Raw genomic sequence first — 121,896 nt, forward strand, 5'->3', positions numbered from 1 at the left:
TTGACCAGAATCGAACCCGGGACCTTTCAGTCCGCAGGCCGACGCTCTATCCACTGAGCCAAACTGGTTTCGGCTAATAACCTACTCTTGACCAAAACCCCTATCAATAACACAATCACATATTTTGTATGTATTATATACTGCTTTTTTTTTTTTACAATAAAGTGAGCTAAAGAAAAAACATGTTTCAACTAAAGGCTTTAAAAGTTTAAATTTAATTTAAACCTTTACCTTCCTCCCCATGCTTCAAATCTCTTCCAACTCTAGTTTTTTTTATATATTATTTTTGTCTAGTATTTCTTTAAAACCTCTTATACAAACATGCTGTTTATCTACAAGCTACATATTAGTCAGAGTCAGCACTTACAGAAACAATGTCAAATGAATGGTGGGGTGGATTCCAATTCCCGCTGTGACACTTTGAAGTAATTATTCCATTTTGTTCCAGCCTCTACCATTACTGTTGTTTCCTTGTAAATAGTCTATCTTTCCAACCCAACTAACTTAAAGAATTTACTTTTAGTTTGGGGCTCTAATATTTCACTCTAGGAATAACCCACATGACTAGGGGATGACTCAACAAAATGAAACAGTCCTGTACCCGGGATACTGTGTTTGGGATAGCTCCTTCACACTAACAACTCGTGTGTTAAAAAACACCCACAAATTTAACCAATTGAATTCAAATATCTAATCGGTCTCATGAAGTGGTTTATGAATTGGGCAGCATCCGGCAATTGTTGTCAGCAACTAGAAGGGTGCTCTGAGGGGTCGTACAAAAGTGGAAGGCTTTCCCGGCCAGTGTGGCTCAGTGGTTGAGCGTGGACCTATGAACCAAGAGGTCGCAGTTGGATTCCCGGTTGGGGCACATGCCCGGGTTGTGGGCTCAATCCCCAGTGTGGGGAGTGCAGGAGGCAGCCAATCCATGATTCTCTCTCATTATTGATATTTCTCTCTCTCTCCTCCCTCCCTTCCTCTCTCTCTAAAAATCAAGGGGGAAAAATGTCCTCAGGTGAGGATTAAAAAAGAAAAGTGGAAGGTTTTTATAGAAAGAAGGGGTGTGTGTGTGTGTGTGTGTGTGTGTGTGTGCAGGGGGGGGGATGCGGGGGTGGGGGGGACAAGGTGGTTATTTAGCAAAGGAAAAGAAAGGATTGCTTAGTCCAGGATGCCTTCTTTGGGGGTTAGAGAGCCACAGGGGTTTTTTCACGGAGACCGCCTCACGAATGCTAATCAGGAAATTTCAGATTCAGTGTTTAAAGGTCACATTCTTGGAAGAGGTTGAATCCTGCAAAAAAAATTTTTTTTTAAACACATGTCTTTCATCAAGTCGGGAAAATTCTGAGCCGTTGCCTCTTCAGTCACTGCCTTTTCCTTGGTCTTATTTTATGCCTCTGGAACCCTTGTTCTATATGGCACATCTCCCACCATCTTTTTTCACATCGGAGGGGCCTGATTCTCTCTCTTGTTGGATATGCCACCTCTACCTCTTGGCTGGGTGTTTCCTCTGTGGCCTGTGTGATGATGGTTAGCCTTCCTCAGGGACTGTCTTATTCCGTGAGGCCTTCATGCTCTCAGGACACGCGAGTAAGAGTTAGGTGCTTGCTTCTACCCCTTGCTAGGTGTCCCCGGTATGAGAACAGGTTTCACATCAATTTGGGGACCTTGGGGAAATAGTGTGAGCTCATACCCCACAGGAGAATGTGACAAGGCCGGGGAGTTTGAGTTTCTTAGAGGAAACTTTTCCCCTCAGAGGCTAGGACACAAGCGGATGGATGGAGATGTTTTCCTACCCATGGCTTCCTGAGTAGGGCAGAGATTTCCATACCAAAGTCCCGCTGGTAACAGGCCCTAATATTAGGGGCAGAAATAGAATATTGGGGACTAGCTACAATTATAGGAAATATTAATCATGGTCTGTTAACCATGATTGTTCTGTTCTTTTTTTTTAAATTTAATATATTTTTATTGATTTTTTTTTTTTTTTTTTTAGAGAAAGACAGGAAGGGAGAGGGAGATACTTCAATGATAGGAGAGAATCATTGATTGGCTGCCTCCTGCACGCCCCCTACTGGGGATCGAGCCCACAACCCGGGTATGTGTCCTTGACCAGAATCAAACCCGGGACCCTTCAGTCCGGAGGCCGACGCTCTATCCACTGAGCAAAACCAGCCAGGGCAATTGTTCTGATCTGATTAGAGAAAACACATTCCAACCTGGCTGAGAGTTGTACGCCTGGGGACAAGGGCGCCAACATTGGAATGCAGTCCATCCTCCTGCCCCGAGAACTGCCTACCATGATGGAAAGATTTACAACCTCGTGGCTGGAACAGTCTAGTCCCGCGTTGCCTGTAACCTGTAACAATTATACCTTGCCTACTTTCCCATGCCTGCAATTCTTACTCTCTCACGTAATCGTTGCCTCCTGCCCAGTATAAGCAGCTGGCTCATGGGTAGGGGCAGAGCAGATTCTTGCGGATGACCTGTTGCTCTCCCACGCTGCTGGCATTATTGGAGTAAATGCTAATATGTGATTCAACCCTGTCTCTGCTTCATTGGCTCAAGTAGTGACAGGCAGCCCAGACCCATTGGTTGTGCAGTTACACTAAGATCAGTCCCCTCACCCACCTGGGTGTTACACTGCTCCTAGTCCTGGGACGCCCCCCCCCCCCCCCTTCTCTTCACCTTAATATGGCTTGAGTTTGCAAGCCTGCTATCTGGCTTTAAATTTCTTCCTTGGGTCTGTCACCTGGGAATGTCTTCCCCGTTTCAAGCCCAATACGCATTTAATTGTTGTTATGTTTTATTCAGGACGTCCCTGTGCGCTGCTGTCTACAGTGGCTCCTTCTGTGAGTGACTGAACCCTGAGGTGTAATTGTTCCCCACCCTACCCCCGTTTCTCCCACCGGACTGTGGAATCTTTGAAGACAGAAATTGTGCCCACATTGTCTCTGGTCCCTAGCTCAGTACTAGACACAAAACAGTATACTGTGTGCTACATGGATGCTTAACGGATGGAGGGTGGCAACGTTTATACAGTTATTTCTGCATCTGTAGGGAAAAGGCTTCCTCCATCATTCTAAGCACATAGATAGTGTGCTTAGAAGGAGACATTGTTCTAAGGGGTTCAGTAACATAGGTCATTGCAACACCTATGTGACTGTGTTTTTCCTAACATTCTTCTTATTTATTTATATATTTTTTAGGGAGAGTGGGAGAGGGAAAGACAGAGAGAAACATCGATGTGAGAGAAGCACATCGATTGGTTGCCTCCTGCATGTGCCTAGACGAGGGCCTGGGCCGGGGAGGAGCCTGCAGCCGAAGTCCATGCCCTCAACCAGAATTGAACCCGGGACTCATTGGTCCACAGGCCGATGCTCTATCCACTGAACCAAACTGGCTACGGCCTGTTTTTCTCAACATTCTAACATGTTTATTAAGCAACTACTACGTAGATTCGGGCCCCCAACAAGAAAGATTCATGTGATGTGAACCCTGAGAAGGAATTTAGCTGCTGAGAGGAACTCCCCATGGTCAACGGAGGATCCCAATTTTATGAATAGTAAGAGCCTCATGGCCATTGCTGACAGGGGGCTCCACACATGCTCTGTGCACCGGGGAGAACCGCAGACTGAGCTCTTGGCTTCCTGAACACGTCCTGCTTTTCATCTGCCTTCTGAGTTTTTTTTAATACTTTTTGAGTCACCCAGTGCAGGTGAGCCCTGGTTTCACCTGCCTACCAATGGACTGAGACCTACCATGGCCAATCAGAACCACAGAAACTGTATCCTTATTTGCATCTACACCGACCAACCAGAGTGTCAGGATTTGGACCAATCAGAACTGTATAATTTGGAAACCCCGTCGGCATAAAATTGGGAATTTAGGCAGAAACGTTCTCTGTAGAAGATGGCCTCTGTTGTATCTTGGTAGAGCACAATGAAGGTGGCTACCCAAAATGATTTCTGCTGGGCTGCAGCTCCGTCTGCTCAGATAAATGCTCTTTGCTCTTTATGACAGCCTAAAGTTAACGTTGGTTTACAGAGTAGGGCCTCAGAAGAACAAATGTAGAGACGGACACAAGCCCTGCCCCCTGGTCCTCCAGCTGGAGGATGTGATAGGGAGAGCCTGGCTGCCTGGAGATGCAACAGAGGATCTCGTGTTTGCCATGATTTCATCGTGGAGAGGACTGTGTTTGGAGGAAAATGTTTAACAGGCCAGTGTGGGAGAGCAGCTATGTCTCCAGGGAACTTGAGAATGGAAGTGAGGCAAGGGTTGCATTCTTCTGGTTAAGCTGAGGGGGGCAGGGGGAGAGAGAGAGAGAGGAAGAGAGAGAGAGAGAGAGAGAGAGAGAGAGAGAGAGAGAGAGAGAGGAGTGGAGGCAATGGGAGGGTCAAAGCTACATGCATGCTTCATGATGTCACCAGAGCAGTACCACGCTCCTGCCATGGGGTTAAAAATTAAAAGCATTTGGACAGGATTAGAATGAGATCATGAGAAACTCAGAATCATTGTGGTATTTTTACGAAACTTTTTCAGAAATTGATAGCTAAGGTTCATAAAAAAGCAAAGAAGCACAATGGATATTTTTAGAGCTCTATATCCAGTCATCAGAAAATAAACATCACCACGATGAAAGGTCAAGCAGAAATAAAAGAAATTAGGAAGTATCTGGAAGCGAGTGACAATGAAGACAATATGTAGCACAACTTGCAGGATGCAGCTCATGGAGCACTTAGAGAGGAATGACCGTCTTGAGGGCATACACTAGAAAAGAAAACAGGGTGAAAGCGGTCTTGAACTCTAGAAGTCTGGGGAGGACTACAGAGGAAAGATGGCATTGCCATACAATGTGGTAAAGTGTAAGATAGATGCACATGCAATGCAGTGTATTGTGGCAGGACAGAAGGGGGCCACTGAGTCATCTTGGAGGGAACAGTGGGGTCAGAAAATTCTTCCATGAGGAGGACACGATAGGAGCTTCGAGTGGCTCCCAGAGGACACGTTAGAGCTAGAAAACTGACGGGGCTTAGGGGGAGGGCAATGCAGGCAACAGGGACCACTTGGGTAACTTCAGAGACTTGAGAGAGCCGGACATGGTATAAAAGTTCAAATTACTCAGGGTGTCTAGATTCACAGGTCTAGCTGAGGATGTCCTAATGACATGTCATGCCATAATGTTTGTGACAAAATGGCTTCTTTTTTCCAGCCACAACTTTTTCAGGGAATTGATCTGCAGGCTGAAGGTCAGAAGGAGTCGCTGAAGAATGGAGCAGAATGGCCTGAGCTGATGTTAGTTCTGCAGGACACAGGAGTCTTGCGTTCATTCATTCCACAGATATGTATTGAGCACCTGCTATTGTTCCATAGCCTGTCCTGCTCGCCATTTTGAAAAGAAAGCGCTCTCTAAGTGCTCCATGAGCTGCATCCTGCAAGTTGTACTACATATTTCTTCATTGTCACTCGCTTCCAAATACTTCCTAATTTCTTTTATTTCGGCTTGACCTTTCATCGTGGTGATGTTTATTTTCTGATGACTGGATATAGAGCTGTAAGTTAGATTCAGAAGTTACGTGCAGGTTCCTGGAGACCAGGGGAACACCCCAAATGAAAAAGGATGAAGCTTGCACTAAGCTGGTGGCAGTCGGGTGGCCACCCCATGGGGGTGCACAACGAGTATTTAATGCTTAGCGGAGCTCCTTGTCCCTCCTGGGGTCTATGTTGGGCAGGAGCTAGTGCTAGGCCTGGAGGGCACTGGCCAGTGCAACTCTAGAGAACAGTGACCGGCCAGAAAATAAAGCCCAGCTTGGAAAAACGACTGGGAAAAGGCGAGACATCAGCGTGTAAGGGTGTGGAGTCTTGGAGGTATTCAGGCCCTCTGTGCTCTGTTGGCTGGGGGTGGCCATCCCCACTGGATACGTCTGCTGCGCTCTTGAGCGCTATGAGGATCAGACATCACCCTGGAGGACCAAACCTAGCCGCTCCTCCCAATCCCACATTTTGTGGGAATTTAATTCCACCGGACGAAGGAGAAACTCGAGAGGCTTACCTAGAGCATTATTTGATTGCTTAAGAGGCATGGTATTGCCCTGGCTGGTTTGGCTCCGAGGATAGAGCGTTGGCCTGCGGACCGAAGGGTCCCGGGGTCGATTCCGGTCAAGGACACATACCCTGGTTGCAGGCTCCTCCCTGCCCTGAGCCCTGGGGGCTCATGCAGGAGGCAACCAATCAATGTGTTTCTCACACATCGATGTTTCTGTCTTTCCCTCTCTCTACTCTCCCCTCCCCCCCCAAAAAAAAAATCAATGGAAAATTATCCTTAGTTGAGAATTAACAACCACAACAAAAAGAAGCATGATATTGAATAATCTCTGGGGGAGGGGGCGCTTCTCTAGTATAATCCTCGTCCTGCTAGACATCTGGAAGTGGAATCAGACGCCCCTATTTCCTGTCCTGAAACAGTTTCTCCGCATCGGCAGCCAGAAAAGATCGCCTTCCCTCCTGGGAAGGAGCGGCACAGTCACCGCACCAGGCCCCTGGGCCCATAGCGCAAACCCCGTGGGAGGGGTTGACCTTGCAAGGGGCTCTGAGGGGGGTGCAAGGCCCCGGTCTCTCGCTGGTGCCCCCGGAAGGAACACCGGATGGTAAAATCTGTGTGAAGGGAAAATGACCTCTGATGGGAAGGTTAGGAGGAAAATACCCCCAATCTGTAAGCAGAGTAGTCGAAGTGTCCTGGAGGCACACCCCACCCCTAATCTCCTCACCCTGAGCTTGGCTTTAAGACAATTCAGATAATGTGCGTGCATGTCTGGAACCTTTTCCTGCGGCCTCAGCGGAAGCACTGATTAGGAAAAGTTTCCCACCTTTGCCCCAGGCCAGTGGAAATATTCTTTAGGTCAAATACAGAGAGAGAGAGAGAGAGAGAGAAAGGCCTGGTCTGTTTTATCTCACCCCGTGTCCTTCCTGAAGGTCTGTAGACTGTTGTTTACTAGCTGTCCCTGTCACCTTCCCCTGGCTTTGGGACGGGCACCCAGCCAATCCCTGCTTCTTCACTTCCTCAAAGAAACAACTTCGGCCCTAGCAGGCTTGGCTCAGTGGATAGAGCATCGGCCTGCGGACTGAAGGTTCCTGGGTTCGATTCTGGTCAAGAGCACACGCCCGGGTTTGCGAACTCCATCCCCAGTGTGGGGCGTGCAGGAGGCAGCCGACCAATGATTCTCTCTCATCATAGATGTTGCTAAACTCTCTCTCCCCCTCCCTTCCTTTCTGAAATCAATTGAGGGGTGGGGCGGGGGGGGAGGGGAAGACTCTCCAGGAATATTATAACCATTTTGCCCGATCTGAACTAAAATAGTAGGAAAGGGAAGGGACATGGGCAATAAACATAGATTGAGAACCCAATATGTTCCAGACCTTTATCTCAGATGATTCTCACACGGACCGTTTGAGGTGGGTATTGTTCTCCCTGTTTTACAGACAAGGAATCCAAGGCTTAGAGGAAGTAGGTAACTGCCCCAAATTTATAAAAACTAAGAATTTGAATCAGGGTCCGTCAGACTCCAGAGCCCACGTTCCCCTTCCCGTGACTGCTGCCTCCCGTGACTTCTCCAGTCCGTTCAGAGGCGAGTCCCACGGGAAACCCCCCTCTCCGTTTGCCACATAAGATTTGCACTTTATGTTGCCACCGAAACGGATTGCAAAATGCTCTTGCTCAAGTTTAGCACAAGCATAGGTAGTTCACTGAGCTCTTTTAAGAAACGTATGTCTCCTGAGTAAGCCACACATGAGAAAGAAGCACATTCAGTTGGATAATGTGATGATGGAAACACAGACTCCACAACCCTGCTCACTAGCAGAGGTGGCGAACCTATGACACGCGTGGCGGAGGTGACACGCGCACTCGTTTTTCTGGTTGATTTTTCTTTGTTAAATGGCATTTAAATATATACAACAAATATCAAAAACAGAAGTCTTTGTTTTACTGTGGTTGCAAATATCAAAAAATTTCTATAGGTGACACGGCACCAGAGTTAAGTTAGGGTTTTTCAAAATGCTGACACGGCGAGCTCAGAAGGTTCGCCATCACTGCACCAGATGCATCCAAAGCTCGGCTTCCCTTCTGAACAACGCACTCCTAAGGAGGAGCAGACCACCTGACAGCCAAGGGCGTCCGTCCCTGTCCTGGTGCATCGCTAATTGGGCTCCATTGCAGGACCCTGTCTCTCAGCCACAGGTCAGAGCTCGCAGACTCCATCTGGGGAGGATTATCAATGTTTTACAATGAAGTACCTGCATCCCCTCTCGGAGGAATCTCTGCTCCTGATAGAAAATTCATGGCGCCTCTCTGTGATCTTGTTCTGACTTTCAAAAGATCTCCTAGGAGAGAAGACCATTTAATTAACAGAGCCATTTCACCGTGCGAGTGCAGGCAATCCGGCAGGAGAAAAGGGGCATTGATTTCTGAAAACTGTCCTCTGTCCACAGTCAGACACCATCTCACATTTCCCAGGTAACCAAAATGGTTCCTTCAGTTAGGCAAGGATGCTGGCGGTATAACCGGGAGTGACAGGAAGTACTAGAGGAAAGAGAGAGCAGAAGGAAAAATAGTCCGTGGGCCGAAGATTAATTTTTCTCTCTTAATTTCTCTATTATGTGTTTGATGAAGGGAGAGAGACCACCACCACAAAATAATTTTTACATGTTTGCCCCAGGCCAGTGGAAATAGTCTTTAGTGATGTATTCATTTAACTTGTGACTTTGGAACTGGATCAAAACGAAGCTTTGGGAAATGAATGACAAATGGAATCATAGTAGGTGATTGAGTTGTTTTTTTTAAATTTTTATTCTGTCTTCATGAGATTTGGAGGAATGTAATTACTTCATACTCACAAAGGTTTGAGCCATTATAAAGCATTTGGAACATAAACTGGGCAACAACCTCAATCTATATCATGTTTTTTTGATATTTGCATATATTATAAATTTTAAAATATATATCATTTAGTACATATGTAAATTATACACACATACTGTTCTATGTTGTAAAAACTAAAAACACTAAAATAAATTTAGGATGGCTCTATGAAAAATTGAAGCCCTTAAGTTATACATGAAAATGTATTAGTTGTTGGAAATTAACATATTTTACTAATCACTAAACTCAACATTAGGTTTTAATCATTTCCTGGAACATTAAAATGTACTTTCTATATTAGATATAATACATGCTATTTCAAAATTTTCCATAGTATTAAATGACATTCAAAACCACCTGCATCCTTAGGTCCAGTGTCCAGGATATTTTATCCTTCTCTTCCTTCATCTTATCACTTGTCCTCATAAGATTTTGCTCCATTTTTGCTCCCTAGCCTTACCATGTCCCAATATTCAGAAACCAGAGCAAATAATTAGTCTGAATTCCTGCAGAAAAAAAAATTGGGTATACCATCATTCTTTCATCTACCACAGAAACAAATTATGCTTATTTTATTTTTATCATTATTATTTTTTTAATATATTTTATTGATTTTTTACAGGGAGGAAGGGAGAAGGATAGAGAGTTAGAAACATCGATGAGAGAGAAACATTGATCAGCCGCCTCTTGCACACCTCCTACTGGGAATATGCCCGCAACCAAGGTACATGCCCTTGACTGGAATCGAACCTGGGACCCTTCAGTCCGCAGGCCGACGTTCTATCCACTGAGCCAAACCGGTCAGGGCTTTATCATTATTTTTAATCTTCACCTGAGGATATTTTTTCCATTGACTTCTTGAGAGAGTGGAAGGGAGGGAGAAGGGAGCAGAGAGAGAAAAACCTCGATGGATGCCAGAGAGAGATAGAGAGAGAGAGATTGGTTGCCTCCTGCGAGTGCCCCTACCAGGGCTGGGGAACCTGCAACCCAGGCACTTGCCCTTAACCAGAAATCAAACCCGTGACCCTTCAATCCTCAGGCCGAGGCTCTAACCACTGAGCACCCGGCCAGGGCTATGCTTATTTGAGGATGTCATTTTCATGTACCGTAAAATATACGTGTTGGTTATGTTTTATATAGATTTCTGAGCTTTTTCCTTTCATCAGATTTGAAGTTGGGCAATAATGCTTCCAAGATAACTGGGCTGCATCCTTTTTTGTAAAATCAGAAGCTCTTAACTTTTCCAAGTTTTAATTGAGCGCTCCCGCTCCGACCTGTAGTGATGTCTTCATCTTATAGCTGTGGAAATTCAGCCCACCTCATTCTTGAACATCCTTCTTTACTTTTCCTCCCACCCAATTCATTGAAACAGACCCTGTGGGCCCAGGTCCAGGGCATCCCTGCATCCATAGTAACCAGACTTCAGCTTTCTTTGTCACCATGGTGACGGCTCGGCCGGCCCGTTGGTCGCCATGGTAACTGGGGGCGGGTAGCAGGGTCCGGCGGGCTGGGCGCATGCGCGCGCGCGGGGAAGCCTGGCCGCGCCGCACGCTCGCGACCCCTCGGCTTCTCTCGACATGGCGCTGCGGCGGCGGCGTCGGGGGCTCCTGCTCCGCGCGCGGCTGCCCGACTTCTTCCTCCTGCTGCTCTTCAGGGGTGAGTGTGCTGCTGCCCGTGGGAGGGGGGGCCCGGGGGCGATGGGAGCCGAGCGGGCCGAGCGGCTGGAGCCCATCCAGGCGGGAATAGCGGTCCCGGCCCGGGCTCCGCGGCGGAGAGGACCCGGGTCCCGGGGAGAGGATTCGGGTCCGGGCCTCGAGGCGGGGTCCGGGCGGGAGGCCGGGCTGCTGTGGCGGGGCTGGGCCCGACGCAGGCGCGGGACCCTGCGGGGCACCCTGCGGGAGACCCCGGCGCGGGCGATGCGCGGAGAGGCGGGTGGGCGGCCTGCGGGGTCCCCCGGCGCCCGCCCGGCAACCCACCCGGCTCCTGGCCCCGCTCCCTCGGGCTCCCTCGGGTCGCGCTGTAAACAAAGGGACTCCGCCGGGGCGAACGCAACTTTCGTGCGAAGAAAACGGCGCGGGTCTCACTCCAGGACTCGCCCGTCTCCCGCCCGAGCGAGGAGCGCGCGCAGACCCCGACCCGGCGCCCGGGGGGCCTCTCGGATCGGGGCGCAGCGAGGCGCCGGGGAGCCCGGCGCGCCCTTCCCACTGTCGGGAATTCCCACCAGAGTCGCGTGTCCCGGGACAGCTGGACAGAAGGACCGAAATAGCTTCCGAGGAGCGAGGGCGCGTCCTGGGCCCGGGGCACTTGGGAACTAGCGTGTTCTTGGTCTTTTTACAACTTGGGGAGCTGGGTTTCCCTAAGCCACTGGCTAGATAAGAAAGCGAAGACCGAAGGCCAGTCTCTATTCCAGGTCAGGGGGGCAGACACCACCCCATTCCCACCACGGACTGTACCCCACTCTTCTTCCCCGGTTCTGCGGTCGTTTCATTGTCTGGCTTCCCTACCATTGTCCTCCCGTGGTGTTTTGCGGAATATGCAAGTGAACACGCGAAGGGACTGTCTCAGAATTGGGGGGGGGGGGCGGGGGGTGGGTAGGGGAGGAGAACAAAGCATTCCTGTGTGTGATGCGCATTCACGTGCAAGTGCCCACAACGGTGGCAGTGAAGGGGGGGGGGGGTCCCTGGGACAGAAGCTGGGAAAACGGGGCTCTGTGATGGATAGCGTTTCAGGGGGGAACTATCCACCGTAGACTTTGCCTGGAAGTAATTTCCAGGAAGGTATGTGGCCGAGTGATCCGAGTGGCCGGAGGCTAGCCGGGGGACAAGGGTGTCAGGAATGCCCGGCTCCCGGCTTCGTCGGTCACACGGACACTGTCCTATTCACAGAGGGAACAACTCCCTATTGTTGCAGAGGGTCCGCGCACATGAAAGCTGGCAGTTTCTATTGCAGGAGCAATTGGCAGTTTCGTTCAGGAATGAGTTTCAACGCGTGTTTTGTTTTTTAAATAAAACTGGAAGATTCGAGGGACTTCACAGACCCGTAACCTCCTAGTTAGCCCTCCTGGAGGAGCTCATTGGTGACTTTCTTGATTTAAAGGGCTGAGATTTACCTGGAGAGCAGGGGAGAAAGGATCACATGTTGCAAAATAGGACCAGTGACAAAGAATCAAGGTGGTAGGATGTGTTAATTCTCTTTGAAGGGACATACGTATTTATTCAGGAGGGAGCTCTTTTTCCATTAATTTTTTAAAAAAAATATATTTTATTGATTTTTTTACAGAGAGGAAGGGAGAGGGCTAGAGAGTTAGAAACATCGGTGAGAGAGAAACATCGATCAGCTGCCTCCTGCACACCCCCCACTGAGGATGTGCCTGCAACCAAGGTACATGCCCATGACCGGAATCGAACCTGGGACCCTTGAGTCCTCAGGCTGACGCTCTATCCACTGAGCCAAACTGGTCAGGGCTCTTTTTCCACTAATTTATGTTCTAAATATATTTCTAGGAGCTTGAAAACCGTATTCTTCCACAAGTCATGATAGCTGTGTCTTTTTTTAAAATTTACTCTTTAATTGCTATTGCTTTTTTGTATTCTCATTTAAAAAAACAACATGCTGGGTTCCCAGTATAATACAAACATTCTGTATTCGCTTCCTTTAGTCAGGCTGGATTATAAGAATTTAACATGTATTAATTCATTTAATACTAATAACCACTCTAAGATGGTTGCTATTATTTTTTCCCATTTTGTGAATGGAAAAAAACACAGAAGCACAGAAAAATTCAGTAACGTGCTAAGGGAGATTTAATTTGGAAATCTTCAACAGTTGGTGTTAATCCAGTTTTTGGTTTCTTGTATTATTCCATTTGATAGTGGCGTTCTTATTATGGATCAGTTTAACCGAATTATCAAATGTTCAGAGCTTTGTGGTTTGTATATAAAATATTTCTTTTGTCGAATGGGTGACAGGTGCAATTCAGGTTTACAAATGTTCTGCCATATGTCTTTTTAAAAAAAGATTATTACTGTCAGGCTCCCAAATCTTGGATGTCCTAGAGCAGCGGTTCTCAACCTGTGGGTTGCCAACCTGTGGGTCGCCAACCTGTGGGTCGCCAACCCTTTCACAGGGGTCGCCTAAGACCATCGGAAAACACATATATAATTACTTATTGTTTTTGTGGTTAATCACTTTGCTTTAATTATGTTCAATTTGTAACAATGAAAATACATCCTGCATATCAGATATTTACATGACGATTCATAACAGTAGCAAAATTACAGTTATGAAGTAGCAACGAAAATAATTTTATGGTTGGGGGTCACCACAACATGAGGAACTGTATTAAAGGGTCGCAGCATTAGGAAGGTTGAGAACCACTGTCCTAGAGGGAAGTGCTCCATTTAGCATTAAAACAGTAACAGTTTGCATTCTTGGGACAAGACTGTGCTGAAGCCGAACAAAATTTGAAAATCAAAACTTCCAGGATGTTTTTGAAAAAGAAAACAAAGGAAAAAAAAGTTCTCAACTTTCTATTTGCATGTGTTTGAACTCTTGAAACATTTTTTAAAAAATAACCCATTTTTAATGCTATTTTAATTCTTTTAAATCGTCTGCTAGGTGTGATCATGATTGGAAGGTGCGTGTATTTTCAGAAAAACAAGGAACACTTGCCTGATGCAAGCAGCGCCTCACGTCAGCTGATGACGCTGATGACTGTTTGCTAGGCATTTGTTCTTGGTGCTTCAGGCTAGGGAGCCCGATGGATAGCTGTTAGAAACACATAATCGTAAGAAATTGCGGTTACATCCCGGAGGAATGATCCTACACCCAACTCCTATGCTCTCTGCAGCTTGCTCTGAAGGCGGCCCCGTAGGGTAGGCTTAAATCAGTTCTTTTGAAGGGAACCAGATTTGTATTAAGCACACTTTCTGAAAGGACCAGATAGTGTAACTGAAGAAGCGGTGGATTTAGTACATCCAACTAGCAGCTGTTAGAGATGTGATATTAGCAAATTCCTTCTCTATACATTCTCTGGATTTTTTCAGAGCACAAGTGGAGTAAAAGAAAGGGAAACACGTGTGAAGGAAGTTAGGATGTATGGCGTCTGCTGAATGATACCCTAGTCATGAAGTTGCATTCTTTCTCTCTTCAATTTATTCTATTGGTGAGAGTTACTGATGTGTCCCCCACCCCCCCTCCCTTTGCATACCTCCACCAGGCTCCTGATTCACCCCAGGCCTTCACTTGTCTATTGTCTGCATCCGTATATGCATATAAGTTCTTTGATTAATCTCTTCCCACCAGCTTTTCTTTTTTAAGCTGTGTTTGCAATCAGGTGGTGTGAATATGATGCTGTTAGAGCTGCATGCAGATTTCAGATCTTCTGTATCTACCCTCTGAAAGCTAACAGTGTGTGCACATCGCCTCGCTGGAGTAGAGATCGGAAAGCTTGGGCAAGCAGACTCTGGAAGTCGACAGTGATATCTAAAGCCTTCATTTACTGCTTCTGCCACTTGCCTTTTCACACAGAAAGCGTCCTGAGAATGAGTCCTGGTCTCCATGATAAGGAATGCTGCCCTATTTTGTGTGGTGTGTTTTCTTTGTTTTTAAGGAGTATCGATGATGGGTTATATATTTCCTATGAGTAGTTAATACGTACAGCAGTGGTTTCAATGCTGGTTGTGTAGAAACATCAAACTTTAAAGTAGATATAGATATAGATATATAGATATAGATATAGATGTATGTGTGTGTAATTGATTTCAGAGAGGAAGGGAGAGGGAGGGAGAGAGAAATATCAATGATGAGAGGGAATCATCGATGGGCTACCTCCTGCTCGAATGGAGCCTGCAACCCGGGCTTGTGCCCCGACCAAGAATCGAACCATGATCTCCTGATTCATAGACTGATGCTCAACCACTCAGCCACGCTGGTCGGGACAAAACATCAAACTTTTTAATAAATTAGGAGCATGCGGTCTTTTTCAACATCACCTTTCGTTTTCAGAGAATCCCAAGGCTCCTTTGGCTCAGCCTTCTTCCTGCACATTGTTGCCAAAACCCAAATCTGCCATATCCGTGCTGTGTGCTCTAGTCCAGTTCAGGGCAGCAGGTACTTCCTGAGTATCTGTAGTGTGCTACCTGCTGCACCGTTCTTCATGCTGGGGGTGCAGAATGAAGACAGCACCCCCAGCCCTCGGGGGGAGCCAGGATGCGTGCATTGTCAGCTATATCGGGCTTCAGTTGTTGGGTGCAAATGCATTTTATCTTGTCAGCGATAGAAAAAGTTTGTTGAGAACAGAGGCTGAATTGAATTTCTCTTGTCTCTTTTCAGAGATGATTAGAGTAACTATTCTCTTTGTCACTTGAAAGTCAGTTAACATTTCTTAAACACTGCCTATGTGTCCAGGCCTTTTGAATGCTTCTTATCTTAGTTCCAGTGGCCCAGAAACTTTGGGAAATTCTTAGTTTTTACCACAGTAGTGTCTGTGGAAGAAAAAGAAAGGCAAGTGTTGCTTGACTTGGTTTAGTTTAAAAATCTTTCTACCATTTACTCTGTGCAGTTATACAAGGTTAAGAAGAAGAACATGGGAAATGCTTATGTTATAATTTAAGTGGCACAAGCTGCAAGTATGATTAGTATATACCAAGTGGTTACAATTACACGAAACATCTAATGCTTAGGGGGCGGGAACCTGGAAAAAGTGAGTCAGAATATTGCTAGGTGCTGTGTTTGAGTGGTACATCTCATGGCCCATGGTTTTCTACTCTTCCCTTTTCCTAGCCGATGCTTTCATCTTTTTTTTTTTTTGAAGTTTTCTTTAATGAGGATGCTTTTATATAATGGAAAGAAGTGCGTTTTGTCTTGGCCTCGAATGGATAAATAGTGGGTTTTTAAATTTGACACTAGTAAGGATTTTATTTTAAAATGCGGGAACTTAGTTTCACGTGGTAGCATGTGGATGGTGCCTTTTGCTAGCCCCTTGGTGTCAGTCACAGTGGATGAAGGAGGGGCCGCCTTGAAGTCAGTTTGCATTCTTCGTGACTCATCTGAGAGATTTGCTGTCATTGCTTTTGGGTGGGGAAACCAGCTGTGTCTTCCTCAGCAAATGGTTAACTGGAAAACTAAAAGAGCTGACGAGAGCACTTGTCTCCCCCCTTCTCCTGCCCCCCCCCCCACCCCCCCTGAACTAACAAAATCATCTGAATGGTGGCGTCGGTCTGCCTGTTGAGAGTCAGCCCACGTTTATCGAACGCCTGCTTTGTGCTGGCCCGGCCAGTCCTGGAGGGCCTGCCTCTCAGTCGTGGGCGAGGGGAATACCAGACAAATGGACTTCCTTGCAAAGTCGGCGCCGAAAGATGTGTCCTGAAGTAGCCTTAGCCGATGGCCCTTATCAATTCTTCCTGCCCACCACAGACTTCCTTGCTGGATATCTTCTCTAAGAACATGGTTAATGTCCGCAGAATGAAGTGCAGCTGTCGGGAGGAGTACAAAACGAAGAGTGCACAAACCCTCAAACAGCTGCCTTTTTTTCCCCTTTTTTCTTTCCCCCTCTAAGGTATCTCGACCGGGGTGCTGGAACTTAATCCGTGAATTCCTGTTTACCTGGGAATCTCCATTTTCATGGCAATAAAGCTTTCCTTGGGCAAAACAGGGAAATGTAAGATGAACTCTTTTCCATTCCAGAAGGAACGTGCAATTTAGATAATTAGCTAACCGTAGCATTTAGGGCAGTGATGGTGAACCTATGACACGCGTGTCAGAGGTGACACGCAAACTCATTTTTTTGGTTGATTTTTCTTTGTTAAATGGCATTTAAATATATCAAATAAATATCAAAAATGTAAGTCTTTGTTTTACTATGGTTGCAAATATCAAAAACTTTCTATATGTGACACGGCACCAGAGTTAAGTTAGGGTTTTTCAAAATGCTGACATGCCGAGCTCAAAAGGTTCGCCATCACTGATTTAGGGTAAAAGGTTTCTGTATGGAGATGTGTAAGCACTTGCTCTGGACTGGCCTTGGGGAGGAGAATTTCAAGACTGAGTGGACTTGCAGGGATAATTTTGATTTACAAAGTGCAGATTTGGGAGGATGGAGGTGTTGAGAGCCAATTAAGTGGGGCGGGGGGGGGGATAGTATTCGCAAAGGTGGAGTTGGCAATCCAAATGTTGTATTTTGGGATCAATGAGTTATAATGATAAAAATTTTAACCGCTACCATTTATTGAAGATGGTGTGTCAGGCATTGTGCTGATAGCTTTACCTGGGCTGTCTCGATTGATCTCAGCAGTCAGTTTTTGGAGATTTCATTTTGCAGCTGATGCAGAGGTTAATTACCTAGCCCAGGCCATAGCTAATAAATTGAGGAGCCAAATTGTCCATTGGAGAGGACATTAAAGAGTAACTAGATTGTAAAGCGCTTTCAATGCCAGGCTAAGAAACTGGGGCCTTCTCATGTAGGTTGTAGAACTTTATTGGCAGTTTGAAGCAGGGGAGTGTTCTGATCAAAGTGATTTTAGAAGTATCGATCTGATATTCAAGAAGACTGGAGAGGGAAGGTCAGTTAGGAAGCTACTAGAGTAGTCAAGGTCACTTCATTTAGGAGAGCTCTCTTGGTGTTGAATTCACTTTTATTTATATTTGGAAATATGTTTGTTTCAATCTTGTTCTTGACATATAGATTTACTGGATGCATAATTTTAGGTTGACAGTTTTGTCTTACAAACTAATGTTACACGGATGTATCCTGGTTTCCATCATTTCTGTTGCAAAGCCTTGTCATCTTGCAGTCATGGCATCAATCTTTCCCCTCAGCTACTTTAAAAATTTTGTCTTTGGCATCTGAAATGTTACTACAGTGTGATTAGGGTGGATTTATTTTCTTTTAATTTCTTTTAAAATTTTTATTGCTTTCAGAGAGAAAGGGAGAGGGAGATAGAAACATCAGTGGTGGGAGAGGATCATTTATCGACTGCCTCCTGCACGCCCCCCACTGGGAATAGAGCCTGTAACCTGGGCATGTGCCCTTGACCAGAATCAAACACAGGACTCTTCAGTCCGCAGGCCGATGCTCTATCCACTAAGCCAAACCAGCTAGAGCTGGGTTTCTTTTTAATGATTCTACTTGTTAATATGTTGTACTTTGTGTATCTGTGAGTTTATATCTTTCCCAAGAATTCTCAAGTATTACCTGTACACATATTGCCTAGCTTCTCTTGTCTTAGTTCTTTTCTTCTGGGATTCTGCTAAGATCTGTTCAGTCATTCTGTCTCCTAAGACAGGTAATGGTTTGGTCATAATTTCATATTCTTCTCTCTTTGTGCTGTTCTGGGTTATTTATTTACCTTTGCTTTATAGTTATTTCTTTTTCCAGCTGTATGTAATCTGTCATTTAATCAATGCATAGAGGTTTTTTTTTAACCAATTATATTACTCATTTCTAAAATTTTACTTTGTTCTTTTTATAATCTGGTTTCTTTTGCTTGGTCATTTTTTTATTCCTTTTTAAAAACTTTCATGTACAAATGTTTTATATTATTCATCCGATTCTTCAAGTATGTGAACTTCTTGCGGATCTAAATCTAATGTTTATTGTTTCTTATGACTTGCTGGTGGTGGTTTGTTTTTCTTTACTTGTAAACTGATATTTGGTTGATCTCAATCTGTACAAATCTGAGCCTGGCCCCAGGAAGCTTTGTGTGGGAGAGTATCCTTCTACTGGGCGGCATTATTGAAACTCTCAGGCTCAGCTTCTCTGCCTTCCTGCTGAGCCATGGGCGTAGTCTCCCCCCTGAAGTACTGCCCTTGGGGTCACACGCCACTCATCTTATTACTTTCTGGTTTCAGCCCACAGATATTTTATTCGTTCTTTTAAGGATTCTACTTCCTGTGAGCCCAGAGATACATTAAAGACTCTGATGTATGAAGACCCTTGTTGCTGGGGTATACAGACCTTTCAGAGTGTCAAATCCACTACACTGCTGGAAGCAGGAAATGCAGCTTTACTTAACCCCCACTCCCTTTTCAAATTTGTTATTTATTGATTTTTTTCTTTAGAGAGAGATAGATCTTTGTTGTTCTATTTATTTATGCATTCATTGGTGGTTTCTTGTATGTGCCCTAACCGAGAACCGAACCCCCAATCTTGGCATATACGGACAACGCTCTAACCCAGGGGTCCTCAAACTTTTTAAACAGGGGGCCAGTTCACTGTCCCTCATACCGTTGGAAGGCCGGACTATAGTTAAAAAAAAAAAACTATGAACAAATTCCTATGCACACTGCACATATCTTATTTTGAAGTAAAAAAACAAAACGGGAACAAATACAATATTTGTATTTGCATGTGGCCCGCGGGCCGTAGTTTGAGGACCCCTGCTCTAACCAATAGAGTTAGCTGGCCAGAGCAACCTTTTACCCGTTTGATTAACATAAGAGTCACATCCCTTTCTTTGCCGTGTTTTCTTTTCCAATTGTATTTGACATTCATTATTCTTTTATATTAATGTCAGGTGTACAGCATGGCAGTTAGACATAATGGACGAAGTGATCCCCGGCATCATGCATAGTTATTAGAGTACAAGTGAGGATTAAAAACAAACAAAACTGATTAGTTGGATGTAGACCCATTTTTAAAATTTGTGTTTTTCCCTTGCCCTAGGAGATATATCTGGAAAAAAATATTACTAAGAGCAATGTCAGAGAGTTTACTACATCTGTTTTCTTCTAGGAATTTTATGGTTTCAAGTCTTACATTTAGGTCTTTAATCCACTTTCAGTTTATTCTTGTATATGGTGTGTGAAGGTGGTCTAGTTTTATTTTCTTTGCATGCATCTGCCCAATTTTCCCAGGACCATGTTTGAATAGACTGTCTTTATCTCATTACATTAGCTTAATTGATCATATAGGCATGGGTTTATTTCTGGGCTCTGTATTCTATTCCATTGGTCTATGTGTCTTTTTAAAAATTAATATGTTTTTATTGATTTTAGAGACAGAGGAAGGGAGAGGGAGAGAGAGAAACATTAGTTGGCTGCCTCCTGCATGCCCCCTACGGGGGATGGAGCCCGAAACCCGGGCTTGGGCCCCAACTGGGAATTGAACCAGTGATCCATTGGTGTATGGGACGATGCTCAACCAACGGAGCCACACTGGCCAGGGTCACACAGATCTGTGTGTCTTTTTTTATTCCAGTGCCTTGTAGTGGGTGAGATATGAAGTAGTGTGATAGTTCCCACTTTGTTCTTTCTCAAGAATGCTGTGGCTATTTGGGGTCTTTGGTAGTTCCACATACATTTTTTGATTATTTGTTCTACTTCCATGGAAAATGCCATTGGATAGGGATTTCACTGAATCAGTTGATTTTTTGGGTAGCGTGAATATTTTAATGAAGTTAATTCTTCCTCTCTATGAGCACAGTCTATGCTTTCCTTTATTTGTATTTTCTTCAACTTCTTTCTCCAGTGTCTTATATTTTTCTGAGTATAATTAATTGTTAAATTAATTCCTAGATACCTTATTATTTTTTGATGCGATTGTAAATTGGATTGTTTTCTTAGTTTTTTTTCTGGTAAGTCATTATTGGTCTATAAAAAGCAACCGGCCCAGCTGGTGTGGCTCAATGGTTGAGCATCGACCCATGCACAAAGATGTCACTGGTTCAGTTCCCAGTCAGGGCACATGCCCGGTGCGGGGCTCGATCCCCAGTTGGGGACCCTGCAGGAGGCAGCCGATCGATGTTTCTCTCTCATCGCTGTTTCTGTCTCTCCCTCTCCCTTTCTCTCTCTCTCTCTCTCAAATCAATAAAAACATATATTTTTTTAAAAAAGCAACTGATTTCTGAATGTTTATTTTATATCCTGCTACTTTACTGAATTTATTTATCAGTTCTAGTAATTTTTTTGGTGCAATCCTTAGTGTTTTCTTTTCTTTCTTCCTTCCTTTCTTTTTTTTTTTTTTTTATAACATCCGGGACTAATCTTTTTTTAAAGGTTTTCTATAATTATATATTTCTATATATCATGCTATCTGCAAATAATGACACTTTTTTCTTTTCCAAGTTGGATGCCTTTTACTTCTTTTTCTTGTCTGATTTGCTTGGCTAGGACTTTGAAAATGGACATTCTTGCCGAAACCGGTTTGGCTCAGTGGATAGAGCGTCGGCCTGCGGACTGAAAGGTCCCAGGTTCGATTCCGGTCAAGGGCATGTACCTTGGTTGCGGGCACATCCCCAGTAGGAGGTGTGCAGGAGGCAGCTGATCGATGTTTCTCTCCCATCGATGTTTCTAACTCTCTATCTCTCTCCCTTCCACTCTGTAAAAAATCAATAAAATATATTTAAAAAAATTATAAAAAAAAGAAAATGGACATTCTTGTTTGGTTCCTGATCTTAAGGAAAATGTTCTAGTTTTCCCACATTGAGCAGGATGTTAGCCGTGGGTTTGGTATATATGGCCCTTCTTATGTGGAGGTCTGTTCCCACTATGCCCGCGTTGCTGAGAGTTTGTATCATAAATGGTTGCGGAATTTTGTCAAATGCTTTTTTTCTGCATCTGTTGATATGACCATATGGTTTTTGTTTTTCATTTTGTGTATATGGTGTGTCATGTTAATTGATTGGCGGATATTAAACCAGCCTTGCATCCCAGGATTTTTGTCTATAATGTTATTGTTTTGTAATGTCTTTGTCTGGTTTTGGAATCGGTGATGCTGGCCTCACAAAATGAGCCTGAGGGGCCTCTCCTCCTCGTGGATTTTTTGGAATACTTTGATAAAGACAGGTACTAATTCTTCTCTGAATGTTTGGTAAAATTCAGCTGTGAAGCCATCTGGTCTGGGAGTTTTGTTTGGTGGAAGTTTTTTTGTTTTGTTTTTTACTGAGTTAATTTTGTCGCTGTGCTGACCCTTTAAAAGAATGCCTGGGTTTCCGGGAGCCGCCTGCCTCCCGCGGACGGACAGAACCCTTGTTCATTTTCACAGCCCGGTGTGTGGCTCCTCTCTCTGGCACTGGTGTTCAGGACTGGGGAGCCCGGCATGTTGCCGAGACCCCTCCCTCCTCAGGGGGAACCTCTGCAGCTGAGACGTGGGTGTGGGGCCAGCCCATTGGCCTCCACTGGATGTGGCTCCTCCTTTGTATCCTTAGTTATAGGGCTTCTGTTCGGCTCGTCTTCAGATGGTTATCCAGGTCGATTGTTCTAGAATCTAGTTGAAATTTTGATGTGGTCAAGGGAGGAAGTGAATTCCACCTACTCCACCAACTTGACTGGAACCTGCCAAGATGTTGCCTTTTTACAAACTGAAGGCAAGACCCTCAACCCGCAAAAGGTATGACTGACTCACTTTATTGTGGTTTGACTCACTTCATTGCTGTCCTCGCTGTAGTGCCGTGGTCTGTAATGGAAACCACAGTATCTCTGAGGCATGCCTGTACCCCACACATCACATCGAATTTAAAATGACTTAAAATGCAGATCGAGGCTTTCCAGAGTATCCATTTCAGTTGCACTTAAGAAGTGTGGCTCAAGCATTTTTTTAAAAGAAGTATTTTTATCGATTTCAGAGAGGAGAGGAAGAGAGTGAGAGAGAGAAACATCAATGATGAGAGAGAATCAGTGATTGGCTGCCTTCTGCATGCCCCCTACCAGGGATTGAGCCCACAACCCGAGCATGTGCCCTTGACTGGAATTGAACCCGGGACCCTTCAGTCTGCAGGTCGACGCTCTTTCCACTGAGCCAAACCGACTAGGGCTCAAGCATGTTTAAAGGCCAATGAAAGCAAGGGTTCTTTAGGTTCTCTGGTGAGAGCTTGGAGGGGTAGTGTGGAAGCAAGTGGGCAGTACCTCATTGGTAAATGTAGAGGACTTGTCAATTTTTGTTTTGGTGTCAACATTTTAAATGTCTGCCACTACTTTTGATATGAAATGAAACTCAGAATTAATTTAAGGGGGAGACTGGAGGATTAGATTGGGAGTGTAGAAGTGTCATCTCTACCACTTAATATGGATGTGCTCTAACGCGGTTATTGAACCTCAGCTGCCTCTTTGTGAATCATCTCTTACAGCGGTGGCTCTCTGCTGGGAAAGATCTCGCCACACAGGACAGTTGGAAAGTTCTGGGGGCATGTTTGGTTGTCATGATTTGAGGTGCAGCTACTAGCATTTAGAGGCCTGAGATGTTCCTAAACATCCTACGATGCATCAGGTAGCCCCCAGACCAAGGATTATGTAGCCCCACATGCCAACAGTGTCCAGGCTGGGAAACCTTCCTTCTGGGGTCCTTCAGCCCTAAATCGATATGTCTGTGTGAGCTGAGAGGAGTAAATATTACCTTTTTGGGTAGAAAACTTAACAGAAGGATGAAATGACTTGCTAAAATTAAATCGTCAATCCGTGGCAAAACCCTTGTCTCCTGGTAAGGAGTCCAGTTATTGAGAAATGAGACTCGGCTTATAAGATAGTGCCTTCTTCCAGAGAAGTCCAGCATCAACAGCTTCCCAGGAAGAAGCCTTTCTTAAAGTCTCTTATCGAGCTGGGTCTGTAATAAGACAGATTCCAAGTTTTTGTTCTCCAATGGGAGCCTCAAACGTTTCAACAGCAGTGAATATTTCCAGACTCTCAAGATTTCAACTAACACTTTGAAGTGAATATGAGTATAATCTATGCGAGAGAGAGCTGGGAGGCCCGGATTTAATACCCATAATGCTGTAGTTGAATGCCCAACGTTTGGTTTACTTCGCATTTTTTGAAAGATGCTCTTTGTTCTTACACAGGGGCATTTGTTTGTTGAGCTATGGGGTGCTTTCCTTTTCTTCCCTACTCTCCCCTGCTTTCCCTTCACATGTAAAAGAAAAAACATGCCCTGCTCTGAAGGGCTCCTAACATTACATGGCACATTGACTCAGCCTACGAAACGCCCGTCATGTCATTTCACTGGGTGTTTGGGAAAAGGTAACACTAAACTTTCAGGTGGAAACACCCAGTGGAACTCGGAGGCCTGTTTATTCATTCATATGGCACTTTCTTGTCCTGGACTCATCCATTCTTAATAGCTAGTTATCTACTAAGACGTTTATTTTCAGTGTAAACTCACTAATTTATATTGGCAGCTCCTTCACTTAAAGATATGCTGGAATTTCCACTGAAACTTTTTATTATTCAAAGTTTGCTAGTTCAGGCACAAAACTTTCTTCCAGGCTTAAGATGTCTAGTCTTTTTCTACAAATATCACTGAACCATTATTTAAATCCAAGAATGTCAAAGAGAAATTTTTCCTTACTCTTGAAACTTAAGACTTGACTTTTGTTTGTTCTTTTGGAAAAATTCTGGACACTAGTACTTTGGATGAAATATCTTCCTCCTATATTAAAAACAAAATTGAAAGCTTTCCACCTCATTAAAATAAACCATCAGGGCCCGGCTGGTGTGGCTCAGGGGTTGAGGGTCGATCCATGAACCAAGAGGTCTCGGGTTCGATCCCCAGTCAGGGCACATGCAGGGGTTAACCAGTGAATGTATGGCTAAGCGGAGTGAAAGGTTAGTGTTTCTCTCAAATCAATAAATAAAGTGGGTAGTTTGATAAGTGTGGCAGATATGTAAACTCTTTAACACCACAATCAAAATATTGATACCCATGACTGCCAAAGGCTTCTCAGTGCTTCCTGGTGATCCTTCCCTTCGGACCCTCCATCTACACCCCCTCCCCCCCTCCATCCTACCCTGTCCCCTGGAAGCCCCTGAATCTGTTTTCTGTCATCACATGCTGGTTTGGATCGTATAGAATTTTATATAAATAGAATCATGCCTCATGCACCCTTTCTTTTGATACTCATCCATGTTGCAGCACGCATCACTAATTCTTTTCCCTTTTATTATGAATTGTAGTATCGCATGGTATGGAAATACCACAGTTTTTCAATTCACTGTTCATAGATATTTGGATTGTTTCCAGCTTTCAATTACTACCAACAGAGTTGCTGGGAAGAATTTGTACACACACATGATTTCATCCTCTCTCGGAAGTATCTGGGAATAGAATGGTTGAATCAAATGATGGGTATATACTTAAATTTTAAGAAACTACCAAACTGTTTTCCAAAGTGGTTGTACCATTTTACATTCCTACCTGCAGTGGATGAGAAATCCCGTTTTTGACATACTTATCCACATCTGATCTGGTCAGCCTTTCTAATTGTAGCCATTCTAATAGGTGTGTAGTGGTATCTTATTATTTTAATTTACATTTCACCATTGGTTAATAATGTTGAGCATCTTTTCTTGTGTTTATTTGCTTTCCATAATGTCTCTATTGCAGTCACTCAGCAACCATTTTAGAGTGAACGCACCCATACACAATAAGTAAGTAAATGAATGGGTGTGGGTTGTTCTGTTGAAACTTCACTTGTCGAAGCAACAGCAATGCCACAAAAAATAGGAGCAGGATGTATACGGCCTTTCGATGATCCTACTGTTTGCAAATAAAGACAGATTTATTTCTTCTTTTCCAACCTGGATACTTGTAAAAATATCTTTTTCATGCCTAGTAGCCCTGGCTAAAACCTCTGATACAGGGTTGACTAGAAATGGTGGAAGCTTTCCATATGGTCAGTTTAGTCTGTATATGAATCAGGGGTCATCAATAAAAAAGTGTCCTACCTGTATGTTAGAGAAGAAATACCGGCTAGTTTATAACCTATTCTTCTACCTCCGGTGGACTGCACCAAAACTAATGTGAACGTGTGAGGGCTCACCATTTTTAAAAGACCGCCCCCTCCACCTTCCCTGCTCTCCAACATCTCAGTCTCTCTCCATTGAAATATTTCATAGCAGTTAAAAACAACATATTAAAGCTTATATGCGGTAGTTATTTTTTCCTCCTTTTCTTTTTCCCTTTTTTAATGCGGTAGTTTAAATAGTTTTTCTCTTGATGATGTCAGTGGGATAAAACAAAAACAAAATAACTAACTAGTCCCTGTCTTCTATATAGTGGTTCCCGGTGGGTTTCAAGCCGGAGCCCCCGGGGTGCTCCCCCATTCAGATGGTAGAGCAGGGGGTGCCGCCTGCCGCCTGCAGCATCAGTAATGAGGCCATTTGCATGCAGCTCTGCAGGATCCCAAGCCAGAGGGGCTCCAGGTCCGGCTGGAGGGGTTGCTGCAGTGCCTGCAGTTTATGCGGGTGTGATGTCGAACTGTTTCTCTATAGCGTCTGAGAGCACACTTCCTCTCCGGATGTTCTGATACCAGAATCTGTGATCACACGGGAAAGTGGGCTGCAGGACTGGGCTCAGAGAACAGTTTTATGCCAGGGTCTTATTCTCAGGGCAGTGGTTAGGGGTAATTTATTTCCAGATGAGCTATTTTGCAGAACAAGAAAATGCCTTGACACATGTTCTCTGTTTAGTCAGACCTATTTGTCATGCCTCAGCACCTCGGAGATGGGTCTCGTGGCGACAGACGGAGAATTTTATGTGTTCGTCTGCGCTCTAGGGCCAGGAGTGCTGTGCAGCGGGTCTAATTGGTCTGCGATTAGAAGAAGTGATAGTACAGGCTCCTGTGAAGATGGTGACCACCTCTCCACCAGGCCTTTATCTCAGTCTAGTTAGTTACTTCATAGGCTCTTTCTGAACCATTGAAAACATGGAGGAATCACTGCACTATTACAGTAGAAGTGGAGCCATTATTTGGGGTGATTCTTTCCCCATTATTCTGGGTGTTTCTTTCCCTTTCCTTCTCTCCCTCTGCCTTCCCTTTTTTTTTCTTTTTTAAAATATATTTTATTGATTTTTTTACAGAGAGGAAGGGAGAGGGATAGAGAGTTAGAAACATCGATGAGAGAGAAACATCGATCAGCTGCCCCCTGTACACCCCCTGCTGGGGATGTGCCCGCAACCAAGGTACATGCCCTTGACCGGAATCGAACCTGGGACCCTTGAGTCCGCAGGCCGACGCTCCATCCACTGAGCCAAACCTGTTAGGGCTGCCTTCCCTTTCTTTACTCCCCCCTGCCTCACTCCTCTGCCTCCTTCCCCCACCTTTACTTTCCCTTCTTTCTCCCTCTTCCTTTTCCCAGCCTCTAGTTTAGGACAGTTGATTCATGTTTCACCTGGTGATTTGGTGCTGAAAGGGCATGAGACCTGGTCCTTCTTTTCTCCTTTTGGAATTTTGCCATAGCTTCCATTACGGTGACAGTGACTTCTTCCCTGTGACACTCCTGGACTTGCCCCGGAAGCTGTATAAACCTCTCTGTTAGAGACGCAAGGGGCTGGGAAGTCCTCCAGGGTAGTCGTTTCTTCACACATTTCCAGCAAGGGTGGCTAGTGGATGGAATTCTACTCTGATGTTATCAGACTTGGTTAGTCAGACGCCTGGTCCAGAAATCTTTGATGGCTTTGGTTTGGAGATAGAATTAAATAGAAACAAGATCGTTTCAAATCAGTGGCATCTCATCTGATGTCTTCCTGCTGGCTTACCATTGGCATGCGACATGAGATTGCGCTACCTCTGAGTTTAGGGGTGCCCCTGGAAGTTCTTCGTGGAGTGAGCATATGTGCCGTGAAATGACATACTTTTCTTCTAGATTTGAGAGTCAGCACAAGAAGTGCCATAGTCGTCGTGTTAGGGTTCTCCAGAGAAACAACAATAGGATGAGTAAGGTAGAATAGCATTCATTTATTTTAGGTACAGATGGTTACTGTGTACAAAGAGATTGTACAAAGAGCTGGTACTGTGTACAAAGAGCTGGTTCCTGTGGTTATGGAGGCTGGCGAGTTCAGTCTCAGGGTGGGCCTCGGTCTGAGACCCTGGATCGCGAAGGAACAGAGGAGGTCTGGCCTCAGTCTGTTGGAGAAATTCCCTCTGCCCAGGGAGGCTGTTTTTATTTTTTATTTTTAGGTGTTCATTTTTATTTTAAAGAAGGAGGAAGGAGGAGAGAGAGAGAAACATTGATGTCAGAGAGAGACATCAATATCATGCCCTCGGTCTCCTATACACACCCCAGTCAGAGATTGAACTCGCAACCTAGGGATGTGCCCTGACCAGGAATCGAACCCACGGCCTTCTGGGGCATGGGACGACACTTAACCACTTAACCAACTGAGCCACACTGGCCAGGCAGGAGGCTGGTCTTCCTTATTTATTCATGCCTTTCTACTGTTTGGGTAAGGCCCGTCCGCATAGGGAGGGCAATGTGCTTACTCAGAAGTTCACCAATTTAAATGTTAATCTTGTCCAAAAACACCTTCTAAGTTGACACATAAAATGAACCATCACAGCCCGATCTACTTGGAAGTCCATGATATTGGGTTGGGTCTTTTTATACTTTATTTTTAAGGGTCTCTTCGTATAACCATTTAGTTTAGTCAGAGTAACAATGGGCAGTCTTTACCCAGGGCTCCAGCTGGTCCTGTTCTTGTCAGAACTTACAGTTAGTTGATTTCCTGTGTATCCTTTGCTGTGTGTCTGGGTAAGTGAGTCTGGAAAATATTATTGACGGGCACTCTCTCCCCTGGCTGTTAAATTCCTTACAAAATTGGTTACAGAACCGAGACATTGTTGAAACGATGCTGTCTTTGGGGATATTTTCTTCTCCAAGATGGATTATGCCAGGCATGCACACAGAATAAAAATGTAAATATTCTCCGCTGGAAAGCCTGCATACCACTTTATATTTAGCCTTGGGCCCCAGTAGGCAGTGAGGTCCCACAGTGACTCACGCTAACGTGCGGCCACGCCGGTCTGCCCTGGTCAGGAAAAGTTTCTTTTGAGCAGACGACCAACTGTACAGAACGCCAGAGGCCGAAATAACTCTTTACAGCGCCAGACATGCCCAAGCTATTTCTTAGCAGCACATCTGACCGAAAGTGAAACATTTTCTAAACAAGTGTCTTTTCCCTCTTGGTTTACAGCAATGCATATAAATCCAAATAAATTCCATTTTTCATGGAGAGTGAGACAGCCATTGCCTCTTCTCTCCGCTCTCTCTGCAGTGAACTAACAGCCATTGTGAACGGCAGAAAGAGGTCCCTTTATCTCCCAGGATCCCATTCAGCAGCCAGCAGCCCGTGTTGCTGTTCGGATTGGTTTTGGGGTTCACAAGGGGGAAAGACAGGTACTTTTCCCGTTGAGGCCTCGATCTGTGTGGACGTGGCTGAGCGGTCAGCTTTGGAGTTGCGCTGTTCATGGACTCACCAGCTTCAGACACTTCACCAGAGTTAGGCCGAGGCTCTTGGAAGAACGGGGGCCGAGACGGTCATGACCTCATCATCTGTTAGGCTTCCATGTGTTTGTATTGTGACATTTTATGTTCTCGGGTTCTTGTTCTTCAGAAGAGGGAAGGGAAGTAGAGAGCGCCCTCGTGCCCAGGGGAGGGCTGTGCTGTGGACACAGCCGGAGTGTGGGTTGGGCCCTGACGGGGTGACTTAGCCGGCTTCCCAGAGGGGGCTGCACGTGAAAACCAGGGGCGGTGGGGACAAGCGGAGATCTGGGCCTTTTCCAACCCGCTGAGTCGGAGCTTGGGGTATGTGAGCTCCAGGGGCTGAGGAGGTGGGTTAGGAAATGGCATTTTAAACGGCTTGTCTGGTGTCAGAGCCCAGACACTGGCAGAATTCCTGAAAGGTCTCTCCCAGCTGGAATAGGAAACGGCAGTTGTCCACAGCTGCTAAACTGTTCCAGATCATAAGAGCGGAGGCAGACAAAGACACAGAACTTCAGAGAGCAGTCTGCGGAGCTTGTGAGACATTGTGAGGGTTCGCGCTTCCTCTCCTGCCTTATCGTGCTCTCTGCCTGCTCCCTCCACACCCGTCGCTGTTTCCCCTGCTTCCCTGGAAGGAAGAGATGGCCGGCCGAAGCTGCCCCACCATCTGGTTATCATCCCAGAGGTTATTTTTAAAGGGCACGCACTTCCCTTGCAAACTCCTGAGGAAGGGCTTCAGGAGAACAATGCGATGGAAGCTGAGGCGTCAGGTTCTGAGTCATGTTGCCCTTTTAGTTCCAGATCCTCTTAACACCTCTCTTAGTTCTGGATAGATTTTCATGACATGTTTCTCCTCATAAGAAAGACGATGAAATAGAGCAGGGAAGTGGGGCTGGGGCGGGAGCTTCTGGCTTTTGGCTTTGCTCTGTGCTCAGAGATGTGAACCTCTCCAGGACCCGGTCCCCCGGCTGGGAAGTGCGTGGAGTCACTCCTGCTGCCCGGGTGGAGTGCTGTGAGACAGCCCAAACGGGGTTCAGGAGAACGTGTAGTTCTTTAAGTTCTCAGCATCACTGTGTACTCACCGTGTAGTTTCCTCCTCCTTGTTAATGATCAGATGTTGGTGGAAGTGAGTGGCTGCCTTGCTCTTTCTCTGCATCAGGCATCATCCTGTAGGCTGTGGTGAGTCCTGTTCAGAGAAAAGTGCCTTCATGGGTTCCTGTCTCCTTTTCAGCAGAAAGTAAACTGAACCACCAGAAGCAGCGTGCCATCACATGTGCCGGATCTGGCAATTAACTTTATAGAAAGATACTGAGGGACTCATTTAGGTTGACATAAGAGAACACTAGACAGTAACTCAAAGCTGTGAAGATGTAAGTCTTCAGTAGAGGCAAGTGTAAAAGTTAGCCTTATTATAATTTTGGTTTATAACTGCAGTTTTTAATTTCTACAGAATAAAAGTAATCATAAATCTATGTTACCGATAAGGCATCCAGTGTGTAAAGATGTAGTTTGTATCATCAGTAGCATAAAGGGAGGGGTGACAAGGCGGCCCCTTCGGGTCTGGATGATAGATGTTGAGAGGATTAACAGTGACTCTAAGCAAGGAGGAAACTCATAGAGGAAAGATCTTTAAAGCTCTAGGGGGCTTTATTCTGGAACTAAGAAGGAAAGCGAATTCTCCGAGCTCTTCTCTTTCTCTTGGCTTTTTCCAGTGAAGTCAGACTGAGAGAGAAAGCAGTCAACTTGCTGTGTCTGTGTCTTTGTTGTGGAATATAATCTATTCCCATCCTTTCTGGTGAGTGATTGTTGCCCATGTAGAAGGGAACTCTGACCTCTTTCCGAGGGCTCTGATGTTTTAGAGCCACATTGTCTCTGATTTTACCTTTTTTTTTTTTTTTTTTTTTGGTCTTCCCTTCAGGCTGCTTGATAGGGGCCGTCAATCTCAAATCCAGCAACAGATACCCAGTGGTACAGGAATTTGAAAGTAAGTACTGGAGACTATGCATTGGGAGAATGGGCACCCTCTCGTGGACATGCCGGAGTCTGGCAGCCAGCTCAGGCCAAGCATGTGGGGCCAGAGAGGTGCTGGTGGGTGTGCAGGGGTGTTGGTGGGGCCCGGCCTCCGCAGGCCACAGGGGTGCAGGTTTGATACTGGCTCAAGTCTGCCCTGTCCTGGCTTTGTGCTTACACGACAAAGACATTTCTTATACACGTGGAGTATGAAGGGGAATGATTCCTCTATTTAATAAAGGTTCCTGCTAATCATCTTCTCCTTTTTCTGGCTAAAATTAACCTTTTTCTTAAGGTCTCCTGGAGACTGGCGATAGCTGGTTTTTCATCTGCACGAAAGACCTAACATCGCGAAGGCTTGCGCGGGCAGCGTGGGTGTAAGTAACCTGAGTTGTTCTACTTGCACTGAGAGTTCCTTTCTTTTTCTCTTATTAGGTGCGGAGCTGTCTTGTATCATTACAGATTCACAGACAAGAGAGCCCAGGATCGAATGGAAGAAAATTAAAGATGCTCAGACCACTTACGTGTTTTTTAACAACAGAATACAGGGTATGATGCCATGTCCCCTCCATGTTTCCAGGCCAGACTTTCTCTCCTCCCACTGGTTCTGCATCTTAGCCAGGATTATTTTAAAAATTTTGTTTTGCTTTACTTACAGAAAAGTCAAACATGTCAAGGGAATGAGAGTAGCATATTGAACCTCCCTGACCCTGTCACCCAGCTTCAGCAGATACCGATTCATTAGGGCTTTAATCTCTCTGCAAAATAGCTTTCTGAAGTATCCGATCAGCGTGCTCCCAGGCCATCTTTTTATCACGATCCATGACCTGAGTGATGCAAGTTAAGTGACTTAGAGGGTCACATGGCACAGCAAGGAGACAACAAGTGTTTGGTGCAAGCACACCGCACTGAGAAAGCATTTGCTAGACAGCTGGCGGGTGGGATCCTGTGTGAGCACAGAGGTAAGCGTCGGGTGCTCTCGGGCGAAATGACAGGGGGCAGGACAGGTGGCCTGAAAGGCTACCCAGAAGTGACCTCTAGACAGAGAAGTGAAGGCTAGTCAGCCAGGCAGGATGGTGAGGCGTGGGGTGAAGAAGTGTGTTGGCCAGAAAGAATGATGTGTGTAAAAATATAGAAGCCAATGTCAGCTTGGCTTATTAGACACTGCAAGGGCTCCCCCATTGCTGGGCTGACAAAAGAAGGGGGAGGTCCACGGGGGACTCCAGGTGAAGCTGACCAGGTGTGTCAGGGCCAGACTGGACCAGCTCGAGGCAGTGAATTCCAGGCTCAATCCCCAGGTGGGGCGTGCAGGAGGCAGCCGATGAATGACTCTCTCTCATCATTGATGTTTCTATCTCTCCCTCTCCCTTCTCTGAAATCAATATATATCTATAATAATAAAAGCGTAATATGCTAATTAGACCGAATGTCCTTCCGGATGAAGCTGGGGCTGAGAGAAGCCCGGGTCCCTGGTGCCTGCTAGCTGCCAGAGGGAAGCTGGTGCAGCAGCCGGAGGAAGGAAGGCCTACTCTTGCACGAATTTCGTGCATCGGGCCTCTAGTATCTATATAAAGACAGGGGCATATAATGAGTCCTCTCACACCAGGCACTGTGTTGGTGTCCAGTGTCCTCACCTGTTTTAAAGGAACAGAAATAGAAGCCAGTCTTCTCATGAGGCGTCCAGTGCTGGCCCCAGAAACTGCCTCCTTCAAGTTACAAAGAGATCTCGAAAGAGTCTTCAGTGCCCTGTTCCTTCTCTTCTACAGGGGACTTGGCAGGCCGTGCAGAGCTGTTGGGGAAAACCTCTCTGCAGATCTGGAACGTGACCAGAAGAGACTCTGCTCTTTATCGCTGTGAGGTGGTTGCTCAAGACGACCAAAAAGAAATGGACGAGATTGTCATTGACTTGACTGTGCAAGGTAGACACTCACGTGCCACCAACGTGTTCCCCTTTCAGGCCTCATGAATTTGTATGTAGGAAAAGGAAAGATCAACTCTTACTTTCTTTCCTTCTGTAGCTCCATCCCTGAAGGTGTCCGCTTTAGGGAGGGTGTAGAGACCTGGGGCAGCTTGAGTTGGGTGGAAGCTTCTGCCACTTCCCTCCCCCGACTGTGGGAGGCTCCTGGGGAGGAGGAGGCCTTGGGAACATGCTGCGGGCTGATACTGGGGGGAGAGAGGGGGGGGAGAAGGTGAGCTACAGGGGCAAGTTTCTGGCGGCAGACCACAGAGGCGGAAGGTGTGGCCATGGGACAGCGGGCATGGCCATGGGCGTGGCCATGGTCCAGTGGTGGTGCAGAATCCCCTGGCTGGCTTTCTTGTTTGGGGAGCGGATTTACGGCGGGCTTGTTGCTGATTTTAAATACCAACCTGTGCGTCTCCTACAGTGAAGCCAGTGCCTCCGGTGTGCACGGTACCAAAGGCTGTGCCCGTAGGCAAGATGGCCACGCTGCACTGCCAGGAGAAGGAGGGCTTTCCCCGGCCTCATTACAGCTGGTACCGCAACGATGCACCCCTGCCCAAGGACTCCCGCGCCAACCCCAGATTCCAGAATTCCTCTTTTGTCATCAACTCCGAAACGGGCACTCTGGTAAGACCTGGGAGAGGTGCGGATGGAAACGGATGGAAACGTCTGCTGGGCAGGGAGACCTGTGGAAAGAGGAGCCATTGGGGGAGAGAAGGGAGCTAAAGTCCCTGTCAGACCCTGGGAACAGGGTGCCGGTGTGAATAATCACCTGTCAGACTCATGAGACAAGCAGAGAAATCTGGTTACGGCTGGGTATTCCATGTTAAAATTGTCTATTGTTTCAGGCATGATCATGGTATTGTAGTAATAAGAGATTCCTATCTGTTAGGGCAGTGGTTGGCAAACTGCGGGTCACAAGCCACATGCGGCTCTTTGGCCCCTTGAGTGTGGCTCTTCCACAAAATACCACATGCAGGCGCACACGTACAGTGCGATTGAAACTTCGTGGCCCATGGGCAGAAGTTGGTATTTTGTGGAAGAGCCACACTCAAGGGGTCAAAGAGCCACATGTGGCTCGCGAGCTGCAGTTTGCCGACCACTGTGCTAAGGAAATGTATTCGTATTTGTGGATAAAAGATGTCTAGTGGGAAGGGGTGGGTGGGGCAGAGGTGAAGGCAGGTCTGCTGTGCCCAGCGACAGCCACCCCAGCAGGTCACCAGCCCTGCGGCACATCTGAGCACGCAGTGCCTGGGGTGCTCGAGGGGCAGGCGTCGTCATCCCTCTTCCAGAGTGAAAGTCACGCTAGCCTCGTACTCTGGATGCTGCCAGGCTTGAGTCTCCATACACCAGAGAAGCTGCTGTTTGGAAGCTCTCAAGCGAGGGTGTCAGGAATTCCAGGAAGGAACCTGGACAGGACCTGGAAGCGCAGGAGACCAGGCGGCGGAGCCTCTTCTCGCCTGACAGGCCTCCCATCTCCCTGTCACGTCCTGAGCAGGTGTTCAGCGCGGTTCGCAAGGAGGACTCCGGGCAGTACTACTGCATGGCCTCCAACGACGTCGGCTCGGCCAAGTGCGAGGCGCAGGAGATGGAAGTCTGTGAGTGCCTTCTGAAAAGATGGGTTTTCTCTTTAGGCTGCAAGTGACTGCACGTTTACATTTAGTGTCAGGCGTCCGTGCAGACAGCTGTGGGTAGCCGACTGCGTCACCACGGCCACTCGGTGCAGGGCGGTGAGGACAGCTGCGTGGTGACCAAGTGTCCTTTGCAGGTGCTGGTCTCCTCAGGACAGACTTCCCACTGCTGTTGGTGTTGGAAACATGGCTAATTATGTCCCTTGTAACTGCGTTTAATAACTCCATTACTTTGTAGTTGATAAAAACATCAGGTTGTGTTGTCTTCAGAAACTCATCCGGGGTAGGCAGATGCAGGGAGCTGAGGCATAGTCTTAGCCCAAAAATCGCCCAGTTCTGGGCCGATGCCGGCTCTGCGGTACTGTTCTTAGGGGGGCGTGCTGAGCCGGATGGGGCAAGTGGGGTGGCCAGACACATGTGGGGAACTGAGCCCCCCCAGAGCAGTTTTCCAAACTTGCCAGATGCCGAGAATCATCTGGGATCATGGGCTCTCGTTCAGAATCCAGCCCCACCGCGCACACGACTGTCTCCGGGAGGTCGTGAGGGTCCCTGGGAAAGAGCGTTCCGGGGGCTCTCCTCGTCGTCAGGTTTGGGAAGCTCTGCTCTGGGAGGAGGAAGATTCTGAGCTTTGCGCCAGACCCGGTGACTCTCTAGGGATCAGGCTTGGGACCGGAGGTTTTAAAATCGAAATCTCCAGATGACTTTACGAGTACACCATGTTGGGAACCACTGCCTGGGGGAAGGAGAATTTTCCACTCCCTCTGTTGCTGCATCCCCAGCACACTTTCCTTCGTGCAAACACACACAGTGGAAAGTCCTCAGTGGCCGCCCACGAACGTGACTCCGCCCACCGTCCAGCAATGAGAAAGGGGGTCCAGGCTTCCGCAAAGGGCCTTGTGGGTACCAGATGGCCACTCCCTGCATGCCCGGCCATCTTCTCCCCTGGACTTCCTACTGCCTGGAACTAGCTTTCTTCCCTCTGATAATCCACAGCACAGGGAGCCCCGAGAATGAGGAGTTTTCTTCCTAAGACGCCAGGCTCCTCATTCTGTAGACAGTGTATCCGTCTCCTCCAGTGGTAACTCAGGATTTAGCCAGAGGAGCGTTCAGGCTTCTCTGCCCGCCAGGCCCCTTTCCTACAGGGCCAGGGGCAGCAGCATTGGACGTGGAGGCCTCGGCGCCTTTCCACGTGAGGACGGGCACGGGCCCGAGTGCGCTAGGAGAGTCTGTGTGTCCTCACCTGTCTCTCTGGCGTGGGGAAGAGGCACCCCCGGGTCAGGTGCTTGGTGAGGCCAGATAGTGTGGAGCCTCTCCTCCCTCCATCTCCCATCCAGATGACCTGAACGTGGGCGGGATCATCGGAGGCGTTCTGGTGGTCCTGGCTGTGCTGGCCCTGATCACCGTGGGCATCTGCTGTGCGTACCGACGCGGCTACTTCATCCACAAGCAGGACGAGGAGAGGTGAGCCTGCGCTTGTGGGAGGAATAAGGTACAGGCGGGCATTAACGTGATGCCCAGCAGTCGCTTAACTGCCCTCCTCTGTTTCAGTTTCAAGAGTCCGGGGAGGCCCGACGGAGTTAACTACATCAGGACAGATGAGGAGGTACGGAGCGAGGGGGCGGTCACTGGGGAAACCCAGGACTCGAGGGGTCCCCCGCAGGGAAAGGGACATCCCTCCTTGGAAACCAAGTGGGTCCCCTAGAAAAGATTCCCAGGTTCCATTCCAGACGCTGGGCTCTTCAGCCTGCGCAGCACCTGTGCACGCTGACGGCCTTACAGCTGCGAGCGCTTGCGCTGCCTGTTAGGATGCTCAGGCTGACCCGTCCTGCCAGTTTCTCCTCCAGGGACATGGTGATTTGACACGACTACGTTCCCCTTCCCTCTGCCCCGGGCCCCTCGGTGGGCAGAGGGCGGCCGTATTCTAACCCTGTGCTGGCCTTGCAGGGCGACTTCAGACACAAGTCGTCGTTTGTGATCTGAAACCTGACATGCGGCCGAGAGCACACGCAATACCTCCACCAGGAACTTCCCTAGAGCAGCCGGAGGGCAGCGCACCGACAGAGCTAGACACGCGTGCAAAGCTTTTTGTTTTGGCCAAAGTTGACCGCTACTCCTTTCCTACTTTTTAACAAGCCGCATGAATAAAAGAATTTTCCTCAAGATGGGCTCAGGCATCACACGGAAAAGAACTGAGTGAGCTCACCGAGGCCGGCTCCCAGCTCAGACCGCTGGGTCCCCTGGGCCTGGGAAGCCAGTTCATTTGCCACTTGCTGTGTGTCAGCCGGGCAGCACCCTGCGAGGGGGACGAGGGAGCAGGATGCCCTGCAGCTGCGGTTTGAATCAGTGCGTCCAGAAAAGAGGCTCCTTGGCCGTGACCTCGCCTCAGTGGCCCCGACAGTCTGCACCGGCTCTTCTGAAAGGCGCCTCAGTGTTGTCCTGTCCATCTGGGGAATCCTCTTGGATCAGCACTTACAAAAACAACCAAAATCAGGAAGGTGACCTGCTCGCTGGGAGGGCTCCTTACCTGCAGGAACCCTGCTGGTCGCCGGAGGGTCTCTATGGAAACCTCCCGCTCAGCCCAAGTGTGACATGGTACTAAAACGTCCTGCTTTTCTAGGGGTGTTTGTTTTCTAGAATTTTACATTCTAAATTTTTGCTAAACATGTATTTTGGTTATTGAAAAGAAAACTTCTATTTAAACTGTAAATATGTTGTCATACAATGTTGAATAACCTATTTTTTTAAAGAAAAAGTTCGGCTTGCAGGCGGAGTTCCAAGCTACTCGTGTCGAATGGAAAATGCCAACAGTAAGAGCATCCTAACGACGGCGTCCGCACGGGGCTCGCTGGGCCATTCCTTCCACAAGTGCTTTAGCGTTTTCGAGAACTTCTGCCACCGACACGTCAGACCACGTTGCTTAGGGAATCTTTAAAATTCCAGTTGAGTAACAACAAAGTTGTCCTCTCTCCAAAGAAACACAGGCGCCCTTAGGTCAGCCGTGAACTGCCTCTCCCTTAGATCCCTACCACCACCTGTGGCCAGAGACCACTAGACGCTGTTGGTCACGGGCAAACCACATGGGTCAGCTCCCGGGGTTGAGTCATATACCCCCGAGTGGGTGTGGGCTGCTAACCCCCGAGGACGCCAGCACGTCCACTCCACCGCTGATGCCGGCCTGGCTGTGTACCGACCAGCTCCAGCCTGTTGTTCATGCGCCCAGCCCAGGACAGGTGAGGTGCCCATGCAGGAAGGCGGCCCTCCCCGTGTGGCCTCCCGCCGCTGGATTCCTGAGCCACAGCCCTTTCTGGTTGTGGATGGCTCACAAAGCAAAAGCTACTGCTCTTTTGTTTTTCAATGTATTTAACTTATTTGTGCGGTTCATAACACTGTGCAGGCCAAAGGCAGTTCTGAATCAAGCCTGCCAGCTACATTTTTAAAGACGAATTCCACTTGCCCTCTTTGCCATGAAGAAAGTGCTGACGCCGCGGACTGTGCTCGCCTCGCAATGGAGCCAGGGCAGAGCCTGATGGTGAGCCAAGTGCCGGCCTGAATCCAAGGCCGAGTTCTGGTTCTGATCTTAGTTTTCCTCCACCCCGGCCCTCCCACGCCGTGGGGATGCGAGGAACACGCCCGCCTTCTGCAGGAGCAGGTCTTGCCGGGTGCGCTGTTAGCTGGCGGAGTGGTTTGAGGGAAGCCCTGGCCCTGGTGTGCTTAGAGGGTAGTTTTCATGTGGCCACAGTCATCTTGGGATTAAGCTTCACTTGTCTTAACTTTTTATACTCGGAGGGTTTTTAATTGGAGACTGTGTGACTTTCTGTGTGAAATACTTTGCATGGGGGAGTTGGCAGGAGCAGTCGGCAGCTCTCCATACCTGCTTACTGGTACCTCTCTCCTGCGTTTATATTGAGTGCGTAGGATGAGAACTATCCCTTCACCTTCACCTCTTCTTGGTAGGAAGGGATATTCTTGTGGATCAATACTCTGGCCTTGATCTTGGTTGTCACAGTGATAAGACAGCCTTATTGCCTCTCTTATGCCTAAAACCTACGCTGGGGCCATGTGAACTGGGTCTGACAGGAGAGAGAAGTGAAGCGTGGAGTCTGGGAAGTAGTTGCCTGTGACTGAAAATGTAGATAGATAAGGAACACTCATGTTTTCCAAATGTGAATGTGACTAAAGGCACGAGGCCTGTCCGCTGCCGTGGCCTTCGGTGTGGCTGTGCGTAGGTGTGCAGACTTGTACTAACACCCCCTAAATCGGTATGTGTTCAACCTCATTTATAAAAGCTTTACAAAAATCAACCTTGCCTCGTTATTTCTTTCTTATTTCCTCTCATGTCGGGGTTGCCCTTCTTCCTAGCATTTCCAGGTGAGCACTCAGACCGCCACCACGTGTCCATGGATTGGACAGGCGTGGCTCACTCAGGAGCAGCTCTGTGACTCCATGTGTCACAGGTCACACACGCGAGAGCTGTGGGCGGGTCACAGGGATGTTCTACCCTCAAATCCAGCTGCCGTGTTGATATTAACACATTGCGGACCAGGAGTTTTATTGCTAGCTTTACTCAGTGGCCAGATAACTTTCTATTGAACGGGTACAAAAAACGTTTTACATAAATGTTAAAGGCATGCTTTAAAATTAAATGCCCATTGCATTTTGAAGTTATTTACTATATGTTCTTACAAGCTAATATCTTTTTAAAGAATTCTCGTGATTGGCCACAAGCCTTAGAACAGAAAACACGAGAATGCTCATGACCCTCCACAATGTGTTAACACTGCCACAGTGCCCCTGTGCTCTGCCTCTGTAGTCTGGGAATAAAAAGTGAGCAGCGGGGTTTCTGGTCATTCCTGGTGAAAACACACGTGCATGTTGCAAGGCTACCTGGTGGGGCCGACAGAAGAGACTGAGGCACCTCACGGGAGCAGACGGTCAGCGCAGCTCCGTGTCGGTGCCGCTGGGGGAGGGGCTGCAGCAGGCTCTCACCAGCAGGACTAGGTGCATACACTTACAGGGACACCTGTTAGGAGGCAGCAGCGTCTGTCTGGGGACACAGGCACTGAAATTTAAGGACAAACAGTCATTATTTTAACTTGAAAGATTTTTAAAATTCTTAAGTTTTTATGCAAATCGAAATGACTACCAATAAAAGCCCTGTTGTAAGAATAAAAAAATTCTATTGCAGTAGAAACTATAAGGCTGTATTTATGCTTTATTATTGTTTTAGAAAGCTGTACACTTTTAAAAATGTGCAGTTCATAAATAAGAATAGAAAAATATCACAATCAAAATCTTGTCATACACACAGGGAACCATTCACTCTAGAGGATTCTTATCAGCTAACAGGTTGGATCTGTACACGAGAAAGCCAACGTGTCACGTTGTGTTCCTTAGGGACCACCAGAACGGACCTGATACTTCCAAATGGAGTAAAGATAAAACGTTACACAGCTAAGCATTTCTCTATTATTTTACAACTTTTACCACATACTCCTGGAGCAACTGAACCAGCTGGAGTCACGGCACAAGTGCTGGGGCACATAACGAAGTGCCCGTCCCCGTGCGGAAATGACGTCTTCCCAGCCCCGCCGCCCGCGTGCCCTGCGTGCCCTGCTCTAGTTGGCTGCTGTCAGGGGCGTCTTCCGGAGGGACCTCTTGCTGGGGACTGGGTTGTCTTTATTTCTCGCTGGAGACTTCACATTCCACGGTGCAGGCGCCGGAGGCCTGAGGAGGAAAAGATACACTCACTTTGGAACTAAGAGAAAAAACTGACAAAACGACTGTAAAAGGGCCTCGTGCTCAACTTACGGCCTATCAGGCGATGATAAACACAAAGTGTTTCCTGCATTCTGGGCCTCAATTTTCTCTGAAAGGGAGTCAGACACAAACAGTTAGACTCCCCAGGACTCCGGGCGGCTAAGGCATCAGAGAGGAGGGGCACTTGCCTCTGACGGGAAAGGGGGTCCGGGGTGTGCCGATGTAGCTGACTCCCGCCTCAAACGTGACGTCTCCTATGGTCTCTGGAGGAGGGACAACAGCAGGGTTAGCAAATCAAGTCACCGAGCAAGGTCCGCGGTCCGACTCCCTTCCTCCGACCACTCTCTTCCTCAGGCTGCTGTGCTGGTGCCTGAGCACCCGCTGCTCACTGTCTCCGGCTTCCACCACCCCATGCCCAGTCACTGCCTATATGCCAGGAACCCCCAGCTCCGCATCGGGCCTGCCTCCCGAGTCCTGCACTTCCCGAAGTTGCTTCACCCACTCCCTCCCTCCACTCCTCACCTGCTTCCTTGTGCTCATCCAACCAGCTCTGTCCACACTGGCAGGGCCAGGCACCCCTAGCTCCTCCTCCACGTCTAATCAGTAGCTGAGTCCCATCCCGCCTACCTTCCTCGTCCACACGCTCTCCTCCCGCATCTCACCCTGGACCTATTACGGCCTCCCCTTCTGATTCACCCTCAGGGGGGCAGGAGAGCAGAATGGGAACAGAGGCTGAATCAGAACCTGGGTTTGAATTCTGGCTGTGTCTTCCTAGCTGTGGGCACTGCTCTAGGAACCCCAAGTGTTTTTACCTCTAAAACAGGATAAAACGGTCGGGATTAAGTGCGATCATTTATGTTAAGTCCTCAACACAGTACTTGTGCTAAAGAAGTGTTAGCAACTATTGTAATGTAGTAGCTGTTATCCTCACAGGGTGCGAGGTGGTGACCAGGAAGGATGAGGACATGCCATGTGCGAGGCCCGTGTCAGGCTGAGCAGGGCTTGCCCAGGACTCGGAGAGGCCCGCCCAGGGCTGGGGTGCAGGTGGCGGGAGACCCGGTGGGGGCCGTGCAGAGACACCTGCAAACTACACTATAGATTTTGTCAAGAGAATGTCTTGACACAGAATTACGTTTTTTATGGGTTTTGAGACAAGAAGCTATAAAACACTGCACTTCTGACTTGTTTCCCTTTTGAAATAAAAGGAAGAATAGGACATTAAAAAAAACCACACCCGTGTAGGTGGGCATACACAGGGTCCCGGCCCAGCTGGCAGGGACCCTTCGAGCTGCCGCTGACTCGAGTGGGCCTCGGACAAAGCAGGGCTGGCTGTGCACACTGAGCCGCGTGGGAGTCAGGTAGGAGGGCGGTGTCGGCTCTAGAACGCCAGGAAGTTGCTGCCCAGAGAAGCTGCGTGAGGGACCTGCGCCGGAGGGCGCCTCCCGGCTGTGGGCTGTGGGCAGTGTAACCGCGTTCACACGTCAGCCCCTGGACAAGTCCTGCAAGTGCTGCTGGGGCTCAGTGCAGTTGTGAATGATGACTACCTGTGCTAATTACCCCGGAACATTCCGTCTGACACATGCACTACAGGGCTGCTGGCCAGGGAGAGACCCTCGCACAGGGAGCTTTCCTGCCACCTCTGCTGCCGGCTGCAGCGGGGGAGCCAGCTCGCTCCCATAGTACTTACTCTCAGGGGTGCTGATGGCACGTCTGGCCATGGGGTCGATGGCTCCACTGGACTCCTGCTCCAGGCTGTATGAAGATGCTAGGATACAATGAGAAAGTCCGCTCTGTTCAAAAACCCAAAGCCACATCCCAGAGCAAAGCAACTAAATGAGAAACAGCATCTGTAAGAAACATGATGAGGTTAAGACCCCATATAGAGTGTCCTGATTAAAGAGGTAATTCAGGAAAAGACAAGGAGGGACAATGTCCATTCCCACTGGGATCAAAGAGACGGGAATGAGAGCCACAGCCATTTTAGCCTGGAAAATGGAAAATCAGAAAGCCAGTGTTTGCAGTAGGCAGACGGCAGGAGCGTGATGTGGAGGGAGGGACAGGATGGTGTGACGCTGTCGGGAGGTTTAAGCAGTCAGGGCCTCTGAGGGCTGTCATTACCAGGCTGTCTGCAAGGTTTACTGTGACATTATTCCCAACAACTGAAAAGCACCTCCATGTCCAAAAACAGGGCCATAATCAATGTTATGTGCTTCCCCATGACACGGCGCTGCAGCCGCTGGGAGACAGTCCTGAAAGGCTGAGGCACAGAACGCGCACCGAGACCGCCGTTTCATAAAGAAAGCCGAGCTCCCGCGTGCGAATAGGAGAAAGGCTGCAAGAACGAACTCTGGGTGAGTTTTCTATTCCAATCTTTTCCAAACCTTTTATCACAAATATGCACTGTTCTGTGACTTAGAATCCTAAGCCCCCGAAGGGTTTCGTTTTAAAGAGAGTCAAACAGAAAGTATCTTCAGGGGAACGAGAGGAGCCTGTCCCTGAGTGAGACGGAGCCCGCGTGGCTCCCAGCCTTCGGGACTGCTGCAGACTCACCTCGGTGGGGGTGCGCTCTGTCCAGGCTTTCCGAATTTAAAGTGAACGGCAACATTCCGATGCTCCGACTCCCACGCCGGCTGTTGGACTCCACGGCCTTCTTGACGGAATTCAGGATGGCGATGGTACTGAGAGACAAGGACCTGCGGGGGGAGCACACCATGCTGGGCGGGAAGCAAGGCTGAGGGCACTGCAGGCACCACCCATTCACTCCACACCCACTTCTCATCGGAAGGGGAGAGCGCAGAGGAAGAATCAGCAAACACAACAGCAACACGTGGCCCGCACGCGCCTGGTGGGGACGGCTGACCGACTCTGGCTCGTACCTGGCCTTGGGCAGGGGCCTCTTGGACTGCCCCGCGTCAGCTGACGGAGGCCCAGGTGGTGCCTGGCCGGCGCTGGACCCGGGCTTCGAGGGCTGGCTCGCACCACCGGGGACACTGGCATTTTCTTGGCCGTCAGAAGCTGGCATTATTTCTAAACTTGGAGAAACCTGTCATGGAAGAAGAAAAGAATTGTTACATGCTCTGAGCGCAACCATAAGGCATCTATTTTAAAGCATGTCAGCCCAGGGCAAGTGGAGCCACACTGTTCACAGACCGCCACACCGTGTGGTGGTGTCACAGGGAAAAGGAGAACATGGTTTGTCCTCCTCATTTTTATAAGTACCGCGCGCTAACCGATTGCGCCACTGGAGCTCCGATGTCCTCCTCATTTTTAAGGCAGCAGACCCCTGGGCTCTCAGGGAGGCAGCACACTGTATCGGGAGGTGAGCTGAAGCTCCCCCAGAAACACCCCAAGTTGCAGAGGTTTTCAGAGGCGCTGCTGGGAGGGCGGCAAACAAGCATGCAGCCTCCAGAAATCCCTGATCACCGGTCGGACAGCCTGCTGCCAGCCTGCTTGCCGGGCACTCACACATTTCCCCAAACTGTTATTGTAGGGACTTGCCAGGCTGGGTGGAGTGACCCAGCTCGCTGCCTGCCACGAACCACGTGCAGCGGGCCACGCGCAGGCCCGAAGCCAGGCTGAGACCTGCCCCTGCTACACGGACAGCAGAGCAGACGGCAGGGGTCAGCCTCCGTGCTGCTCACCCACCTGCATGGCCTGGGCCCCGTCAGCACTTTCCGCCCTGTTCACATCTGCTTGTCTCGCCAGCTCCTGCTCCTGGGCCAACTGTTCCTGGTACTTCTTCATGTCGTACTCGAGTTCTGACGCCAGCTGCTTGTCGACGGCAAAGAAATCCTTGATTTCATCTCGGTAGTCCTGCATCACCTCCTGAAACAGACGCAGGGGAACGAAGGAATACGTAAGCTCTCCGACACGACTTGAGGAACAGGAATAGGAACAGGAAGACTTGGTTTGCTGAGAGAGGACTGTTCCTAATACAGCAACCAACAAGCTAACGAACACGGCGTGTTTCCCAGGACAGAGCACTGGACACCAGCAAGCGAGCCTGCCATGAATATCAGAGTCCAGTCTCCCAGGAGCTGAGTGCCCCTCTGCCAGTTACCAGGTAACGTCCCAGGTTGCTGACGGCAGAAAGGACATAGACTCACACGATCTCAGCCTAAAGCAGAGCTTTAACAGGGCTCCCCCTTCCTACTCCTGAAGGCTGGCGTGGGGAGAGTGATGTGTGTGGGCAATCTGGCTTGGCTCTGGGTCACCCCCAGTTCCAAGGGTCTCGTATTGTCACCGAGGCAGGCCCCGTGGGAGTTCACGCAAAGGTTAGGTGGGAGGGGAGACATGGCATGTCCCCACTCAGGCCTCTGGAGCAAGGGCCCCCCAGTCTCAAGGGGGCTCTCTGTCCACTCCAGCTTCCGCAGAGGAAGCGGCGTGGCTCGCAGTCCCACCTGTGTCCTCTTCTGAAGATGTGACAGGAAACCCTTTGCTCAGGTCTTAAAGGGGGCTGCACGGGACAGAGCCCTTTGCAGGGAAAGAAACAGCTCACCTAACAGGGTGAGAGGGAGGAAAAGATATAACATGGTCCCAACTAGTGCCAACGGGCAGGAGGTGAATGGACTGCTCCAGCTGCCGCCGCGAGCGGGGCCCAGGTCGAAGGAGAACGGCAGCTGCTAGGACCTAGGAAGGAGCACGCGGCTCGAATCCAGCAGGGCCTGGCGGGGGGCGGGAGCCGGGGCCGGGGGGGCGGGGGGGGGGGTCAGAAACGGGAGGGAGGCTTATTCTTCCCACGTGCTCAGTCTACTTAGGCTCTGAGCTCTTTCTCTCTCTTTTCTGAGGTTAAATACCGGGCAATGGAAATACAGAAACAACTGGAAGGTCTCACTTTTTTCCAGACAATGAGCCTCTCTTTCCCACCTTAACCTCCTTAGGATAAAGAGCTATTTGAAAAAGTATATTCAATGTGATTTTTGTCGTAGCTCTTTTTGAAAACAAACAAACAAACAAAAAAAACCCCACAAAAACAAAACGCTCAGCATTTTTTGAGGAATAAAATGGCATAGGGTAGACAGAGAGTTAAGATTTTCACAGACAGGCCGGAGGTGTCGGCTACGTCTGCCCTGCAAGTGTTCACATGCTGGCTGCGCAGACAGAAGACAGACTTTCCGTGGCCGGCGAGGGCAGCCTGGCCGCTGGTCCGTATTCCCCAATAGGAATACAGGCTGCAGGTACTGGGCAGTACGTGACTCGTCCAGCAGGCGGTGATAAAGGGAAACGCCCCCGTGAAGCGTGGTGACCAGTTCCCGCTCGCCCCTCACCAGAAGGAACTCGGCGATGACTTGGCTCCTGGTCAAGGACACACGCTCAGCAGTGGCCAGCTCTGCAGACCCCACTGCTCCGCTTCGGGGAACCGATGGGCAAACTCCCCAGCGCCAAAGGCCTGCCTGGCCGCTCTCGTTCTAAACCGCGTGACCCTGGCTTAGGGCACGTTCGGTCCTAGTCGTCCGCCAGCAGCCCCAGCAGCACCGCGGCCCGAGCCATGAGCTGGGGCGGGAGACCCACAGGAGCACAGGCACCTTACCCTGAGGTAGTTCATGAGCTCCCGCAGGGCCGGGACCTTGTTCTTCTCCAGCACGGTCTTCAGGGAGATGATGATGGGGATGATGTTCTCTATGAAGTTCCTCTTCTGCACCTGCAGGGACACAGCGGCGCGTCTCAGGGATGCGGGACGCTCGGCAGGACGGCTGCTCCTCGACCGCGGTCTCCGCCTGGCAGACCTGGTAGATGGCGTGAGCCCGCTTTCGATGCTTTACTATGGCCCTGGGGACTGTGCAGGGGGCTCTGCAAGCATTGCCTCAAGCCCAGGAGAGCTGGCAAAGGGGGCACAAATAAACGTACTCTTACTTTCGAAACCAGAAAAGGGAACTAGAAATACGTTGAGTAACCTGACAAAAAGCTCCAAACCTCCACACACAGCTACTGCAGACTCAGGCTCCATTCAGCACCTCCCTTCAGAAGGGCCTGAGGGCGTGCAGTGGCTCAAAGACACAGGTTTATTCCTGTCGGTGAACGGACAATGGGCCAGCATGGCTGAGCATGGAGGCAGTCAGCTCCACATCGCCCTCGCTCTCTGTGTGACTTTGTGTGTATGTAGGAAAGTGTGCATTTGGGTAGTCCGTGACTTGGACTTGACCCAGCCTTCATGTTGTTTACCGTCAATGATCAGAAAGGGCAGAGGCTCACGTAAACGCACAACCAGGAACACGTGTGAGCTACAACGACACATGGCGTGTGGGCAGTCTATTTCTGTGGGCTCAGGAGTCTTCAGGGCTCGGGTGGGAAACGGGAAGCAGGCGAGGAACCAGAGCCGGGGGCCTGGTGAGAGCGACGACAACCAGCCGCCCCTAACATGACTCAGACCCCACTGTGGCCGCAGGAAACCGTGCCTGGCATGCAGCCTGCGGCCGGGGCAGCGCCGGGCCCTCTCCACAACAGGAGACTGCGGGAAAAGAGTGACGAGGAGGAGGAAGCGGGGCAGCAGGTGGGTGAGGACAGGAAGTCTGAGATGCCGGTGGCACATCCAGGCAGGCAAGTGGGACGGGTTCCCGCTCACGAGAGACATGGGCGCATGAGCACCATCTGGGAACATCAAGGCCCCTGCTGAGGATGGCGGGAGACCCCAGGCCACCCACACTGCAGGACGCAGTGGCCTCAGAGCGCTCACCTGGGAGATGAGCTTCTTCTGGGCTTCCTGCATCACCACGTTGGCCAGGGCCACGTCGTCTTCCTCCATGAGCAGGTCCTTGTCTGGCTTGGATCTCATTGCCAAGAGCTTGATTTCCTTGGAGCTGAGGACCTCAAAGGCATCTGAGAGGAGCTCGCTGGCTTCCGCGTCCGGGGGCAGGACGCCATCTGCGAAGCACGCTGGGAGAGGGCACAGAGACCGGCTCCTGAGACAGCGGCCCTGGTGGGGAGGCGCCGCGGACCCGGAGAGCATGCCGGCTGCCAGGGGAGTGTGGGCACAGGTGTGTCCCGGACAGAAGGGGTCTTCCTGGAGGACCGGGGCCCCACTGGCTCCAGACCTGCTGGGCCACTCGCAGCACCGCATCCCACTCTTACAGACATTTTATCCCCAATACAACATGCCTACCCAGAATGTCAAGGCAGATTTTGGATGTCATGTGGAATCGCTGTTCATCTGTGAAGTGCTCTAGAAGAAACTTGTAGATTTTCATTCGTTTCTCCTTGTTTGTCTTTCCCTTCAGTGAAAAAAGCCGCTTCTCTCTAGGGCAAAACAGGACAATTTTACCACGTCATGTGGGCAAGGATGGCCAGGAGGTCACCAGCAACTCACAGCCACCACCAGAGCGTGCGCGTCACCAGCACGTCCCTAGGACCCCTGGCACACGTGGAGTGACGGGCACGGCCTGGCCAAGACAAGCCACGACCCCGGGAGGAGGATGTGGCTGCCCTCTCCCCCCTCCCTCCCCCCTGGAGCTCACTGACCTCTCCGACTGGGAGAACTTGTTATACTTCTCATGCTTCTCGTAGTTATTAAAGTGGAAAATGCACTCAACGAAGTGCTGGAAGAACATGGCAGGATTCCTCTTCAGTAACAGGTGAGCCAGGCAAAACTCCCCGAAACTGCAAAACGAGGAGACCCATCGGCCATTAGCAGATAGCCAAAAAAATTATAACAAGAACTCTGCAGAGCAGGGGAACTGAATTAGGGGGAGGGAGACTAAATCCCCCCAGTAAATAGCTTCTTTTGCATCAGAAACAAGTTAGGAATTCGCTTCCTTTGTCACCCTTGCCCAACAGCATCCTTTCGGACTCCAAGTCCAGCACAGCCTTTCTCTACCAGGTTTTCTTTCGAAATTCTAAGACGGTGTCAGCTACACTTCAAACGGACACGAACAACCAACCTACCCCACGCCGCTGCTGCAAGGCAGAGCCTGGGGTCCCAAAGGCCGATGCAGTGAGCGCAGCCACCTGGACGGGAGCACTGGGCCCCCCTTTCCACACCCCTCCTCCGCCCTGAAGCCTGTTGCCCACAATCATGAACACAAACCAGTTTTAGTAACTGCAACATTTTTCAAGAATTGGATTAATTACAAGAGCGTCATCATCTGGGTCAGCAGGACAAGTGCCCTCCACAGACAGCCACTGCCTCCCATCGAGCTCTGAGCCCCTGGCCCACGCTGGGCCCTCCTCCTCCCGTGCCCGGCCCGGAAGAGGCATCTAGCACACGCACCCTGCGGCCCCGTGGGGTGCCCACGTCTCTGGCACCATGCCCATCTGAAGCGCAGTCTCCCAAGCCAAGTGAACACGGACAAAAGCCAGGCTGTCCAACCCCAGGCTCCCGGACAGCCCGGTTTCGTCAGGGCAGCAGCTGAGACCAGTCAGGGTGCTGCTTTCTGCTCAGGGTCAACCTAGTGCAGTGATGGCGAACCTATGACATGTGTGTCAGAGGTGACACGCGAACTCATTTTTTTGGTTGATTTTTCTTTGTTAAATGGCATTTAAATATATCAAACAAATATCAAAAATATAAGTCTTTGTTTTACTATGGTTGCAAATACCAAAAACTTTCTATATGTGACACGGCACCAGAGTTAAGTTAGGGTTTTTCAAAATGCTGACACGCCGAGCTCACAAGGTTCGCCATCACTGACCCAGTGGGGGCTCTGACGCGCTCACACTGCCCACACCAACGCTTTCCTTTCCTCTCAGAGTTCAACGCCAATCCCACCGACACAGGAGGCCCGGGGGGCTCCCACCCGAGCAGCAGGGATGAGGACAAGCCGAACACTTCATTCCTGGTGCGGAATGCATTAGGACTTGCCGGGGCATGCCTTCCCCGCTGTTTCTCCTGAGGCTAATACTCAAATCCATTGCAGTCACAGCACACAACCAATTAAAGGTCAGAAGGTAGTTCAGAAATCATGAGGTTGAAACGAAGCAATCTCTCTTCCCTTCCTTTTCTATCTCAGTGGCCCATTATTTTGTCACTTTTTTGCCTCAAAATCTCTCTGGCCCCACCTCCTTGCACCTCTGCAGCATTTACCCAGTTAAATGGAGCAAGCCTGCCTGTCACCCTGTGACTACGGTACCAGAAGCTGCCACGTGGTTGGCACAGGGAAAACATATCAGATAATTCTGTAGCCCCCAAATTTTAGGTTTATCACCAAATGACCAATTAAAAATGTCATGCAAATTTGCTCATGCCAGAATCTTCAGGAAATCCAGTCAGACCACAAATAAATCCCATAGGCGCTGCCACTACGGTCTCTTTGGAAGAGCAGGTTAGCAGATACATGTGGAGAAAGTAATGTGTCTCACGCAAGCAGACAGGCCTGACCGGTGGCCGAAAAGTAGGGAACAGCCTCATTTAAATGACAGTGAAACCGAAAATCAGGTCCACATTGGAACCACGATTTAAACAAACCCAGAATCAGATAAAATGGAAAGATTTAAGGGGGAAATATGGAAATGTTATGAGGCACTGATAATCTTACTAGAGTGTAAACATCTATCTGTCCTTCTAATTTCTGAGTCAGGCTCTGAGCACCTGCACAACTTCTGTGTGTATTTTACATACTAATCAATGCTCTTCTTAACATATATGTACAGGAGCTGACCAACGTGGGAAAAACAGAGCTGCCAGTTAAATGACCGATTCACCACCAGGCGCGTCATCCAGAGCCTGCCACGCATGCCTACACATCGCAGGAGAGACCGAGGGCCCGTCTGCGGCAGCAGGTTAAGGTCAGGGGCACTGCACAGCCACCCGGTCCCTTTCCCAATTGTGTAAACTCTAGACCAGCGGTCGCCAACCGGTGGTCCGCAGACCTGGTGGTCCGTGAAGTCCCAAAGGTTGGCGACCACTGCTCTAGACAGTATTAATTAGAACATGAACCGCTACTAGTTTACTACGTCAAATGTTCCTTCTTGGAAAATTATACCAAAAGGAAACTGAGCAGAAATTCTCCCAGGGAACTCAGAGTGAATCACTGGTAACCACATTTAGATCCAGAGGGACCCATTATTATAAGCTATTTATAGTTAATGAACTCTATAAACACCTCTTCGCAACGGGGGTAGCTTTTGCCCTGGTATTCAATAATCTATTTTCTAACTGAAGATTTGCTTTATAAAGAGTTATTCATACAACATAACCTCGGTTAGCAAATTCTGTAAGATCATTTTTCAACCTTTAAAAAGAAATCTTTTAGAAAATTATTGAACGACAGGAATTAAGTGGCAAAGCAATTCCCTTCCCTTCCAATTCTTAAGAAACAGCCATTTCCTAGGAGCCTTGTAATTTGTATACTCTGTTTCATACTGTGCAATTGTGTCTTAGTTCCTAGCATTTCTTCTTAAAATTTCTGCACTTAGAAGCAGCTGAACTCTTTATCAAAACTCACATTTTATTGGCCTAGACATCAACCCAGTTAAGTCAATGTTAATGGCTACTATTCTATAGTTTCCTAGAGCAGTGGTCGGCAAACTCATTCGTCAAGAGAGCCAAATATCAACAGTACTTCTTTAAAATAGACTCGCCCAGGCTGAAAACCGACTTCTGCGCATGGGCCACGAAGTTTCAATCGCACTGTTCGCGCGCCCACATGTGGTATTTTGTGGAAGAGCCACACTCAAGGGGCCAAAGAGCTGCACGTGGCTAACGAGCCACAGTTTGCCAACCATGGTCCTAGACAAAGGCACATACCTGCTTAGGAAGAGTGAACAGTGTTAGCAAATGTCAATGCGGAGATTATTTAATGGTCAATTTGAACAAGTTTGTTTTTCTTCATAAACTTGCATGCAAATTTAACTTTGTTATACAGCTTAGGGTTTAAAAAAAATCTCCTTTTTTGGCAACTGCCAAGAAGCTCATTGAATCCTAATGAACTCAACTGTAAACCAACTTTAAAGAAAGACCGAATGAAGACCAGAAGTCAGGCCCATCAGAGCTGCCTGCACGCGAGGGAAGATGTACCTGGCGACGTCTGGGTGTGAATCTATCAGAGTGCTGACAAACTGAAAGAACAGAGAGCCCTTCCATTTCACAAATTCTTCCTGTACAAAGGGAAACGACACGATTAAGAAGGATTATTAATACACAAACCGAAAAAGTATTCAGTCACAAACCCAACTGTTAACTTCCTTTTGTTTAACATCACACCTGTGAGCCACTTAGGTCTGTGTGTGCCCACCAGCAGTCTCAGCACTCAGGTCTACCTGTGCCACCCACACTCGGGCCTACCTGTGCCCACCCACGCTCAGGTCTGCCTGTGCCACCCACACTCAGGTCTGCCTGTGCCTACCCACACTCAGGTCTGCCTGTGCCCACCCACACTCAGGTCTGCCTGTGCCACCTACACTCAGGTCTGCCTGTGCCACCCACACTCAGGTCTGCCTGTGCCACCCACACTCAGGTCTGCCTGTGCCCACCCACAATCAGGTCTGCCTGTGCCATCCTGTGCCACCCACACTCGGGCCTACCTGTGCCCACCCACGCTCAGGTCTGCCTGTGCCACCCACACTCAGGTCTGCCTGTGCCACCCACTCAGGTCTGCCTGTGCCACCCACACTCAGGTCTGCCTGTGCCACCCACACTCAGGTCTGCCTGTGCCCACCCACAATCAGGTCTGCCTGTGCCCACCCACGCTCAGGTCTGCCTGTGCCATCCACACTCAGGTCTGCCTGTGCCACCCACACTCAGGTCTGCCTGTGCCACCCACACTCAGGTCTGCCTGTGCCCACCCACAATCAGGTCTGCCTGTGCCCACCCACGCTCAGGTCTGCCTGTGCCATCCACACTCAGGTCTGCCTGTGCCCACCCACAATCAGGTCTGCCTGTGCCACCCACACTCAGGTCTGCCTGTGCCCACCTGCAGTCTCAGCTCTCAGAGCATTACAGTTTGATTCACATTGAGCCTGCTAAGCTCTTTCCCACACTGATATGTCCCTATCGGCCTCTCGGAGCGGCTCAGTGAGACGTGGGAAAACCTGTGACCTCCTTTCACAAGCGAAGACAGTATGTCTGAGAACACTGACTGCTCCAAAGTCAAGAACAACAGAACTGGTAGACTTCCCAGTCTACTGAGTGCACTTTTCTCTACATGGCGCTTATTGGCAAAACTGAAAATTTATGCTGCTTGACAGGATATCTGAACAAACACCCAAAACAAATATTAGGGAGTAGTGATCTGTTTAAAAGGCTGTACAGAACATTAGCAGAGTGCCTTAAACCAAGGATGAGGCTAGTTATTTCTGGAGTCTCCTACAAAGCAGCACATTTCCTACGCTACTCCAGTACTCCCTCAGCAGAGCACCGTCGGGGGGAGAAGAATGACAGGTCTGTTCTACGAACCTGCAGGAGATTGGTAAGCAAGATGAGCGTCTGCTTGCGGATGAAGGGGTCTGAGTCCTTCAGACACATGGAGATGTTGGGAATGTACTTGTCCACCATGACAGTGTACCGGATACAAAGGTCACACATGACAATGACCACGTTGTTGCGAACGGCCACGTCCTCGCACACCTCCAGCTCCCTCACCAGGGCTGGGATGCTCTTCTTGGCCAGATCCTCATGCTGTAAGCACAGCTTACCTACCACAGAAGAGAGTAAGTCATGCCTCTACTCTGTGCTAATCAGGCAGACGCCTGCACTGTCCCCACAGATATGTCGCAATGAGTTTTATTTAATCAGAGTTAAAGCATCATGTCAACTATCACAAGGAAATCAAACACAGCCTGGCCAGAGTGGCTCAGTGGTTGAGTGTTGACCTATGAACCAGGAGGTCACGGCTCAATCCCCAGTGTGGAGCGTGCAGGAAACAGCTGGTCAATGGGTCTCTCTCATCATTGATGTTTCTCTCTCTCTCCCCCCCTTTCCCTTCCTCTCTGAAATCAATAAAAATATATTAAAAAAAATCAAAGGTAGACAGACCCATATTAAATATGAGAAAATTCACAATAGCTTAAGAAAAAACACTGCCCCCCACCCCCTCCAGATCTCGAGATATATATTCCTTCACTATAGTAAAATTACCTTCCGTTTGTTTGTTTTTTTATTCATTTATTTATAAATCCTCATCCAAGGATACGCTCACCATCTTTTAGAGAGGGGAAAGGAGGTGGGGGGAGAGCAACATCAATCAGCTGCTACCCTTCTGTGCCTGACTGGGGCCAGGGATCAAACCCACAACCTAGGTATGTGCCCTGGCCGGGAATCAAACCTGCAACCCTTGGGTGCATGGGACAATGCTCCAACCAATTGAGCCACACCAGCCTGGGCAAATTATCTTCCTTTTGAAGTCAACAGTTGAATTTTGGAGTTATCTACTTACCTGGAATATGACCAATAAAATGAATAATGAACTTGAAATTTGAGTTGGGTAATTAGAAAAGAATGATAAAGTCACTTATTTTATTTCTTTTTCATCAGAGAAAGAAGGCTATTGTTGATTTTGTTTGTGGTGTGTGTATGTGTGTTGTAGGGCCTGGGGAATATTTTGCTCTTATTTATAATTCTTAGACGTGAAAAAAACACATTATTACAAAAAACATTCCTGACTCTTATCCAGCATAAAATACACAATCACACTAAAGAAAAAAAGAATCAATTTATAAACAGGGGTTCATGTTTTCAAGATTACCATTCATTTGAGTGCATGCTTTTAATAGCTCGTCTGCCAGTTCTGGAAAGTATCACATAAGCCATCTCCTTTTATAAACTAAACTGCACGCTTATTTTTTCATTCCTGGCATGCAGTACTCGATGAAGAGACTTCAAGGTGCTACATTATGAGTATAAACAAGCAAATCGCAGAAACAGGGTCATTGAAACAAATTAACATAAAAACAAAAGCTCCCTCCAGGGAGGGTCTTGAGTCTGATGTCTTAGGCAGCGCCTACAGAATTGCCTCAAAGCTCCCAAGAGCCAGAGTAAGTATATGCCCAGCAGTTTACAACCCACTGCTGGCTTCCGTAAGACAAAACGCTACACGGGGAACTAGACCGCCCAGGGGTACTGCCCCACAGGCCACTCCTGCTCACCCAGGGTAACGATGGCGTGTGCTCTGATCACAGAAGGCATGACGGAGGAGCCTCTGACCGGGGCGAGCGGCTGGGAGGCCGGGGCGTCGCTGCTACCTTGAGAGGATGCTACTGCAAGGGAAGGAAAAGGGAGCTTATTTACAACACGCCGGGGGCTGGCCCAGGCTTCAGGCAGCACCCGCAAACGGTAACTTTAAGTGCCTTACGGTGATCCGCATCCGCAGAAGAAGCTACAATGGACTGAATCAGAAGGAAGGCTCGCTTCTCCACTCTGGCTGGACAGAGCTGGGCTATATCTCCTAAGGTAAAAATATACTTTACCTGCGAAGAAAATTGGTTTTGCATAAAAATAAAGCAAAAATAAAAAATTAACCCTACCTATAGATTAAGGACATGTCGGTGGAGTACTATTTTTGTCCCCCACATTTAAAAGAACTATTTTTTTCATAGCTATTTCAGATGATTTAAAAAAAAAAAAAATCCTCACCCGAGGACATGCTTAGAGAGAGGAAGGGATCTCATAGGTTCTAACTGGAGGAAGCATATACCATCAAGTTTTCCCCAGATAACAAGTAAGAGAAAAGAAAATGATTAGGTCATCAAGAAAAATTCTTCTAAGAAAAGAGTAAGTTCTATGCTAGGAATATCCTTTTCTTGCTAATAGTAACAGAAATGCATATTACAAAGACATCTTTAAAAACCCTCAAATGATATAAAGAAATCCAATGGTTGAGAAAAGTAGTTACTTACCAACAGGTCCTCATCCATATTCCCAGCTCCACCTTCCTTCAGAACGATGTTGGAGAGGCAGTGCACGCAGGTGGAGAGGACATCCCCGCACACCTGATTCAGTAACTCCTAAGGCGAGTCAAAGGTCATTTCTGAAGGGTCTATACATCTACATCAGACTATTCAGGAAACACAGTTTTCTCGGGAAACTTTATGAGCTTCAAATGTATAAGCCATTTACATATATCTGTTATATATATAATTTTTCTTTCAACATTTGCCCTATAAGAGCAAAGAGCATGTGTTTGGGAAGATCTAGTGCACTAATTAAGAGAGATCTATAACAGCAGTGTTCCTTCAATAATAAAAATACTGCAATTCTTCTGACATATGTAGATGGTGAATTAACACTGTAATAAACAGGCATAATAAAAACAAGTAGTTGTTATTCTCCTGAAATGTATTCATCCGAGACTTTTTCCAGTGTCTCTTATTAGTTCAAATAACTTCAAAGAGGCACCACCTCTGGCCCACACATCTAACTACACTAGCTGGGGAGGGAGTTTGATCCCATCCTACAACCAACCCATTGGCTGTAGGCTCCGGGCAGCTTTGTGGACATGATACAATGAGATGTTCGGGTAATATAGCCTTATAGGAACTGGATAGTTTTCTAGGATCATGACTTAACGATGATCAGAAACCTTCTGGCCTGGAAGGAACCCCCCGACCAGTGGGAAATCATATGAAGCATTCCTGAAATGAGGGTGGCAGTGAAGGAGGATATACAGGGCTATCCCAAGCATCCAGCCTACAGCTTATGAAAAGATAACCTTGCAAGGTCTCCGCCAAGGTGCTGACTTCCTGAGAGAACTGTATGTCTTCAGCAGCCAAGACCTTCTTGGGAAATGTCGACTGCCTGTCACACCAAGTGTTTCCTTCTGTTGTGGTCACGGCTACTGGGACTACCCGTCCATACAGGTTCTCTAAAGAGAACACTTCTCAAACTTCAAAACGGAGTGACCTGCCTACTGAGCACAAATAAATGACAAACGCATCCAGGAGAGTGCAGCCTACCCGCTCCTCCACAGCTGTCTCTGCAGATGCTCTGCAGAGTCTTTGCAACGTATCAACAGCGGAGCTGATCAGCTCTAGAGACCAGTGGAATCCACTCAGCTTACACTTGACAACATCTAAAAGGGAAGTCAGACCCTTGAAGTTTAACTGCTTAAAACACACACACATGAAGTGAGAGGCAATGCCTTTCCGAGATTCTCCGATGGACACTCACCGGTCACCTTGTCTCGGGTGCTTTTTGGTAGATGCTTTGCAATATGCCCAATAACACACAGGATATGGCCCAAGGTGTTTGAATTGGGGTTCTGTTGACTAAGAAAAGGACAGAAGAAACATCAATACAGAGCCGAAGTGAACACTGCTGCCAACAAAGTACTTTCCTTCTGGATTATGAATACCAGGGTAGCATGGTTTTGGATTCAAGTTGTAAGAGCATTAAGGCCCTTAGATACTTGGACAAAGACTAAACTGAAAGCTTAAAAGTGATTCTTACTTTCATGTTTGTTTTTAAGCCTGAATTTTTTTTAAATTATATTTTTATTGATTTCAGAGAGGAAGGGAGAGGGAGAGAGAGAAACATCCATGATGAGAGAGAATCATGGATGGGCTGCCTCCCGCAAGCTCCCCACTGGGGACCAAGCCCACCACCCGGGCATGTGCCCTTGACCAGAATGGAACCTGGGACCTTTCAGTCCGCAGGCCGCCGCTCCATCCACTGAACCAAACCGGCCAGGGCTTAAGCCTGAATTTAAAGAAAAGATCTGTGTATATGAACAGCTATAAGATAGCCCGTTTCCTTAAGGCATAAGCTTTATCTACAAGAATCTTCAGTGTACCCATCCGTGGCTCAGTTATATGCATGCACACCTGCTGATTTCCTCCCAGGACTCTATCACTCTGGTGTAGTCGAGCTTGGGTGATGAGCAAGCAATCTTGGAGAGCAGCATCCAGGCTGGTGCAGAATGTTCCGTGCCAGTGTGGGATAGCATGTTGTTTATAAAAGCAGATGAGAATTTATCTTTCGTGGACCAGATATAAAAAGCCTTATTTAAATAGCGGCTGGAAAAAAAGATGGGAGAGCAGAATGGTAACTATAAATATATAAAACTGTTGAGATCAGCTCATTCAGTAAAAGGATATCAGCTGCTGCTGCTCTGGGATTCCTCTGGCACATTTGATACAAAACTAGTTATCTTTTTAATTTGTATTATACACAATAAGGTACATTTATTCCTGCCCTCATAAAGTATTTATTTTTAAAGCAAATAATAACATAAGATTTTGTTTATAAAAGTTAACAGAACTCTATTGAACTAGCCCTACGGTTGGTTCTCAATAATTCTATTTTTGTCATTGATTTCCTAGGTCAGTGGCACTCCCACTTTTTCATCTCAGGGCCCTTTTATTTATTTTACTTTTTAAATATATTTTATTGATTTTTTACAGACAAGAAGGGAGAGGGATAGGGATAGAGAGTTAGAAACATCGATGAGAGAGAAACATCGATCAGCTGCCTCTTGCACACCTCCTACTGGGGATATGCCCGCAACCCAGGTACATGCCCTTGGCCGGAATTGAACCTGGGACCTTTCACTCCGCAGGCTGACGCTCTATCCACTGAGCCAAACCGGTTAGGGCTCAGGGCCCTTTTAAATTCCTAAAAATTACTGTCCACCTTGAAATGCTTTTGTTTGTTATATCAACATTTGCCATGCTAGGAATTAAGAATGAGAAATTTAAAAATATTTATCAATTCATTTAAAGTAAGAATAAGCCAATTAATTTTATGTTAACATAAATAATGCATTGTTTACAAAAACAACTATCTTTTTTAAACAAAATAACTTGGTCAGGAGAATGGTATTGTTTTACACTTTTGTAAATCTCTTTGCAGTCTGGCTGAAACAGGAGACAGGTGAACTCTCATTTCTGCCTCTGCACTCAATCTGTCCCAACACCACTGTATGGCTTCTAGAAAACTCTACTTTGAAAGAATAAATGTGGAAAATGCACAGAACATCTTAGTATTATGATAAACACAGTTTGAGCTCATGAATTCATCACTTTGAGAACTGATGACCTCGTTCATTTCCTACAATGGCTATTCCAAAACGTCTTATACTTAAGCCCCTAATTCTACCCACTCTTTCCAAAATTTGGGCAAAAAAAAAAAAATTTCCCCTCAATGATAGCAAAATTACATAACACAAAATTTATCATCTTAACCATTTTCAGTGTAATTCAGTATGCCCAATACTGAATTACACTTAAATACATGCCTTAAATACATTCACACTGTTGTGCAATCATCCATTTCTAGAACATTTTTTTTGAATCCCATGAGACTTTGTAGCCATTAAACATAACTCCCCATTGTGTGCAACTGAGGTATGTGCCCTTGGCCAGAATCAAACCCGGGACGCTTCATTCCACGGGCTGCGCTCTATCCACTGAGCCAAAACAGGTAGGGTGATTTTCAGTTAGAGTTTTAATACCAAGCTTGCATGACTTTAAGAGATCACGTAATCCAACTGGCTGTTTTTACAAATTAGGAAATGAAGACCCAGAATACTAGGGTGATCTGCCAGGGCCACAACAGTATTTTATGACACTAAATCTATTATTCTTATTCCATAACTCCTTCATAGCTACATGTAAACAAATAGGGAAGTGTTTCTGGTACAATTTTTAAAGAAAGGAAAGGAAAAGCAGTCAAGGTAGCACACGCACACACTAACTCTAGGACTCCTGCAGAACAGATTAAAGTTTATCACTCAGGCGCTACCCCCTCCCTGCAGTGCTCACTGTGCACTGGGCGTTCAACACGTGTTGTCAAGTGGAAAAAACACTGCAGTGTCATTAAGTCAACCAGTCCGATAAAATGTCAGAAAAAGTCTAACTTGTAAAGACTGGGAGGTTATCTTTCAAAATAACTGGTATTGACTTAGTTATTAATATACCATATCCGCAGTGTTTTCTATTACATACGTATTAAGATACCAAGTTAAAAGTGGAGGACACGCAGAGAAAAGCAAAGAAAGGGCTCAAAGGCTTCACAAAAAACAGTCACCACAAAAATGCTGAGATTTGAATTAGGTCAAGAAAAAGAGACCAGTTCCAGTGCAGATGCAAGAAAAAAGGGTCCTCGCCCTTTCTGTCTGTCTGATTGTGGCAGCCAAGATGGAATGGGGGAATACAGTGGAAAAAAAAAAGAAAGAAAGAAAGAAAGAAAAGGAAAAGAAAAAAAAAAAAAGAAAAAGAGACCAAAATTGAGGCTTCAAATCTCCCCAGGCATTTAGAAAGCTAGCTATCCAAGATCAATACAGAACTTTCTTCAGAAAAGCCCTTAGAGCCTTCTCTAAGGAAAGTAAGGCGTAACTCACATACCTCAGCTCCTGGCTTTCAGTACTAAGGAGAGAAAGCAGTGCCCAAGCCAGCACCTGGCTGTCATCTCCACTGTGAAACTTATTGAAGTGCTTAATGTTCTGCAGCAGGACCTGGTCCAGGCATTCCAGGGCCTTTTCCTGCACGGTGCTCTCCGAGTCCATGACAACGGGGGTGATCCCCATCAGCCAGGCTTTCTGGATCTGGGCACATCGAGGGTGGGCCTTTAGGAGTTAAAATCGGGAAGTCACAAAGAGTCTAATGCTATTGGAAGTGTAACTACAAATCAGTGAAGTTGTGATCAATATTTTGAGACATGTTAAAAGTAGTTGCACACACAAATAGATCATAAGAGAAAAAACAAACAAAAGCAAATCTACAGCCCAGCCAGCAAGGCTCGGTGGTTGAGCATTAACCTATGAACCAGAAGGTCACGGTTCGATTCCTGGTCAGGGCACATGCCCGGGTTGCGGGCTTGATCCGAATGTGGGTTGTCAGGACACAACCAATCAATGACTTTCTCTCATCATTGATGTTCCTATCTCTCTCTCCCTCTCCCTTTAATAAAACAAACAAAAAACCTCCCCAAACCCACAATATTCAAACGATATGTAAAAACAAAGTTCAATCTGCAGTTATTGCAAATCAGTCCATACTGAAATTTTAAACTTATAAAGTCATTATTTTGTTATTAGTAATAAATCAGCATTTTTTCGTAATTCAAGATCAAATAATAAATATTTATCCCAAGAAGTAATTAGAGTAAGTGCTACCAGATAAAGTAAAAATACATATTGCTTAATGCCTTCTATTACGAAACAAGAGAAAACCATGCTCTTAACATTCTTTAAGAGCGAATTACTTGGCAGAAGTAAATTATATCTAGGATCACTGGTTCTGCTCTTTTAGCAATATCATCTATATAGGTTATAATGAACAAAAATTAAAGTAGGCCTCTGGCCTAACCAAATTAATTTTAAAATTCATATTTCTATGTGAGATATGAGCTTAAGACAAGAAAGGCTAACCAGTAGCATTCTCTAGCATTAGTTCATAATTACATTTAATATGAAATGCAGTCTATCATGTAAGTAAAAGATACTTCTTCCTTTCTCTTACACTGTATATTAGACTTGGTAGAGTTTCTACTGGTCAACTTAATATTTAGCAACAAGCAATTATTACGCTGAATTGTTTTTTAAAGTAAACACCATGCATTAGACACATAAGAAGAAGCCCCTCACCATAAGAAGTTCAGTAAGAGACTGCAAGGCCTGCTTCCGGACAGATACAGCAGGGTCCCGGCACTGCTCCTGAAGAATTGAAAGCTCCTCCTTCATGCCTGAGACGCTGCAGTGCTTCAAAATACTCACCAATACCTAGGAAGTGCACACACACACGTGAAGTGATGATGCATGCATAGTATATGTGCAAACAGGCAAATACACACAAAAATACTTCCTTCAAGTCCTTGGTTCTTTACATCTTTAAGGTCAAAGATCCATCCCTCCAGTAGCATCCCACCTTTTAGAATCTGGTGAAAGCTAAGGTCTCTCTCCAGAGAAAATCTCACATACATTTTATACACACAAGTATTTTCAAACAATTTCAGTGGTTTTACAAACCCTATCAAAATCTGTCCATGTCCCTAAGCTAAGAATCCCTACTCTAAAAAATAACATTAAGGGTATAAATTCATGATTCTTAAAAAGCCAGCAACCCAGTAGGAAAGCTTAAAATCAAATAATCCTTAGTTCATCTATATAATTTAGACATAACAGGATCAAGATAAACTAATGTTAAATGAAAAGCAAATTAAATAACAAATATGGCAGAGGGACCTTTAAAATATTCTCCTGCATTTCTGAGTGCTTAAAAAGAGAGTGCAATGCCCTTGCTGGTTTGGCTCAGTGGATAGAGCATCGGCCTGCAGACTGAAGGGTCCCAGGTGCCATTCCAGTCAGGGGCACATGCCAGGGTTACGGGCTCCATCCCCAGTGGGGGGCATGCAGGAGGCAGCCGATCAATGATTCTCTCTCATCATTGATGTTTCAATCTCTCTCTCCCTCTCCCTTCCTCTCTGAAATCAATAAAAATTTATTTTTTTAAAAAAGAATTAAAGAATGTCTGGAGAAACACACCTGGAGCGCAGACTTCCTCACGTTGATCTTCTCATCCCGGATTCTCTTTCTCAGCATGGCCATGACACACCTTTCTGCTGAGGATACGCCCGTCATTAGAGTCGGAGAAAGACTATACAGGCCTGACATCTCACACGCAATACCGACAAAATCTAAAAAACTGACTAATTCGCTTGTTTCAAATCAGAGTATGAAATGAGGTAGAAATAAAAACATCTCAAATAATTAGCTATTCCCAATAATGAAAAAGGCAAAGTTCATGTAAAAAAAAAAAAAGGGCAAAAATTCTGGAATATTAAAAAATCAGTTTTAAATCCTGGCTCCTATGCCTAAAATTTTAAATAAATTATCTAGATCTTCTATTTGGTTTAACTACAAGTAGAAGTATCTAAACTAGGGGTGGGCAAACTTTTTGACTCGAGGGCCACAATGGGTTCTTAAACTGGACCGGAGGGCCGGAACAAAAGCATGGATGGAGTGTTTGTGTGAACTAATATAAATTCAAAGTAAACATCATTACATAAAAGGGCACGGTCTTTTTTTTTTTTTAGTTTTATTCATTTCAAGCGGTCCAGATCCGGCCCGCGGGCCGTAGTTTGCCCACGGCTGATCTAAACCATGAGTTTTTAAAAGACTAAATAAAATAATATTACTAAATACCTGCAGCTTTAAAACTTTTCAATCCCAGGCCCCTTTGCACTATTAAAAATTAGTAAAGATTCCTAAGAGCTTTTTTAAATGTGAATTACATGTTCAATCTAAATGAGACATGATACTCTGAAGAGTATATATTTAAAATAAAAAATAACAATACTGCAAAAAAAAAAAAAAGATACTGAAAAGAATGGCACTGTTTTTGCAAATTCTTTTAATGTCTGACTTAATAAGAAGAGAGCTGATTCTCATCTCTCCTGCCTGCGACCTGTCACTTTCATGTCATGGCATCTCTGGAAAAACCTCAACTTATACTTGTGGGAAAATCAGAGCGCAGAGGCGAACGATGTCTTGATATTATGAAAGCAGTATTAACTTCAAGGATGTGTTGAAGCAGACTGAGAGACTCAAACACATTTTGAAAACTGCTGATCCCCAAGAAAACAAATAAAAAATGAACTAGAGAATGGAAAACAATAGAGGAAATACATGAAATTAAAAAGTTCCTTGAAAAAGGTAACAAGATTAACAAACTTTTAGATAGACTAAGAAAATGAGAGAGAAAATTCAGATAGCTAAAATCAGGAATGAACAAGGGAACATTATTACCTACTTTACAATAATACAAAAACTGTAAAAGAATACTATGCACAATTTTATGTTAACAAATTAAGTGACCCAGGTGAAATGGACAAATTTCTACAATGATATGAAATATGGAAACTGACTCAAGAAGAAATAGTCTGAATACACCCACAACAAGTACAGATATTGAATTAATAAAAAAGCTTCCCACATGTGCATAAAAGTCCAGGCATTACCGAAGAATCCTACCAAATGTGGAAAAAAAATTAACACCAATTTATATGCACACATATCTGCCTCTCCCATTGCTCCTTAAGAAATGAAACTTTATTTTCTTAAAGTCTGTATCTACAATGCCTAGCACAGACAGAAGGGACCATATAAAAGTTTTTAAAATAAACAAATAAATCTAATTATATAATTAATCCTTTACACACATTCTCTTTCTTTTCTCTCTCATCTATTTATCCATCGTTTAAAACCACTTCTCTAAACCTTATTTCTATAGACTCTGACAACAGCCCCCTGTGAAAGGTAGGGAAGGGTTAGGATCAGAACGTGTGTGACAGGAGTTGTGTTGACTTCCATGTTTTAGGTCATGCAGCTATTCAGTAACAGACTGTACAAGAATTCAGACGGCGTCTCATTTCTGATAGTGTTTAGTGTTTTCTCCGCTATTTTACGATGTCATGTTACAGATGAAAAAGGAGCCAAGACCTTACAGCCAGACAGAAACAGAATCCGAGTAGGCTCCAGGCCTACCCACTGCCTAGTACAGGTTTGTTTTCCCCTGAATCACATTGAGACTTCCACCATCCCAGATTCAACACGTCAGGGAAAGTGATCAGGCACCACTTATGTTCAGGATCTTGTGCTGGAGTCCGCGGAGGACCCCGTAATCACTCCGTACGATATGTACGACCCACTGAAAAATGGCTCCTTCTGTTGGTGAAGGGAAATTATAATCTAAATTCCAAACTGCCTTTTTCAGTGGAAGCTGGGATCACAGTTCCCTACTATGTATTAAAAGTAACCTCTGGGATGGCTGGGTCAAGAAGGCATGGTAAACAAAGTAACAAGGAATGAAAAATGCGAACAAGACTCGGTCCCACAGTATTATTCATCTATTCCCCTTTTTTGTGACAACTTTTCTCCAAACACACATTTAATATCTACTGCACTTTCCCTAGTAACGGGTCCTTTTTTTGGTCAGTAATTCCAACAGTTCACAACAGTTGGTTTAAAAAAGAAAAGAAAATATCTGCTAATATTCTCTTAAGTGTTAAAGAAAGATTGGTATTGGTGTTCAGTACATGTAAGTGGAATGTAGCTTATTCTTTATCTTAGAAGTAAATATAGTCTAGTGCAAGGACATCAAGTAAAGATATAATAAAATAGAAATTACTCCACTTTTAAGGAAAAGAGATGCTCCGATTCTTAAGGTGAATTAATCAGAAAAAATCCAAGGTTTTTAGACTCTACTTATGGTTATTACGCATTTGGTTGTGATAAAATCTGACATACCCCTTGATCCAATTGTTTCACCACTGCTGTCTGTATTGATCACCCCCGAGTCTCCAGGGTTCAGTGTCTGCTTCTGACAGGAAAAAGCTTAAAAAGAATAAATTAGAAAAAGGGCTGTCATTAAGGTAAATATTTATTACACTTTTAATAATGCAAGCATGGCATATTACACATTTAAGTCACCACATCATTATTGAAGTGAATCTCAATTTCTTTGATGAAGGAAAAAAGTGCAATACGAAAATAGAAAAATATAGAGATAAAAAAAACCCCCCACAAAACACATTTCAAAAATCCAGCTAGTCCTTTAAATAAAAAGGCAGTTGTTCAATATTTGGAAATATATTGACCCATTACCTGATGAATTTCTCAGGAAAGTACCCGGATGGCTCTCTATTCCTAAAATGGTAGGACCTAAAAATAAGCAGAGAGATAAGAGGGAAAAAGCCAGAGTATCATAAACCCTAAGTAAATATTCACAGAGAAATAAAAATAAAAATAATTAGGCCTGGACAGAAGGCCGATTCTAAACTGCTAACAATTAATAACGTTCTCCTTGGGAACGCATTTGGAATGGATATTAGGCCCCACACAGCCATACCCCAAAATGCACAGCAGTAGTAAAGGCAACCACCAGTCTCACCTCTAAAAAAGGCCTTTCAAATGCCTCAGGCCTGTCTAAAACATTATCCAACAATACAATATACTGAAATACGTTTATAAGAATGAAAGTATATCATACTATATCAACTGTTTTTGCCACAACAAAAAATGATTCCCCTGAAGTCCAATTTTTTTTTCTTTATTGATTAAGGTATTACATGTGTCCTTATCCCCCCTTTGCCCCCCCCACCCCCCCACTCAGACCCTCCCCCCCCACCTCCCCCCGTGTCTGTGTCCATTGGTTAGGCGTATATGCATGCATACAAGTCCTTTGGTTGAAGTCTAATTTTTTGACAAGCCTAAGACCAATTCCATGTCACTTACTGTTAATCAGAAACTCCAGTATGCTCTCCGATGTGCTGTTAGCGGACAACTCCAGGCAGTGTGCGAAACTGGACAATGCCTTGCTGCGGACAGTCGGTGCCTTGTCTAAACAGCGGTCAAACATTATGTCCTGCACCAAGAACTTATGCTTTAAGAACTTCTGATGCTCCGAGGACAGTGTGTGATCCGCCTCTCTTTCCGGCAGTTCCAACAGAGCCAAGGCAACATCAAGAGTGAAAACCCGGTGTGGGATCTGGTAGAGCAAAATCGTAAGAATCCCCATCACATAGTCATGAAAACTGAAGGATCCCGTATGCATTCAGATCTGGCTGCATTAGAAGGCTGCACAACCAGGAACCAGGATTTCACTGCAGATGTATTCTCTTACCTTGGAGCTTCGTGAGTATCTGTAAAGCCAGGCGATAAATGTAGCATATTCCCCGCAAGGAAGTTTGCTGAGCAGCTGTACCAGGGACTGAGCCGCGTAGGTCCGATACTCCGATTTATCTACCACCTGGAACACAAATGTTGACAAGCTGCTCACCTGACAACTGAGACATGTTGTGATACAAGTGAGAAGTTAGGGGATGTAACTGTGACTAGTTCGGTGATCTTTAAGTGTTATAGAAATGACCAACACATTTTAGATTTCAGATCCACCCCCCCCCCTTTTTTAAAAATATATTTTATTGATTTTCTTACAGAGAGGAAGGGAGAGAGATAGAGAGTTAGAAACATCGATGAGCGAGAAACATCGATCAGCTGCCTTCTGCACACCCACCACTGGGAATGTGCCCGCAACCAAGGTATGTGCCCCCGACCAGAATCGAACCTGGGACCTTTCAGTCCACAAGCCGATGCTCCATCTACTGAGCCAAACTGGTTAGGGTGGTTTCAGACCCCTTTAAAAACTAACCTGTAAGAAATCTGTTGGTCCTCTCCTCAGAAATACAAATTTAACACATGATTGCAGGGAGTTTATAAACCCCTAGAATCCATCAAGTTTAAGTTAAGAATCATTTCTCCGCACAGTTATAACAACTTACGAGATAATCACAGAAATGTGAACGTTAACTGGATATTTGGTGGCTTTAAAGTATTACTGTGTATTTTATGAGTATGTTCTTAAAGAATGTTTATTCTTTAGAGATACACAGAAATATTTATATATAAAAGAATATGATGGAATTTGTTTTAAAAAATCCAGTGTGCAGGAGTAGTATCTTTTTGGGGTACAGGTGACACAAAATTGTTGAAGATAGGTGCTCATCCTCCTAGTCTCTTCATTTCTTTATATATTTGAAAACTTCCAAAATTAAAATGTTTTTTTTTTTTTATTCCCAAAAGGACACTGTCTAGGAGAACAGCTAGTGAATATATTAAATAAAACTATGTTTAGTAATGACACAGACTCATTACCAAGCACAAAAACACACAACACACACGTTTAACTTCATACATATTAAATATTTAAAAATTATTCTTATTGTTACGAAAGCAACTGGTACCTTGGCACAGATGTGCTGGAGTAAGATACGAAGAACTGGGAATATACTTTCCTTTAGTTCATCCACAAGTGAGCTATGAAAAAAAAGCACAACCTCTGTTTACAACATACCTATAATTACAATGAAACAGTCATTTGTCTTGACTCTCCCAAAACCCACTAATCCTATGTGTTAGAAATCCTCAATAGTAAAAACAATCTGTTTGTTTCGGCGAATAAAGAGTAAAGACATCAAGTGCCACAGCAGAAACCCACCCCCTACTCTCAGGCCTGGTTGCAGAGTTGCTGCCAAGTAGACAGCGGCAGTCAGGGAGGAGCAAACGTGCACTCTCCACAGGACTAATTGCACTACTTAGTACATTTCCTATTAAGATTCTAAAAGACATCATTTTGGGATAAATAGACTAAGACACAGTACCACCTCGTGGTAGCTCATTGAAATGCTACTTCGATGCCTTTGTAATAGTACCTGTCCAAACTTTAACCCAAGAAGAAATGACTATAATGCCCAGATTGGACCCATTTTTAGTGGTAAGTTCTGCATCACGAGCTCTGACGGAGAAGCCGAAGTGAGGGTTTCCACTTACAACGTCTTATTTATTTAATGACAGTCTATATATTCCATCGTCCTCAAATCGTCAAGTACATTATGTACCGTGAATGTACACATTCTCAGGTGCATACTGACCACTTTTTTCCCACCACCAAATATTCAATATGGGAGGGGGTTAAAAAGCCAATGACAGCAAATAGGTCTTTCCCAATAATGCTAAAACAAAAAAACTTTTTGGGTGAAGCTAAGTGTCTCGTGAGGGAAAAATGAGTCTATCGATTATTGCTAAAGAAGGAAAAACCAACCAACTCCTTTAATCAAGAAAGTATTTTCTGTAGGGGAAGGGAATAGAAAAGTGAAAAGAAACGGGGAAAGTGGCAAGGAACAAACGGGAAGAGGCCTGGAGAAGTGAGAAACAGAAAAGGAACAGGAGGCGGCAGACTTGTAGGCGTGGTCCATACGGGAGCAGACAATGGAGAGCAGAGGAGAAGCCACTGTCATCACCCAGAGGCTGACCTCACAGCTGGGACAATCCAGCTGGAGGCTGGTGCTGGCTGGTGAACTGGATTCCTTCTCCCTTCAACAAGGCCCGAAGGCAGGGGTTACCACAGTGATGCCGACCACATGAACCAGGTGAGCTACAAGGTGCTTTATTTTGGCCCCCCAAACCACAAACAGGCCAGAAATGTATTGGTTCCCACGGGTGTCAGAAATCTTGGTTAGTACAGGCCCCAGAAGATGAAGGGAAAGTGATAAAGAGGAGAGAGTAACAACCCAAGCTGTGTGCGTCACCTGATAAACTGGACTGCCTGGTTTCTGCTGCTGATGACTGATGACGTTATAGCAAGGGGGGCATGATGGGACCCTTCACCCACTTCTAACATTAATATCACATTTAGCATTTGATGGAAAACACAACCGATGACCTAGAAGAGAAAAGAAAGTTCAATTTAAGGCATAACAGAGAATCCCTGAAGATCAGAGACAACAATTTGCAGCATCTAAAGATTAGTCAACTTGAGACATGGTTTTGGGCTGACCACTAGGAATGTATTTCTTAAATAATTACCAATGGAAACAGTGTGAGAACACTGCTTGCAGATAATGATAGGAATATCATCTAGTTTCTCTCTGCATGCTCTCTTTCTAGATGGCAAAGAATGCTGCTGCTGATCCCGTTATAGCAAGGGGAGAAAGGAAAAATTCACACTGTGTTTTACCTGAAGTTTACGAAGGACCTTCCCATGCACCATCTCATATAATTTACTCAGGTAACTCATTCATTCCTCCAGTAAATAAAACATTTACTAAAAACCAAACATGTACTGGGCATGGCATTAAGCACATTCATGTATATTACTAGATTTTACCACATTTAATGTTAAACCTCACAACAACTCCATGACGTAAGCAAGGCATTCCCATTTTATATATAATATTATTGTTTCTAGTCTATAATAATAAAACAGACTCCAAAGGCAAGCTGTCCAAAGTCAAGTAATCAAAGGCCTGGCTAAAACCAAAGTTGTCCAACATCATGTAAGTTCTTCCACAGTTAAAAACCACTGCATCTTTAGAGACACCGTGGACCTAAAAGGATAGATTTTTTCCATCCATTCTATTTTTTAAATGTTAAAAGGGGCATGGAAATTAAAAGTATTACTGTGAATTCTATACAGCCATTATTTCAAGCACATAGAAATAATAATAAAATAAATTATAAAATATGGAATGCTTTTTAAACAATAGGCACTGTGGTCAGCATTTGACAGGCATTCTTTCATTTAACCCCCCTGACAAATCTGTGAGGCAGGTAAGCCTTTTATTCCTTTTTAGTCCAGATGAAGAAACTGAGGCTTTCACAAGGTTGAATAGCTTACACAAAAACAAACAGAGAGTAAGCGGTGGAGCCAGAACCTGAACACAGATGCGCATTACCCCAAACCTTCTTAACCATCACGTTACTGCCCCTGGAAATTATTAAGTGAATCACAGCCACCAAAAGCCACATGACCTTGGTCTATCACATTTTTTACAAAACCTTATTTTATGAATGACATCTATACCTGGATTCCACCATCCTCTTGATTGACCCCAACTCAAATGTTTAGAGTAGTGATACTGTTAGGGTGACTTGGGGGTGGGGGTGGAGAAAGCAAAATCCACATATGAATGCTAACAGGAATGAAAACCAGTAATATTTCTGTAAAATTACCAACTAGGATAATACAAATATTAATACAATTACCGAAGCACACATGAATTGCCAAGGGAAACTACAAAATGCTGACCGTCTATTCTTTTCTTTAGAACAATTTGGTGAATATTTCTAGAAAAGTAATGTTCTCTTTGGCAGCTTATCTGTTCTTCTTACCTAATTCACACTGGAACCATTTTTATGTATGAAACCAGATAATAATTTGCTTGGCCACCAAGTATTTGGATATAAGGTTTGTTACAAAGAGTAGACAACAATAGAAATGGTTATACTTCCCATTATACAGAAGATATATAGTAAGGTCATGGAAATAACCTGGTAAGTTGAAATGCCATTACATCAACTGCTTCTAATGTTTTTCCGTTACACGATTTGCATGCTTCAATTTAACCAATAACTAACTTAGATCCTTGTCTCTTTTACCTTGTCTCCTCCATGAATGGGGGAGCATAGCAAATACAATCCATGATAGGCCAGTTCTGGTATGTACTTTGCTTGGTCAAGGTTGCTAAAGAAAAAAGGTCAAAAATTAGTTAATGGATATGATTTTACTTAAAATATTGTCTTATTTAATAAGCCATATTTAAATGAATAAATTTTACCTATGTGCCACTTAGAATAAAATGACATTCATACTTCACCTAGAGCAAAAGTTATCATACTGTTTAAACTTTAACGCTGGGAGATTGAATGGCTCACCTGGCTTGTGTAACATGAAATTCATGAAGAACTGGCTCAAAATTAGTTAACGCCACAAAGACCTAGAAAACAGATACCAAGAGGCAGCCTGATTTTTCTTACTCGTTAAGTATTACCCTCATCGGTGCCCTCTGAGGTTGCCCCAAGTTTCTTGGAATTTTCACTGACCTCGATACAATTCTGTACACACTGTGGCTTTTCTTTCAGGGAAAACTTGGACAGAAGCCTTAAAAAATTCTTTAAAAGATGAAAGATGGCTTTTCGAATTTGACAAAGGTCCCAGGCAGAAAAACTGATGTCTTCTTCATCTTCTTGTTCTTCTACAATTTCATCCATCTAGATTATGAAGAAATATACAGCTGACTGTAAAATAAGGCCTAACACTTTCCCCCTGGTTTTCAATTTACTCAAATCAAATCCAGTGAGACGCCAGGGCGTTGCTGAGGTGACCAGGTCCCCTGACTGCTCTAGGTCTCCAGGCTCACAATGGCACATCACTGGATTAGATAACGGTGACAATACTTCCTAGCTCTATAGTTTTGTGTCAATGAGGATTCTGTGTCTTAAAAGTTTTCATTTTCACATCAATGAACCTTTATCATTCTACCTAGTCATACAAGAATTTGGAATTAATGCTATTCTTCTATATTCTTATGGATCTGCGTCCTCAGGATCCTTCACCACCCTCTCTAATAACAATGACATAATGTGGCAAATATACCTGTTAGCAAGTTCTCATGCACAGCTGGGTACAAGGCTGAGGAAAGATGATAGGGAGGTTGGAAAGCTGGCCAAATAGAAATGCAACTTGGTCCTATTGGAGAGCTGATGATACTTTAAGACCATTTGATTATAATCATTATGCCTGAAACCATATGTTAATATAAAGTTAATTCTTAAATCGTGTGTTGATGAAGATATGCTTTATTATTCCTCTTCTTACCTCAATATCCTCTTTCCTGGGTGGCTTTCCTCTCTTTCTATGCCCTCTTGGATTAGTCTGAGAGTTCTTCGAATGTTCTTTCCTTCTTTTCCGACTCAAGTTAGATTCCTGAGGCCAACTCTTCTTTACAATCTGTATACATTTGTCAAACATCACTGGGTGGAATATTTGATTGGCTACACTGCCTATTCATAAAGAATAAAGAGTAAGCAGGTTAGATTTAATTGTCTTCAAATATGTCTGTAACAACAGATAAAAATGTCAAGAGCAAAAATGGGATTAGCACTAACTTTGAATAACAATGACACTTCTGCAAAAAAGTACCATTCAACTTTAGCCATAAGTTAGCAAAAGTGCTGATCAGAAATAAATAACAAGATTTCTATCTATATTTAGCCATGAGGGAGTAACTGGTTTTATTCCTGTCTTCCTAACTGTGAACTATAAAACTAGACCAAAAAATGTTAAAATAATCATTTTAAGACATGGAGCAAGACACAGCATAGAAATAAAATTCCTGAGATAAGGGAAACAAATGAAGTAGACCCTAAAATTGCCCCTGTTTTTGTATTTTGAGGCAATTTCTGGACAGAAGCAGAAAAATGGCGAACCCAGGCACATTATTATGGTCTCACTAAGTGAAACTACAGAAATCAAGTCAGAAAGGCAGAGGCAGCTGGAATTTATGGGACAGAATAATGGAGAAGAGGAAGCTACATAGAAAAAGAGCTCCAGCAATCTGCATAGGGCTGATTACAAGCTATGCATGCAGGGGTAAACTGTAAATAGTAAGCAAACAACAATTTCCAAGGAAGTCAGAAGAGGAATAATTTTCAGAGCTCACACAGGGCTGATACACCTTTGAGCCTGGCCAGCACAATCGAGACACCTTGTTAATCCCAATAGAGACCTTGGAAAACCACACACCTAAAAACAAGGCTACATCAGCTCTAGAGTAAAAGCTACTTTAAAATCTGCACTAAAGCAAGTTGCAAAAGGATCAAGTGAGTCCACCAATAACTGATATTAAAACATACTTAAATACTATTATCCAATCGCTCACTAATTTAAGTCCTACTCTGCAGGGATTTTGAAGATGTAATTTAAGTCCCAAATCATAGACCTTAAGAGAGGAAAACCCTCCTGATAGGCCTGATCTAATTCATTGAGCTCTTTAAACCTGAGTGTGGAAGTCAGAGACAGGACTGGAAATCAAAATGAGAGGAGGATTCAACCCGGGTAGAGTCTCCATTGCTGGGGGGGCCACGTGGCAAGAAGAGGGGGTGTCCTCTAGGAGCTGAGAGCTCCCTGGCTAACAGGCAGCAAGAAAGGGGCCCTCGGTCCTACAACCACAAAGAAACAAGTTCTCCCAACAACTGAGTTCAGAAGAAGACACTGAGCCCCAGAGGAGCACCTGCTGGGGCTGACACCTCGATATCAGTCGGTGTGACCCCAGCAGAGAATCCAGTCGCATTGTGCCTGGACTTTCAGAAACTGACATAATAAAGTTATGTATGCCAAATGGCTCAGTTTGTGCTAATTTGTCACAAAGCAACAAAACTTAAAAAAATGAAAAAAACAAATAAAAAATAAAAAAAACAATACAAATTAACATTCAAGGCTTTATGTATCCTTTAATCAATTTTTCAAATCAGAGAATAAATCCTTAACATTTATTGCAAATGCACATATGTAAACAATGACGAGGGGTAAAGCTGGCCAACGCTGTGATTTTCTTCATTATATCACCGTTGTGTTCTCCGGCTACACCCCCTCTACGTTCAGCCCTTTAGCTCTGAGTTACGATAGGGAGGAGGAACAGCCACCTCAGTGTTCTGACAATAAAGGAAGCGGAACAAGCTCATAATTAGATCCCTTTCCTGGGCTTTCCTCCTCAAGCATGACTAGCTGGTCTTCTCATGCTTTCTTAGTTAGAATGGTTTAAACCTGCTTTTCCACAGCACATAGGAGAGAAATAACACAAAGATGCCCGCAGCAGTTTTTCTCAGTGTGGACAGGGAGTCGGGGGAAATAACAGAATTTTATATGAGGTGGGGCTGGGTGGAGTGGAGGCTCTGTAGCCTGGAAACATTCCCCCTCCAGCCTTGGCCTTCTCGGATTATTCCTACCAGGTTATCGACACAGCATGATATTGGTCAGAGCATCGTCCATCACACCCAAAAGTGGCAGGTTTGATTCCCAGTCAGGGCACATGCCCAGCTTGTGGGTTTAATCCCCGGTTGGGGCAGGTACAAGAGGCAATCAATCGATGTTTCTTTCTCACATCAATATTTTTCTCTCTCTCCCTTCCTCTCTGTCTCAAATAAATAAATACATATCCTCTTGTGTGGGTTAAAAAAATTGTTTTTTAAGAGCTCAAAACAATGTAGAAAAACTTTAAATGACAAAAGGCATGTCCTATCATGTCAAATTACGTACCTGGTACTTCCAGTAGCAGAAAGTAAAGACCAGCAGCATGAAGGCCATATTCTCGATACTGCACACCGACGTTTTTCTTATGGACTGTTTGAACAAAGTGATAGAATAAAGCCACCAGTGCACGGTGAGAAATGCTGTTCTCAGCAAAGAAGGTCCAGAACATCTGGGGGGAGGAGTAAACCACAAAAGCCAATAATTACAGAAATGTAAAAATCTCCTATTATTTGATTTTAATAACTACTTAGTGCCTTAATGGAGGGGAACAGACCAGTCTGGCTCCTAATTATAAACATGTGCCATCTTCAAAGGACTAAAACAAAAAATTAAAAATGCATTATTGAAAATTACAAAGATAAATAAGTATATGAGATTTAAATAATCAAACTTTAAAAAAAAGTTTGCTAGGTTTGAAGCATATAAATTTCTAAAATTATTACAGTTAAAAACTAAGACTTTTCAGACAACCTATAGTAGTGATTACTCAGACAACTTACCCCTTGTACCCAAGTTCATCCATCATTCTAATTCATCAATGTACATTTAAATTGAAATAAATTGCTCTGATTTCCTCAGCTAGGAATTAGAATGACTGATGAATTTGGGTACATTTTGTTTTGGCACCTAGCCCTTCAGTCTTTTGAAAAGCAATCAATGAGCTAAATACTAATAAACACACTAGGTAGAACTCAATATTTAAAGGAACTCTCAGAAAAAATAAAATTAAAATAAAGGAACTCTCCTTTCCAATTGAATTAAATGAACTACTCCATTTATAATATCAGATTTTCTTAAAGTGAAGGCATACTGAAATTGTTATTGCATTTTCCCTGGCCTTCGTTTTACATTTGGTTTAGTCTGTCCTCCCCCTACCCCCCTTGTTTTGGCCTATGTTCTTTTCCTCTAATTTGTTGTTAGAAAAAGTCACGACTTGAAGTCCTGGCCGGATAGCTCAGGTGATTAGAGCATCGTCCTGGTTCGCCAAGGTTGTGTGTTCAATCTCCACTCAAGAATCAACCAATGAATGTATACATAAGTGGACCAACAAATCAATGTCTCTCACCTCTCTCTCTCCACCACTTCCTTTCTCTCTCAAAAATCAGTAAATAAAAAGAAAAAAAAAATTTTTAAAGTCATGACTTGAAAAAATATCACAGATTAATACCTGAACCTTCTGGAAAAAAGCTATTAGGATAGTCCAGTAAATGATTCACATTCTTTATGTTACTCCTCTGATATTCCTTATGAACTGTTCACTAAAAAGATGATAATAATGACTTTTAATAGTCTACTTCTAATACCTAAAGGTGGCTAGCTTGATTTTCCTTTCTTTCCTTTTTTTTAAATTTTTACCTCTGTAGACCCATGTTCTTCCGTAGCAAAGCGTAAAAGACTTTCGTGGAGTTTTGTGAATGCATCCAATCCAGTCTCGATAATTTCTGCTTCTATGATGGGATCCAAAGGCTCAGTTTCCGTGAAGTCCAGTTCCCACACGGTTTCCACCCATTCTGGTAGGAAAATGCAATTAAACCAGTTAGTGCTCTACAGCAAGTAAGAAACCTATCATTTTTGGACTCTAGGGAGATTCAAGAAGAGAAAAGTTTATTAGGCACAACTCACCTTTAATTTATACAATCATATAAGCATAGTTAAAGGAGAGCAGAAAAAGTGAAGAAAATCTTTTTTTTTTTTTTTAAATTATAACTGACATCTGGTTATTAGGTTGGTTATCTTCTAAAAATATCAAGGAGAAAAATGCTTTTTACATAAAACGGTCAGGGGGAATGAAACTTCAAAACACTTCAAGATCCAGCTTTCCCATACATTCAACCTGGAGAAGAAAGAAGTTAATCAAAGAGGGCTCCAGATGCCCCTTTGTGAAAACCTTATAACTATGTTAATAAGCCCAAATAAAATTCTTTATTGGGCCCTTGGAGGGTAATTAGCATGTTAAAAAAAAAAAAAGATACAATTTCCCCAAGAAGTTTAAACTAGAGGAGGCAAGCCAGATCCACACTCAGAAATATTCAGTGATTTCAAAACACACTGACAGAGGTGGGGTCCCTCGGCCTGGCCAGCGATCGGGCTGATGGGGAGGTGGGAGTCAGGGGCCCAGTCCACCAGGGGGAGGGACAGAGGGAGGTTGGCTGTGGGAGCACACTGACCACCAGGGGGCAGCTCCTGTGTTGAGTGTCTGCCCCCTGGTGGTCAGTGCACGTCATAGCAACCGGTCGACCAGTGGTTCGGTATCTCAGGCTTTTATATATATAGATGCACACCTGTATTTCTGACCTCATTTCTGGATGAGTAGCTACCAAGTCCCCATTAGAAAAGACCTGGTGACAGGAACAATAGTTATTACTATTTTATCTTATTTTATGTTTTACAATGGATGAGTGTTAAAACAGGAACAGACATGTAAAATACTAGAAAGCACACCAGAAACTATTCCTGGGAGATGGGGAGGGGAAGAGGTGGGAAGGATGATTCTTCTTTATTTGGACCTAAACATGGACGTTTACCAGGAAAAGAAAAGCAGAGAAGAGCATTCCAGGCAGAGAGAACTGCAGAACAGCACACAGGGGAAGAAAGTAGAACCTGATTGAAAATGAACAAAACAGCTCCGGCGCAGAGATGAAATGTGAAGGATGAGAGTTATTAGTTGTTGTTGTTTTATGTTTTGTTTTTTTGATTTTTTTTGAGCAGGACGAGGTACTAACCTTCACAAACCCCTAGGAGGTAGAGATGACGTCCCCATTTGACAGATGGGGAAACCACGGCTCAGCAAGGTTAAGCAACTTGCTGGGCGGATGCTAAGCAGTGGAGCCAAGAGACCAAGCCCAGTTACCTCTGACTCCAAAGATGACATGATTGGGAAAGACTGCGGGGAAGAGTGAAGGCTCTCCTATGGCAGGCCCGGGATTCGGTCATTATTAAGGAAACCAGGGGAAACATGAAAGGTTGAAAGACCTGCCAGGTCACCTTTGAGTCTTCCAAGGGGGTCCTAGCGTGCAGATTTGCAGAATAAGAAGGGGAAGGCCGAGAAAACAGATGCAAAAGAACTAAACGATATCCGGCAACACAATCTCTTTATTATTACTTTTTTTTTAATGCGTAATTCTATTTTAGCTCTGTTCTAAACCCGGCTCGCCAAGAGTGCAGATCTGCAGGGCCCAGACCTTGCAGAGCCAAACGCCCCACCTCCACCCCAGGCCACCCCAGGCCTAGGCTGGAGAGCATCACGGGCGCTGAACACCACCGCCCTGCCTCCCCGATTCTCGAGGCTTCGTCTCCTCACCTAGGCTGAGATCCAGCGGGCACCAGGGCTGCAGGCCGCTCCCGAGGCCCGGCAGCGCCACCATGATCACCCGGAAACCCGCTCGCCGGCGCCGTGGTCAACTTTCAAAGCTCGCTCCCGCGCGCGCCCCGAGCCGCCGCCGCGGACCAGTCACAACACGTAGAACTTCCCACCGACCAATTATCGCGCCCCGTCAGGCTCATGACACTAGCCAATCAGCAGGGCATTCTGCCGCGTGCGCAGCGGAAGGGGCGGGCCGAGGGAGGAGACCAAGCCGAGGTTCCGCGAAGGGATTTTTTTTCGTTTTTTCCTTTAAAGTTAGGGGTTCAGAAATAAGTTAAATTCGTATAGCGCCCTTCCCGCCTCGTTTTCCTTCAATGGGAGGGAACTTTAAAGGGGGATTTGAGACAAGAGACTTCCTACAGTGATTGTCACCTTTGCCCCCTGTCAAGTGACATTTCGCGTGAGTGTCAAAGGGCTTCCTTTACCCCGTCAAACAGCAGTCGAACGTGGTTACGTATCCAGATGTGGACGGCAGACTAACGTTTACCGAACGAAAACAGTAGAGGAAAAGCAGGGAAATGAAGCCTTGCGAGAGGACATCTGCAGGTCTCTTAATTTCACGGGATGTGCGGGCCCGAATTCTGGAAAAAGGCCGTAGCCACCATGTCAACTAAGGGAAAGGCCGGCGCCTTCGCCCACTGCGCATGCGCAGTGAGCACCCTGCCCGGCTGCCGGGTGGCAAGGGCTACGGAGGCAGAGGCGTGCGCCTGCGCGCGGCGTCTCCGGAGCCTCCCGCTGAAGGCCGCCTCCTCCTCCCCGCCCTCCGCCGCGATCTCCGGAGCTGCTCGGGCATCGCAGCGCAGGAGCTGGAGGTTCGCTCCGCCGCCCCGAGCCCCGAGCCGCAGGGCACCGGGTGGGCGGCAGCGGCCCGTAGAGTGGCGTGGCCGCCCTCGCCCCTCGCCATCTCCGTCGCCCGCGCCCGCTCGGGGACTGGCGGGCCGCGGCGCATCTGCGCTCTGGGCGCGCAGCCGGCCCTGCCCTGCCCTCCGGCTGTAGCTGGCCGTCGTGTCGCGCCCCCCGCCCGGCCGCGCGCTTCCAGCCCGCTGGCCTTCCCTTAGGGCAGCCCGGCCCCGGAGAGCCCGGCGCGCCCGGCCGGCGGCGAGATGAGCTTCTTCGGCTTCGGGCAGAGCGTGGAGGTGGAGATCGTGCTCAACGATGCGGAGAGTAGGAAGCGGGCCGAGCACAAGACGGAGGACGGGAAGAAGGAGAAATATTTCCTTTTCTACGACGGCGAGACGGTCTCCGGGAAGGTGAGCCTCGCGCTCAAGCACCCCAACAAGCGGCTGGAGCACCAGGGCATCAAGATCGAGTTCATCGGGCAGATCGGTGAGTCGGCGCCCGGGGCCTCCCTCCCCCACCCCCATGTCCTCGCGCCGCGCCGGGCGCCCACTCGGGGCGGGACCCCGGGCTGCTCCGGCGAGGCCTGCGGTCCCCACGCGTCCCCCTGCGGTCTGAGACCCGCCCGCCCGTGGCCGCTGCCGCGTTACCGTTTTCCCTGCCCAAAGGGACAGCTCGCCACGAGGCGTGGCGGTGCCCAGGGTCCCGGGCGCGACCCCGCTGTGCCCCTTGGTGGCGGGCACCGCGGCGCAGAATGCCCAGGTGTCCCATCCCCATGCCGCTCAGATGACACAGACCCACCAAAACCTCAACAAAACCCTTCCGGGATTTAGGGATTTCGGAGCGAGAGGCCCAGCCTTTAGCCTGCAGGTGGGCTTGTTAGCGGGAGCCTTGCCTTCCTCCGGACCCCGAATTTGGCTGGTCTGTGGCTCAGTTGCAGTCTCACCCGCCCCCTTGTCACTTCTAGGTGTGATGTGGGCGACATGGCTCACCAGGGCCTCCTCTCTCACCTTATCTCTGAACTTCCTGTCTTGTACACGTTTTGAGGGAAAAGCCCTGCAGCCTTCGGATCCAGCGTTTCTGTCCACCTAAGCCTGTATTTCTAAGCCTTCTCGATTAGAGCGTTCGTTTCCCGGCGACTCGTTTTCTCCTTAAAGACAAAGAAATGATGCTCCAAAGACTAAAAGTGAAGTGGTCAAAATCGCTCAGTGCTCCAACAGTCTTTAATCGTGATAATTAATAACTGGCTTTGGACCATAAAAGGCAGTTAACCACTGCCAGAAGGTTTTGGAAGCTGCCAGTCAAGATGCAATTGTCTCCAGTGCTAAGGCTCTTTGGAGTTTTCCTGTTTATGAAAACTCCCATGCACTTCTGGAAGTAAATTGGTGTTTTTTTTTGTCACAGTGAACACCCCCGTGTGGGTTGGAAACCTCTGGCAGAGAATTCATGCCCTATGCCACATGCTGCATGTTTAACTCTGCTTTTAGGCACTTCCTGGGAAAGCTTGTTAGATGCTCTCTCAAGTCCTCAGAGTACAGCGAAGAAATCTGTTTTCCTCTTTTACAAAGGCCAGAAGCACTGGCCCCGGGTAGGAGGGGCCTGGGGAAGGGGAGTTCTGCACAGGTCTCTGCAGGCAGTGCTCAGCCTGAACTGTTTACCTCTGGCATTTCAGAGAATGAAATCAGGTGGAAGACCAGCTGATCCCGCAGGAACCTCTGTCCTTACGTCAAATCCAGAATGAGTGTGGCCTTTTGTGTATCGGAAATAGGTCTAAAGAATGAGCTTCATACCTGCTGCTCTCGGGCTTCTAGCTTAGATAGGATTTCTCAACAGCATGCTATTGACATTTGGGGCCCGGTCATTCCTTTTTGGTGTAGAATGTTTAGCAATGCCCCCCCCCCCGTTTCTACCCACACCATACCAGAAGTACCCCCCAGCTGTAACCTCAAAAATGTCTTGAGATACTGCCTTACGTACTCTACAGGGTAAAAATCCGCCTAATAAAGAGCCACTGAATAGATAGGATGAGTCCAAAATATTTTCAGCTGAGTGTAACATTTGAGGTAGTGAAGTCCTTGCCTGCTTCGCATTAGGATCTTCAAGTAGCAGCTTTAACACTGTTGCATGGATTCTTTGGCTCTGTCATGCCAGTGTAGACAGGCAGGGTTAGCCTGTGTCTGAACCACCGTTCCAGGTGGCCATACCTCGTCAATACAGAAAGATAACCACAATGTCTGCCGCTCCAGCGGGATTGACTGAGCTGCCCCCGGGGGTGGGGGCGCAAAACGGTGTCAAGACCTTCTAGTCCAGTGGTTCTCAACCTTCCTAATGCCGCGACCCTTTAATACAGTTCCTCATGTTGTGGTGACCCCCAATTTCATTGTTACAAACTGAACATAATGAAAGCATAGCGATTAATCACAAAAACAATATGTAATTATGTATGTGTTTTCCGATGGTCTTAGGCAACCCCTGTGGGCAAAGGGGTCGCGACCCACAGGTTGAGAAACGCTGTTCTAGTCTAACCGAAGAGGCTTCTTGCTGCACCTGCCCTGACTGGTTTCTTGTCTAACTCCTTGGATCCCGGAATAGCATCCCTGCTGAGTTTTCTCAGAATGTTTTATTGCTTCCATTGATGACTCTTCCTGGGCCCCTGAGCACTCACTCTGGGCTGACTTGACCTTGTGACTTTGGGGATGCCGTGCCCTTCGCTGGGCCGCTTTCTTCCCTGTAAGACAAGGATAACAAAAATCAGCCCGTGAGAATGCCGTGAGGTCAGAGGGTTGTGCTCCATGCAGCGCGTGGCGTATCTGTGCCATGTACCTAAGGCAGCGTGCCGGCCGACCTCAGGGCACCAGAGCGAGGCCAGTGAGTAATTTTGTTGAAGTTGTGGTCTTGTGGTTTTCTCCTTCATTGCACTCTTTGGCTGTGTATGAAGTGGGTGGAACTTGGTCAGATTCTTTCTGAGATCTGGCTGTATGGTAAGAAAGTTGATTGATATCATTGTGCTCTGTCCCCTTCCTCATTGATTTCCATTTTAAATCAAATTTTTTCTTATAAACAGTAGTCTCTTTGATTTGGTTCTTCTCTCTCTCTCTCTCTCTCTCTCTCCTTTCCCTTCCTTCCTTTTTTCCTTCCTTCCTCCCTCAGAAGAGTTCTGTATCTTGAAAATGAAGTAGTTTATGTAATTAATCTTATCCTTATGACTAATTTATTTTTCCTCCAGATGAAAGTGTATTTGTCACTGGCTGGAGGGGGTCAGTGTGTGTGGGGGGGAGGGGAACATATGTAATACTTTCAACAATAAAGAATTATTAAAAAAAAAAAAAAGAAAGAAAGTATGTTTGTCCCACTTGTGTATTCACTAGAGGGACAGCCTGGTATATGCAGGAGGCAACTCAGCTGGTTATTTAAATTAGAAAAGGCTCAGTTTATAATAATACAGATTTTGCTAAGGTCAAGTCTTGTAAGGACTAGAGATAATATACATGAAGTGCAAGGCTTGGCACATGTAGTAAGTGCTCAGTAAAAAGGAGTTAAGATGATCATTGTCCTTTTCTCTTTCCGTGTTAAGCCGGACCATCTAGAAGCTCCCAGGGGCTAGGCATTTAAAACATTTCACCTGTAGTTACCCCTGATTCCTATGCAGACTCTCTCTCCATGGGGAATGTTCGAAGCAGGTTAGCCTCCCCTTTCGTCTGCCTGGCCACAGTGCCTTCCCAGTGTCTTCTCCTGGAAGGTACAGTAGCCCACACAAAACTTTATGGAAGGGACTCTGCACAGGGTCCTTGCAGAAATAGCTACTCGGACCCCTTTGTGCCCCATTCTCCTAGTGGCCCAGGCCCTGCTCAGAAAAGCTCCTGTCTCCTTTGTTGTTGTTAATCCTCGCCCGAATATTTTTCCATTGATTTTTAGGGAGAGGGAAAGACAGTAAGAAACATCGATATGAGAGAAACACATTGATTGGTTGCCTCCTGCACCAGCCCTGACCAGGGCCCAGGCCGGGGAGGAGCCTGCAACCAAGGTATGTGCCCTTGACTGGAATCGAACCTGGGACCCTTTGGTCCGCCGGCCAACGCTCCTATCTTGATGATGATTTAGAGATAGCTTTTGTTCCTGGTCCCTTCTCACTCCATAACTTGCTCTCGTAATCTCATCTGCACCCATGACTTCAGTGGCTTTTTATATTCACATGACTCCCAAATTCCTTCTTTGTTCTGACCTGTCCTCTCTTCTGAGTTCCATGCCTGTGTTTCTCACTGCCTGCTAAATATCTCCACCTGGATACCCCAACCCCAGGTCCCTCAAAGAGGCATCCAAAACAGAAACCCTTTCTCTGCCAGCCCTGCCGCTCTGTGGGTTTTGTTTGTTTTTGTGTTTTTTTTCCGTTTTGGCTTCTGGCACCTGCATCCATTCAGCCTCAGAAATTTGGGAGTCATCTGAGACGCTTCATTCCTCCCCCCATACAACTAATTGGCTTCTTTTTTCTTTTTTTCTTTTTCTTTTTTAGAGAGAGGGAGAGAAAGAGAAAGATCGATGTGAGAGCAAACATCGATTGGCTACGTCCTGCACACCCCCTACCGGGGGATCCAGCCTGCAACCCAGGCATGTGCCCTGACTGGGAATCGAAGGGGCAATCTTTGGGTGCACAGGATGACACCCTACCAACCGAGCCACGCCGGCCAGGGCTTCCTCTCCATTCTTAATGCATTTATTCTTTCTGTTTGTAGCAAGTAGTCTCCTAACTGGCTTTCCTGCCTTTGTTTTCCTCTTCTTTCAATTCACCGCCTGTAACAGTAAACTGTCTAAAAGGCAATTCTAACATTGTCAGGCCTCTCCTTAAAATTCTTCTCATCGATTCCCTAGTGGGTAAAGGGGGAAGTATGTGCAACTCTGTCTGAGCTGGCCCCTGCCGTTGGATGTATCTGAGCTCATCATGACCAATCAAGCCTGTACTTTAAAAACTCCAGAGAATTTCTCTATTTTAATTTACTCACCCAGGAAATGCTAAGTAAAAGGCACATTGAGATGAAATCGATTGATTCTAGCCCGTTAGTAAGTTGTGGCAGGGCGTGGAGCAGAGCTGCGCCTGGCCGGCTACGGGCAGCTTGGGTATGACTGCCCGACAGGTTTCCTGGGGCCCAAGAGATCCGAGCAGAGTGGCCAGCACGAATCGTAGCTGGGTTGCCAGTTAGCAAGTAGTGCGTGGGGAAAGCAGGGTGAGAGGAAGCTCGCTGCAGGTCTTTTTGCCTTTGCTAACTTCGCTTCTCCCAAGCCCACCATGGAGCCTGGACCACACATGGTCCGGGCCCAGCAGCAAGTCTCAGCTTCTTTCAGGGGATGACCCTGTGCTGCCCAGCCGGCTCCATTTCCTCCCAAAGTGGCAGGTTCGCTCCTCAGCTGTTGGTGGCAAGTTTCACCATGAAAGCATCCTTCTGCAAAACTCATTTCCTCCTGGGAGGCTGGAGACAGAAGTTACCTTAACGAAACCACTTGGTCAATTCCGACTTTTAACTTGAAATGGCTAGTCCCCGAGGGTTTGGGGGGCCCGGAAGAGCTAGGCATGACTTGTGCCTGCATCTTTGGGGAAAAATAGAGGCAGTTGACTGCCTCTTTAGGATCCAAACCTCTCACTTGAACAGACTTGGATTGTTTTATTTAAATCCTGTCAGAGGAAACCAAACTTCCTGGCAAGCGACAGAATATGGTGCTATTTCTGCCCCTTTGCCTTAACAGTGTTTGCAAAAGCACTGCAAACAGCTTTGAAATTACAAACGAGAAAGTCCAGTCCAGCCCCACTCAGACACCGGTCACTCTTCCGTGACATTTGGTATCATAGCTTGTAGTAACGTGTGTCCCAGAGGAAAAAACTGAAGCAGAGCATGATGCTATGCAGGGAAGGCCCTCTTCCGCCAGGGGTCCTGGCCACAGCCAGGTTCCCCTGCTGGGTCAGGCAGCCCGTTGCTAGGATCCTCAGATGCTGGCAGCCTGACTGCTCTCTGAGGGCTCACAGGCCGCCTCTGTTTGTTTCTCATGGTGCCGTTGAGCTGTGTAGTCACGTTTGTGTGTTTTTCCATCCTCCTTTTCCCATCTTTCTCTTGGCTCTGGGATCTTCCATTAAAGATCGTGGATGTTGGGGCCTTGCTCTGCCTGCTTTTGTCCCCTGAAACTATGGCTGGAATCCAGTGCTTGGGAATTGAGGCAACAGGTTCCCCAGTCGAGGGGTCAGAGCCCACGTAAGAGCCAGGATCATCCACTAGGGCTCATGGTTCCCTGGACCAGCAGAAGTGGAGGAGCCCTGGACGTGGGCTGGCCAGTGGCTCTGCCCCTGCCCAGTCACTACACATTGTTTTACTGAGGAGCACAGTTCCTGATTTTAGAACTAGCATTGGTTGCTCACCTTTTCCCCCCATCATTTGCAACTGTCGTCTCCCATCTAGCGACTTTGTGGATGATCACTCACTACCCAGAATGCTGCCCACTGCTGGTTCCATTTAGTGTTTGGGAGAGAAGGTGGGTTGTTTGTAATATAAGATGGATCACAGTGTAACTACATAGGAAATCAGCAACAACTGTAATCACAGAATACAATGTACATTCACACAGGTGTAGCAGCACTGTATGTAACCACACCACCGCCACCTTTGGGGAGGCAAGAGAGTGGGTACTTTGACCGAGGATGGTCTTGATCGTTATGGAGACCCAGACCTTGCACTGTCCAGGGTGGACCCAGAGCACATGTACCTCTGCCCCACGTCCCCTGATGCTGAGGCATCCCTGAGAGAGATCGCCTGCTGTGTTCTGACGATCCAGGACCAGGCCTGTGGGTGGTTCTCTCTATCCCCAAACAGCCAACAGCAGAAGTGGGTGGCGGTGTGCTCTGCCTGCTCCATTTTCCCATTTTGTCTATCCTACTTCAGGGTGCAGCCTAGCATTGGCTTGAAGCTCAGAAATACCTACCCCAGGGCTGGACCTTGACTGCACCTTGGCCATGTGTAGTCACAGTCAGTATTAAATGTCCGCCATGCAGCCGGGTGGGTTGGGGAGGATGCTGGGAATCTGGGCATATAGGCCTTACCTCTAGTCACCATGTGTAGAGTACTAGCAGAAGTTAATAGTTAAATAGCAGAGTACAAAGAGGCTAAGAATAATATAGGATAAGTGGGTGGCATGAGCTTATATCAGCGAAATATACCAAAACTATTTCCAGGGGAGGTTGAACTTAAGAGCATTGCTTCTCAAAGTGGGGTCCCAGGACCAGTGGGATCAGCCCCCTCCCCCAGACCCCTTGAATCAGACTGGGAGTGGGGCCCAGCAATATGTGTTTTCATAAGCCCTCTTAAGTCCGTGGTCGGCAAACTGGCTCGCGAGCCACATGCGGCTCTTTGGCCCCTTGAGTGTGGCTCTTCCTAAGCCTTAGGAGTACCCTAATTAAGTTAATAACAATGTACCTACCTATATAGTTTAAGTTTAAAAAATTTGGCTCTCAAAGGAAATTTCAATCGTTGGACTGTTGATATTTGCCTCTGTTTACTAATGCGTTTGCCGACCACTGCTCTAAGTGATTCTGATGTCCATTGCAGTCTTGGAGCCACTGTTTTAAATGGAGGTAATAACATTAAAACTTGTATGTCAGATTGGCCACATGAATCAGCTAGCAGCTAATATATATATATGTTAACCTCACCAGAGGATGTTTTGTCATTGATTTTTTTAGAGAGAGTGGAAGAGAGAAGGAAAGAGAAAGAAATATCTGTGTGAGAGAAACACATCGATTGGTTGCCTCCTGCAGGTGTCCCAACCAGGGCTTGGGCTGTGGAGGAGACTGCAGCCAAGGTACGTGCCCTTGACCAGAATCTAACCCAGGACCCTTCGGTCCGCAGGCCGATGCTCTCTCCACTGAGCCAAGCTGGCTAGGGCCTAGCAGCTAATATTTTGAGTGTTTGCTATCTATTAGGTACTATTCTAAGTCCTGTCCCTTCATTGCCTCCTTTAATTCTCACAAAACCTTTTTAATGTGCTTTTAAAAATGTGTTTTTGATAGTGGTTCCCCTGATGTGTCCCTTACTATGGCCTGCCCTGCTGTCCTGAGCAGGATTACATGGGGTTCTTACTGTGCCACGGGATTTCTCTATATAAAACGGAAGTGTTTGGAAAGGGGGAGGTGGAGGGAGATCAGTATATGAGGAATGCAGTGAAGGAGCGGGTCAGGAATAACACTGGTCTGTTGCGGGGGGTGGGGGAGGATGAGGTCTTTAGGAGATAGGTGCCCACAGATGGAATGAAGCCCCTTGCCAGGCCCCAGGTAGCTCAGGGTCTGATAGAGGAGGCCGATGCTCTCTCCGCAGAACTCTACTATGACCGCGGGAACCACCATGAGTTTGTGTCGCTGGTGAAGGACTTGGCCCGGCCTGGAGAAATCACCCAGTCACAGGCCTTCGACTTCGAATTCACCCACGTGGAGAAGCCGTATGAGTCCTACACGGGGCAGAATGTGAAGCTCCGGTAAGTTGTGCCCACTTCGCCCCAGAGACTGCCCCCCTGTGGAGCAGGACCTGAAGCTGTCCACGTTTTCAAGAGTCTATAAAGGTATCGGGAAGGAAGAATGCAGAGAGCAGTGGTCTGCTGGTAAATGGTTAGAGCAGGCTCTCTGGGAGGAAAAACCCCTGCTTTAGCATTTGTTAATTGCTGGAGTGTAGATCTTCCCACCATGGCCAATTCCAAGCCATCACTCTGACAGCCCGAATGCACAGTTGGGGAGAGATGTACAGTAACCACATTTAGCAAACATTACCGACATACGGGGACACTAAATATAAATTCCCCAAGAGCAGAAAATTGTAGCAACATAATTAGGAAGCATTGCATTTTTTTTGGTATGTATTACCTTTGTTTATAATATAATTCATTCAATTGTAAGTTTATATAATTGCAAATAATTGCTGTGTTTAACCACTGCTTCATAAAATTCCTGAAAATTCAGCAGTCGACGTTCATCAGGACATACTGACCCTTGATCCAGTTCTCAGGACAGCAGTGTGATCCTGAGCTCTGTCACTCAGCTTTCTCACTAGAAAAGTGGGTAATAGGTTTGTTTCTAATTCTAGATCTGCCTGCTCCATCTTTTGGGGGGTGAAGAGAGAATAAAATGTAAGCGTGTACCAAGTTCTTCAAAGATTAATGAGCACAATTTGAGGACATGGGATTGCTTTTATTGTTCCAGTCTTGGGAACTCTGAGGATAGGGACTGGTCCCAGGGCCTCTGGGGTTAAAAAAAAAAAAAAAAAATGCAGAGCAGCTCTAGCCTGTTGGATGGAACCCAGGGTTATGTGATGTCACTGGGATGAAGCAGGCTTCCTCCTTCGCTCTGGACACCTGGTCCCAGGTCTTGGTACTGTCTTGTAAGATCAGCTTGTTCTCCTCACCTGAAGGCCTGGGTTTAGGATGCTGCAGACTTTTTTTTTCCCCTTTTACTTAATCTTTTATTTTTCAGTTACTGTTGACATACGATACTATATTAGTTTCACATATGCAACATAGTGATTAGACATTTATATAACTTACGAAGTGATCACCCTAATAAGCCTAATAACCACCGGTACCATACATAGTTATTAGAATACTACTGACTGTACCCCTTATTATTGACTTCACATCCCCGCAGTTTGTACTTGTAATCCCTGCCCCCTTTCCACCCTCCCACAATTCCCTTCCCATCTGACAATCATCAGTTTGGTCTGTGAAAGCAGGGACCCCAAAGAGATAGACGTATGTATATCCACACTCATAACAGCATATTCACAGGAGCCAAAATGTGGACGCCCCCTGAATGCCCCTCGGCAGATGACTGGATGAAGAAAATGTGGATAAAACAAAACATACAATGAAATGTTATTTAACCTTGAAAAGGAAAGAAATCCTGTTCTTTGCTACAACATGGATGAGTCTTGAAAACTATGCTGAGTGAAATAAGCCAGTCGTAAGACAGATACTGTGTGATTTCACTTATAGGAGTCAAAATTATAGAGACAGAAAGCAGAGTGATGGTTGCCAGGGGCTGAGGGGAGGGGGAATGGAGAGTTGGTGTTTAATGGGAACAGTTTCAGTTGGGGAAGTTAAAAAAGTTCAGGAGATGGATGATGGTGATGGTGGCACAACAATGCGAATGGACTTAATGTATACTTAAAATGACAAATGGCTAAAATGGTAAATGTAATGTTATATACAGGGTGGACAAAAGTAGGGTTATAGTTATGAATACATGAAACAGTTTATTCTTATATTATTAGTTATTAATTATTGTATTATTTTCTGTACAACAATTGCAAACTTACTTTTGCCCATCCCTGTATATTGTAGAGGACAAAAAAACCATCTTTTTTTCCTACCCATCTTAGGTTCATTTACTGGGCCCTGCAAGTTAGACTGACAAAAGGCAGATTAGCAAGAGAAAAACAAGTTTGTTCACATGTGCATTGTGCATACAAGTGGGACTGTGAGGAGTAACTCAAAGGGCTGGTCAGAACTAGGGCCTATGCAAGCATTTAACCAGAAAAACAATAATTAACATTAAAGAGAAGTGACAAGACAAAGGAAAGAGACTTTGAGCTTCCAGGGGCACAAATTGTGGGAGGTAAACATGGGGAAACGGGAAAGGTAAGGGCGGTTTTAGCGAGGCTGGTTATAGGTTTCTCTCCGCAGTCTCTGGGCTGCTGAGAGTCTAGAGTTGTCTGTGGTGATTAAGACCATCCTGCTCACTTCGGCAGCACATGTAGAACCGGAGCGATAACAGAGAAGGAGGCAATCTGGGCACTGGCTTGTATTTTATTTATGTTTTTGTATTATTATTATTATTGTCTAAAGCAGTGGTTCTCAACCTTCCTAATGCCGCGACCCTTTAATACAGTTCCTCATGTTGTGGTGACCCCCAATTTCATTGTTACAAATTGAACATAATTAAAGCATACCGATTAATCACAAAAACAATATGTGTTTTCCGATGGTCTTAGGCAACCCCTGTGAAAGGGTTGTTCGACCCCCAAATGGGTCGCAGTCCACAGGTTGAGAACCGCTGGTCTAAAGTTTTTTACATATGTCTCTTTTTTCCCCAGTTGAACACCCCCCCCCCCACCCCCGCAGCCATTCCCACCCCCGGCAAGCCCCCACCGCCCCAGTGTCGGTGTCCATTGATTATGCTAATATGCATGCATACAAGTCCTTCGGTTGCTCTCTAACCCCCCTCCCCTGCCATTTGTCTCTGGATCTATTTTTGTTCATCAAATTATGTTGATCATTATATCCCACATATGAGTGAGATCATGTGTCTCCAACTGGCTTATTTCGCTTAGCATAATGCTCTCCAGTTCCATCCATGCGGTTGCAAATGGTTGGAGAAGATTAGCATGGCCCCTGCCATTGCAAGATGACATGCAAATTGTGAAGTGTTCCATATTTAAAAAAAGAAGAAGAAAAAATGTCCTGCTGTCCTGGGAAGGAGGGGCAGGGCAGGAGTTTTCCTTGTTCCTTTCAGCTCTGGATGAGCCAGAGTGGCTTATGTGGGGGTGGCATACTCCAAACCCCTTTCTTCATTCTACCACAATAAAAAAGCAAATAAAGGAAGGTGTTGCTGTACAAATTAGATAAAGACTTTAGGATTCATGTTGAGAAAGAGAGGAGGCCCAGGAGGGAACATCAGCCAAGGGCAGTGTGCAGAAGATGTAAATCCCGCATCAGGGCTTGGACCTTATTCCACAGGCAGAGGGGAAACGTGACAGGATGGTTTGGGGCCCTCTTTCCTTGGTGAGTAGGGGAGTGGTTCTTCTGGAAGAATTTAAAGTCAATATGTGGTATTTAGTGGGTGGGTAGAATGTGGACACAGAACTGTTAGAAGGCTGGAACGAGGGCCTAAGAGTTTTGCTTTAGGGGACACGATGGGAACAGGCAGAAAACCAGGAATGTAATGGACATCCACGGAGCTTCCTAGTGAGTGGAGCTGCAGAGGGGGCTGCTGGGAGGAAGAGATGGCTCGTAGGTAAGATGATGCATCGAGCTTTCACATTTGGAGCACTGGCAGAGGGAGAGGTGTGAGAGTTCACGAGGCGATTGGAAATGCAGGCCTGCCCTCGGGATGCACTATTAGAAACATCTGCTCAGCCCACAGCTGATCCGCTCGTCCAGGAGGGGAGCTCAGGACCTGTGGGCGGGGGTGGTAGGAGCTGAAGCCGGGTAATGGGCTCCTGGGCAACCCTGGGAAGAGCATTTCATAGAGGAGGACGTGTTGTACACTAGCACAGACCTGACGCTGAAAACACGCCCCTGGATTTGGCAAGTGGGAGGCTGGGTGGTCACTTCAGGAGGGCAGTTTCTGTTGGGTGGTGGCAACAGAAGCCAGGGGTGAGGCACAGGGGTGGGTCCCTCTGTGACAGCTGTCTCTGAAGGAAGGTCAGGAATGTGAGGCCTGGACCGTGTTTGGTGGTGGTGGTGGTGGTGGGGGGGGGGGGTTTGATGATTTGGGGACTTTTTTTTTTATATATAAACTCAAAGGAAGAAGCCTTTAGCTGGAGAGAGATTGGACATATCCAATCGGTAAGAAAATTGGAAAAGTTGAAGGATGTGAGGTGTGCCTGGGCATCGGCATTTGGAAAGCCCCTCCCCCGGGTGGTTCTGACGTGCACCCAGATAGATGGAGAGTCGCGCTGCCAGAGGGAGGAGGCGGGAAGGAGGAAAGGATGGGCAGATATGCACACACTTAGGCCCTGGGAGCAGCTCAAAGCAGAGACGGGAGAAAATTGTAAATCTTGACTTGGAAGGCCTGCTTCTTAGCATAGCAAAAGCAGTGTCTTCCCCTGAGAGGGGGAGGGGGAGGCTGGGAGCCTGAGCAGTTAGAAAAGAGTTGGGAACAAATGTCTTGGGGAGTGTGACGGAAGTTGCTGAGATGAATAAAAAGACTGCCAAGCAGCAGTTAGTGCCACCCAGAACAGAGTGGCCTGGTGTGTGGTTGATCTGGTTAGCAGGAAGGCTTGAAAGACAGTTTCATTTAGAAGAAAATATAATTGAAGGGGTGTTTCTTCCCTCCGGGGTATGAGAGTTAAGTCAAGGGGACAGGCGTGATGGGGATGGCCACCCTAAGTGGCCGCTGTAGAAGTCAGGCTTGGCATACTTTCCGATACTCCCCGACTTGTCCCTTCCTGAGGATCCTAGTTCACCGGAGGTTTTCTTTGTCGGAGCACACCAGGTTCTCTCCCTCCTCTGCTGTTTTACTTAGGTTTGCTCTCCCGAATGCCCTTTTCTCTCTCCCCCAGGCCTGCATTCCTGTATCCAAGTTAGCACTTTGTTCTGATTTTTCTATTTCTTTGCCCCCTCCCACAGTGGTCTGTGAGCTTCCCTTGAGATGGTGTCTCTTATTCACCCCATGCCTAGCAATGAATGTTTGCTGAATGAATAGCTGACTTCGTGTCTCCGCTCCTTATTCCTCAATTTAACTGTGAGGGACTTGAAAAATCCTTCTTGATTGAATATTGTTAAACAAACGGGTGTGCAAATTGAAGAGTATAAGACAGATTCTTGTGCCCAAAGAGCCAGAAGCTACTTGAGGACATAAAACCTGTGCACAAATACATGGTAGAGTGTGGCGAGGGCCACGAAAGGCAGAGGAGTGACATGCACCCGGAATACGGAGCGGAGGAATCACTGACTTAGAGCAGCATTCTCCACCCAGAGCATGAGCTCAAAAAGGGGTTCAGGGAAGGGGCTCTGCACCCCCTGGAATTCTAACTGCAAAATGTTGTATGTAAGTGCATCTGGGCATTTTTTCTGGGAGGAGGGTCCAGAGGTAAATTCTCTAAGGAATAAGGACCGCTGTAGGGGGTTCTCTCAAGTGGGCCAGTTTGGCGCATTAACCTAGGTAGCTCTGGACACGGGAGTGTTCCTTCACCCCGCGTCCACATTCTCCAGGTATTTCCTCCGCGCCACCATCAGCCGCCGCCTCAACGATGTAGTCAGAGAGATGGACATTGTCGTGCACACGCTCAGCACATACCCAGAGCTGAACTCCTCCATCAAGATGGAGGTTGGGATCGAGGACTGTCTGCACATTGAGTTCGAGTACAACAAGTCCAAGTAAGTGCCGGGCGCCCCGGTTGTGGAACAGCTATTTCCGGGGGTTAAGATAGAAGCCGATCGGAACACAAAGTGGTGGAAGCCCCTTGCCTGGGATGGTTCATGCTGTGGGAGCGAGCACAGAAATAAGCAGGGAATGTATGTGGCTAAAGGTAGGCTGACCAGGAAATCAAACCTCATTTGACTTAAACTAAGCTTTACTAAATTAAGACGGTACCTTTAAATTAAACAGCCTGTGACGTCTTTCAGAGTCAAGCTAAACTAGCTTTAAGACTAATGGTTTTGGATTCAAAGGACAGCTGTTTCCTTCCACTGCTGAGAATCATCTCAATACCGGTCCATTGTCATCTGTCTCCTGTGACCAGGATGCCCTTAGAAGGCAAATGAGGAAACCAGACACCGCCTCAGGCCGCTGCTTCCTCTCTGAACTGAAATGAATTGTAGCAAAGAGGACCTGCTGCCTTTTCATGAAGGCCTTAAAATAACGTTAGCTGGCAAGTTGGGAAGCCACCTCTGTGTTAAACCGTGTTTACTGTTAGAACACGAAAATACTTAAGGGCTTGTAAATCCCGTGTACAGTTCAGAAATGCACCCCAGCCTCTCTTCAACATAGTGCATTCTTGAATATGTTTGAAGGTCAAATGTGCAGAAGGAAGAGTGTATTCTAGTCACAGAGCCGCCCTTACCACAGCCCCACGGCCAGCCAACCTGGGACAGGGAGCTGAGCCAGAGGCTCACCTGCGAAGGGGCAGGGAACGGGGGCTTTTAAAGCCAGAATATATGTGCTTCTTAGCACAGGGTGAGGGAAAGGTGTGTTTTTTTCCCCTGCCCTGTGGCCTGGAACCAAGTGGGGTGTCAGTAAAATGATCACCATGTCCCAGAGCGGGCCTGCGTGGCCTGGGCTCCAGCTACCAAGTGGGCAGGGCGACAGGAAACGAAGGTTGATCTAAGGCACACGTAAGGGAACAGACTTCTTCCCCTTTCTCCTGACAGTCTTGGGGCTCTGCATGCCTTCCTGAAAAGGAGCCACCAAAGTGCATGCCCACCAATGCCCTGGCCACAGACAAAGGGGGTGGCTGGCAGGCAGTGCCACTAGCAGGGGCTCAGAATAGCCAGTCAGCAGTGAGTTCAGGACCACACTTGGTATGTGAAAGGCACTCAGAGTCAGTGGCGTGACATTGAAGACTGGACGCTTCCAGAATCTGGCCCTGCCCTCGCAGACAGCCACACTGTGAGTGCAGGTCTGAGTGACGTAACCGAAAGGGCCGCGCTGTGAGCCAGCTTCTGTTCTGCCACTAAGAACGTGGGCTAAGGTTAGCAGGTTCTAAAAATGTTTGTACTTCTGGTTCCTGAAAAATGAAGGGCTTGCATCAGGCTAGTGGTCTCGAGCACACACAGAAAGGGTGAGTGAAAGAGGAGAGGGGAGCCAGGGCTCGAGGCCCACCCTCCACAGAGCAGCTTATATATTAATGCTTCTTATGAGATTTTTTTTAGAATAAAGGAATGTTCAGCTTATGAAAGTTGGAAAACCCCTAGAATCTATGTTCTCTAAGCATTCTTTCCAAAATGCTCAGTGGCCTACATTCTGCTTTCATAACTATTCTTAGGTTCTCTACTTAGAATGTCTGCAGCCTTCCCAGTTAGCCTAATAACCATTAGCCTACGTGATGTGGAGTAATGGAAGGCCCAGGCTGGTGTGGCTCGGTTGGTTGAGCATCGTCCCATGCACTGAGAGATCACCGGGTTCAATTCCCAATTAGGACACATGCCAGGGTTGTAGGCTCGATCCCCAGTAGGAGGCGTGCATGAGGCAGCCAATTGATGTTTCTCTCTCCCTCTCCATTTTTCTCTCAAGTCAATACAAACATTAAAAAAAAAAAGAAGAAGAAAAAAAGAAATAATGGAGAGAACACAAGCTTAGGAATTAAGGATTTTGGTTCACATCCTGAGTCTGTCCCCTACTCAAATCCTGGTTAAATTACCTTCTTCAAACTTCCTTTTCTTAACCTAGAATATAAGGAGGTTAAATTCTGAAGTCCCTCCCAACACTCACATCCTGACTCTGATCTTCATGTTTGGAGATGTTGCTCTCTGCCTGCTGTTCCTGACAGGGCTGTGCATGTACCGGCCACCGGAACGGCTGTCTGACTGTGAACAGCACTGTGCCTCGTGGCCAGGTTCCCGACAGCTCAGAGCACGGCCTTGTAAGCAGAGCCCAGGGAGGTGGATGGGACAGACGTGGCATCTTGCTCTGCTGCTCCTGCCTGGCCTGTCGGGTCCAGAGCACACAGAACTTCGCTGCAGGCCATCAAGGCCCAGTTCCCAACAGACATTTTATGGGGCTTAGAGAGGAAGAGCAAGACCTGGCTTCTGCCTTTGTGGGACTGGCCTCTCACACGTTAGGATATCTAAAAAACATACACAAATAGGAAACAGGCCCAGCTGGTGGGGCTCAGTGCTTGAGTGTTGACCCATGAACCAAGAGGTCACCAGTTTGATTCCAGGTCAGGGCACATGCCCAGGTTGCGGGCTCCATCCCCAGTAGGGGGTAGGGGGTGTGCAGGAGACAGCCTATCAGTGATGTTTCTTTTTCATGGATGTTTCTCTCTCTCTACCCCTCTCCCTTCCTTTCTCTCTAAAAAAATCAATAAAAACATATTGAAAAGAAAAAAATATAAAATAAATTAAAAACAAAACATATCAAATGTATAAAAGAAGTTTAGTACTGAGCAGATAGATGAAATCAGCAAGCATGAATGGGTGACATAACATGCTAGAGGAACATCCTTTGAGCTGTAACTGGGAGAATGGGAGGGACAGAAGTTACTTTGATTCACGTAAAGTACATGTTGGGAAATCAGGCTGCCATGCAGCGTGGTGGGATGTGGGTGAGTGTGCACTCTGACCCCACCTTTAGCCAGCACGCAGGGCAGAGTACCCTCTCCTGAGACCAGAGAGGCCGGGAAGTACACAAAGGGTTGGCTGCTGTACACACACCTTATTTTCTTTACTTTCTCTTCCCCAGATACCACTTGAAAGATGTCATTGTGGGGAAGATATACTTTCTGCTGGTGCGAATCAAAATCAAGCACATGGAGATCGACATCATCAAGCGGGAAACGACGGGCACAGGCCCCAACGTGTACCATGAGAACGACACGATAGCCAAGTACGAGATCATGGATGGAGCACCAGTGAGAGGTAGGCCTCGTGGCCCCTGGCCCCCCACCACGCCTCGTCTCCAGGCCCTGCACACAACTGTGGAGGGGCGTGAGCGACTGTACTGTTAGTGAGATTTCCGTTAACCTGGAACTGCTTAAGCTCTAACTGTACACCGGGGTCTCCATAAGCAGGAAAGGAGGGCTGAGCCTGTGACGCTGCAGACTGCTACCCGCCTTCCCTCAGCGGAGCTCCGCTTCCGCCTCCTCTACATCATGAGCTTGGACTGGAGATTGAATCTCAAGTTATCCCTGTTTTTGTGTGTGTTTTTTTTAAAAAAAAGCTTGCAAATTGGTTAACAGACACAGTTTGAACATTTTGTAACTTTTGCCTGTTGACATTCTGACATTCTTTGCTGTTAAGGGTCAAGAGATTAATACAGAATAGTCATTTCTGTCACTTAGTTCTGGCTCTGGTAAAACGATTCATTCTCTGCATTCATTCACCAAGTAGAAATACTCTGGCCAGCACTGCCAGAGGCTGCAGTCAGCACTGGGAACTGGACAGAAACTAGTCCTCCCGCCACCCACCTCGGAGCGCTGGGTCGGGTGGGGCTGAGAGCTGTGTTTGGGGAATCTGTGTGATTATTGGGAGACGCCCTCACGGAGGTTCTTCACTGGCTCTGCTGCAGCTGACGATGAAGAGTGTATTCTTTCACTGAGAAGTGCTTGGTGATGCCAAGGTCTAATCCAGGCAGGAGGAGGAGTGTCGTAGCTTAGCAGCCGGGAACACTGGGGACAATGACAGCTTCTCCTTGAGTCGCACCGTGCCAGGTCCTTGGGGAGGGAGGGCTGAGCTCTCCAGACTCTCTGCGCTCCAGTTTTCCACCAGCTGTGCAAGCAGAGCCAATTGTCCTTGTCCTTGTGCAAATGAAACGGGGCAGGGAAACATACGAAACAGCGGATAATTGAAAGATGATTTATATTTAGCTTTACCCTGCATTATAGGCTTGGTCTTTCTCAGTACAACAGCTGCCCTAACTTTGTTCCACTTACGCTGGGAAAGGCATGATGTTAGAGCTGGTGGGGATCTAAAATAGTCTGTAGTTTGTTTCCATAATTTTCCACATGAGAAAATAAGGTCCAAGGAAAGCAACAGAGTTACTGGTTAATGGAGAACTGGGACCAGAATGAAGATTTTGTTTCCCAGACACTATACCATCCGCCAGTCCATCATAGTAGTGATGTCTTTCGGGGGGCAGGCTCTAATTAGGATGGAAGAAAGTGGCATCAAAATTGCTGGGTGATATGATGAGTTTGCTAGAGTTTGACAGTTGGCTCTTGGAAACCCAACAAGTAGACACATTCCATGTGATCAAAAGATGTTTGACAGTGGCTGTCCATCCCCACTGCCACTCATAGTCCTGTGTGGGGATAGTGGGAGGTCATTCAGAAGCACAGCTGGACTAGAAGGGAATTGCAGTCACCTTTTTGCTTCAGCACATCACTGGGCAGCAGAAGGCAGCTTCCCAAAGGCAGAAGCAATGTCCTGCGTTCCATGCCATGCTCAGATGCCCACTCTCCCTACCCTGGCCAGAGTGACTCGTGTAAGGTTGAGTGGCCACTCTGTCCCTCGCTCTGATTCCTGCCTGGCCCTTACAGGAGAGTCTATCCCGATCCGGCTCTTCTTGGCGGGCTACGAGCTCACCCCCACCATGCGGGACATCAACAAGAAGTTCTCCGTGCGCTACTATCTCAACCTGGTGCTGATAGACGAGGAGGAACGGCGCTACTTCAAACAGCAGGTGAAGCCTGGCACCTCCGCCCGACCCCTGGGGGCCTAGTGACAGAACAGGGGGGCTTTGTTCTGCAGAGAGCAGGCTCCCGTCTGGCAGGTTAAGCAGTAAGGCGCAAGTCTCCATGCCACTGTTCGAGTGCCAGAGGCGGAAACGGGTCACCTAGAGCCCCATAGCGAGAATGAGGGTTCCCACAGATACCTAGAGTCTGCCCCCTTGGCCCAACCCCACAGCCACTCTGCCTTCCAGCCCGCAACGTCCAGAGTTCCCTGGGACGGCGGTGGGACAGCTGCTATCTTTGCTGGGAGATAAGCAGATGGGGATATTGCCTAAGATTCCCCGAGAGGAAGTTAGAGCCTCCGGGAAACCCAGCCCCATGCCTTTCTCTCGCGCCGTCATGTTGCCCCTCTCCCAATTTTGCAGGAAGTGGTGTTGTGGCGGAAGGGTGACATCGTACGGAAGAGCATGTCCCACCAGGCAGCCATCGCCTCACAGCGCTTCGAGGGCACGACCTCCCTGGGTGAAGTGCGGACCCCCAGCCAGCTGTCTGACAACAACTGCAGGCAGTAGGCCTCCAGGGCCAAGGAGCTGCTGGGCTCCCACCCAGCACCCCATCTGCCAGACACCAGCGGCTGGGGGCGGGGGGGATGGTGTGAGCTCAGCTGACCCGTTACTTGCAACCTGAAAACAAATCATGTTTTTGACTTAAATTCTTTTTCTGAAGACCCCTGGGGGCTCGGGCCAGGAGGCACTGTCCTGGGGGCTCTGCAGCTGGCGGGGAGAGGTAGCATCCTGAAGCGAGCGTCCCTCTGGGGAAAGGGCCTCACGCACGGGGGCTGCCTCACGCCGCACGGGCAGACAGTGCCAGCATCCTCGGCCCCAGCCTCTGGCCCCTGATGCAGGCTCTGACCATGTCCCTGGGAGTCTGAGCTGCCAACGGGCCCCGGGTGGTCACCTCCTGTCCTCCCCTCAGGTCCCTGAGGGAGGGGCGGAGTTGGGCTGCCCCATCCCCAGTGGCCAGGGTGAGACTCGAGATTAGGAAGCTACCTCTTTGGGAGTCTTGGACGTGGTGCTTTGAAGTTTCCACAAGCCACCTCCTTTCTGGCCTTTCCCTCCCTGCCGGGACCCAGGCAACTCCCTTCTCCATGTTCTATGGACTCTTGTCAGTAACATCCTGGGACAGAGCCTGTGGAAGGGCCTTTGGCTGACTGTCCCTTCACCCATGAAAAATCGTGGCTCAGAGACGCCCTGGGGTCAGTGTCACGTATGGATGGCATCAGTGAACGCTGCATGGAGCTGTCTGCCTTCCATTCCCTCCCGTCAGCTCTAAGGGCTGTGTGGTTCTGGGGTATTGTTTTGTGTGCCCAGCCCACAGGCCTAAACAGGGACATGTTTCCTTTAAGAACAGATCCCAGGAAGGGGCCTTGATCCCTTGCTTCCCTAAGAGTGGATCCTCGTCACGCCTTGCTCTCCATTTAATTTGAGCATTGGGGCTGGGTTTCAGACACTTGACATTTTGTTCTTACTATTGCCCACGCCCCTTCACTCCCCACCTAACCCTCAGGAGGGCGATGAGGACTCACAGGACCTGCCACAGCCTCAGAACTGCTTGCCAAATCATGTCGTCTCCGCCAGGTGACTGGCCAGCGTTGAGGACCGTTGCCGTTTTCCTTTGAAAACATATTACAGACACTCTCGTGGGTGTTCTTGTTCCACCGGAGGGGGTCCCCTCTGCTGTGCTGCACTTGGGCCAGTTGCAGTAACAGTGTTGACAGCCTTTTCTGCTTCACCTGGCAATGACCAGGAATTACTCTGTTGGCCTCCCGCCCCTTCTTGGAGGACAAGCAGACCCCACTGGCCAATAAGGGCAATGTTCGGGGGTCTCGGGTCTCTGTGATTTGGCAAGCAGAGGGGTTGGTTGGTCCCTGTGTCATTTTCCAGTTAGTGTGGGATATAGGGATGACTCGTCTTCAAATTTTAGTACAATCATGGGCCTTTGGGCTGGGCCCAAGGATCAGGACTGCGACTAGAAAGGCATTTGGGCTAACACTCGAGGTTGACTGGGGGCAGCATCACCAAGGTGAGCTGGTTTTCCCAGGCTGGGCCCTGAGTTCTGTACAACGGACAATCCCCATGGGGACAGGGCCACTTGTCCAGCTGTCCCTGGATTTTCAAGGCTGGGACGAAAGTGCGTGGGGGAGGCGGGCTCTGTGCTCCTTGCCTTCCGCAGAGCCTGAGACGGCTCTGGTGGGCCTCCCGGTAGATGGTGTTCTAGCTGGAAAGCACCTGACAATTCCTCTACGTCCCTAGACAACACAAATCCATCCTCCGACTTTTGTAACATCTTAAATCTTTCTTCTGGGAGAACTAGAAGATAGAATTTGCTTTTATTCTCTCAGGACCTGTGCACAAGCTAGACCTTACGTTTCCTCTTATTCTGCCCTCACTCCCCACTAATTTGCCCAACTGTGGGAGTGAGGGGAGGCTCCTGTCCCCGTTCCAGGTCTCTACACCTAGGAGTGCATAGGTACTAAACCAAGCAGTGCAACTTGTCATTAAGCAGCTGCGGTGTTTACACGTTTCTTAATGTATCGTCTTTTCAATGGCTGTATTTTAAAAAAAAGAGCGCTTGTTTCAGTTGTCTCTCTGATTAAAGGCAGCCCTGTGCTCGGAGGCATCGTGCCCACGGTCCACCAGGTTCTGTGGTCTCTTCTGCCTTACGCTGTCGCACCTCACACACAAGGGAAGACAGGTTCCACGGTGCCAGCAAGACGCCTGCCCTCTCTGGCTCTGTGAATAGTGATGGGCACTTTCCTAACACCTGTTCCAGACCAGCACGTGACTGAGAAAGGAAGCCCTATTTACTTCTATCTCGCAACTTGTGCAACTGCTGATGGTTTACACCCCTGTGAAGCCCAGGTGACTCCAGGGCTGGTGAGGAAGGCTAGTGTAAGACGACAAAGAGTTCACCCGGCTGGTGTGCCTCAGAAGAGGTTTCCATGCACCAAGAGGTTGCAGGTCCGATTCCCTGTCAGGGCACATGCCTGGGTTGCAGACTCGATCCCCAGTGGGCGGGGGGGAGGGTGGGGAGGCATGTAGGAGACAGCTGATGTTTCTATCTCTCCCACTCCCTCTCAAATCAATAAAAATATACAAAAAAAATAAATTAAAAAGACAAAAGTTCATTTCAGTGGGTATTAACAGGCAGAGCCCCATACCCTGGTATTTGCTTGTGAAGGAAGATGACAGAGGTAGCCCTGCATTTGCCACGGGGTAAACAGCCAGCCCGCAGGTTAAAGACCTGCAGTGGAGTATCACACCACCCAGTGCTGCTGGAGAAGAAACACTTGCCAGCTCTGATATTAGTGTTTTATTGAGAAAAGTACAGAAAACCCACCTATGGACACAACCTCAGATGAACCTAACAAGCAAGCCTCCGCACACCCTGTTGTCTTTGGAGTAACGTCTTGCCCATTCCAGCAAGTATCTCGGCTAACTTGGTTCCTTTTCCTCCAGGCTCAAAATAAAATCGAACTCCTCTACCAAAAGGGAAAAAAGGAAGAATTAGGTCTTGTGTCTCCTCTTGAACGGGGAAGCTAAGCTAAGCATCGCTCGTGTTATTCAAAACCCACTTATGGAGTGCGTTACTATGTGCCACGCACGCCCTGCTGGGCACTGCGTACACAGTGATGGGCGATTCAGGACATGCCTCCTCCCACAGGGACAATGCAGGTGAGGAGACAGACGCAGGGTAAGTACTGTGCCCAGGGCTGGGCAGTTAGCAAAGGTGAGTTGCCAGCGCCACTCTGGCATGCGGGTGACCAAGGACAGGGCCCGTCTTACCTCGGGTCAGGGGCTGAACCGAGAGCCTCTGGAGCGTGAAGAGCGCCATGTTCTGTAAAGGCCCACCGGTGGCTTTGTGAGCTTGGTGATGGGTCCTGAGCTCAGCCAGGGGAATGAAACGCTTCATCGTCCGAACGAACTGGACATCCACCTGCACGACAAGTGTGTGGGACAGAAGGACGTGCCGCTGGACTCTGTCCGCTGTCTTAGCTGCTTGCAGGTGTTCTGTTCTCCAAAGTCGGGGTAGCCCCGTCCGAGTCAGAGCTGAGCTCTGTGACCTGTCACAAACACACCTCCCCCAGCTTCCTCCTTCCCTCTCTGTCCATCCTTCCCCTCGTGAAGTAGGAAAAATCATCTTTACCATGGACCATTTGGGGTTGTCTTTTTTGCTAGATGGATCATAATGGGGGTTGCTTTTCTCAAACTGTGTGTGGTCTGGGTAAGCCTCCTTCACAATCTGAAACCAAAACCAAGTCTTCAATCACTTGCCTGTGTAGTCAGCTCCATGGCAATTCTTTCATCCAAGTCCAACTGTCACTTCTGGCCCTGCACATTCTTACCCCATCTGCCTTGCTTTAGAGCCAATGGGGGCTCAGATATCTATATATATAAAAGGCTAATATGCAAAGTGTCCCCTTGGGAGTTCGACTGGGAATTTGATCACTCGCTATGACATATGCTGACCACCAGGGCGTGGCGCAGAATGAAGGAAGGCCCCGGCCAGCAGCTGGAAGGCCCCGATAGGCCCTGATGGCCGGCAAGGCCTAGGGACCCTACCCGTGCATGAATTTCGTGCACTGGGCCTCTAGTCTGGAAATAATACACGGTCTAAGGCAAACAGGATGTCAACCCCATCTTAACAAAAATCTTAAAAGTATATTCTAAAACCAAATATTAAAGGTTATTGTTGGTTAATAAAAATATCCTGATAACACCTGCCTCGGAAGAGCTACCATCAGGCTTGTTTTTGAGTGAAAAGAGAAGGTATAGCAATGGAGAGATGTCTGGGACCTGAGATGAAGGCCTGTCTTGTCACAGTCCTGGTCACATGACAGGGCTAGGGCATTTCCCATGTTCCTGTGAGGGCAGCGATGGGAGGAGGACACTTTTTTGGCTACCTACTGAAGCGTTCACCCTTTGAATCTATCTACCTGAATAAGTGCTCCTGAAGGGGGAGGGATGCAGACCCAAGCCTGTACAACTCACCTTCACAAGTCCTGCGATGCCTGGCTCTTTGCAGTTACTGTGGTAGAAGAAGGCTTCTTGCCCCAGCTTCATGGCTCTCAGGAAGTTCCGGGCCTGCCCCAGGGAAGCAGAAACAAGAACTATGTTCCCCACCCGCTGGAAAACGCTAGTGTTAGCAGAACTCGTCTGCTTTTATTAGGTGAGTTTTCCTTTACCGTGGTTTCCCTAAATTCAGTTTTTCCTGAATCCTCCCCAGAGGGTATGCTTAGAGAGGGAGAGACAGAGAGAGAAACATCAATCGGTTGCCTCCTGTACACGCCCTGACTGGCAGTCCTACTCACAACCTAGGTATGTGCCCCGATTGGGAATCGAATCCACCTTTTGGTGTGCAGGGCGACATTCCAACCAACTGAACCACCCAGTCTGTGCATCCCCCCAGTTCAGTTCTTGCCTTTGCCAAGATACCCAGACTTGTATTGGGACGCTGGCTAAAACACACACCATTTGTAAGGTGCATGCAATCTGAGTGATTATTTTGAGGACATTCTTAGGTTTGGGTTCTGCGGAAAAGCAACCTTGGCTGAGATTTTGCTTCTGCAGAAGGCCTAAGAAGGAGACAGGCGTTCCTCCCGCTCCAGGTCTCAGCTTACCTGATAGTTGCGAACACCATCCCAGCATGTCGTCTGCTTGGGCTGGGCTTGGAGATCCTCAATGCTGAACTAGGCGACAGGAAAGAAAGTCATTCGTTAAATAATCCTGGGCCCATTGGTAAGAACACAGGGAAGCTGACCATTCCCTCCCAAACATTGCGGTTGCTCCAGCTACAGTGGGAATACGCAGTTTACCGGGAAATAGCTCTAGACAGGCACCTGTATGGAGCGAATATTAAGTGAGCTTTGTGTTACCTAACTTTGCTAACTAAGAGGATTAGTTAAGTGGATAATCCAGAGCATAAAGTAATCTGCTGGTTATTTGTATTGGACATATTAAAATGTTATCTATGTCTGTTTCCTCTGGGCTATTTTTAAATTGCTTTACATTCATTCCCTGGATCAGTGTGAGATAATGCTTGACAGGTAGCAAGAGAAAGGCAATTGGGTTGGCAAACTACAGCCTTCAGGCCAAATCTAGCTCTAAGCCCGGTTCTGTAAGTACAGTTTCACTGGAACACAGCCACACCATTTGTTTACCTTCCTGTCTATGCCACCTTCTTGCGACAGCGGAGTTGCAACAGCAGCTAGAAGACCAGAGCGCCTAAGGTATTTGCTGTCTGGCCCTTGACAGAAAAAGTTTGCCATCCCTGCCCTAGACAGAGGATTCACAAAAAAGACAGTGGATGGTAGTCAGTCCTGCTGATTTTATTCCTTGCTACCTGTTCCCTACCCTTCAAAAACAGGAAGTTGGTAGTGGAACCCTGTGGTGTCCCATGTTCATTTCTTATTTTAAAAAAAGCAAAACCAAATAGCTTGATGGGATTGGAGCCAGGGACATGGTCTCACCTTCACATCCACACCTTTCTCCAGGCGGCTTTCTGGCTCTGACTTCATTAGCCAGTAGCTGCTCACATTGTTCCCACACTTTTTAAGGGCTGAAGTCTCCCCAGGGCTGGATTTCTCCACCGTAGCTGGTGCCTCACCAGGGTTCTTAGCCTTGGCACGCTTTCCTGCTGGTCCCTCCTTGTCTGCCAGAGGAGAAGCAAGATGAGAGCTGTTAAGATTGCTGAGAGGTAAGCTTCCATTGTGGCGAAAGCACAGACTTTGGAGTCAGACCGGATTCAAATCCTGGATCTCTCTGTTAGCAGCAGTGGCAGCTCAACTACTGAACGTATTTCTTATCTACAAACATGGAAGAAGAATGCCTACCTCACAGGATATCTTTGGAACATCCATTCAGTGGGGGTAAGAATACCTTCCATGGTTGTGGTTTAAAAAGAAGGGTCCTAGCAGAGGACTTGGGCATACATTAAGTAAGTCAGGGGTGGGGAACATCCGGCCTTTGGGCCACATAAGGCCTGAGAAATCATTGGGTCTGGCCCTGCCAAGGCATTAGGGGTGAGTTAATTCAATGTTTGAACAAACATAGCAGGCCGATTTTCAAGTTGGTAATTTTGTATGGCCTGCGAATGATGTTCTAAATATCCAAATGGCCCTTGACAGAAAAAAGGTTCCCCACTCCTTGTAAATCAGTGTTTTTCCTTCCCTTCCTCACTCTCTGTCTTTGCTGAAGTTATCCTCTCCAATGAGGAAAAGTAAGCCCCTACTCCATGGACTTGTTTTGAAAAATAATAGAAACAATGGCCTTAGTGCCTGGCATTATAATAAACATTAGCAATAATTATCATCATCTCATACTTCTTTCCTGCTCCATCAGTGTGCTTTTGTGGCCTGATCTTTTTTGCTCCCTGAAGGTGTCAATAGAAGTTGGAGGAAACAACTCATTCAGGACTTTGTAGACGTGATAAAGACTGGATTTCATCCTAAGAGAATTAGAGAAAATGTGCCTGGAACATAGTAAGCCCTCAGTAGCTAGCAGTTGTGACATTCTTACTACATGACAGACCCTGAGCTCTGTTACCCTAATTGTAATTCAGTTAATCTATATATTCTATGGGATGATTTATGCATCTGGAAAATATAGCCCAGATTACATAACCAGTAATCACTCTGGGCTTTCTGAATCCACACTTTATGACACTCAATTCACAGCCTCTGGATCAAGTCAAAGCTCCTCCTGTCAGTCATCACAAAATACCACTTACGGATATCTAATGCCCTGAGCATTCCTAGCCGGGTTCCTAGTGGTCCCTTTAAGGGGCACACTAAACACCCATGTGTTGGAAAATAACACTGCCATTCCCCACAGAGGTACCTTCTCTACCTTGTTCTGTTCCTGCTATTCATCAACTCAGAATGCCACTTATCCTTGCGAATATAAAAAGGACACCTTGTTTTCTCCGCCTGTGGAAAGCCTTCCCATGCTTTAAGGCTAGTCTCAAATTCCACTTCCTTCTCAAGGATTTCCCGGTGATTCCTCCCGGCTCTCACACCTAGCGATACAGTTTCCTGGACCCTTTCACTTGTCTGCATTCTCCGAGAGCAGGAACTATATTCTTTTTTTCTTTAAACTCTCACGGAGGTTATCTTTTCATTGATTTTTAGAGAGAGGAAGGGAGGGAGGGAAACATCCATGGGTTGCCTCCCACAGGCATTCCATCCCCACCACCCACCTCACCTGTCATCCCCAACCCCACCCCCCAACCCAGACTGGTTACTGCCAAGACTCAATCAAACCTGCGACCTTTCAGTGTACAGGGTGATGCTCCAACCAACTGAGCCACACTGGCCAGGGCAGGAACTACATGACTGACCTCGGTACATGCCACTCTGTATCACAGATATTTTGTGTGCTTACCAAACAGCTACTGCTTGAATGACCAAACAAGCAGAGGGGCTCTGGGTATCAGCCTGGCAGGGAGTAGAGAAGGTGGAGGACCACAGAGGACTCTCCCCACAAGCAGGAAGTGGAAGTGAACAGTATTCAACACCCTAGAAACGTTCTCTGGGAGGCTGCCTTTTTGCAGCCCGGGTGCAAGCTCACCTTGCCCAGCAGTCCCATGCAGCCTCTTCCTGGGTCTCGGCATGGTCTCCCTGCACCGGGCTCAAGAGCGGAAGATTCTGGAATCTACGAGACACAAGAGGCAGCTCAGCACTTGCCCCCAGAGACGTGCGCCTAGACAGATGGAGACAACGAAACTGAAAGGGGGTTTCAGCCCTGAGGCTCTTTACCCAAGAACACAGACTGGGTTCCCACCCCTCAAATCCTTCTCCAATTATCTACACCCCCACTTTCCATCTCGCTTAACCTAACCCCTAAACTTTCTCCGACTTTTCTCCGACAACTTGCTCATTCGCTCGCCACTCTCTCTAGAACCCAACACGCTAGTCCGCAGACAAGCCTTTCAACGCGCATCCTTCCGACCCCCAGGCCGCAGGGGTCTCTGGGAGTTGTAGTTCCTGCTCCTGACGCAGACCCGCCTGAACCCAGATCGCATGGGGCCGCCAGGAGAGCGGCTGCTCCCAGAGTGCACTACAACTCCCAGAGTGCACCACGGCCCCCAGCGTGCGGGGCAGGGCCGTAGCCGGGAATGGGGCTGCCGCCGCGGGGTTGGGCGGCGAGGGCCCGCCTAGGTCAGGAGCTCTCGGGCCCTGGCCGGAGCTGGGAGCGGAGCGATGTGGCGGAGCAGCGGCCTGAGACTCGGAGCGCGGCTCTGCTGCCCTCGCGGCGGCGCCCGGGCTCCCGCCGAGCGCGGCCACCGGAGCCTGGTCTCCTGCATCGACCGTAAGGCTCCCCCTGGGGAACAGGTGTCCGGGGCCCGGGCTGGGGCCGTGGTCTCCGCGCCCGCGGAGCGCGCTGTTGCCCCGGGAGGTCGGCGCCGCGGTCCCCCCAGAACGGCTCCCCCTGCCGCCTGTCACCCGTGGCGGTCACCCTGTCCGATCCACCTGGGTGGCCCCCGAGCGGACTTTGCGCTCTCGGACCTCCGTCAGCCTGTTGCGCCCCTCGGCCTCGCCTGCTACCTTTCCCGCACCCCCCACCCCCCTCGGGCAGACATGGTGGCGGAGCCGGCTCTGAACCGTGTGGTCCAGGCCTCACGGCTCCTGAGCCCCGTCCTTCCCGCCGCCCTCCCCACCGCCCGGAGCAGCGATTTTCCACCGGAATGTCTAAAACATGCAGGACCCGGACTGCTTAGTCACGGGCATTGACCTCTTACTCCTTAGATTGCAGATAAAGAACTGGTAACAGCCGACACAGCAATAGCCGACGGTGTGAATGGATCCAAACTATACCTTTTTTTTGAGATTATACAGATATATATATATGGAGTGCGGCAGAGTTTTAGCAATTAGTTTATGTGCCATGAGATGAAAAAGGTTGAAAATCGCTGCTCTGGAGGCACTTGCAGATTCTTGGCTGACAGTGTCTTCCTACCACGCGGGGTCCCCTGACGCTAGATGGAGCTATGAAAGTACAGTGGGGTCTTGACTTACGAGTTTAATTCGTTAACTCAAATTACTCTATCAACTCAAAAAACTCGTTAGTCGGGACACTCGTAAGTCAAGGCCCCACTGTACTTTGCAGCGACTACAGCTCATTCCTCGCTGCTAACGCCGTTCCTTGGTTGTGCAGACCTTCCTTAAACTTGGTGTCTGTCATCAACCCCTTGATATGTTTTGTAAGTTGACTTAGGAAACAAGTACAATAGCTCGGGGCCTTACATTTACCCTCACAGCTCTGTTACCAGCCCTGCGTTTAGAAAAGGAGTGGGTGCTTAGACAGGTGCCGCAACCCGTGACTTTGGTGGTGGTGGTGGTTTTTGTTTTTTGTTTTTAAATCGTAACAACAGGTCATAAAGGCAGTAAGAATGTAAAAAGCCTGGTGCTGGTGGCAATAGAGGGACAAGAGCTCTAGGTAATGCAAGATTTGCTAATCAGACTTTATACCTTGACATCGGTAGCTAGCAAACACGTTTACTGTCGACATTCCTAAAAGAAAAGGGAATATTGCAAGTGGGAAACGACCAGAGCTTACGGAGCTGAGTGTCTTCAAGGGTCAGGCAGGTAGCGTAGGGGTGAATAACAGGAGGGTGAGGAGCCAGGCTGGCAGCAGCACCCAGCACCACTTTTTTCCCTCTGAAACATACATTTTAAAATTTTAAATAAATGACGCTTTTCTTTACAGCAGGAGAGTCTGCGAATCCCTTAGACCAGTGGTTCTCAACCTTCCGAATGCCGCGACCCCTTAATACAGTTCCTCATGTTGTGGTGACCCCCAATTTCATTGTTACAAATGGAACCTAATGAAAGCATAGTGATTAATCACAAAAACAATATGTAATTATATATGTGTTTTCCGATGGTCTTAGGCGACCCCTGTGAAAGGGTCGTTCGACCCCCAAAGGGGTCGCGACCCACAGGTTGAAAACCGCTGCACTAAGGACTAGGAGACTGTTTACCTCTCAATGTCCTAAACCACCTTCACAAGGTGCTGCCCTGGTCAGCACTGGAACTTGTTAAACAGCAGTGGTTCTCAACCTTGGCTGCACATTAGAGTCACCTGGGAATCTTTTTAAAATCCTGATTTCTGGGCCTCATCCTCCGGAAATTCTGTTTCTTTGTTATGGGGTGGGGCCACAACATTAGTAACAAAGAAACAGAATTTCCGGAGGATGAGGCCCAGAAATCAGGATTTTAAAAAGATTCCCAGGTGAGCCCTAACTGGTTTGGCTCAGTGGATAGTGGGGACTCAAGGGTCCCAGGTTCGATTCCGTTCAAGGGCATGTACGTAGGTTGCGGGCATATCCCCAGTGGGGAGTGTGCAGGAGGCAGCTGATCGATGTTTCTCTCTCATCGATGTTTCTAACTATCCCTCTCCCTTCCTCTCTGTAAAAAATCAATAAAATATATATATTTTTAAAAAAGATTCCCAGGTGATTCTAATGTGCAGCCAAGGTTGAGAACCACTGTTAAACAGGATTAACTCCTTGCCAGAGCAGACAGGGAGTAGTTCTGTCAACAAGTAGGTAAATATTTGTTTAAATATCAGTTCTGGGGATTTCCAGAATCTTGTGGTATAACTTCAGCCAATGAGGCGCTTTTCCACACTCTTAAAGGAAATCGTCTTTTTTAAATGGTAAAATAAGAGGACGTTGCCCCTTCCATAGATCGTCCTGCATGTTAAAATATCAAATTCATGGAAGCGATCAACAAACGTTTCTCATTGTTTCATTGCATATTTTAATGTGAAAAATGATTTTTAAGAAAGCTGGTTTTATGATATTTCAGTATATATTACGCCTTTATCTAAAGTGTCCTCCTTTGGCAGATACTATCATTTTACACACGAGGAAATTTATTTCGTGTCTAGTGGAGCCCCTCGTTTTGCACTGTGATAACTGAGGTTCGAGCTGCCCCGGACTTACGGACGTTGCAGGGTTAATCATTTCAGAACCAGAGCGCACATGACCCATTCCTTGTCCGGTGCTGGACCTTCCCACGGCAAGATTCCCTGGACACCAAGATTCTCGAATAGGATATTGATTCTGTACTGTGGGTGCATTTAAAGATTCCTGTTATTGGGAGCTTTTCTTTGTGTGTTTTCACCCCTTACTGTACTTCAGTTGCTGTACAGTGAAGGCTTTCCTTGTCTCAATTGGACTCTTTTTCCACTTGTCTTTACCATTTTAGCATGTGTGTATGTGTGCGTGTGTGTGTGTGTGTGCTGGCTTCTTGAACTCTGCCAGTAACTCCAGCCAACATCACCAGGTGTTTGTTTTTATGGTGTGTTTTCTGGGACCGTAGGTCTTTTTCACTAGTAACCATGCTTTCGTGTGTGTAATTGGCTTTTTAATTGACTTCTTCCACTCCCCCCCCCCCCCCTTCAAGTAATGCTCTCCTTTCGTTAGCATCCCTTTAGCTAACATTGACTGTTTGGTCATCTGAAAAAATGTGACTATGTTGTATTTACTTATACATACGACTTGCATACACCTGTTCCCTATTTTTTACTTAGCTTGTCATTTAAATCTAGTTTTTCCTCGAACTACTTGTTTTACTCTGTCAAATCATAATGACTGTAAACGTTTATGGAGCCCTTGCTGGGACCGAAATTCCGTAGCACGTCTCTTTACCTAGTGAGATGCTTGCACTGCTACCATTTATGTGTGAGCGGCCCATGTTCACCTTGGTGACCCCAGCACTGTCCCCAGTAGCCAGTCCGCAAATCCTCTTTGGGGAACGGTCTTTGGGCGATACCTTCAGGGCATTTCTGCAGGACTGTGCACATAAGTGACCCGACTCCCAGTTGGGAATTCATGATTTTATCCCTAAGGCCGTTCCTGCGGGAAACACCTACCGTAAGGTTTCTGCTCCCGGCTTCTCAAGGCTGCCGAATCCTTAATCCTCACAGTGACTCATTTCTGAGTTTCCCTTTTAACGAGAGTGGTGGGACAGACAGACGGCCCAGCACTGCCCCAGAGGAACTCTGCCACCGGCACATGCTCCCTGCCGGAAGGGCTGTGCGTTGGTGTTAGGCACTGAAGTATGTCGTTTGTTTTCGTTAATCCTCACCTGAGGTTATTTTTCCATTGGTTTTTAGGGAGAGTGGGAGAGAGTGGGAAAGACAGAGAGAAACATCGCCATGTTTGAAACACATTGACTGGTTGCCTCCTGCACCAGCCCCTACCGGGAGCCTGCAACCTACGTACGTGTCCTTGACCGGAATCCAACCTGGAGCCCTTCCGTCCACAGGCTGACGCTCTATCCACTGAGTCAAACCGGCTAGGGCGGCGCTGAAGTCAGTTTAATTTTAAAGTCTGCACTACCTTGCCAAACAGGAAGCGTATTTTAGATCTTACTTCACTAGCTGGTTGACTTGCAAGCTCTGCTTTCCAAGTCACTCCTCTCTCTCTCTCTCTCTCTCTCTCTCTCTCTGTGCAGTTTTCTAGAAAGTTGTGAAAAATACATAATGTTCATGTCATGAGGGGAACTGACGGGCTAAGAAAAACTTGTAATGATATTGTAAATGGAATAGTCGCTGTTTTAAGCAGGCAGACCCAGCTCTCTTCCTCCCAGAGGGCACCACCCCTGATGAACTACACGGGGTGCAGTCTTCCACGCGGTGTTTAAGCTCTTCAGAAACTTCTCCCGTTGGTGCTGCTCAGTTATTCATTGTCCTTAGCTTCTAAGTATCTTAGAGCTAGAAGTGAAGGAGTTACTCAGTCACAACACTGATAGTTAGGATAGAGAGTGTTCTGAGAATCCCCAGTCCATGGGTGAACACAGATTTAGTAAGGCCTTAGCCATGCTTTCAGCACTGAAACGCTTCCATCAACACTTCTCAGTGAGCGACCTTGTCCTAATTTGCAACGTTAGCCAAAGTATACAGCTTTTTCTTTCCCAATTGATCTTTTAAAGTGAATGTTGGTACAGATGGACAGCGATGGACAGGTACCAGCATACATAGATAGGGCAGGGCTTTCCCAGGACACTAACACAGAACAGGTAGGAGGACATCCTAAAGGAAAAATACGTTTGCTGTGATTTGAGGGTCAGTGTGTGTTTATTATTATTTCAACTTGAGGCCTGGTGCACAAAATTTGTGCACTCACGGGGGTCCCTCAGCTCCGCCTGCACCCTCTCGCAGTCCAGGAGCCCTTGGAGACGGGAGAGGCTCCCACCACCACCGCCGAGCTCACCAACTGTGAGCCTGCCTTCTGGCTGAGCAGCACGCCCCCTGTGGGAGCACACTGACCACCAGGGGGCAGCTCCTGCATTGAGCGTCTGCCCCCTGGTGATCAGTGCGCATCATATCCGCCATTCAGTCAATTTGCATATTAGCCTTTTATTATATAGGATGTGGAATTTATGAGGAGGAAGAGATAAGAGTATTGAAAGAATAAACTGGTAGGTAAATAAAGTCAGCCAATCCACTTGGGAGTAAAGGAAGAAGGAGGAAAGTGGCACTACACCAACAGAACTGGTTGATGGTGGGTGAGGTCTGTCTTTGGGCATTAAGGGAAGGACTGTGTATGGGAAATGCTGTAGCAAGTCCACCGTCCCACCTTCCTGGTGACCCTCGTTAGCGGTCCTCTGCCCGGACCCCTGTTCTGGAACTGCATGCGTGCAATCTTGCCCACAGCTTCCGTCGGACTAAATGAAGAACAGAAAGGATATCAGAAAGTGGCCTTTGACTTTGCAGCCCGGGAGATGGCTCCCCATATGGCAGAGTGGGACCAGAAGGTAGGAGTTTTCCTTGTGGCCCGATGTTCCAACAATTGCCTTTTCTTCCTCTGCTTGTCGTCCTAAGCGTTAGGTGTTTAATCTCCACCTATGCGTGTGAGTGCTGGTAACGACGTGATTCCTTTCCTCGAGGCACCCTCCTCATCTTGCAGATACCTGTTTTGTTTTGTTCAGTTTACACTGTGCAAAGATTCAGACCACTTCTAAAACCAAGGCAGCTGTAGATAATGAAAGAAACGTTAACGCCGGGAAACCGGTTCTCCCAGAAGGCATTTTAGCTGATACTCCTGCGGAGATGACAGATGGGCATACTAAGTGGAGAGAATCCCCCAGACTCAAACATCTTAACCCCTCAGCGAGCCCTCTAAAGAAAAGTCCACCCGTGGCTCACTCCCTGCGGACCCCCCCTCTCTCGTACACAGGAACTGTTCCCCGTGGACATGATGCGGAAGGCAGCCCAGCTAGGCTTTGGTGGGGTCTACGTACGCACGGACGTCGGTGGGTCAGGACTGTCCCGGCTCGATGCTTCTGTCATCTTTGAAGCCTTGGCGACGGGCTGCACCAGCACCACCGCCTACATCAGCATCCACAAGTGAGTGCCGCCCCTGAAAAGCACAGCGAGGTCTCACCCGGGTTGACTAGGAAGTTTCCGATAAACAGGGAAAAGGTTTTTCTTTTCAGAACCAGACTGTGAAAGTTCTTTTCCGCAGGAGGTCTTCTGCTGCCTGCTGGCCTCTCGTCTGTTACCTTGTATGTTCTCAGAGAGTCGGGCCTCCTGCCTTCCCCCACGGCCTAGGTGGAGAGGGCCCACACACCCATCAGGGCCCTGCTCCCCTGTTCCTCAGCCCCCAGAAGAAACCTGCAGGACTCTGGGAAAGTACAGAAAGCTCTGTGAAGTCTAGGGAGCTCCATTAGCCTAATTAGAAGCAGCGTGAACATCCAAGAGAGAAATACTTAGCCTTGGTTGTCTCTGGGCGAGGCGAGTTCCAGGAATAGGTTCCTAATCCAGGCCTTTCCATTAAAGTCGAATTGCCTCAATTGTGACTTTTCTTCTCTCTCTTCTGCTTCTGTTTCCCTTCCTGCCTTTGTTCCCTTTCCTCCTCCCCTGCCCCCTCCCATTTCCTTTTCCATCTTTATCTCTGTGAATGTCTTCCCTTCTCGCTGTGCCTGTCAGCATGTGTGTCTGGATGATCGATACCTTTGGCAGTGAGGAACAGAGGCACCGGCTTTGCCCACCACTCTGCACCATGGAGAAGTTTGCTTCCTACTGCCTCACTGAGCCAGGTGGGTTTGCCGGTCTACAGGTGAGATCGCACTCAAGTACGGTCACTGAGCACTCCCCGTGGTCGGCAAACTGCGGCTCGTGAGCCACATGCGGCTCTTTGGCCCCTTGAGTGTGGCTCTTCCTAAGCCGTAGGAGTAAAGTTAATAAAAATGTACCTACCTATATAGTTTAAGTTTAAAAAATTTGGCTCTCAAAAGAAATTTCAATCGTCGTACTGTTGATATTTGGCTCTGTTGACTAATGAGTTTGCCGACCACTGCCTTAGCCCATTGATACACAGAACCCGGTATTTGCTAAGAGGAACAGATTGTCATGACTTGATGTCACAGACTAAGAAGCCTTGAGGGCACAGTTTCTCCAGGCTCCTTCTAGAACAGCGGTCGCCAACCGGTGGTCTGAGGTCCACTGGTGGTCCGTGAGGTCTGAAAGGTTGGCGACCGCTGTTCTAGGAGGCTCACTGTAAGCTAGTGAGATGAAGATGGACACAGTCTGATTGTATATGTAGTTTTTACCCAGCACAGAGAGTTCCTTCGGCCATCTGGATTTTAAAGGACCAAACTCTAAGTTTGTTTATATGGGAAGGTTTCCTAGGAGATGGAAACAAGCTGGAGCTCCCTTCCCTTCACTGACTTTGTCTGCGCCACCCTCTGCTTTCTCTCCGGTCCCTGCCTTAGGAAGTGGGAGCGATGCTGCCTCCCTTTTGACCTCAGCTAAACGGCAAGGAGATCATTACGTCCTCAATGGCTCCAAGGTACCAGCATGCTCTCCTCCCAGAACCACTGAGATTGTTCCCATCTTCTTGCTGACAGCGCCTGGATCCTTGCTGTCTGCCAGTTGATGGATCCCGTAGGATTTTCACATGTTGGGAAGAGAGCCTCTGACACGCTGCCCTTTATTCGCCTTCCCCGTTTCTGTCTCTTCTGGTCTGGTTCCAGGTCATTTCGTTCATTTTTGTCTGTGCTTCTTACAGCCTCATCAGCTGGATCCCTGCTTTCCCAGTCAGTGCAGTTTCTTTTTTGCCCCTTCTTATATCTGTGCCTTTGTACCTCTTAGCGCAAGTATGTCAAACTCGTGGCCGGCGAAACGAGGCCTGCGGCCCACTAGCCACAAGTTTGACATGCTTGTCTTCGTGTCCTGTGGTCGGGAGGCCCCCAGGTGTTTTCCCGGATGGCGGGCTCTGAGAACCCAGGCGTCCTTGATACCTGTGCACACCCCCTGCCACCCCACAGGCCTTCATCAGTGGTGGAGGGGAGTCCGACATCTATGTGGTCATGTGCCGAACGGGAGGACCAGGCCCCAAAGGCATCTCGTGCATAGTGGTTGAGAAGGGGACCCCTGGCCTCAGCTTTGGCAAGAAGGAAAAAAAGGTAAGTGCCTGTTGACAAGAAGCGAGTCAAGCTCTGAGACGCCCCTGCCAGAGCACGCTCCGCTCTGTTTGACGAAGTAGCTTCTCATGTTTTCCAGCTTGCCTTGGAGGCAGTTGCTTCTAGTAGAGTTTTGACGGGGACATATGAAATAGAATAAGGCACCGTCAACAAAACTCTAGGCCACTGGTGAAAGTGGCAGTTTGCCCGTCAGTCCACAGCTGCCTGTTGCTTCAATGTGAGTGATTTATTTCCCTGTCATCTCTCCTCTTGCCATTGTGGCCTGTGTTTCTTACCCGGCCTCTGTTATCCCAAGAATATATACGTATGGAGACCTGGAGTTGACTAGAAGTCTCGGGAATGATGTAGATGGGACACTTTTCTTCTTCGCGTAGAAATGAAACCTAACTCATTAGAGATGACTGTGGGTGTTTCAGCCATGCTCACAGAGAGAGTATTCCCATGGTGCTTTGAGAAGACATTGCTAGGGTTAAGAAAGCTCATCGCCATGCCGTGAATGGTGTAGCTGTAATTATGTAACTGTGGCTGGTAATTAGGGTGAGGCCCATTCAGATTTGTTAGGCCAGATGACTGGCACAGTCATGGACCTGCGATATGTACTGTACGGTTAGTAGGACCTTTGGGGAGAAGTCAGGTAATGAGATAGCCTCTAAATAGACTTCCGGGGACCGGAGCCGCTTGCCTTTGCCCCTCCCTGCTCCGTGGCCCTCTGTCGTGCCAGCATGTGCTTGGACTTGGCATATTTAAAACATTGTGCAGCTAAGACAGTGATTCTCAATCTTCTGGCCCTTTAAATACAGTTCCTCATGTTGTGACCCAACCATAAAATTATTTTCGTTGCTACTTCATAACTGTCATGTTGCTACTGTTATGAATCGTCATGTAAATATCTGATATGCAGGTTGGTCTTAGGCGACCGCTGTGAAAGGGTCGTTCAACCACCAAAGGGGTCGCGACCCACAGGTTGAGAACCGCTGAGCTAAGAGCTTTACACCAGCAACTGTGCATTGCCAGGTGGGGTGGAACTCGCAGCCAACCCGCGCCGTCATCTTTGAAGACTGTGCTGTCCCTGCGGCCAACAGAATTGGGAACGAGGGGCAAGGCTTCCTTATCGCCATGAAAGGCCTGAATGGAGGAAGGATCAATGTTGGTGAGACCTCGAAGGGAGAGGGCAGGGAGGGCAGCGGGCTGGGGCGGGCAGCACTGTCCTCCTGGCTGAGTCGAAGTGTCTGCACTTTCCTTCCTAGCTTCTTGCTCTGTTGGGGCTGCTCATGCTTCAGTCGTCCTCACCCGAGACCACCTCAATGTCCGGAAGCAGTTCGGAGCGCTCCTGGCGAGTAACCAGGTAACTGCCGGGTCCCAGCCCGAGACCTGGTCTGTGGCCCACGTTCTCTGGCAGAGAGTGGAATTCTGCCCGGTCTTAGCCGGAGCCTGCGCTGTCTATCAGTAGTTTTTTCCAGAGGCAGTAATGTCCGTGCAGGGCCAGTGCAGTGGACTGGACTCCAGACAGTACATTTCCTCTGCAAGAGGCAGGAGGCTTGAGACTGCGAGTCACTCAGGAAAGGTGCCTCCTTGGAGATCTCACAGAGGCCCCAGATCAGGTGCTGCTGGAAGCCGCCTGCTCGACTGGTTCTCGTCTCCCCTCTTGCCCTAGTACCTGCAGTTCAAACTGGCTGATATGGCCACAAGGCTGGTGGCCTCGCGGCTGATGGTCCGCAGCGCGGCGGTGGCCCTACAGGAGGAGCGGGAAGATGCGGTGGCCCTGTGCGCCATGGCCAAGCTCTTCGCTACAGACGAATGCTTCGCTGTAAGTGATGACGCACTCTGGCTCTCCTGTGAACCAGGGGCACCTGCTAGGTCTGCTCCTGGGATGCTGCAGGGGGCCTTGGGGCTTAAGGATGTAAGGTAACTCGGGACGGCCTGCAAGGGGCGCCCCAGCTGGCTTTTCACCTGCTCCAGGCCGCCACACAGGTTACTTGGTCACTGCCCTTCAGTTGTGTGCTGGATGAGACCTGCCTTCTGAAGAAGGTGCAGAGCAGCCCAGTGCCTCCTGCTCCAATGTGCTGTGTGTACAATGTCAGGGGCAAAGCCACTCCACACTGAGCTGTGTTGTTGCCACTAGATGGCACCTTAGCTTCATAGAATCCCAGCCGTGGTGGTTGCAGATGGCTCCTCCCTGCGAGCCAGGAAGCTGGGGCTCTGCTCTGCCTGTCGGGTGGGGACTGACCCGCTCAGCAGGTGGACGTCCCTTGTCTCTGACCACAGAGCTGCAGCCCCTTTCCTGCGTGGCTGGTTATCCGGAGGTGGTTCTTTGTAACATTAGTTCGCAGCAGATTGCGGGTGAGGGTGGAGAGAGAAGCCACTGGTTCCGGCTTCCTGAAGTAAAGATGCCTAATCTGTGTCCCCCTGCAGATCTGCAACCAGGCCTTGCAGATGCACGGAGGTTACGGCTACCTGAAGGACTATGCCGTCCAGCAGTACATGCGGGACTGCAGGGTCCATCAGATCCTGGAAGGTAAACCTTCTAGCGGCGGTTCTCTCCCTCCAGGGCACTCACAGGATCACCAGCCAGGCCCTGTCGGCGGCATCTTCCTGCCTGCCACCTCCTGCCCTGCTCCAGGAGGGCCTGTGCTGCCCCCAGAGGGCCCCAGCCTGGGCATCGCTTCTCTTCTAGTCTTTTTCTTTGTAAATTTTAGAGAAGGCTTAACCTGAGGTGATACATGAGAAAACATGTTGAAAACTCTCATAGCGACTATTCTTGACTGTGGTAAAGTAAGTACTTGGTCCTCAGGAATCCCTAGACTTCTGTACAGTGATTGAAAGGTCAAATGGGAGCCAGTGTGACCACCCACTGCCTTTCCAACTGGTGATCAGCCAGATGGTCTAAAGGACATTTCTGTCAATATTGCTACTGCACTTTCCAGTGAAATAGTCATGAGTGTATGGGCAGCTTCTTGGAAATCACACGTTCGGGTGGGAATTGTGTAAGGCTTACACCAGGGGTCCTCAAACTACGGCCCGCGAGCCTCATGCAAATACAAATATTGTATTTGTTCCCGTTTTGTTTTTTTACTTCAAAATAAGATATGTGCAGTGTGCCTAGGATTTGTTCATAGTTTTTTTAAAACTATAGTCTGGCCCTCCAACGGTCTGAGGGACAGTGAACTGGCGCCCTGTTTAAGAAGTTTGAGGACCCCTGGCTTACACTGTAAGCTGTTGGCCTTCACTCTCCACACCAGTGCACACGCCTTGAAATCCCTTCACTGTTGCTCCAGCTGGTGCAGGTGTCCGGGTTGTTACACGGCAGGGACAGCCGACGGGCAGTGGCTTATCTAAGCGACTTTCAGTGGAAGAATGTGGGGCTGCTTTCATGGGCCTCTGAGCACGGGCTCTCCTGCCCCGCCAAGCCGCCTTCTCAGACCTGAGCACGCCTGAGAGTCGCCTGGAGGGCTTGTGAGAACAGGTGGCTGGGCCCCACCCGAGTTCCTGTCTCTGGGTCTTGGGTGGCCAGAGAGTTTGCATCTGTAGCAAGTTTCCAAGTGGGGCTGCTGCTGCTTTTCTGAGAGCCACACTCGCACACCTCATCCCCAAATACTAGTGTGTTTGTGTGCTCAGTTCTAGTGCTCACACGAGTCAGTCTCCTCCTCCACTCCCGCCGTCACTTTCTCACCCAGCGTTATGAGTGTAGGAAACTTTACCTCGATTTCACCCAGCCTTTACCCCTCAGAGTATGTGGGAAAAGCCAGGCACGTTTGTATCAGGCCGCACGTCATCCACTCGGAGAAAAACCCGGCACTGATCTTTATCCCTTTGTCTATCGTGGACTTTGTTATTGGATAAATCAGGAATTTTAGACTTGATTTTATTTGAGATGTATGATCTCATCCCTCATAGAGGTTCCTATTTCTCTTTGCATTAAAAGCCATTGTAAAAATGAAGCAAGCCATTGCCACACACACACCCCCCTCCCCTTTCAGGGAAAATGTTTGTTCTTTTAAAATTGAGCATTCTGATTACCAAAGAAATTTGTGTATTTATTGTTGAAAATTTATAAAATATAAGTAAAAAAAAAAATCGCTTATGTTTCCACATCCAGAATTAATAATTTGGACTCCTTACGTGTGTAAGTCCAAAAAATATCTCCTTTGGTCTTTTTCTATGCTTCTTTAGGTACATTAAAAAAAAAATAGAATTATACTATATATACACCATTTCTTCTTCTTTTACCTAATATAAGCACTTTACCATCAGGAGAGGTTTATTTATTTAAAGAATAGTTTATTGATTTTTATAGAGAGAGGAAGGGAGAGGGAGAGAGAACGTTCATCAGCCGCCTCCTGCATGCCCCCTACTGGGGACAGAGCCCACAGCCTGGGCACGTCCCTGGCCTGGAATCAAACCAGCAACCCCTTCAGTTCATGGGATGATGCCCAACCGAGCCCCACCGGCCAGGGCAGGAGAGGTCTTTGTAAAAGTAAATTTATTCCTCACTTTCTGACCTTTCTCTGTACTTTGGAGAGAAGTTTGTGGCAATTTGGTCCCCTGCCGGGATAAAAGCAACCATCGTCGTTTGCATCATGCCTACCCTGAGCGAGGCGTGCACACCCTGGTCACACGCTGCCGAGTTCTCAGGCACACTTGGCTGCTACTCACTCCTTCATTCTTACTCCTCCCTCTTCCAGGCAGCAACGAAGTGATGAGGATGCTGATCTCGCGAAGCCTGCTTCAGCAGTAGCGCTGGACGCGGTGCTCTGCCACGGCGTGGAATGTGCACTTGAACTAGTGTTGAGTGGCCTCCGATGGACAGTTCTGTTACAAATGAATCATGAATAAGGTCATAGGCCTGAGCCCTCCTAAGAGACCTTCCTCGGTGTCGGCATGAGCGCGGTGGGGCTGGCGCAGCCTTGTCGGAGGCCTGGCGGAGCGGCCTTGGTGGGGTGTCGCGAGGCCACTGCCGTGTTTCCTGAAGCACAAGTGCCTGATGATGACGCATCAGCGACCTTAGTCCTCTCTGCAGCCACATGGTCTCGATCTGCCTGCCTGTGCTGGTTCACCGGATCCTCCTCCAGGAAGCTGGGTGCTCCGTGCAGGGTGTTTCTATTGATGAGGCAAAGGCGTGGGGAAGGGGAAATGGAGAAAAGTGGCCTGTCTTTTCTGTCCCCTGCACCTCAGCTGGAGAGACAGGTTTCTGTGGGCGCACTTCCTCCGTAGCACGCCTCGGAGTCAATCAGGATAAACGTGCCTCAGGGGAACTTGGCCCTGAGCGGTGACTTGGGGTGCCTGGACGTCTGGAACACCTGAATATCAAGGCCTGAGGCGACCTGGAACTCGGAATACTTGTGTTCTTTTTAAGAAGCATCTAGGAATAGTGTTCACAGTTTATAGAACCCTTTCTAGGAAGCACTTGGAGTATATCTTTTCTATCTACGTTTTTGTTTTCTTTTATGAAGCTGCTGCTCTTTTTAAAGGCCTTTGATTGCTAAATAAAATTTACCCCTTTCTGTACCATCTCAAGCTCCACTGAAGTGGGTTTTTATTCTGTCTGTCTAAGCCTTTACAACTATTTTTTAAAATGTATTTAAAAATATTTAAACACTTAACTAGATTTTGGAGTAATAATTTTTAAATCTCTCTACCTAATTAGCTTTTAATAAATAGTTCCCTGGACCCGGCCAGTGTGGCTCAGTTGGTTGGAGTATCGTTTCATATACCAAAGGTTGCAGGTTCGATTCTATCCCCTCATCTCTATAGAAAAAATATCCCAGATATTTTGTTAACTACAAGTCAGGGTTTAGAGAGACCAAAATATACACCTTTAGCTATGACAAATATTTTCTGTTTTGATTGCGTATCCTCTGTAAGGAACTGTGCTTGGCACTGCAGGGGGACAGGGTATGGGTATGCTGCAAACTTTAAATAATTTCTGCCTCCAAAGGCCTTGTTTACTAGCTGTTGTACAAGGAAATGGTAGGGCTACAGAAGAGAGTGAGCTGGGAAAGTGATTACATAGGATGGGCATCAGGATTTTAGAGATGCTTAGGTGGGGCGTGGCCAAAACAAGGTTGGGAGCCACTGATGTAGGGCAAGTGTGAGGAAAAGACAAAACGAGAGGTAATCAGAGGCATTTGAAAGTATTAAAAGCATACCTTTAAACACATCCCTGTTTTTGGGATCTGGATAAAGAACTGAATGCCCTCTCATGTTCCTCTCCCCACTCTAGAGCTAGCTTCTCAGTCTCCCATGGAAACGATGCTCTAATTCGCTTCTTCATTTGCCCTTGTCCAGAGAAAGTCCAGGTAGACACCGGGATTCTCTCCCCACCCAGCGGTAAAGAGCTCTCTCCCGCCTCAGTGACGTCTGCTGGCTCACCTTGGTGTGGGGGTCCATTGCCAGGAGGTCCAGGTGAAGACGGAGATCCAAGAGCTCATGACAGACACCAACCTGAGTGACAGCATCAGGACTGGCATCCTGGAGCCGGAAGAGGTGCCAGCACTGGTGAGGATGGTCAGCCCATGACCTTCCGACCTTCCTCAGGGCCCAACGGAAGCCAGGCCTCCGAGGCCGTCCCAGCATCGATGCTTTCTTACCATCGGGCCCCCGTTCCAGCAGCAGCCCTGGGCAGACACAGTAAGTGCAGCCGTTTCCCTGCCACAGGGTGCCCGGCTTCATAAGGTGTACGCCACAGGCCACGTTCCCTGAGGAGGGATTCAGACAGCCATGCTCAGTGAGCAGAGTCCAGGCAGGCACTACGCATAGCCGTTGGGCACAGTTGCAAGGTGAAGGTTCAGAAAAGACAAAAACAGTTTTCTCTGCCTTTGAGACCCAACCTTGAATAATCCGTGCTGAGTGTTCCTAGCAAGGATCCGTTGCCTCAGTGTCCAGAACAGGACCCACCAAGTGCCTCCTACCCAATTTAGAACTCCCCTGCCACTGGCCTACAGGGTTCGATTCCGGTCAAGGGCACGCACCTTGGTTGCAGGCTCCTCCCCAGCCTGGACCCTGGTCAGGGCTCGTGCAGGAGGCAACCAATCGATGTGTTTCTCACACATGGATAGTTCTCTCTGCCCTTCCCTTCTCTCTTCCACTCTCCCTAAAAAGCACACATTCCACAGTAATCCTTGTACCGTGCATTAAGCACAATCGTAATGAGCATACCTGGAATACTTAGTGCGCGGACTTCTTCAAAATGACTTCCCTTATTTTATGTGATTCGACCTTATAATAACCT

At 47.5% G+C, this 121,896-nt stretch overlaps 5 protein-coding genes across 8 annotated transcripts; 3 read left to right on the forward strand and 2 right to left on the reverse strand.

Moving 5' to 3' along the window:
* The first annotated feature begins 10,416 nt into the window (after window positions 1-10,416).
* Window positions 10,417-39,000, forward strand: JAM3 (junctional adhesion molecule 3). Its single transcript, XM_059675973.1, has 9 exons — window positions 10,417-10,567; window positions 31,017-31,082; window positions 31,544-31,657; window positions 32,875-33,027; window positions 33,493-33,695; window positions 34,567-34,666; window positions 36,034-36,160; window positions 36,248-36,302; window positions 36,644-39,000. The coding sequence occupies exons 1-9, from the start codon at window positions 10,489-10,491 to the stop codon at window positions 36,677-36,679; spliced, it is 933 nt and encodes a 310-aa protein (XP_059531956.1). The 5' UTR covers window positions 10,417-10,488; the 3' UTR covers window positions 36,680-39,000.
* An 893-nt stretch (window positions 39,001-39,893) lies between these two features.
* On the reverse strand, window positions 39,894-77,383 carry NCAPD3 (non-SMC condensin II complex subunit D3). Of its 2 annotated transcripts, none has more exons than XM_059675946.1 (35): window positions 77,205-77,383; window positions 75,260-75,414; window positions 73,910-74,072; window positions 71,471-71,655; window positions 70,696-70,863; window positions 70,528-70,589; window positions 70,252-70,336; window positions 68,403-68,536; window positions 67,059-67,131; window positions 65,939-66,064; window positions 65,551-65,803; window positions 64,921-64,977; window positions 64,564-64,650; window positions 61,801-61,877; window positions 60,904-61,038; window positions 59,663-59,883; window positions 57,143-57,334; window positions 56,490-56,587; window positions 56,276-56,391; window positions 55,220-55,327; window positions 54,676-54,790; window positions 54,470-54,580; window positions 52,782-53,020; window positions 51,405-51,484; window positions 47,912-48,049; window positions 47,556-47,689; window positions 47,130-47,329; window positions 45,987-46,097; window positions 44,102-44,281; window positions 43,333-43,499; window positions 43,007-43,149; window positions 42,144-42,221; window positions 40,645-40,719; window positions 40,508-40,565; window positions 39,894-40,423 (listed from the first exon to the last, which is right to left on the reverse strand). In XM_059675946.1, exons 1-35 carry the CDS (start codon window positions 77,266-77,268, stop codon window positions 40,315-40,317), a joined length of 4,497 nt encoding a protein of 1,498 aa, XP_059531929.1. In that variant the 5' UTR covers window positions 77,269-77,383; the 3' UTR covers window positions 39,894-40,314. The 2 variants fall into 2 exon arrangements, with proteins under 2 accessions (XP_059531929.1, XP_059531930.1); XM_059675947.1 differs by having other exon boundaries at window positions 61,801-61,874; window positions 77,205-77,382.
* Window positions 77,384-78,152: 769 nt separating this feature from the next.
* On the forward strand, window positions 78,153-99,872 carry VPS26B (VPS26 retromer complex component B). Its single transcript, XM_059675972.1, has 6 exons — window positions 78,153-78,593; window positions 86,453-86,609; window positions 92,058-92,222; window positions 95,248-95,423; window positions 97,043-97,185; window positions 97,600-99,872. Exons 1-6 carry the CDS (start codon window positions 78,371-78,373, stop codon window positions 97,744-97,746), a joined length of 1,011 nt encoding a protein of 336 aa, XP_059531955.1. The 5' UTR covers window positions 78,153-78,370; the 3' UTR covers window positions 97,747-99,872.
* A 485-nt stretch (window positions 99,873-100,357) lies between these two features.
* THYN1 (thymocyte nuclear protein 1) lies at window positions 100,358-106,188 on the reverse strand. Of its 3 annotated transcripts, none has more exons than XM_059675975.1 (7): window positions 106,072-106,185; window positions 105,802-105,885; window positions 103,704-103,885; window positions 102,855-102,923; window positions 102,226-102,318; window positions 101,381-101,476; window positions 100,358-101,170 (listed from the first exon to the last, which is right to left on the reverse strand). In XM_059675975.1, the coding sequence occupies exons 2-7, from the start codon at window positions 105,842-105,844 to the stop codon at window positions 100,955-100,957; spliced, it is 699 nt and encodes a 232-aa protein (XP_059531958.1). In that variant the 5' UTR covers window positions 105,845-105,885; window positions 106,072-106,185; the 3' UTR covers window positions 100,358-100,954. The 3 variants fall into 3 exon arrangements, with proteins under 3 accessions (XP_059531958.1, XP_059531960.1, XP_059531957.1); XM_059675977.1 differs by having other exon boundaries at window positions 100,358-100,715; window positions 101,020-101,170; window positions 105,802-106,176; XM_059675974.1 differs by having other exon boundaries at window positions 105,802-106,188.
* A 142-nt stretch (window positions 106,189-106,330) lies between these two features.
* ACAD8 (acyl-CoA dehydrogenase family member 8) lies at window positions 106,331-120,176 on the forward strand. The gene is made up of 11 exons (XM_059675966.1): window positions 106,331-106,542; window positions 111,898-111,998; window positions 112,421-112,590; window positions 113,173-113,282; window positions 113,958-114,034; window positions 114,513-114,650; window positions 115,683-115,818; window positions 115,916-116,013; window positions 116,323-116,475; window positions 117,081-117,183; window positions 119,351-120,176. Exons 1-11 carry the CDS (start codon window positions 106,434-106,436, stop codon window positions 119,401-119,403), a joined length of 1,248 nt encoding a protein of 415 aa, XP_059531949.1. The 5' UTR covers window positions 106,331-106,433; the 3' UTR covers window positions 119,404-120,176.
* Window positions 120,177-121,896: the final 1,720 nt, after the last annotated feature.

The sequence above is a fragment of the Myotis daubentonii genome, chromosome 19 (genome assembly GCF_963259705.1).
Source record: "Myotis daubentonii chromosome 19, mMyoDau2.1, whole genome shotgun sequence".
Lineage (NCBI taxonomy): Eukaryota > Metazoa > Chordata > Mammalia > Chiroptera > Vespertilionidae > Myotis > Myotis daubentonii.

Coding starts and splice junctions, on each gene's coding strand:
- JAM3 (XM_059675973.1), top strand. CDS start 10,489: ATGGCGCTGCGGCGGCGGCGTCGGGGGCTCCTGCTCCGCGCGCGGCTG. Junction 34,667..36,033: donor GGCGCAGGAGATGGAAGTCT/GTGAGTGCCTTC, acceptor TCTCCCATCCAG/ATGACCTGAACGTGGGCGGG. Junction 36,161..36,247: donor CACAAGCAGGACGAGGAGAG/GTGAGCCTGCGC, acceptor CCTCTGTTTCAG/TTTCAAGAGTCCGGGGAGGC.
- NCAPD3 (XM_059675946.1), bottom strand. CDS start 77,268: ATGGTGGCGCTGCCGGGCCTCGGGAGCGGCCTGCAGCCCTGGTGCCCG. Junction 67,132..68,402: donor CAGGCAGTCCAGTTTATCAG/GTGACGCACACA, acceptor TTTTTTTCATAG/CTCACTTGTGGATGAACTAA. Junction 55,328..56,275: donor AGACAGCTGTGGAGGAGCGG/GTAGGCTGCACT, acceptor GACTCGCCTTAG/GAGTTACTGAATCAGGTGTG.
- VPS26B (XM_059675972.1), top strand. CDS start 78,371: ATGAGCTTCTTCGGCTTCGGGCAGAGCGTGGAGGTGGAGATCGTGCTC. Junction 95,424..97,042: donor GGATGGAGCACCAGTGAGAG/GTAGGCCTCGTG, acceptor TGGCCCTTACAG/GAGAGTCTATCCCGATCCGG. Junction 97,186..97,599: donor GGCGCTACTTCAAACAGCAG/GTGAAGCCTGGC, acceptor CCAATTTTGCAG/GAAGTGGTGTTGTGGCGGAA.
- THYN1 (XM_059675974.1), bottom strand. CDS start 105,844: ATGCCGAGACCCAGGAAGAGGCTGCATGGGACTGCTGGGCAAG. Junction 103,886..105,801: donor GCATGGGACTGCTGGGCAAG/GTGAGCTTGCAC, acceptor CTCCTCTGGCAG/ACAAGGAGGGACCAGCAGGA. Junction 101,477..102,225: donor GCATCGCAGGACTTGTGAAG/GTGAGTTGTACA, acceptor TTTTGGTTTCAG/ATTGTGAAGGAGGCTTACCC.
- ACAD8 (XM_059675966.1), top strand. CDS start 106,434: ATGTGGCGGAGCAGCGGCCTGAGACTCGGAGCGCGGCTCTGCTGCCCT. Junction 116,014..116,322: donor CGCTCCTGGCGAGTAACCAG/GTAACTGCCGGG, acceptor CTCTTGCCCTAG/TACCTGCAGTTCAAACTGGC. Junction 116,476..117,080: donor CTACAGACGAATGCTTCGCT/GTAAGTGATGAC, acceptor GTCCCCCTGCAG/ATCTGCAACCAGGCCTTGCA.